At 46.7% G+C, this 129,128-nt stretch overlaps 2 protein-coding genes across 2 annotated transcripts; both read left to right on the forward strand.

The window, feature by feature from the left end:
- Positions 1-20,330: 20,330 nt before the first annotated feature.
- On the forward strand, positions 20,331-85,537 carry PINX1 (PIN2 (TERF1) interacting telomerase inhibitor 1). Its single transcript, XM_052645066.1, has 7 exons — positions 20,331-20,465; positions 25,014-25,123; positions 27,395-27,487; positions 29,379-29,457; positions 37,347-37,439; positions 43,544-43,617; positions 84,315-85,537. Exons 1-7 carry the CDS (start codon positions 20,447-20,449, stop codon positions 84,783-84,785), a joined length of 939 nt encoding a protein of 312 aa, XP_052501026.1. The 5' UTR covers positions 20,331-20,446; the 3' UTR covers positions 84,786-85,537.
- A 15,739-nt stretch (positions 85,538-101,276) lies between these two features.
- Positions 101,277-106,025, forward strand: SOX7 (SRY-box transcription factor 7). Its single transcript, XM_052645315.1, has 2 exons — positions 101,277-101,561; positions 105,063-106,025. The coding sequence occupies exons 1-2, from the start codon at positions 101,324-101,326 to the stop codon at positions 105,980-105,982; spliced, it is 1,158 nt and encodes a 385-aa protein (XP_052501275.1). The 5' UTR covers positions 101,277-101,323; the 3' UTR covers positions 105,983-106,025.
- Positions 106,026-129,128: the final 23,103 nt, after the last annotated feature.

Below are 129,128 nucleotides of genomic sequence, written 5' to 3' on the forward strand. Positions count from 1 at the left end.
TTATTCAAAGAAGACTGTAATCAGGCATTCATACTCCTTTAGCTCTTTGGGTGATTCTTTTTATCCTCTTTGAAATAAACATTCTTGTAAACTAGTGTAACCTCAGGGATTTCCCTGGAAGTCCAGTGGTTAAGATTTCGACTTCTAATGCAGGGGGCGTGGATTCCAGCCCTGGTCCAGAAATTACTGTCCCATATGCTGTGGAGTGCAGCCAAAATTTTTTTTAAAAATAGTGCAACCTCAGAATAAAGATTAAAGGATTGAGCCTCACACTGTAGTCTGGTTCTCTCTGTTGAATTCAGCTGTGCCGAGTTTGGACCCCCGTTAGGTCTAAAGTCCAGCTCACCATCTATTTGCTGTATGCTTTTGCCAAGTTACTTAGCCTCTCTGGGCTTTTGGTTTTTTTGACGAGGTAGGAAAAAATCGGGGCTTCCCTGATGGTTCAGATGGGAAATAATCTGCCTGCAATGTGGGAGACCTGAGTTCAGTCTCTGGGTCAGGAAGATCCCCTGGGGAAGGAACTGGGAACCCGCTCCAATATTCTTGACTGGATGATCCCATGGACAGAGACATGGTGGTTTAGAGTCCATGGGGTGGCAAAGGGTTGCACACGACTGAACGACTAACACACACACAGAAGGAACAATTATTTGCTGCTTCCTGGAACCAATATGGATGAAGCACCTTCCACAGGCCAGGAAATGTATAGGTGGCCTTAGTAAGAGCGTTCTGTCTTTTTCTGAAGAAAGGAGGCAGGAGGGAATGGAATAGGTATTAATTGCATAGCTACATCTGCTTGAGGTTGCACACGTGCTGTCAGTGACTCCCAACATGATTCCCATGAGGGAGGTATTTTCCCTGTTCTGCAATGAAGACACTAAGGGACACCCACGGTAACTTGCCCAGTCCGGCTGGTGAGTGAAGATCCAGGTTGGGAGACCAAGGTCCACGCCAGCTTTACCCACCAAGACTTGAGGCACTGGGAGGCACTTGTGTTTCTTCCACAGCGTTTTTCTCCTCAAGGCTGCCCCAGGCCTCTTGGCATCCACGTAACACCCCTTGGATCTCCGGACATGCTTTTCCGAATTGTTCAGCTGTGATGGATCAATCCACAGTTTTGAGCCCCAGGCTGCCTCTCCAGCCCCCAGGTTCCCCTCTCCCACCCGGCCAGACTTGCTGCTTCCATGGGCGTCCTTGTCTCTGGAGGATTCCTGTGAGTCACCATTTGGTCACTCCCTCTTAATTGCTCACAATTACTCAAGTTCCTAGTCTTATAATAAGCAAGGAAGAGGGTAGCATTTTCTAAGACATATGTGTTTAGTGTTGCTGGCAGATTTGTAAACTTATTACTGCCTTACATACCATATAATTAAGATTGAATTATCCAAGGCTTTAAAATAGTGCCTGCCGCTATTGTGCTGCTGAAAATGTTAAAGAAAAGATCTCTGCCTTAAGAAAAAAACATGCAGCTCACCTCTCCTCCCTCTTCTTTGAAATTCTCATTCTCTTTAGGGCTATGGGACTGAGTTTAGCAGGCCTGAGGCAGAGGGCTCGCTAAGCTGAAATGCTTTGCTTGTGGAAATGCTGCCACATCAGAAGAAAAGGGGCACATTCTAAGATATATGCTGCGGCCCCTTCTGGAAGTCACCTGCAGTGCCAGGCAGGGGGACTAACAGGAGGATGGAGGGGAATTCACACAAAGGCAGAGGCTCAGATGTGGCCCGTGTCTTGGTGTGCTTGCATGCTGAGTCGGTTTGTTTGTGTCCGACTCTTTGCAACCCTATGGACTGTAGCCCACGAGGCTCCTCCGTCCATGGAATTCTCCAGGCGAGAATACTGGAATGGGTTGCCATGTCCTCCTCCAGGGGATCTTACTCCTCCCCCAGGGATTGAACCCGCTTCTCATGTCTCCTGCATTGGCAGGTGGGTTCTGTACCGTTAGTGCCACCTGGGAAGTCCCATGTCTTGATGAGACTAGACCAAAAATGTCTCGAAGCTTATACTTAAAAAGAAGAGTGGAGCACATCTGTGTAGGTTACCAATACTTGATGCCCTGGAGAAACGGATAAACACAAGAGTAACTGCACTGTGGGAGCCTGGAGAGAAAGACGGGACAGAAAAGGACTAATCTGGGCACATGTATGAAGTGCCCACTGCAAGAAGAAGACTCTAGGGCTCATCCCTGTCCTTGGAGCATCAGGTGGGAGAGGCAGACAGAAAGGCAAGCACAAGACTCCAGTGCAGCACAAAAAAGACACAGGTTCAATCCCCGAGTAGGGAAGATCCCCTAGAGAAGGAAATGGCAACCCGCTCCAGTATTCTTGCCTGGAAAAATCCCATGGACAGAGGAGCCTGGTGGGCTACAGTCCATGGGGTGGCAAAGAGTTGAACACAACTTAGAATGCACCAGGTAATGCTGTTGAGGTGCAGGAGGCCCCTTGCAGTAAACCAGGTAAACAGGATCCAGGTGAACAAGAGACCAAGGCAGTGGTGTAAGAATGTAGAAAAGGCAACAGACGAAGAAAGCATCTGGGTGAAATCGCTCTGTACCTCTTCCGTAACGTTTCCCCACTTTTGAAAATGTCTCATCCCCTTCCTGAGTTGCATCCCTGATGTCTTAGGGGCAGAGATCTCATTTCGCCTCAGGCTCTTGCACAGTCCCTGAACCCAGATGGAGCTCAGGTGAGGGATGGCTGAGTAATTTCACACTGTCTCCCTCAAAACCAGTCCTGGGGCCCAGGGGTGGGGGTGAAACTGTGAGGAGTCCTCCCAGGGGATGGAGCTAGGGAGGCATGATCCCAGGAACCCAGGCCTCCGAGGACACCCAGCCAGAGAGTCAGAGGAGAGGAGATCAAAGGAAAGCAGGAAAGGGGAAGGCAGGGGCTGAAGAAGGAAGAAGAGAGAGGAAATGGAGGGGGTCAGGGAAGAGCCAGGAGGGGAGAAGAGAGGAAGGAAGAAAAAGAGGAGTTTAGAGAGGGTGGATGGATTTGAGAACGAACTCCATTCTCTCCTGAATCCCAGGACTTCCGGCTCCGCAGGGAGTTGCTCCTGCTGCTCCTGGTCTTGCCATCCTGGGGTAGAGGGGCCCCTGGTCACACCTGAACACCCACAGGATGCCCCCTGCAGGCCCATAAGGCCCTGTCTGCATCCCCTGGGATGCCAGCACCAGCGCTGCACAATGAAGCCCCCTTCCCACCCGCACCCTCTGGCTCTATCATTGTCGTGAGTTGGTCAAAAAGTTCATTTGGGTTTTCCATAAGACGGAATGGAAAAACTGGAACGAACTTTTGCCCAACCCAAAACACAGCCTCCATGGTCTATAAGCTGTCTGAGCGGTATTTAGGAAGAATAATGTCATCCTGGTGAAGAACATGGGGGAGTTGAGCTCATATGCTTGCTCTGCCACCTGCTGGCCCCTGGAACAGTGCCGATCATACGGTGGTGCAGAAATGAATGAGTCAGTGAATGGCTGAGTACCTCGCTGTGACATCTGGAGCAAGTGAATGATTCTGAGCCTCAGTTTTCCCACCTGTGAAATGGGGATAATAATACTACCTATTACATAGGGTTGCTGGGATAGTGAACCACTATGTATAATACCAGTTGCTCTTGGGCAGTGAAAACAGGCTGGTTGAGTGAGGGGGAGGAGTCCCATAGCATTTCCACAGCCACCACGGCATTGCTTCTCAGCACGGTGCTGAAACCACCTTTTTCAAAACCATCTGGGAGAAGGGCTGAGTGTAACATGGCAGAAAGGGAGATTTTTTGGCTTTATTCCAAACCTACTAAAGGACTCTTTAAAAGTGAAGCCTTAAACCCTGTATTTCCACTAGCTCTTCAAGTGACTGCCAGTCAACTCACGCTAATGTTTTAAGAGCTCTGTATTCAGGTTTCCCTTTATAAAATAAAATACAGAGTCAACACATGAATATAACCATTCATAGGTGAGGACATCAGGCCACAGGGTGGACCTCTCTAGAGTCAAATTTATATATAATGAAAGACCGGAAGTTCTCTAATGGAGTAATAATCACGGGCTCCTAACACCTGGCACCAGATTTCCTCTCCGAGAGGAAACTCTTTGATAAGCCTGTTGGCCCTGGACACTTATATCCAGGGGGCATCAAAAACATAAACAAAACCCAGAAAACAAAACAGAAAAGCAATCGCTAAAACTGTTCTGCATTTAAAACAGATAAGGGAGACAGACAGCAAGAAGGAATGGAAGGCAGGGCTGCAGAGAAACGAGGACGGAGGCTAAGCCGTGGCTGAGAAACAACTCAGAAGAACTGGGCTATGTAAACTTGAATTTCAAACTATTTACATTGTTTTAACTTAAAACCCCTGTCTTCCCAAACGCACGGCAAGGGCTCCCACACCTAAAAAGCTAAAGTGCAGGTACATCTGTGTCCTTTCCCCAGCAAAGTACTGTGTCAGAAAAACAGGACAGCCTTTACGCAGGGTTTGGTTACTGTGTGTGTGTGTGGGGGTCACTCAGTCACGTCTGACTCCTTGTGACCCCCTGGACTGTAGACCCCCAGGCTCATCTGTCCATGGAATTTTCCAGGCAATACTGGAGTGGGCTGCCGTGGCCATTGGCTGCCCTTTCCTCCTCCTCCTCTCGCCTGTCTCTCAACTCGAATGAACCGCCAGATCTTGTCAAAGGAGTATTCCTGGTGGCTCAGATGGTAAAGAATCTGCCTGCCATGCAGGAGGCTCAGGTTCGATCCCTGGGTGGGGAAGATGCCCTGAGAAAGAGAATGGCTGCCCACTCCAGTATTCCTGCCTGGAGAATTCCATGGACAGAGAAGACTGGCTGGCTATAGCGCATAGGGTCGCAAAGAATGGGACAGTGAGTACCTATATCATTATATAGTTTTTAACGTAGAACCCTACATCTGGTTGATAGACATTTTTTTTTAGATTTTTTAATGTGGGGCATTTTTAAAGTCTTTATTGAGCTTGTTATAATATTGCTTCTGTCTTATGTTTTGGTTTTTTGGCCACAAGGCCTGTGGATCTTAGCTCCCCAACCAGGGATAGCACCCGTACCCTGAGTATTAGAAGGTGAAGTCTTAACCACTGGACCACCAGGAATATAAGATAAATGTACCTATCATGTTATCTGAAGATAATACCAGTGGTCTTTCTTCCTTTCCAGTCCCTATGCCTGCTTCCCCCTTGCCTTATTGCATGGCCTACAGCTGCCAGGACAATGTTGAGTGGAAGGGATGATAGTGGATAATCTCACCTGGCTCCTCATTTGTAGGGGGTAGTTTCCAAAAACTGGGCGACTTACACTGTCAGTATTAAGACCTATTGAAATATGTAATAGTTAAGACACATATGGTGTTCATTCAAGCACAGACAAGAAGACCACTGGAACAGATTAGAGTGTCCAGAGATAATCTCATTTATGTATGGTTACCTGGACTACAATAAAGGCATTTTAGCGGATATTGAAGCGGACTGGAGAAAAATGATCTTTTTCCTTTTTAAAATTTTATTTTGATTGATTGATTGGTATAGCTGACTTACAAAGTTGCATTAGTTTAAGGTATACAACACAGTGATCCAGTTATATATAGCTTATATAACTGAAAGCAAGTGTGCATGCTGCTTCAGTCCGGTCCAACTCTTTCCGACCCTATGGATTGTATCTGACCAGGCTCCTCTGTCCATGGAATTCTCCAGGCAAGAATACTAGATCCAGGCAAGATCTTCCTGACCCAGGGATGGAACCTACAGCTCTTACATCTCCTGCATTGGCAGGCAAGTTCTTTCCCACTGAGAAGCTCTTCAATAGATCGTGCTGGATCAACTCGATATTCACATGGGAGAAAATTAATCATGACTTTTACACCAAATGAAACAACCATCTCCAATGGATCACATACCCAAACATGAAAAGTAAAACAACACAGAGTTTAGGGAGGCAGAACATTTTCATGGCTTTGAAGGAGATAAAGATTTTAAAAACAAGATGCAAAAAACAATAGCCACGAAGGGAAAAAAATAGATAAATTAGATTATATTAAAATTAAGAACTGTTCATTAAACATCACCATTGAGAGTCAAACGTGACCCACAGAATGAGGGAAGACATTTGTAATATATGCCAAACACAAATTCTTATCTAGAATATATAGAAAAAAATCCTACAAATCTACAAGGCAAAGGAATACCACTCAATAGAAAAATGGACAAAAGATGTGAACAGTCACTTCAAAAGGACATCTAAATGAACTATAAGCCCATGAGAAGGGGCTACACTTCATTCGTCATCAGGGAAATACAAATTAAAACCCAAATGAGATGCCATCCCATCCCAACCAGAACGGCTAAAATGAAAAAGACAGAACATATTAAGTAGATGTAGAACCGAAACGCTCAGACTGTCGACAGGAATATCTATTTGTACAACCACTTTCAAAACTGCTTCACAGAATCTATAAAGCTGAATGTGCATATAATCTATGGTCCAGCATTTCTACTCCTCGGTGTAAGCTCCACATAAAAATGTACATCAGTTCAGTTCAGTTCAGTTGCTCAGTCGTTTCCGACTCTTTGCAACCCCATGAACTGCAGCACACCAGGCCTCCCTGTCCATCACCACCTCCCGGAGTTCACTCAAACTCATGTCCATCGACTTGGTGATGCCATCCAGCCATCTCATCCTCTGTTGTCCCCTTCTCCTCCTGCCCCCAATCCCTCCCAGCATCAGAGTCTTTTCCAATGAATCAACTCTTCGCATGAGGTGGCCAAAGTACTGGAGATTCAGCTTTAGCATCATTCCTTCCAAAGAAATCCAGGGCTGATCTCCTTCAGAATGGACTGGTTGGATCTCCTTGCAGTCCAAGGGACTCTCAAGAGTCTTCTCCAACACCACAGTTCAAACGCATCAATTCTTCGGTGCTCTGCCTTCTTCACAGTCCAACTCTCACATCCATACATGACTGCAGGAAAAACCATAGCCTTGACTAGACGGACCTTAGTCAGCAAAGTAATGTTTCTGCTTTTGAATATGCTATCTAGGTTGGTCATAACTTTCCTTCCAACGAGTAAGCGTCTTTTAATTTCATGGCTGCAGTCACCATCTGCAGTGATTTTGGAGCCCTCGAAAATAAAGTCTGACACTGTTTCTACTGTTTCCCCATCTATTTCCCATGAAGTGATGGGACCAGATGCCATGATCTTCGTTTTCTGAATGTTGAGCTTTAAGCCAACTTTTTCGCTCTCCTCTTTTACTTTCATCAAGAGGATTTTTAGCTCCTCTTCACTTTCTGCCATAAGGGCGGGGCACAAGAATGTTCCTAACAGCGCAAGTCATAGTAGCCAAACACTGGAACCCAGTAGAATGGGTATTTTACTCTAGGGACTACTTTATGATGATGAGAATGAACAAATACAGCCGTATAACGCTAGAAACTCTCTAGAGCATACAGTTGAGTAAAAAGAAGCCACACATAAATGAGTACATATTGTATGATTTCAGTTACAGGAACAATGTATATCCGATCTCTAGCACTAACTTATCTTGCATAATTGAAATTTTATGCATGTTAATTAACAACTTATTTCCTCTTCCCCCAGGCATCTACCTTTATATTTTCTGCTTCTATGTGTTTGACTGTTTTATTTGTATTTATTTATTTGGCCACACTGCTTGGTTTATGGGATCTTCGTTCCCTGACCAGGGATCAAACCCAGGCCCTCAGCAGTGAGAGCTCGGAGCTCCAACCAGTGGACCACCAGGGAATTCCCCAGTTTGACTATTTCAGAAACTTAATATAAGTGGAATTCTGTATATTTTTTAAAATCCCTAGAGCCGGCTGTATAGTCATGTTGAGGACATCTGGCACAGTACTTTGCTCCTACCCACAGTATGCTGCTGCTAAGTTGCTTCAGTCACGTCCGACTCTGTGCGACCCCATAGACGGCAGCCCACCAGGCTCCGCCGTCCCTGGGATTCTCCAGGCAAGAACACTGGAGTGGGCTGCCATTTCTTTTCCCGAGGGGTTCTCCCCGACTCAGGGGTCAAACCCAGGTCTCCTGAACTGCAGGCAGATTCTCTTTACCATCTGAGCCACCAGGGAAGCCCAGGAGAGGGTGAGGGTACTGTAATGATCCAGGCAGGAGAAGGCTGGGGCTTGACTAGGACAAAGACCATGGGGATGGAGAGGCAGGAATGGGTAAGGACCAGAGTAGGAAGATTCCCCTCTGTCTCCTGTAAAATGGTTGGGGAAAGAAAGATGAGTAAGAGCTATGTTATACAAGTAATATTCTCTTTTCAAATTTTCTTTCTTGGTGCCAGAAAAAGACAGAAAAGCAAAAAGAGAAAGAGGGGGTGGGATTCTGGAAGGAAAGGTAGCCCATATGCTAATGTCACTGGGGAAATGGAACCAGCTCACAACTTCCTTCTATTATGTTACGTGAAAATACATTTTCAGCTGAGAGGAATTATTTTAAAACACGGGTGTGAAATAAATGAGCACATGAGACCATGTTGTCCACAAGGCCTCAGCAGAATGTTTTCCTTAGATAGCAGCCTCGGGCTAACACTGCCAGCTTTCTGCAGTCCCAGCAAGAATCTGTGCTTTGGTCACTCAGGAATTCGTAAAAAGGATAAAAAAAAAAAAAAAAAAAAACCCTCTGCTTATTGAAAAAATATCTCTGAATCTCCATGGCTGGCAGGTGCTTGAGATGGTTGAGTAGATGTCTTCCTGAAGCACCCAAAGTCAGATATGTATGTTGGGAAGCACACTTGTGCCAGCTCAATGCTGTTGTCCTGGAGGAAATATTCTAGACATTCAACAAGAGGGTTCTATGCCTCTCCTCCCTGACTTCTCTTCTGCAGAATATGAGCCCAGGTGAGTGGCTGTTCACTGGCACTTGGGAGGGTCTTAGCTAACTCCACCTATTTGGTCACCTCTGAGCAAGACTGAAGCCAGCTAACAAAGGATCCCTGTGCAGCTTCTGGAGCCCTCGACAAGTCTCGTGAGCTTTCCTGGTATTCGTCCTATATCCTGGATGCCTGTCCCCCTAGACTCCCTCTCTTTTGTGGCAGCTACCTGTCACCTCTCCTTGTCTATCAAGCTCCTTCCCCCATGATGATGGTGATGGTGTAGTTGCTAAGTTGTGTCCAGTTCTTGCAGCCCCATGGACTGTAGCCTGCTAGGTTCCTTTGTCCGTGGAATTCCCCAGGCAAGAATAATGGAATGCGCTGCCATTTCCTCCTTGAGGGGATCTCCCCAAGCCAGGGATCGAACCCATATCTCCTGAATCTCCTGCACTGGCAGACAGATTCTTTACCACTGAGCCAGCAGGGAAGCTGCTCAAGCTGACTATACCACCTGATCCCCCTTCCCTTTGACAAGTGGACGGCACCTCTCCCTCCAGGGGAAAAGGAAGAAAAAGGACAGACGCACATCCCTACTCTGCGTGGGGTTCTGTTTGGAGCAGCCCCATACGAGGATGGATTAGGAAGGTGGCCATCTGCAAGCCAGGAAGAGTGTTCTCATGCAGACCTGTAGTGGCCAACATCTTGACCAGGGGCTTCCAGGCTCCAGAACTGAGAAAATATATCTCTGCAGTTTAAATCCCACAGTCTGTGACATTTTGTGATGGAAAGTTGAGTGGACTAATAGAGGGGCTTTCCCAAAGGGAGTTCCTTCTGTTGCTTGGCTTGGCGGTTGGTGGGGCCTCTGTGACCCAGTGGTCAGTGACCCCTCATTTGGGTAAGCACAGCCAGCCTGGCTCTACCTCCTGATGCCTGTCCCTCCAGAGGTGGACACGGAGCCATTCCTCAAGGAGACCATCCTCACTGATAGTGATAGAGGGAAGAACAAGACCCACCCCAACCAGCAGACTGGTATTGGGTAGAGAGGGCCAACAACTGAGGGGAGGAGGGGCTAAGATTAACCCTACTAACAAGCCGGGGAGTTAGCGTGTCAGTTTCCGGCTTGCTGGCAGAAGACACGAGACTTCTGGGTCAGAGACAAAGGATGCTATTACTTGGAGCAACAGTGGTACCCAGGGTACCAGCCTGCCCCCTGACCCCAGTTCCGAGCAGGTGATGTGATAGGAACCAGCTATCTGCACAGGCACAGCTGGTTTCACAGGGAAGAAGCTTCGTGAACCCAGCTGTTTCCAGTGGGCTGGAGGCTGGTCTGAATTTTGCTCCATGGCGGGGCATCATCTCTCTCACATTAGATAGCAAACACCTGGCCTTGGCTGCAAAGGACCACACCCCTGTCTCTGCAGGCAGTTTGCCATACCAGCACCCTGGTAGGACACACCATGTCCTATAGACTCCAGTGGCTCTGCCGCGCTGATCCAGCCCTGCCTGGGCCTGACACCTACACAGCTTCCGTTAGCAGCACTATTTCTGAACCACAGTAGATACTCTTTCTTAAGTGAACAATGCAGACAAATAGAGGAAAACAATCTCTTCCAGAATTTAGAGATACCAGGGGAATATTTCATGCAAAGATGGGCACAATAAAGGACAGAAATGGTAAGGGCCTCACAGAAGCAGAAGAGATTAAGAAGAGGAGGCAAGAATACACAGAAGAATTGTACAAAAAAAGGTCTTAATGACCCAGATAACCAAGATGGTGTGGTCACTCACCTAGAGCCACCACATCCTTGAATGTGAAGTCTAGTGGGTCTCAGGAAGCATTAGTACATACAAAGCTAGTGGAGGTGATGGCATTCCAACTGAGCTATTTCAACTCCTAAAAGTCGATGCTGTTAAAGTGCTGTGCTCAATAGGCCAGATACTCCTAGATAGTGGAAACTGCCCTGGAACCTACACTTGAACATACGTGGGCCTGACATCTTGCAACTTGACAATGTGTCTGTTTTTAAACTGTGGGCTTTTATTATGATTCAGGTATGGTAAGGCTAAGAGGTCAAGAGAAGACTCACACTGAAATAATAGTTTATGACTCGCATTTCTCAAGAGGAGGGAGCACATGAAGGGGAGCTGCATGGGGAAGCACTAGGGTTGGTCGGGATGCAGCTGGATAAAGGGGAAGCTGTGGTTTACATGAGGAGAAGCAGGCTGGGGTGGGCTAGTCTGAATAATTTTGGGGGTCACAGGGCTGTCCCTAGTTGTCTGGTACCTGGGTCTGTGGTGATTAGGACAAGGAGACAGTGGCCCAGAGTGTCAGAGCCCAATAAAGGAGGTGGTCTGGGAGGTAGGCTGGACGGGTTGGTTTGCATAGGAAAGGAAAGCGCCTAGCCAAGTGGTTCTGTAACCCACTTGGAGCATGTTCCCATGGGGCCTTGGCAGATTGGGGGTGTGTGGGAACTTCCCCCACATCCTCCGCTTTAGCTCCTCTCTGACCAACCTAGACAGCATATTAAAAAGCAGAGATATTACTTTGCCAACAAAGGTCCATCTAGTCCAGGCTATGGTTTTTCCAGTGGTCATGTATGGATGTGAGAGCTGGACTATGAAGAAAGCTGAGCGCCAAAGAATTGATGCTTTTGAGCTGTGGTGTTGGAGTCTCTTGTACTGCAAGGAGATCCAACCAGTCCATCCTAAAGAGATCAGTCCTGGGTGTTCTTTGGAAGGACTGATGTTGAAGCTGAAACTCCAATACTTTGGCCACCTGATGTGAAGAGCTCACTCATTGGAAAAGACCCTGATGCTGGGAAAGATTGAGGGCAGGAGGAGAAGGGGATGACAGAGGATGAGATGGTTGGATGGCATCACTGACTCAATGGGCATGAGTTTGGGTAAACTCCAGGAGTTGGTAATGGACAGGGAGGCCTGGCGTGCTGCAGTTCATGGAGTCACAAAGAGTGGGACACGACTGAGCGACTGAACTGAACTGAAGTACCTAGATAACAGTATTTGATGCACACTTCCTGAGCTGTTTGGCAGACATAAAAAAAAGACAAAAAAAAAAAAAACAACCTCTCCCTATCCAACAAAAAGAGGACATTAACTACCTGGCAACCAGGACAAAGCCCCAGGCTTTCTGGAGCCTAAGGATTGATACTGTCCAACCCTGGGACACTGACCTGTTACCTCACCATCAGCCAATCAGAAAATTGTGCATAAGCTGATCGCAGACCCTGCAATACTGCGCCCCAATCCCCACACCTGGCTTTAAAAGTGCTTTGCCAAAACTTCAGGGAACTTGGGGCTCTTTTATGGCCACTTTGCATGGCCCTGCAATAAACCTTCCTCTACACCAAACCCCAACATTTCAGTCTGTTTGGCCTCACTGTACGTCAGTCACATGAACTTGTGTTAACAGTTTACTCCATCCATGAACTGGGTCAGCAAGGCCCCAGATGTTAAAACATCGGAATAAAAAGACATACTTAAGACAAAGTCAAATAAAGGCAATGCCTCATTCTGAAGGCAACTCCAGAAGAATGTGGAAATGAGGCAGCGTATCAGCTAAGGCACTGAGCAGCCCTATACCAAGGTCACAGGATGAAAATCTCCAGAATTAACCAAGTCCTTCAGTAACAGGGGACGAGATGGTTGGATGGCATCACCGACTCAATGGACACGAGTCTGAGCAAACTCCGAGAGGACAGGGACGCATAGCGTATGGCAGTCCATGGGGTCACAATGAATCAGACACAATTTAGTGACTGAACAATTTTGTAACTGTTGCCATGAGCCTCTGGATCTAAATCGGCCAGTTTCCTGACCTCATATTAGATAAAATACCCACTGTATAACATCCTAACCAATCACCTAATGCTACCTAGGTGTTCCAGTATGAATCTTCTCTGTTTTGAGGTCATAAAAATTGGGTACCAGCCCGCGAAAGGGGTCAGGTCTCCCTTGAGCCAGCTCACTGTTCTAACAGTGTCTCCCACTCTAATAAACTTTATTCTCCTCTCATTTTGCCTCATATTTGGAAATTCTTTTCCAACCCATGCACAGATTATGACAGAACACAAAGGAATAGTCAAGAATTTTCAAGGGTACATGGAGCCCTCCTCTCCACCCCTCGCAACTTTATTTGGATGGCACGCACATCCTGTTATGCCAGCTCTCCTCATCTATCTGCTGAAGAGGAAGAACCTTAGGCATCTGGGGAGGAATTTTAGAAGCTGTACCAGGAAGATAGAAACTCTGCTATGTCTGGCCCTGTATCTGGAAATACCACATAAACATGAACAAAGAGAAGGAAAGAAAACACTTGGAAATTTTTTCATTTGCTGTTTGTTTTCTGGGAGCAGCTGATCCCTTATAGACCTTGAATCAAGAGCCTAGAATCATAAAACGATGTCAGATGACTTCAAGAAAACATCGATACGCCTCCAGAAAATAAGCTCGGCCTAGAGCCTAGACTCCTAGAATTGGTTTGGTTTTGTTTTTCCACCTGCTGCTTCTCCTTGGGAGGGAGGTTTCCCAGGTTTGCTGTTAATTGTTTGTGATCCAATTATGATTTCCAAAAAAGGTAAAGTAAAACATACAAACAAATGGGATGAATGGAGAGAGTAACATGGAAGCGTATACACTACCTACAATGTGTGAAACAGACAACCAATGGGAATTTGCCGTATGACTCAGGGAATGCAAACCAGGGCTCTGCAACAACCCAGAGGAGTGGGAAGGGGTGGGAGGTGAGAGGGAGGTTCACGAGGGAGGGGACACATGTATACCTACGGCTGACTCACGTTGATGTATGGCAGAGGCCAACACAATATTCTGAGGCAATTTTCTTTCAATTAAAAATAAATACGTTTGGAAAAAAATAAATAAAACAACTTCAGGCTCTGCTAGGTTTAGCCCTAGAAAGTGACTCTCCATGGGATATCTCTGTGCCTGCCACTGCACCAGCCCCAACTCCCTTCACTGCCGGAGCTTTCCAAATGCCCTTTCTAAATATCAGCTAAGAGTGAAAGGGCGACGAATACCTTTGCAAACAGCCAGGCTCCCACACTCTGGACTCCTCACCACATTCTACAAATGACCTGAGCTATTTCAGCTCTGGTCCCAGTGGACTAGCATAGCCTCCAGACTATGTCAGCCCTTGGTAACTAAGTCAGCCCTTCCTCCTTCATCATCCAACTCTCACTCTATGTCTCCTGGTTCCCTTTGCAGGCATCTCCCTGACCCCACTCCTACACCTTTCCTCCCCACCACCTATAGTCCTAAAACTATCCCAAGATAAAGAAACTAAAGTGTTATCACTTTGCTCAAAGGCCAGAGAAGGCTCACCTAAGACAGTAAAGAAAATGATCACAAGGCAGTCAAAAAAATCAGATTTGATCTCTGGACACAATTTTCCATTGTTGAGATTCACAGATTTAGTGGAGGCTAAAGCTTGAAGTCACAACATTTTGATAGGCAGGATTAACAGAGGAAGGATGGCAGGCCTGAACTGCTGCTGGGGAGCCAGAAGTCATTTCTGGACTGGGATCAAGAAAGAGGGTACTCTGCCCACAGCAGTTGGCTAGGACTTGGAAGGAAAGTTATGACCAACCTAGATAGCATATTCAAAAGCAGAGACATTACTTTGCCAACTAAGGTCCGTCTAGTCAAGGCTATGATTTTTCCAGTGGTCATGTATGGATGTGAGAGTTGGACTGTGAAGAAAGCTGAGCGCCAAAGAATTGATACTTTTGAAGTGTGGTGTTGGAGAAGACTCTTGAGAATCCCTTGGACTGCAAGGAGATCCAACCAGTCCATTCTGAAGGAGATCAACCCTGGGTGTTCTTTGGAAGAAATGATCCTAAAGCTGAAACTCCAGTACTTTGGCCACCTCATGCGAAGAGTTGACTCACTGGCAAAGACTCTGATGCTGGGAGGGATTGGGGGCAGGAGGAGAAGGGGACGACAGAGGATGAGATGGCTGGATGGCATCACCAACTCGATGGATATGAGTTTGAGTGAACTCTTGGAGTTGGTGATGGACAGGGAGGCCTGGCGTGCTGCAATTCATGGGGTTGCAAAGAGTCGGACACGACTGAGTGACTGAACTGAACTGAACTGTCTTCCTATTTGAGCTTCCACAACAGATAAAGACTGTAAGAAAGGACAAGATAAACTACTCAGGTGGCCTGGAACATGAGGGCTGCGAGTTGGTATTTACTGGGCTTGTTGACTTGAAAAAACACACACACACACACACACACACTATCAGGGACTTTCCTGGCATCCAGTGGTGAGAACTTCCCCTTCCAATGCCGGGCAGTAGGTTCGATCTGTGGTTGGGGAGCTGAGATCCTACATGCCTCCAGGTCAAAAAGCAAAACAAAACTAAAAGGTTAAAAAAAAAAAAAGAAGAAACAATATTGTAACAAATTCACCAAAGACTTAAACATTGTCCACATCAAAAACAAAGAAAATTAAAAAAAAAAACAAAAACAGTATGACTGACACATTCTCCTACTCAGAGGAAGTATAAGCAACTGAAATGGGATGGAATTTAAAGCAGATTGAAGAGGGAAGAATCCAGCAAAACCGGACAGTCCCCATCTCCCACAATGGGTAAATAAATCTCATCAAGCAACTATTTCCAGTGTATTGGATCTCAGGGTGGGTAGATGCTTCTCAACTTGTGTTTCTTGTGGGGACTGAGGAAGACATGGCCAGGATTGCAGGAGAAATCCTCCAGGAGCAATGAGCCTTTCCTTCTTTGGGTAACAGCAACTAGATCTGATTAAAGCAATTCTCTGAAACTCTTTCAGATTTTGGAAATGATCCCAGAGATCATCCTTTTTTCATAGATTGGAAGGAGATATCAAAAGAGGTGAACTGACTTACCCAAGGGCTCATCCCAAGCTGGCAGCAGAACTTAGGCTTTGTCCGTGTTCTCTGACTGCTCTGTGTTCCCCAGCCCTGCCTTGTATCCCTCTAGTGCTGCTTAGAAATGAGCGAAATTAAACTGGCAAGATTCAGCTTTATTTCCTTTATAGATACAATATTAGTGATATATCTGGGACAGAAAATAAAGATGTAACCCAACACATAATAATTCTTTTTTGTGATTGTACAGAAATGTGTAGCTAGTTTTTACAACTAAGATCATGGCATCTGGTCCCATCACTTCATGGGAAATAGATGGGGAAACAATGGAAACAGTGTCAGACTTTATTTTGGGGGGCTCCAAAATCACTGCAGATGGTGATTGCAGCCATGAAATTAAAAAACGCTTACTCCTTGGAAGGAAAGTTATGACCAACCTAGATAGCATATTCAAAAGCAGAGACATTACTTTGCCGACTAAGGTCCGCCTAGTCAAGGCTATGATTTTTCCAGTGGTCATGTATGGATGTGAGAGTTGGACTGTGAAGAAAGCTGAGCACCGAAGAATTGATGCTTTTGAAGTGTGGTGTTGGAGAAGACTCTTGAGAGTCCCTTGGACTGCAAGGAGATCCAATCAGTCCATTCTAAAGGAGATCAGTCCTGGGTGTTCATTGGAAGTACTAATGCTAAAGCTGAAACTCCAATACTTTGGCCACCACATGCGAAGAGTTGACTCATTGGCAAAGACTCTGATGCTGGGGGGGATTGGGGGCAGGAGGAAAAGGGGACGACAGAGGATGAGATGGCTGTATGGCATTACCGATTTGATGGACATGAGTTTGGGTGAACTCCGGGAGTTGGTGTTGGACACGAGGACTGGTGGGCTGCAATTCATGGGGTCGCAAAGAGTCGGACACGACTGAGCGACTGAACTGAACTGAACTGAACTGAAGTGTGTAATGGGGTGGGACGGTGGGGTGCAGGGGGCAAGGATGGATATGAGACTTAGCAGAGGTGTGGAAAAGAAGCTGTGACCTTCAGACCCTGATACTGGTCTTTACTTGCCTGAAGGTAGGGGCATAGCACAGACGACTTACCTAAATCATCTGGGTCCAGTTCTTTGAAGTGCTTTGAAAGTGTTTATCACCATCATCTAAAGTGCTCTTCATAAAATATTTCTTGAACAGGAAAAAAAGAAAAGAGTATATCTTAACCCTGAGTTCCTTCCTGACTTTGGTTGTTCGATGGCCTGCTATACACAGTAAGGCCATCATCAGCCACATCCTTCGAAGCTTGTTAGAAATACAGAATCTCTGGCACCATTCCAGGCCTGCTGAGCCAGAAGCTGCATCTCAACAAGATTCCCAGTTGATTTACTCGCAATTTAGAGTCTGGGAAGCCCTGCTCTGCGCGGGTCTGCCATAAGACTAAAGAATAGAACGGAATGTCTCACACCGCCACCTACTTTTTATTTATTTTTTATATTTTTAGTATAAATTTATTTTAATTGGAGGTTAATTACTTTACAATATTGTATTGGTTTTGTGATACTTTGACACGAATCAGCCATGGGTGTACATGCGTTCTCCATCCTGAACCCCCCTCCCACCTCCCTCCCCATCCCATCCCACTGGGTCATCCCAGTGCATTAGCCCTGAGCATCCTGTATCATGCATCAAACCTGGACTGGCGATTTGTTTCACATATGATAATATACATGTTTCAATGCTATTCTCCCAAATCATCCCACCCTCGCCCTCTCCCACAGAGTCCAAAACACAGTTCTATACATCTGTGTCTCTTTTGCTGTCTCACATACAGGGTTATCGTTACCATCTTTCTAAATCCCATATATATGCGTTAGTATACTGTATTGGTGTTTTTCTTTCTGGCTTACTTCACTCTGTATAATAGGCTCCAGTTTCCTCCATCTCATTAGAACTGATTCAAATATATTCTTTTTATTGGCTGAGTAGCACTCCATTGTGTATATGTACCACAGCTTTCTTATCCATTCATCTGGTGATGGACATCTAAGTTGCGTCCATGTCCTGGCTATTACAAACAGTGCTGCAATGAACATTGGGGTACATGTGTCTCTTTCAATTCTGGTTTCCTCAGTGTGTATGCCCAGCAACAAGTGGTGCTGGGAAAACTGATCAACCACTTGTAAAAGAATGAAACTAGAACACTTTCTAACACCATACACAAAAATAAACTCAAAATGGATTAAAGATCTAAACATAAGACCAGAAACTATAAAACTCCTAGAGGAGAATATAGGCAAAACACTCTCCAACATACGTCACAGCAGGATCCTCTATGAACCACCTCCCAGAATATTGGAAATAAAAGCAAAAATAAACAAATGGGACCTAATTAAAATTAAAAGCTTCTGCACAACAAAGGAAACTATAAGCAAGGTGAAAAGACAGCCTTCAGAATGGGAGAAAATAATAGCAAATGAAGCAACAAATGAATTAATCTCAAAAACAGACAAGCAACTCCTGCAGCTCAATTCCAGAAAAATAAACAACCCAATCAAAAAATGGGCCAAAGAACTAAATAGACATTTCTCCAAAGAAGACATACAGATGGCTAACAAACACATGAAAAGATGCTCAACATCACTCATTATCAGAGAAATGGAAATCAAAACCACAATGTGGTACCATTACACGCCAGTCAGAATGGCTGCGATCCAAAGGTCTACAAGCAATAAATGCTGGAGAGGGTGTGGAGAAAAGGGAACCCTCTTACATTGTTGGTGGGAATGCAAACTAGTATAGCCACTATGGAGAACAGTGTGGAGACTCCTTCAGTTCAGTTCAGTCGCTCAGTCATGTCCGACTCTTTGCGACCCCATGAATCGCAGCATGCCAGGCCTCCCTGTCCATCACCAACTCCCGGAGTTCACTCAAGACTCATGTCCATCGAGTCAGTGATGCCATCCAGCCATCTCATCCTCTGTTGTCCCCTTCTCCTCCTGCCCCCAATCCCTCCCAGCATCAGAGTCTTTGCCAATGAGTCAACTCTTCGCATGAGGTGGCCAAAGTACTGGAGTTTCAGCTTTAGCATCATTCCTTCCAAAGAAATCCCAGGGCTGATCTCCTTGCATTCCAAGGGACTCTCAAGAGTCTTCTCCAACACCACACTTCAAAAGCACCAATTCTTCAGCGCTCAGCCTTCTTCACAGTCCAGCTCTCACATCCATACATGACCACAGGAAAAACCATAGCCTTGACTAGATGGCTCTTAGTTGGCAAAGTAATGTCTCTCTTTTCAATATGCTATGTAGGTTGGTCATAACTTTTCTTCCAAGGAGTAAGCGTCTTTTAATTTCATGGCTGCAACCACCATCTGCAGTGATTTTGGAGCCCCAAAAAATAAAGTCTGACACTGTTTCTACTGTTTCCCCATCTATTTCCCATGAAGTGATGGAACTGGATGCCATGATCTTCGTTTTCTGAATGTTGAGCTTTAAGCCAACTTTTTCACTCTCCAATTTCACTTCATCAAGAGGCTTTTTAGTTCCTCTTCACTTTCTGCCATAAGGGTGGTGTCATCTGCATATCTGAGGTTATTGATATTTCTCCTGGCAATCTTGATTCCAGCTTGTGTTTCTTCCAGTCCAGCGTTTCTCTTGATGTACTCTGCATGGAAGTTAAATAAGCAGGGTGACAATATACAGCCTTGACGTACTCCTTTTCCTATCTGGAACCAGTCTGTTGTTCCATGTCCAGTTCTAACTGTTGCTTCCTGACCTGCATACAGATTTCTCAAGAGGCAGGTCAGGTGGTCTGGTATTCCCATCTCTTTCAGAATTTTCCAGAGTTTATTGTGATCCACACAGTCAAAGGCATTGGTATACTCAATAAAGCAGAAATAGATGTTTTTTTTCTGGAACTCTCTTGCTTTTTCCATGATCCAGCAGATGTTGGCAATTTGATCTCTGGTTCCTCTGCCTTTTCTGAAACCAGCTTGAACATCTGGAAGTTCACGGTTCACGTGTTGCTGAAGCCTGGCTTGGAGAATCTTGAGCATTACTTTACTAGCGTGTGGAGACTCCTTAAAAAACTGGAAATAGAGCGGTCACCCTCTTTTTAAAAGTGCAGTATCTACTGAAAAATAGTTAAAGTGTTAGTCGCTCAGTCGAGTCCCACTCCTCGCGACTCCATGCCCTGACTAGCCCCGCTCTCTTCATGGAATTCTCCAGGCAAGAATATTGGAGTGGGTAGCCGTTCCCTTCTCCAGAGGATCTTCCTCACCGAGGGATGGAAGTCGGTCTTCTGCCTTCCAGGCATTTTCTTTACCGTCTGAACCACCAGAACTTCCAGCTGACAATTCAAAAATATCAAGATTCTGTAATTTAAAAAAAAACACCCAAACTTAATAACGGTTCTTTTTTAGTGGATGTTCCTCATAGATATTTCACAGACACACGGAACGCTGAAGTTGAAACAAGCCTTGGAAACCATTAGTCTACCCAGTATCCTACCAAAGAGAGTGCTACGCGGCCCGCACCCCGCCCACTCGCCGCTGCGCGCCCCAGGAGCGAGTCGCGCCTCGCTGACGTCATCAGAGTGCGCCTCCCGCCGCCGCCACTGCCGTTTCCCCGGCGTGCGAGTCCGGCAGTTTCAGCTTCTCCTCTTGTCTGCCCTGCGGTAACTGCGGTCGTTCAGGTCCCGAGATCCGCAGCGTCACAGGCTCGGCGACATGTCGATGCTGGCTGAGCGTGAGTGTTGGGCGCGGAGGTTTGATCGGGCCCGAGGGTGAAGTTTCCGGGTGACACGGTGGCCGGCGGCGCTCAGTGGGCCGGAGGGGGCCGGGGGCCGGCGTCCTGGAAGCCCATCTCGGCTCTCCCTGGCTGCCGCGGAGATTTCCCAGCTCAGCCTTCCTCGAAAGTTAGCTACAGGTCTGCTGATGAGACCGAGTGTCCGTTTGGGACGCTTGTCCTCGCTCTCAAACCTGGACACGTGGGCGGTGGGTTCCAGTGGGGGGTCAGGACTCTGGTTTTGGGGACCTGAACTCTTACTTCCCCAGGCCTCAGCGTCCTCTGGCTAAAAGGAAGTTGTTGGGCCAGCAGTGAAAGCCCGTCCTTGAAGATGTATTGAATCAAGAAAAAGAAAAGCCAAGAGCTTAGAAGCAGTAAACACTGGAAGTTAGTGTTTTTTAGGGGAGGCAGGACTGAGTGATTCTAAATAAAATCGTGGTGGTTGTGACTTTGGTAGTTGGAATTAGTAACAGTCTTCTTTGAGAGGAGTGTTGGCCGCAACGCCCGCGGTGCTTGGGTTTGCCTTTGACATTCACTATTATTTTGTGAAGTTCGTCAATTTCCTTCCTTTGGCGCGGCTTTTTAACTTTTGAATGGCACCTGTAGTTAAGGCTCCCGGCCACCAGAGAGCAGTCGTGCTTTGGAACTGAAAAGCCGGCCTGTCCCTTTGAAAGTGTTTAGAGGAGAACCAGAAACAGTGTCTTTAACAGACCAACAGCAACTACACAGGGACTCCATGAAATAAATGCTGTCGGCATCCTCTCATCTAAAGAGGTGGGGGAAAGGGAGCACGAAACTAAGTGGGTAAGACACCATTCAGGTTTTAACAGGGGCAGAAGTTGAGATTCAGAAGAAAATAATTCACCCCAAGTCACTGAGGTAGAAAGTGACAAAATCGGTCTAGTTGTCGCTGTTTCTTTACATTCTTGCCACTAGGGTCAGCAGACTACTATTGTTTTTTAAATACGGACTTACAAAACGGCGTATGTATGTGTTCGTGTGACCCCGTGGGCTCTGTTTCTTCATCTGTATAACCAGCGTGGCTAAATCTCTTCTGGTTTTAATATTCTCTGATGTACACTTAGTTCAGCATGTACGTGGAAACATTAGCCCTAGTTCTGCTATTCATTTATGTCTCTTTCCATGATCAGTTTCTCTGGGGCTATTAAAAACATCTTCAATTACAGTCATCACCAGGTTGTCTTAAAAAAGTCAATGAGATGGTGAATGTGAAAATAGTTCAAAATACGGATGCGCGGTGCCATCTGTGGACATCAGTAATTCAGACTGCAGGATTTCAAGAGAGTATTTTCAGTTCTCCCGCCAACCCCATGTCTCCAGATCTTCATATCTTTGGCATAGTAATAGATAACATTGGGTTGGCCAAAAAGTTCACTCAAGTTTTGTCCATACCCTATACTTGGGCCAACCCAGTATTTTGTGTTGCCTTTTAGTATGATTTACTAAATTAGAGGCATCCCCTGTGATTAGACACTTAGGACTGGTGTTCTTGTTTCAGAAGTGAGAAAATAGAAAATTAGCGAAATCCCAGCCCGCCATTTCACTGCCCAGCAATTATTTTCTCTGATAGTTTATACAATTGTAACAATTCTGTAGATACAGTTTTGTAACCTACTTCCCCCCCCCCCCCCCCCCCCCCCCCCCCCCCCCCCCCCCCCCCCGCTGATTCACCTGAAATTAACATTTTCACTTCAGTAAGTACGCTGCTTCCTTTGTCTTCCCTTGCCATGTGGACTAGGCTGTGTTCTCTTTTATCTTCCCAGGCGTCTATTCCTGTTCTAAAAATCTAGCAGTTTTCTTTATGTTTCTCAAAAATATCCTTTATCCTGCATTTCTCTAATTGTCAAATATATTTTATTGATTTCCCCCTATTTAAGGTAAGAAATCTAGCCTACCAAAACATAAGAGAAAAATTTCATTTATCACTCTCACTTCTCAGTCCTTATTTAATTTGGAGTCTTAGGCCCACATTTTATTAGGACCAGTTTTCGACACTTGCAATTATTACATTCTCTAATCAAATGACAGTGCTATCATTAACGGATTTGAATGGTCATTGCATTACAATTTTATGCTGCTGTTTCCTTAATCTTGACTCTATTTCAGGATTAATCTATGCCTTAATCTATGTCTCAAAAAATGTTTTAATAAGAATACATGGGTGGAGGATATTTTTTTGAGGTCTTGAATATCTGAAAGTGTCTTTGGGCTAAAAGAAAAAAAGATAAAACTGCCCCTGGCTCTTGGCACTCAAAACTCTTCTCAGGGTAAGCTGAATCCTGGCATGAACTTTGTGGTACTGGGCGTGGAGTGATCAGACCTGGCACCTCTTGTGTGCAGGGTTGTTTGTTGGGGTTACCCTGAAAACGTCTGGCTAGATCTCCATATAGGAGGAGTCCCTGCTAGAGGATGGTTACCCCTTTCATCCCAAAGAGTGATTCTGCAGATTCAGGACACTCTATCCTGAGTCCTCCCCTGCATTTAACATCCTTACTTGGGAAACACTACCCTACTCCATTGCTTCCCAGGTAGTACACTGGTAAAGAATCTGCCTGCAGTGCAGGAGACACAGAGATGCAGGTTTGATCCTTGAGTTGGGAAGATCGCCTGGAGAGGGAAGTGGCAACCTACCCCAGTATTCTTGCCTGGGAAATCCACTGGACAGAGGAGCCTGGCAGGCTGCAGTCCATAGGGTCGCAAAGAGTCAGACATGACTGAGCGCATATGTGTGCACTCTGTTGGTTGGAGATACCTGCCGTTTCCTTGGGGAAGAAAAGCTGACCTCAGCTGACTCGCCAGTCTCTTGCGCCAGCGTTATAGTATATGCATTTGTGACATAAACTGTATGCCGTCTTTATTGCAGAAGATGGGCACAGTCATTCTCAAAAATGTCTCACACATGCCCCAGTCAGAGACTCCTGGCTGATACTAGTTTGGAGACATGCACTCCAACATGCACCCAGAAGCAGCCTTGCAGAGAGAGCCCTAGTTAGCCAGGCTCATCTCATATGCTGTTGGTTAGCAGAGACGACGTGAGGCTGTGTATTTACTAAGATAAGTAAAGTGGTAACTTAGTCTCCTTAGTAGCATTTTGGTGTCCCCCTTTCCCTGCGAAACAAGATACATCTGAGGCCAGCTCATTTTCCTTTTTAAGTAGTCTTCTTCTGCCTGCATGCCTGTAAAGGTTTATCTATTTTTGCTACAGTATGCGTGGTTAAGAGTCTCTGTATTGGTTTTACCTGCAGTAAATCAATTAGGACACTGCTGAGGCATGAGCCGCTGTTGGTACTCTGCTTCCATAGGTGCAACAGGTAAATGATGATGACATTTGACCTCCAGATTTCCCCCTTGGCCACCATTTACTTTTGGGTTTCATATGCTTGTGTAATAAATTTCTGGAGTCCCTTTTTTCTGCTGTCATTTTCCTTAAAAGTGTAATGATAAGTTTGAGTTTCTAATGGTCAGTTAGTTATATACATTAAAAAACAAAAACAACTGTAGGGACTCAAAGCAGTTTCCTCAATTCAGTTATCTTCCTTTGTTCCGTTTTCCCCCTTTTCTTGTTGCCTTTCTTCTTCTTTCCCTCCTTTTTTTTGTTTCTCGGTCGTTTATATATTCAATCATGTTTTTCCTGAATGCCTGCTATGGACAAATGCAATGAAGCATAAGGACAAATAAGAACATAGATGTGAGCCTTAAAGAGCTTATGGCAGAATAACAAATATGAGAGATGGATATAAACAATCGCAATACAGAGGAGTGTTAAATAAATGCCAAAGAAAAGAAACAGGGAATTTATCGTGTGAGTTCAGAGAAGGGGTCACATATGGCTGTAGGCTGTTTCAGTGAAATTAGTTATCTGCAGGTCATGATTAGTACCTGTAGGTTGTTTCTCCCCAAGTTCATGACAGTTTTGTGTGCTATGGATTAAGAATGTAAGCTTTGGAGTTGGTAGGACCTTGGTTTGTATAAAGACTCTGGTGCTTGCTTGGGGGTATTAGGCACATACCTCCTGAAGGCCTCAGATTTTCTCATCTGAAAAGTAGAGATCAGACTGCCTCCCCTCATTGGGTTACTGTGGAAACTGAGAGTATATGGATGCATTTGGCACTTACCGTGTGTGTATTGACTGGTGATGGCGACCTTGGTGTCACAGGTGCCTTATGTTGCTGCCAATCACTGAATGGAAGGCCCGATTGACGGTACATCATGTATTTCGATTTGTCACATTTGGAGGAAACATTTTTATTTCACTTTTCCAAGATCAGTTTGTATGTTCAGATTATAGAGTTTTTGGGGAAACCAGGATAAATGATCCAAGCTGATGCTGTGTCCCAGTGGATGCCGAATGTGATATCTGTATCTAATAAAACAGTGTATGTTGCATTTATAGAAGTATCGTATGTATGCCATAGGTATGTGTGTGTTTGTGAGGTATTTTCCTGGTTTGAAAGATAAGCTGCTGACGCGATACTTTGTCGTTGACAGGTCGGCGGAAGCAGAAGTGGGCTGTGGATCCAAGAAACACTGCGTGGAGTAATGATGACTCCAAGTTTGGCCAGAGGATGCTAGAGAAGATGGGGTGGTCTAAAGGAAAGGTATCTTGAAGAAGAGCCAAGGAATTGGAGCCATGCAGAGAGATTATAGATCAGGAGATTATATCTTTCTTAGGAGACTGGAAGAAATTTATTTTGGATCATTAAGTGATCTTGGAAAAATAACTAAATTTTAAAGACATTGTGATAGTAAAATTAGAATTGAACATAAATGCCAGCTGTCTTTGTTTATCGTTTAACCTGCTCTGATTTTCGTAGATAGTGCCTTTTAGTTGGTTGCATTTAGAATCACACTTAACCATCAGAGTTTTATGTTGCTTAGAGTAAAGTTTTATTCACCCTTATAACTAGACTACACATTTCCTCCTTTTCCTCACATTTCATTTATTCCTTACTCAAATAGGGCTTCTGCTGACATCTCTGTACTTAAACGGTTCTTGCCAAGGTCTTTAAAGATCTTATTTCCAAACCCAGTGGATCCTTTTTTGGTTCTCATATCACTTTGTCCCTTAGCGGCATTGGATGTCACTGACTACCCCTGCTTGGCTCCCACAGTACTGCCCTCTGTCCTGGTTTTCCCCTCTGCTTTACCAACCACCCCAAAATGTGTTGCTGGCTCTTCTCTAGACTCTTGAGCTTTGAAATTCCTTGGGGTTCAGCCCCAGGCCCTTTTCTGTCCTCTGCTTGGGTGAGCTCATTCATTCCATGCCATGCTTTGAATTACCTAAATTCTGAGAGTTGTCACTTTTCTATATCTACTCCAGATTCAAGTCTGCCCTTTGAGCTCCAAGGTTATAAATTCATCAGCCTGCTTGGCATTTTTACTTGAGTTAGCATCTTAAGTTGATTATTTTTATTATAAAACTTTTTGATCCCTCCCAAATCTTTTTCTTCTCAAGTTTTCTTCGTTTTGCAAATATACCCTGTCAAGGGTTTATTTACTTAAGCCAGAAACCCGGCAGTGGTGCTTGGTTCCACCACCTCACTCACTTCCTGCCCTTCCAGTCATCATTCCTCTCTGCGGGCCCTGTCCTGGACCAACCACCACCACTGCCTGTCCTGATCAGCACAGCAGCCTCTCAGCTGCTTCCCTGCCTCCCTTCTTTTCCTTCTCTGGGCCATTTGCCTTACAGCAGCCATTGTGAGCTTTTAAAATATAGAAATTAGATCATGTCATTCCTTTGCTTAAAAGCTCAGTGATTTCCCATTGTTTTAAAGAAATAAAATCTGGAAATTCCATGGCAGTCCTTGATTAGGACTCCACACTTTCACTGTCAAGGGCACGGGTTCAGTCCCTGTCAGGGGAACTAAGATCCTGCAAAAGCCATGGGGCATGGCCAAAACCAAAAACAACAGAATCCAAATTCCTCCCATAGTGCCCAAGGTCCTTGAGATCTGGTCCGTTTATAGCTCTTTTTATTTCCTCCATCCATTCTACTAGAGCCACCTTGGGTGACTTTTAGTACACTAGGTACTCGGGGACAAATGAGTGTTAATGAGGCGGGGGACTTGGGATCCCCTTCCTCAGGGCTGTTTTGTAGAATTATCTAATGGAAAGCGCCACGGACTTGTAGTGCCTCCGATGGGCCTCTGTTGGTTTGGTAGTAGCGTTCTGCTTTTGCGCATCAAGAAAAGGCATGTTCTTTTCAGTGTTTCCATGGTTTTAAAAGCGAGCCTCAGGGTGAAGAATTGGCATTCCCTGGTGGCTCAGATGGTTAAGTGTCTGCTTACAGTGCAGGAGACCCACGTTCGATCCCTGGATTGGGAAGATCGCCTGGAGAAGGAAATGGCAACCCACTCCAGTACTCTAGCCTGGAGAATCCCATGGACAGAGGAGCCTGGTAGGCTACAGTCCACGGGGTCGCACAGAGTCGGACACGACTGAAGCGACTTCACTTTCACTGTGAGTGCAGGGCTTCCCAGGTGGCGCTAGTGGTGAAGAACTCGCCTGCCCATGCCGGTGACATAAGAGACACAGATCTGATATCTGGTTGAAAGATCCCCTGGAGGAGGTCATGGCAACCCACTCCAGGATTCTCGCCTGGAGAATCCCACAGACAGAGGAGCCTGGGGGCTACAGTCCACAGGTTCTCCAAGAGTTGGACGCGACTGAAGCGACTTAGCCCAGCACGGCACTGAGTGCATCCTTGGTGTTACAGACACATCTTGAAAGACTCCACTAGACTGTCCTCTTTGAGGACAAGGGTAGAGCCTCCTAATGTGAGTGATGAATCCGTTAATGAAGGAAGAGAGAGGTAATTTCTTTTCCTCCCTGATGAAAATGCTAACTCTCTTTATGTTTAATCTCCACAGGGTTTGGGGGCTCAGGAGCAAGGAGCCACTGATCATATTAAAGTTCAAGTCAAAAATAACCACCTGGGACTAGGAGCTACTATCAATAACGAAGTAAGCAACAGTGTGTCTGCTGGGGTTTTCCTTGCATCGTTGTTATTTTTGTCAGTGTAAAAAAGAAATTAATCCAGTCAAATTGATTGATCAGTTTTAAGCTGTTCAAGAATGTACAGTCCATGTTTTGGATAACAAGCCAGTGACTAAACCGTCTGTGCATCATGTAACATGCAGTCATTTTGCCTTATTGCTTATGCATAAAAGATTCCAAGTAGCCTTATTGCTGAACTTTGCAAAAAGTGGGGTTTTTTATTTTTATTTTTTTGCACTTCAGGACAGAGAGGAATTTTCATCTTGACCTCTGTTGGAATATTAGCTTATATTGCTAAAATTGGTGGCATTTTGTTTCGGAAATACTGCAAGAGAGTACCGTCCTTTTCTTGTCCCATTGTCTGTTTCTGACTGTTGGTGTATAGCAGTTGAGATAATTCACATTTCCTAGTAAACACTAACACTTTGAAAATATGACTCTGTAATTAAAAGTTCATGGCTTGCCCTGCCTTTCATTTTTAGTGTCGTTGCTCACTTTAGAAAGCATCTAAACTGAAAGCTTTGTTCTTGCATTTTTGCAGCCAACAGAATCTGGTAGAAAATCTGAAGCATTACTTTAGGTGAACTGGATTACCGTGCTTTGTTCAGTTGCTCTGAGGGGTGGACTGGAGCAGCTAAGACTGTTTGGGCTAACAGCTGAAAGCTTAAACCACTAAAGGAAGAGTTTATAGCTTTGTCAAACCATCATGTTGTACACCTAAAACTAATACAATGTTTTATGTCAGTTATGTCTCAATAAAACTGAAACAAATGCTGTGACTATCTGACAAAATCCAAGACCAGTACTTCAGAAGGTTCACAGTACACACATTTAGTAGATGGAGTGCGTAGCAATATCTTCTGTATTTTCATCAATTAATAAACACACCGTGGACAATTTTTTAAAGAGTTTACATAAGGTTGATTTTTGCAGGTAGCTTTTTAGAGGTGCATATATAGATATACTTAATTTTTTAGGAGAAGCATTGCCTATTCAATAGGCTTGAACATTTTCAAAGGTAACATATTTAAGCATTCTTTGAAAAGTACCTATGAGGCAAATTCCTAAAGGGAAACCCTGCTGTTTGATATCAAAACAAGTTGATATTATTTTGGAGATGCTCATTCTGTTTTAAAGTCAGATTCTCTTTATTATGAAGAAGTTACTAACTGAGCACCTTATCAGTGGGTGCTAATTGATTTGGGGGACTTAGAGCCCTTCCCCCACCCTTCCCCACTGGTGTTTCCTCTAATTGGGATGGATGTAAGCAAATAGAATTGGCATATAGGCTCAAAAAAGCAAAGCAGAGAGCCCTCAAATCTATCCCTGTTTTTGTTCCTTTAACCTACATAATTTTCCCTTAGTGTGAAAAAAAATTTTTTTGTTTTGCTTTATTTTAATATTTAACACAAAGGTTGCCTGCTGTTTATTTGACTATAAGTTGACTTGATAAGTTACCCACATTTGAAATCAGGGCTTAAGCTTCCAAGATGCTCAGTGGCTCAGTAGTAAAGAATTTGCCTGCAAGGGCAGGAGACTGAGATTTGATCCCTGGGTCGAGAAGATCGCCTGGAGAAGGAGATGGCAACCCACTTCAGTATGCTAGCCTGGGAAACCCCATGTACAGAGGAGCCTGGTGGTCTGTAGTCCATGGGGTTGCAAAAGAGTCGGACACAACAACAAATAGATAAATTACAGTTCAAATTTTTACTATTTCTTCTTCTTCTTTCAAATTTATAAAGTAACATTTTGGTGAAACATTTAAAAATTCAGAGATTTCCTTGATTCCAATTATATCTTATCTTAGCATAGGTAGATAACAGGTTTGCCTCTAATTGATTTTTTGGTATTTTTCAGGACAACTGGATTGCTCATCAAGATGATTTTAACCAGCTTCTGGCCCAGCTGAACACTTGCCATGGGCAGGAAACAGCAGGTGGAGAAACCTTTGCTTTTTATCCATTAGATGTAACTGAGTGACTGAACTGAACTGAATCTCAATATAAAATATTTTTATCAATTTTTTTTTTTACTGTTAGTATCATATCTGAAAGTTAACTGATTGTAGCTGTCACAAACAGTCATTTCTGTTTACATTTCCAGGTACTCGCATTGAATTAACATTAGTCGTAAGCAGAGGCTTTTTCTCCCCATTAAGAGTTTGAGAATGACAAGATCAGTTTACTTAGTTTCCATTTCTCCGCTGCAGTTCCCTTATCCCGGCCTTACAATGTCCGGGGTCCTGCAGTTCAGGCCTTGTTCATCTTTCATCTGCACGCTCTTGTTATGCCATCCGGTCTCCAGGGGAGTGTGGTGACCATTGCCACACTTCTCTCTGTTGCTTCACCCTCTCTCCTGAACCCCAGACTGGTATGGAGCCCCCTGCTCAGTATCTTCATCAGGGCTTCCTTGACTTCTGGAGCTCAACATGTCCAAACTTCAATTCTGCACCTCCCCAACTCCCACCCTGTAAACTCTTGGACCTGCATACCCCACAACCTGTTTTATCCACCATCTTCCCCATTTCAGTTGATGTCAGCTTCATCCTTCTAGTTGTTCCAGCGAAAGAACTGTTGTCGGTTCTGCCTCTAAAATGTATGCAGACCCTGACTTCCTCTTGTCACCTACCCTGTAACCAATGTGGTCTGAGCAGCTGGTATTTCCTGTGGATTATTGCAAGAGCCTGTAAAGCCTTTCTCAGCCATGGCACTGCTGATGTTTCTGGCCAGATCATTCTTTGCTGTGAGACACGTCCTCTGCATTTAGGATGATTAGCAGCATCCTTGACCGCTATCCACTGGACACCATTTGTACCCTTTCCCTAGTTGTGACAAAATATCTCCTGATATCGCCAAATGTCCCCTGGGCACAATGCCCCAACTCTAAACTCTGTCCACCCATGGACTTACCTCAAGACCACTAGAGGTTGCTGTCTCCCTGTGATACGTACGGTGCTATTATTAGCCTTGCTGCTGCTGCTGCTGCTAAGTCGCTTCAGTCATGTCCAGCTCTGTGTGACCCCAGAGACAGCAGCCCACCAGGCTCCCCCGTCCCTGGGATTCTCCAGGCAAGAACACTGGAGTGGGTTGCCATTTAGCCTTAGCTCAGTACAATTCAAACCAGGCCTTGCTAACTGCCAGTTTCAGTACTGAAAAGCCTTTAGAATATTCCTTTAAGGGAAAACCTGGCCAGGGACGTGGAGAGCTGAGATCATTTTTCTGCCAAATCATCTTTGGTAAATATAATATCTTCATCCAGATGAATTTTTGGTCATATTACTTGAATTAAAGCTGACAGGATAAGCTAGTAACCTATTTTTCTGCTATAATATTTTTAAGTTCTTTAAGATTGCTTACCTAATTACACAGTTTGCCTTTCAACTAAACAGATTCCAAACTATTTTCTTCATAGAATCTTGCAAAAATTTTAGAAATAACCCTTATTTCTTAGTGGGACACAAGAAAACTCCATAGTCTTTAAATTTTTATTTTTTTAAAGTATCCTATCTCAAGTAGTTAACTATGACTCTGCTTGGCCTTTTGGTGGACTTACCTCATGGTTTTAAGAAATGCTTTTTACTTCTAACAGATATTTTGTTCCTTGTGATTTTAAATTTTTTTGGAAATAAATCGGGGTGCTGATATCCTGTCACCCACAAAGGACAAGAATCTTCAAATTTTTTTTGCTCCCAGAGCCTCTGAGGCAATTTGAAAAACAGTAAAAGACACTTACTCCTTGGAAGGAAAGTTAATATGCTCCCAACCTAGACAGCATATTAAAAAGCAGAGACATTACTTTGCCAACAAAGGTCTGTCTAGTCAAGGCTATGGTTTTTCCAGTAGTCATGTATGGATGTGAGAGTTGGACAGTGAAGAAAGCTGACCACCAAAGAATTGATGCTTTTGAACTGCGGTGTTGGAGAAGACTCTTGAGAGTCCCTTGGATTGCAAGGAGATCCAATCAGTCCATCCTAAAGGAGATCAGTCCTGGGTGTTCATTGGAAGGACTGATGTTGAAGCTGAAACTCCAATACATTGGCCACCTGATGTGAAGAGCTGACTCATTTGAAAATACCCTGATGTTGGGAAAGATTGGGGGCAGGAGGAGAAGGGGACGACAGAGGATGAGATGGTTGGATGGCACCACTGACTCAATGATTGTGAGTTTGAGTGAACTCTGGGAGTTGGTGATGGACAGGGAGGCCTGGTATGCTACAGTCCATGGGGTCGCGAAGAGTCAGACACGACTGAGCAACTGAACTGAACTGAACTGATACTGTTTCACGTTTTTAGATTGACGTCTATAATGTTTTTAATCATAGTTTTAAATAGTTGCCAAGAATGTGTATCCGGCCTATTTGGGAAATATCGACTTTTGAAAACAAGAGCTTTTCATCAGTCCCAAATGTGTTCAGTAGGTATTTAATACTAGAGCAATTTGATGTCCATGGTCTTCTGTTTATAAATAGAAAAGCAAGTCCTTTAATACTCAGCAATACTATATTTTCTACTTTCTTTTCCTCTGAAATAATTCCATTGCATATACCCCATGATATTTTGTATTAATATATTTTTTGCTTGAATTTTTAAAAACTCATTACCTTGTCATGTTTTTCTGCTGCAAAACAAACCCATGTAAATTTTTGGTTTATTTCTAGTAACCTCAAGGCCTACATGTAAATATTTTTCCTTTGGATTCAGTTGTCATTACTAATTAGTCGGTTATAACTAGCAAACTAGTATTTTGGTCATCTGATGCAAACAGACACCTCATTGGAAAAGACCCTGATGCTAGGAAAGATTGAGGGCAGAAGGAAAAGAAGGCATCAGAGGGTGAGACAGCTGGACAGTATCACTGATGCAATGAATTTGAACTTGAGTAAACTCCGGGAGATGGTGAGGGAGAGAGAGGCCCGGTGTGCTGTAGTCCATGGGATCGCAAAGAGCTGGACACGACTGGGTAACTGAACAACAGTTAAAACCAGGAAAGGCAAGTTTTGATAAATAGTTGATAGAATGGTAAAACCTTTCTGGAACTGCCTCTCTTGATGAGATAGATAGGGTGGGGAGGGGACTGGCTTTGATGAAAGGACCCCTCCCTGACACCAGCACTGCTTGTTCCTCACTGATCCTGGTGCAAGACCTGTGCTCCTCTGGTGTCAAGTGGGAGGAGGACCAGGGTGACGTATCTGCACAGGACAGAGCAGCTTTAGGGAAGCGTGCGTGTGGACAGGCAGGTAGAAACTGGTGCCCTAGGACGCGTCAGGGCTCAGGTTTGCTCTGGGAAGGTGCTGAGGCTCGCAGGAGGTTCTCACCTCCCCTGAGTGTGAGCAAGCTCTGCGGGATCATAGTGCACAAGTTAAGGATGTGCACTCACACGTATCTGCCTGGCTCCCAGCCCCATAGCCACCTCCTCAGTGGGTCTTACTCTACCCTCCATGCTTCAGTGTCCTGTGAGGTTGGTTTAATAATCGTAGCAGCTATCTTCTAGGGTGGTTGTGAGACGAAATGCAGGAATGCATAGAAAGCTTAGCCCAACACCTAGTACTTAATAAGCCTTCCATTGGTAAAAACTACTTCAGTCTGGTACAATGCTTGGTGATTTGTGTTTGGAACAACAAAATTGAGAATGTAATGTGCTATATGAAGGTTTTTGCCTGCAAAAAGAGCAGGAGAAATTTACAGGTAGGATGTCTTTGAAAGAAGGTGCAAGTTGTTCTTGGGAAGTGATCACGGAGAATGTTTCAGGCTGTTGATGTGATTCAGTTCACTTCAGTCGCTCAGTTGTGTCCGACTCCTTGCGACCCCATGAATCGCAGCACGCCAGGCCTCCCTGTCCATCACCATCTCCCGGAGTTCACTCAGACTCACGTCCATTGAGTCAGTGATGCCATCCAGCCATCTCATCCTCTGTCGTCCCCTTCTCCTCCTGCCCGCAATTCCTCCCAGCATCAGAGTCTTTTCCAATGAGTCAACTCTTCGCATCAGGTGCCCAAAGTACTGGAGTTTCAGCTTTAGCATCATTCCTTGCAAAGAAATCTCAGGGTTGATCTCCTTCAGAATGGACTGGTTGGATCTCCTTGCAGTCCAAGGGACTCTCAAGAGTCTTCTCCAACACCACAGTTCAAAAGCATCAATTCTTCGGTACTCAGCCTTCCTCACAGTCAAACTCTCATATCCATACATGACCACAGGAAAAACCATAGCCTTGACTAGATGGACCTTTGTTGGCAAAGTAATGTCTCTGCTTTTGCATATACTATCTAGGTTGGTCATAACTTTCCTTCCAAGGAGTAAGCATCTTTTAATTTCATGGCTGCAGTCACCATCTGCAGTGATTTTGGAGCCCCCCAAAATAAAGTCTGGCACTGTTTCCACTGTTTCCCCATCTATTTCCCATGAAGTGATGGGACTGGATGCCATGATCTTCGTTTTCTGAATGTTGAGCTTTAAGCCCACTTTTTTACTCTCCTCTTTCACTTTCATCAAGAGGCTTTTTAGTTCCTCTTCACTTTCTGCCATAAGGGTGGTGTCATCTGCATATCTGAGGTTATTGATATTTCTCCGGGCAATCTTGATTCCAGCTTGTGCTTCTTCCAGTCCAGCGTTTTTTCATGATGTACTCCGTATATAAGTTAAATAACCAGGGTGACAATATACAGCCTTGATGTACTCCTTTTCCTATCTGGAACCAGTCTGTTGTTCCATGTCCAGTTCTAACTGTTGCTTCCTGACCTGCATACAGATTTCTCAAGAGGCAGGTCAGATGGTCTGGTATTCCCATGTCTTTCAGAATTTTCCACAGTTTATTGTGATCCACACAGTCAAAGGCTTTGGCATAGTCAAGAAAGCAGAAATAGATGTTTTTCTGGAACTCTCTTGCTTTTTTCATGATCCAGCGCATGTTGGCAATTTGATCTCTGGTTCCTCTGCCTTTTCTAAAACCAGCTTGAACATCAGGAAGTTCACGGTTCATGTATTGCTGAAGCCTGGCTTGTAGAATTTTGAGCATTACTTTACTAGCATGTGAGATGAGTGCAATTGTGCGGTCGTTTGAGCATTCTTTGGCATTGCCTTTCTTTGGGATTGGGATGAAAACTGCCCTTTTCCAGTCCTGTGGCCACTGCTGAGTTTTCCAAATTTGCTGGCATATTGAGTGCAGCACTTTCACAGCAGCATCTTCCAGGATTTGAAACAGCTCAACTGGAATTCCATCACCTCCACTAGCTTTGTTCGTAGTGATGCTTTCTGAGGCCCACTTGACTTCACATTCCAGGATGTCTGGCTCTAGCTGAGTGATCACACCATCATGATTATCTGGGTCTTGAAGATCTTTTTTGTATAGTTCTTCTGTGTATTCTTGCCACCTCTTCTTCATATCTTCTGCTTCTGTTAGGTCCATATCATTTCTGTCTTTTATCGAGCCCATCTTTGCATAAAATATTCCCTTGGTAGCTCTAATTTTCTTGAAGAGATCTCTAGTCTTTCCCATTCTGTTGTTTTGCTCTATTTCTTTGCATTGGTCACTGAGGAAGGCTTTCTTATCTCTTCTTGCTATTCTTTGGAACTCTGCATTCAGATGCTTATATCTTTCCTTTTCTCCTTTGCTTTTCGCCTCTCTTCTTGTCACAGCTATTTGTAAGGCCTCCCCAGACAGCCATTTTGCTTTCTTGCATTTCTTTTCCATGGGGATGGTCTTGATACAATGTCACGAAGCTCATTCCATAGTTCATCAGGCACTCTATCTATCAGATCTAGGCCCTTAAATCTATTTCTCACTTCCACTGTATAATCATAAGGGATTTGATTAGGTCATACCTGAATGGTCTAGCGATTTTCCCTACTTTCTTCAATTTGAGTCTGAATCAGTCTGATTTCGGTGTTGGCCATCTGGTGATGTCCATGTGTAGAGTCTTCTCTTGTGTTGTTGGAAGACGGTGTTTGCTATAACCAGTGCATTTTCTTGGCAAAACTCTATTAGTCTTTGTCCTGCTTCATTCCACATTCCAAGGCCAAGTTTGCCTGTTACTCCAGGTGTTTATTGACTTCCTACTTTTGCATTCCAGTCCCCTATAATGAAAAGAACATCTTTTTTGGGTATTAATTCTAAAAGGTCTTGTAGGTCTTCATAGAACCGTTCAACTTCATTTTCTTCCGCGTTACTGGTTGGGGCATAGACTTGGATTACCATGATATTGAATGGTTTGCCTTGGAAACGAATAGAGATCATTCTGTCGTTTTTGAGATTGCATCCAAGTACTGCATTTTGGCTCTTTTGATGTGATTAAGCCGTGCTTAATCTAAAGGTTGAAGCATCTACCTTTATGTTGTCCAGAGACTTACTGTGTAATTTCCTAGGAAGAATTACAGTTAGTTAACATGTTTAATCATGTTAAACAAGCATGCGCTTGTGTTGCTTCAGTATTAAGGTGAAACTTTCTTTTTTCTCATTTCTCTAATCTCATGTTTATATGTTTCCTTATGACGTAACTATAGGAAAATTCAGTGTCTTTTCTACTTATGATGTTCTCTTTCTGCTACTTGAATTTGACAAATAGATAAAGATGAGGGCATATAGGCAGCTTGTTAGAATCCTGTCACTGACTCTTACCCCACATCTACTTGCTTTGATATTTCAGGTGAGGGACTGCATTCTCCCCCATATTTTCCTCTTTCGTCAAAGGAATATAACCACATGGCTTCATTCCTCAGCGATTTGTTTTTATTGTTGTTTTTACCCTGAAAGGTGGGCCTCCAGCTGAATCTGGAGTGTGAGGCGGTGGCTCAGACTCAGCGGGGTGCCAGCTCTGCCTCTCATCTCATCTCTGACCTGTTTTTGGGTCATCATTAGTCTGCCTTACCTTTACTCACTTTCTAAAGAACTTTTTATTTTGAAACAATTTTAGGCTTACAGGAAAGTGCAGAAATAGCTGTAGGAAGAGTCCTGAATGAAAGAAGAGTACCTTTCATCCAGTTTCTCCAACGATGAGATCCAACAGAGCCATAGCATGATATCAAAACGAGGAAATTGACCCTGGTGTTGACTGTTAACTAGACCACAGTTCTTACTCAGCTTTCACCAGTTTTTTGGGCTTTTTTAGCCTTCATTTAATTGTGTGTATGTAGTTCCAATGCAGTTTTACCACATGTATAGATTCATGTAGCTACCACCACATTCAAGGTATAGAATTGCTTTGTCACCACGAAAGAGCTGCCTCATGCTGCCTTTCTGTATTTGTACCCACCTTACCCCTCCAGCTTCCAAACTCCACTTTCGTCTTTGTCCCCTTTAAACCTTTCACTGTTCTCCATCTCTGTAGTCTTTCCTTTCCAGAATGTCCGAGTGGATCACTTAGTATGTAGATTGACTTTTCTCACTTAAGCATAATGCCCGCCAGTCGCCCGCCAGTGAAGTCCCTCCAGGTTGTCACACAGTATCAGTATCTCCCTCCTCTTTCTCGTGGAGTACTGTTGCCACGTAAGGGAGTACCAGAATTTGCTTAGCCATTCACCCATTGAAGGAATTTTTGTTTATTTCCAGTATCTTATTATCACAAATAAGACTATCATGAACATTCATCTGGGGGTTTTGTGTGAACACAAATTTTCATTTCTCTTCCTCCAGGATGTTATAAATTTCTGGAGAATAGCCTTGCCTGATGGGTAGTACACAGTTTAAGAGTATTTCTAATCTTTGGGTACAGTTTAGTAATAAATGATAAAGCTCCTCAGGATTTTATTTAGATAAGACTGTGTCACCATAGGGGATTGAGAATGGAATGCAGAGAGTTTAATGAAATGCTTTTCATCCTTTTTTTTTTAAAAGACTCCCCAGACAACAAGGAAAAGAAGTCTTTCAGTCTCGAAGAGAAGTCCAAAATCTCCAAAAACCGTGTTCACTATATGAAATTCACAAAAGGTAAAATTCTACATTTCTTTATTTGTTTTAAATCTCTGTATTCACATCTGGGTTTCTTAGAGCATTTTTAGCTCTTCACCAGCATCACTTGTCTCGCGTACAAGATGGAGAAGGAGGGACTCACTGGCCGGCTTGATCCAGAGCAGTGCTGAGGTGTCCGCACTGTTGTGAGTCACCGGGGGTCTTGTTAGAGTGCAGACGCAGCCTCACTCATGCCGAGGTAGGCCCCAGCTTTGCCCTTAGACTGCGTGCAAGCCCTCTGGCAAAGCTGAGCGCGGACGTTAACTTGCTATTAATATTTAGAGGAGAAGACAGGCTTTTATGTGGCTAAATTTATCGCTCAGTACTTTTAGTTACATTTCTCTTAGTTGCATTAAGCTATTTTTAGAATTTAATTTTGGTGTTGAACAGCTTTTAAAATGGACCCATTTAGAGAATCATGTAGAATCTATATGAGATTCATAAACATTCACGAAGTGGTCTCCATATTGAGTTCTCCAGTATGAAAGCTCTCACTGCCGAGCTGACTCTTCTATTGTTCCGCACTGTTTCTCTGTTTCATATAGTGCATACTTAACTGTTCATGGTCGTTGCAAAGTTAGTGTTAGAAACCTTATCTTCCTCCATCGCCACCTCCCTACTCCGGTTCCAGGGCTGTACATGGTCAGTCGTGAGTGCAGCTGTCCTCTTTAACCAGGAGGTGGCAGTCTTGTATTGGAAAGAAACCGTTTAACTAGGCTTCATCAACTCCCCAGATATTTTCCCATTGTTACGTATTAAGCATACTTCTCAGGTACAAACCCCTGTTTATTATATTAATATACTTAAAGTATAAGTATGATGACAATTATGTTATCTAGTCACCTTGGGATGGTTCATCTATGGAAGACTGGATGTATATTTCTACCTCTATATGGCAGGAAGAGCACATTGCTTTGCTGTAGTCTTGTTGACATGACTGGGAATTCCCTGACTCCTAGAACCCCCTGAATGGCAGTAGGAGCTGGAGTTCCCACTACTCTAAACGGTTCATGGTGGTTCTCATTTGGAGCAGGACCCCACAAGGTAGACTGGGCTCGGTGTGAGGGATGGCTCATGGCGGAGCTGGTTAGTTTTGGGGACATGTGCAGAGAGAGACTGGGGCTTCCCCCTTCCGTCTCCCGGCAGACATGGTCATCTGGCTCATCATGTGAGCCCCTCCTCTTTCTCCCAGGATAGAACCTTCTCTGTCATTCTCCTGTATGGCTTCTGAGCAAGGGTCCTTTCCACTCCTGACCTGCTGCAGGATAGAAAACAGTCCTTGGTGGCCCCTCAGTCCTTTTCAGGAAGGGCTAAATGGCCACTTCATCCCCATCCCTGAAATATCTTTCATTAGGCCTATAGGAAAAAAAATAGATACAGCAGAAGGGTGCTGAGCAAACTAACGAAATTGAAAGTGCCCTGTGACTTTTGGATAGCATGGCCGCCTTTTAAGCTTTCACTTTTGCAAATAGAATCTTCTTCTTATGGCAGCCTGCACGCATGATTTCACCTGAAGCATTTGCTGAAGCCGGAATAAACCTCTTCGATCTACTTTAATCTGTGGATGCCAGGAGCGTCTTCTTTCTGTTTCTAGTTGGGCCATCCCCTTGCCAGTTCACCCTGTCAGCCTGCTTGGTGTGTTCTTCCTTCTTTTTCTCTCTTTTGAAATGAAGTTTGTGGGACTCCCCTGGTGGTCCAGGGGTTAAGACTTCGCTTTCCAGTGCAGGGGTGCAGACTCATTCCCTGGTCAGGGAGTTAGGGTCCCACATGCCTCAGGACCAAAGCACATAAACAGAAGCAACAGTGTAACAAATTCAATCGAAGACTTAAAAAAAAATCCTAAAAATAAAATAATATGAGGTTTGCTTATTTATTACCTTTGTTTGGGGAGAAGGGAGGCATTGGTAAGCAGGGAAGATAATTCAAGATATATTTTAAAGGTAACAGAGAAGATTGGGCAAACAGGGAAGAAGCAGAGTGGAAATCAGTAGAAAACACAGAAGGAGGCAGAAATCCAGGGAGTGAGGAAATAATCAGTTGCCGTCTATTTTAACAGTCCACAGTGTAAGTTTATTTTAAAGTTCTTTAATTTATTGAAAGAAGTCTCCCTTGTAGAGCAGCTCTTGTCACTGAATGCGAATGATAAAGTGTGTTTCCTCCACGGCAGACTATCTTAGGTCACAGGAACCTGGGTTCCGGCTGTGACTCAGACAAATCACTTAACCTCTTGCCTTCTGTCAGCCTCAGTTTCCTTTTTTGTGAAATGAAAGATCTTTTTAAGTCATTGTTGAGTTCTAAAATAGGTTCTTTTTTAGAATTTATCAGAAATGATGCCATTATATGGAAATCATGGGTGTTCAGCATAATGGATAATAAGGCTTTTAGCTCAGGGATCTGCTCTTAGTTACAGTAACTCACTCACTGGATGAGGAGGGTTCATATTGTAGCTCCATCAGTGATCCAGAAACCCCAAACATGAGAAGGTAGCATTTTAATTTCAAGATGTTAATTTCATCCATATTCATTTAAGGGCCTAAACTCAGTGGTAGTTTCTTTTAACCTATAAAACGTTTGGTGAGGCTGTATCTGCAGAGAAAAGAAAATTAGGGAAGATGGCAATTTCTCCGAAGCCGCTTTTGATGTTTTTAATATTTAACAGGGAGAGGTTGTCCAGAGAGCCTGGCTTTTTGCTCCCAGTCAGTCATGTGGTGGCTGAGTGGATGGAAGGTTGTGTAGACAGTACTTGTGCAGCTTCGTTGTATTTAGGCTTCTTTTTCCCGTAACAATCTGTGATACTTCTCTCCTTAAATAAGGAAAGGACTCGCGCGCCTCTTGCTTGTCCCGATGGTCAGCTGCTCGTCTGACGCTGGCTTTAGTGTCCTGACGAGGCTGGCTCCCTGCAGCCAGACTCTGCTCGAGGTGGGGGTCCTGCTGCTTCTGGCTCTTCTGACATTTAAGTTAAAGGAGCACCACTGCAGGCTTTAAAAAAATATTCCAGCTGTCTTATTATCAGGTGTGAGGATCTCATTTCACCCCCTGTTTCGATTCTCCCAGGGTTCCTGATTTTCTCACATTATTACCCTTTCAGAGAAGTTTCCTAATCCTCCATTCCTCAGCTTATTATCAGTTCTATATGTTTTCATTAAAAAAAAAGTCAAAATATAATATTATCTGTTTTATCCTTCTTGATTGGGGAATGCAAATAAATTTTTGAAACAAGTGAAGCTAGCTGCCTCTGTAACACTTCAGTGTTTTTCGTTTAACTGGTGTATTTTTCAACCGGCATTTCTTTCCCTTGTGCCTTTCCTGTGAGTTGAAAAACTCAGCTTTTTGACCTCTGGTTATAACACAGTGCTCACTTGTTGGGCTCGGTATGACTTTTGCCCTTAAACTAAGAGAGGCTCTACATCTCCATGATTCTTAAGTTCTTGTGTTGGTTTTTTACAGCTTTACTTGCTTCCCATGTGGACTTCTTGCTGTTATAAGTGAGTCTGGCTGTAGCGGTCATGTTCTTCTCTCCAAATTGCTACATTGATAGACGGGAACACCTGAAAGTCCTCATTATTAGAAAAACAGCTAAAATGATCATAAGTAAAGTGCTGTTCTCTGAAAGAATCAGATCATCCTTTCATGACTTTGTTACATCAGCTTGGCTACTGGAATCTCTTTTATCCTTGGTTCTTGGAGTATTGTGGCCAGTTGAAGACTAGTGGGTACAGAAACCAAATCCAGGCAGATGTCATATATTTCCTATTCTGTTCAATTTTTTGATGTCCTTTTCTCTAAGAGAGAAGTTCATCAACAGTATTTGCTGTGATTTGACCATGATTGAGAATGGAGACCAGTAACTTTCCAACTCATTTTTAATATACACATTGTATTCAAAACTGGCCAAAATTTTATAACATGTATAAACTCTTCAACCAGGACCATTAACTAATAACTATTTCAGTATCACTTCCATCTTCACATTTTCATCTACCTTTAAGTTCCTTTCCTTTGGTCTCTGACTCTTAATTCTTCTCTGTGTTTTGTTTTCCAGATCAAATCCAGAGCAAGGCCTGTAACAGTCCTGGTTTCCACATTTGCTTAAGTGAACTTTGCTAAAGGATAAGCATTTCTGATACAAGAACCCGTCACCAAAACTTTAGAAACACTTGCACTTTCATTGGTACATTCTCTTATTAGCTTGACAGCTTTCCCTTTGGTTTTTAGCTTCATTTTTTATCTCTGCGTGTTCATGTTTTGATATCCTGTTTTAGAATTGTGATCTTGAATGTTCGTTCCCCGCCTTTCTAATCCCTCCAGCATTCTTTTTAGTTGAGTTGTTGTAAAAGTGATTGTCATTTGCATTTCTTTTAGGGTGTCTGTTCCGTTTCAGAAGCTAGCTTAGGAGTGGGTGGCCACTATGTATTTTGATCCCAGTACAACTCCTTTTTCTGAAATAGAAGCTGCCGCCCTGATTGTTCTCTGCAGTGTGGAATGGGTTACACTGAGGACTAAGCTCAGAACAGACCTCAGGCCTCCTGAGGGTTGCCCATGTCTCCCCTCAGTGGCCAGCTTTATCCTCCACTATTCCTGTACATTGTCTGTGTTCCCGTCTGGGAGGCTTCATTTTGCTCATGAGTAGGCTTCCTCTGGGATCATCTGTCTGAGCTCTATGGACTAACCAGCTAGAGCCAGGAAGCTTCCTTCATTTCCAGCTCAGGCAGAGGTGAGAGCAGTGCAGAGCCTGCCCTCCAGGTGGGAACAGGTCGTGCCGACGGGACTTATAAGTCTGGTACGGCAGCCTCAGAGACTGGTTTTGGCACCTGGTTTTGCATTACATTGCAGGGTGGTTTGTTGTTTTTTTTTTAATTTCATGGAGTCACTGAGCAGTATCATATTTGAATGCCCCAGCGGTAGCCAGTGAACTGGAACCCTTCTGGGTCACGACAGTGCTGTGCCAAGTCAGGTTGCTGCAGGAAGCCAAGAAGATAACTGAGTCCGTGACAGTGGAACCCAGGCTTCCAACTCAAAACACAGATTCCTGTGTCTAACCCAGAGCCTCACTCCCCCAGAGCTTCCAGACTTTATATATACATGAAGTTGACAAATGGGAATAGATTTGGTTGGCTGCTCACACAGTATTGTCAGTAGAAGTGGAAATTCCACAGAAGTGAATTTTAAATTAGTTGGTTTGTGGGTTTGAAATTAAGTTAAAGAGTTTAGTGTTTTTAATAAGAATCAAGGATCCTTTGGATACCATTTTTGCCAGAAGCCATTTAATTTCCTACTCATTACTTATCCTTTTATTTAAAATGATGCACTATTACAGTGAAAAAAACAAACAGGAAAAGTCTGAAATCTTTTCACCCTAATGCAGCAATTTTTATTTGCATTTCTAAAAAAGTTCATACATTCAATTAATTATTGAGCTTGTATGTGTCAATACAGGACGTTCTCATTCCTGTGCACAGATGGGGTTTTGGAGCTATGTATCTTAGCAGCATATTTGTATTCTGCATTTTGTGACCCTCACTGAGTATAACTCCCGTCTCCTTGAAGTAATGGAATTTTACTGTTTACTAAGGGAACCCAGAGGCCCAGAAATTATACCTTGAAAGTGTACCAGTAGTAGAGATAGCTTGAGAATTTAGTTTTCCTCTCCACCTGCATGCTCAGGTTTGTTTGCACCATTAAGAGGAAGTCAGAGGTTCTGGTTCACTTGTTTGATTTTTAAGTTTAATTAACTGTATTTAGTAATTAAACAGTGTGACTCTGATGCTGGAAAAGATTGAAGGCAAAAGGAGAAGGGGGCAGCAGAGGATGAGATGGTTGGATGGCATCACTGACTCAATGGACATGAATTTGAGCAAACTGTGGGAGACAGTGAGGGACAGGGAAGCCCGGCCTGCTGCAGTCCATGGAGTTGCAAGGAGTCAGACAAGACTTAGCAACTGAACAACACAAAAGTCTGTGAGAGGGAAAGAGAAAGTTGGTCATTTACAAAATTGTTTATTTATTTCCAAAACCCAGTTTCATAGTTTATATTTGTGCTCCTTATTCTAGAATGTATTACTGAAGGCATCATGTATTTCTAGGGAAGGATCTCTCATCTCGGAGCCAAACAGATCTTGACTGCATTTTTGGAAAAAGACAGAAGAGGACCCCTGAGGTATTAAACCACCTACGATTGATACATTGTGTCTCAACACTGATTTTCAACTGTGTATAGAGCTATATATGTTTATTACTAATACTACTTTCCAGACAAAGTTACCAAAAAAACTTTTAGAGGCTTCATACAAAGGCTCTTAATAATAATTGATAGATGATAATAACAGTTGATAGATTACAAGGAGCCTTAAAAAGAATGTGTATTATCTGGGTTGTTTTTCCTCCTGATGTGTGGACTAGACTAACCTCGGGGAAGAACACCTTTTGCCAAAAGCCTGAGCCAGAGGCGTGTTTAGAGAAACAGAGCAGGAATGCTGGGGGCAGACTCTCGATCCTCTTTGTGGTTTAGGAGTATTTTCTCTAGTGATAAGGCTGAAACAGGAAACAAGCTGGATAGCGGAAGGAAACTGGGAACGTGGGGGAGGGAAAAACTGAGAGAAGGAAAAAAAAAAGGAGTATCAGGAAGTTCAACCAGATAGGAACTGATGGAAATAGTTTTTTAGTGTCTCCCATTTCTTGCTGATGTCAAATCAGAAAACTAACTTCCAAGCAGACTTTTCTTTTTTGGTTGGTTAAATTAAAAAAAAAAAAAATTATTGATTGATTTCACATGAGATCTTTAGTTGCAGCATGTGGGATCTAGTTCCCTGACCAGGTATGGAAACCCGGGCCCCTGCATTGGAAGCCCCGAGTCTTAGCCACTGGACAATCACGGAAGTCCCTGGTTGGTTGGTTGTTTCTCATTAGTTCTGAATTTTCATGTTCTTTTTTGTGAATTGGGCTGAGTTTTATCAGTGGTTTGCTAGATGTGAACTCTTGAATTTGAATTTCCCTTTCGCCTACAAGTCTCTGTCACTCTGTCTCCCCCTCCTCACCCGGACCTGGCATCACCATTCATGAGCTGAACTGCTTTCCCAGCCTAGAGTTTGCTAAGGTCGTTTTATAAGGAAGCACCTTTTGGTTAGCAGTAAAATTAAACTAAGCCCACAAACAAGCTCATTAACACATTTTAGGTGTGTATTTTTTGGCCAGCAGTGATGACTTCAGTAATGTTTATCAGCGTGTTGACCATTGATTTTGAATCAAGATTCACAATAATCTCTGAGCTGGGACATTTGACCAAAGTCAGATAGATCAAATTTTGTGAAGATGTGTAAAATCTCATTGAATCTTTGAAAAGAACTCATCTGAATGAGAATTAACTTAGAGGCTGGGAATATGTAAACTGACCGCAAGTCTGACCTAAATCAAAATAAGAAATGCAGTATGGTAACTGTCCTGAGTTCAGGCTTGGGGTGCTTTAAGAGCAGCTGGAAGCAACAGATGTTGGGGGTGTTTTCTGCACTGGTGACTGTATTTGAACGGGGTGCTGTATTTCATAAGAATGTGTTCAGAGCATGGCAGTTGGGCCGAAGCGATCTGGAAAGCAAGTTTTGCACAGGACTCAGCAGATGAGCAGTTAGGAAATTCTGCCTGGGCTACAGAGAGACCCTGACTGTGAACGTGTGAATGGTTTCAGGGTCCTCTAGGAAAGGAGCAGATTGGCTCGGTAAACTTCAGAGGACAGACTAGAACTGGTGGGTGAAGTTCATGGGAAGATTCCTCCTCAGAGAAAGGAAACAGCATGGCTGGCAGAGCGGGCCAGCCGTGCAGGATGCGCCGCGTGGCTAGCTTCCTGGAGGGAGTCTTGTGATAGGTGAGCGTGAACTGTGTGCCTGTGAGCACTTCCGGGTCTAAAGTTCTCTGATTCTGGAGGAAAGCGAACACAAAATACTCACATGTGAAATGGTACTTGACTTGAAGGTTTACATTTTCCTAGACTGCAAAGGAGAGACCATTACTCCGCTTGCTCTTCCTTATCTTCAGGTATGTGGGCAATTTTGACTTTATCTACTTAGGTCCTTTTTCCAGGAGATGAGTCTGAATTGTTTGATGTGTTTAAATAAGAAATGAAATAATGTTGAGGTGAAATAGCAGGCTGTCCTCAGAGGGGCCGGAAGCCCCGCGTGACCACGCCTCCCGGCTCTCACGCGCGCTTGCGGCCGCTGCCGTCCCCGCTGGTTCTGCCTGCGGCTCTGCGCTGGTCGCTCTGGCCTCCAGTCCCTCCAGTCCTCAGGAGGCCCCCGCCTTGACTCTCGGCACTCGGTGCCTGCGCTGCATGGAGTGCTTGTCCCCAGCTCACAGTTTTGTGCAAATGTTGCCTCAGCTGGCCTTCCCTGACACCCTAATTTATAGCAGAAAGTACAAACAGTAACAACAAAAATCCGTGATGCTCTCGTCCCCTCTCCTTTGCTTTATTTTTCTCCATAGCAGTTAGCACCATCTGAGGTACTAAATAGTTCACTTGTACCGTCGGTCTTTCCTTAGTAGACTGGAACCTCCATGAGGGCAGGAGTTTTGTACTCCATACCATCTAGAGCCAGGCCCGCCATGGAGCAGGTTCTCAACGGAGTTTTTGTTGAATTGAATTCAGCTGTTGATCAAGGATACTTTAATCCTTGGGGGAACAACACAGACTAGGGCAGCATTAACACTACTACTGGAGAAGTTAGAAACAGCTACAGAGAAAATTGGTGGGCCCATACCTGGGCCCAAAGGGCAGAAGTCTCTGAATAGACAACGCACAAAAAAGAATATGTACCATGAGTAACAGCTCTTCCCAGGCCCCAAACTCAAGTGCCAGTGGGTCCAGGCATGTGACTGGAAATGTGAGTAGTCTGACTTTTAAGATGACAGGGAACCAGGGAAACTCATAGCCTGGTCTGAAAGTGTGTAAGATTCACAAAATAATAACCATGATGATGGTGTTGGTGATCTCACAGGACGCAGACTGCTAGTTTGTAATCCTTCACTTACCAGCAAGTGAGAAAGCTGGGCAGTGTTATGTATGCAAGAGTGGAATTGCGTAGTGGAGACTAGCTGCTTGGACTGCCTTGGTGAGTGTGTTTGGCAGTGTATACTGAGCGTGTCTAAGATGTGCTTCCTGTCTCCTGGCTGTGTGAATACTCTTATCTGTCCTCTGTAGGAGCTTGTATTCCTCTGATACTCCAAGTTCTCCTTCTCCATGCTTTGCCTGGCAAGGGCACAGAGAAGGGTAAGAAGCTTAGAAAACATGTAGCACCGAGGGCAGCTGCCTGTCTGCAGGTGTATAAATAGTGCCTTCAACCAGGTTCCTTGCTGGCCGCGTCTAATTCAGAGTGCTGGTGAAATCGTTCCAAGTGAGGAAGAAGCATTGCAGAGCGAGATTTTCTATTGAGCACAGCTTTTGATAAAAGCAAGAAGAGCTAGGTATTGACTTTTTGGTGCCTGTTTTATCAGTGGTCTGTTAATCAACAGAGGATAAATTATTGCTCTTCAGAAGCAGGAAAGGATCCCCCTTGGCTTGAAGGCATTTCCACCCTTCTTTTCTTTGTTTTTTTCTCTTTATTGGTAGAGAATCTTTCCTCCAGCCGTTTGCTCCTTGGGGGTTTTGTTAAGGACTGAAGGGAAACTGAAGGGAGCTCTTTTGATTTATCTTCTACCCTTTCCTTTTGGTCACTCCACGGGGCTAAAATAGCCGAGTTGGCTTTAATATGTTGCCATTAGAGACCAAACATTAGCTGGAGTAAACCATCATGCCTCACAATGAAAAATGTCCCCTGATTGGCTAATTAATCAGTCAAAGGGGAATGACATGGCTCTCGGCTTGAGGGACTCGGCTGGAGAGAAACAGGCTGTTGATAAATGGTTTTCCAACAAATTCATATATCAAGGAAACTTAGTCATTTTTTAACTATAGTTTGTGTGACTGCAATTTTTTCCAACTTTTCCTTTTCTGCTGCTCTTGCTGTTTAGGCTGTGTTTTCTGTTGTTGTTGATAGAAAAATATAGGATTTTAGATATGAGAAAATAAATGCTTTCTCCTTACTCGTGTCTGTTAGTCTGATTGCTTTTGATTGTCTAGGCTTATTAGGAGGTGAAAGAAAATCAGATAGCTGTCTCTAAAATAATTGATGGGTTATAAATTTTCCTGCCTTCTTTCAAAGTTAAGATCTTCAGATTTGGGTCCATACTGTTTGAATTTGAATCCTGGTTCCAAAGTAATATATGCACATAGATTTAAAAAATTAAGCTGCACTAAACATCACAATATCAATAACCTCAGATATGCAGATGACACCACCCTTATGGCAGAAAGTGAAGAGGAGCTAAAAAGCCTCTTGATGAAAGTGAAAGAGGAGAGTGAAAACGTTGGCTTAAAGCTCAACATTCAGAAAACGAAGATCATGGCGTCTGGTCCCATCACTTCATTGGAAATAGATGGGGAAACAGTGGAAACAGTGTCAGACTTTATTTTTTGGGCTCCAAAATCACTGCAGATGGTGATTGCAGCCATGAAATTAAAAGACGCTTACTCGTTGGAAGGAAAGTTATGACCAACCTAGATAGCATATTCAAAAGCAGAGACTTTACTTTGCCGACTAAGGTCTGTCTAGTCAAGGCTATGATTTTTCCAGTGGTCATATATGGATGTGAGAGTTGGACTGTGAAGAAGGCTGAGTGCCGAAGAATTGATGCTTTTGAACTGTGGTGTTGGAGAAGACTCTTGAGAGTCCCTTGAGCTGCAAGGAGATCCAACCAGTCCATTCTAAAGGAGATCAGTCCTGGGAGTTCTTTGGAAGGGATGATGCTAAAGCTGAAACTCCAATACTTTCGCCATCTCATGTGAAGAGTTGACTCATTGGCAAAGATTCTGATGCTGGGAGGGACTGGGGGCAGGAGGAGAAGGGGATGACAGAGGATGAGATGGCTGGATGGCATCACTGACTCGGTGGACATGAGTTTGGGTGAACTCTGGGTGTTGGTGATAGACAGGGAGGCCTGGTGTGCTGCAATTCATGGGGCTGCCAAGAGTTGGACACGACTGAGCAACTGAACTGAACTGAAACATCACAAAAAACAGCATTCCTCAGTCATACCCCTCACCTGTTTATCTCCTAAGCCTGTTTCTTACAGCCCCTTCATTTTTTACATGGTTTCTTATCCAGTATTTATCTCTACATGTAAAGCACAGATCTTACATTGACTTTCTTCATGTGTTAGTTCCTGATGTTACCTGGACTTTTATTTTGGTAGGTTAGAATTGAGGCCTTTTACTGCGCAGAATACTGATGCATTATTCTTATTATTTATTATAGTGTTATTTTAGTGTTTGGTGTTCATATTTTTATGACTGTAAATAGTGTTCCCTGCTAAGCCAAGTAGTGTACTCTAACGACATTTCTTTTCACACATTTGTGATGTTTTCTGGTGGGGGCTGCTGCTGCTGCTGCTAAGTCACTTCAGTCGTGTCCGACTCTGTGTGGAGTGGGGTGCAACTGTGTAATTTTCCCCGTACCCTCTTCTAGCCACAGTGTACAAAACTTTCTGCCATGTCATTTATGTCTGATGGTCTGTCAGCTCGGTATTTTCCCCAGGACACCGCGCTCTTCAGACCCTCTCGGCCTGTTCACTCTGGACTGGCTGTTGGATTTGCCTTGTTCCTATCCCTGTAGATGGTCCACTCCACCTGGCTCCTGTTACCTGCTCTGGCCTGCATCCCACGTCTGTCTCCTCACTCGTCTTCCAGCAGCTTTCTGAGAAGGCCTGCAGTTCTGAAAATCTCTATCAGAATATCATGGCAGATTGTGTGGGTATAGAATTCTGGATGAACATTATTTGCTTTCAGAATTTAGAGGGTATTGCTCTCGTGTCTTCTGATATCCACTGGTACTCTTCTTATTTCTCTCCATGACACATATTTATTTTGTTTATTTTGTCTTCAAGAGTTGTTAGAATCTTCGTAACCTTGGATTTCTGAAATCTTGTGGAAATGTCAATTGTTGCATATTTTTATTCCTCAGACTCTTGCTAGGCCTCCCAGTGTGAAGATTCATGTTATTCTATCAGTTCTGAAAAGTTACTTTTTATTCTTTGATTTTTTTTTTCTCTTTTGTTTTATCTGGAATCATTAGGTAAGTGGTGGACATCGGGTTATTCCTCAGATTTTTCTTCTCTTTTGTCTCCTATTTTGTTCTTTTGGGGAGATTTTGAGTTTTGCTCTCATATTTTTAATTTCCCTGAGCTATTTTTCATCACCTGATTGTCCCCTTTTATTTACTTACCTTTAAATGGCATCTTGTTCTTATTTCATGGATTCCATGCATATTCCCTTGTCTCTGAATGCATGATGTTATGAGATGTACAGGTTGTTTTTCTGTCTTTGTCCCCCGGGCTCCTGTTCTCTCTTAGTTTTGACTTGTTTCTTTCGTGTCGGAGGAGTTCCCCACTGTCTGATGTTCCTTTGCTCTGTGCTCTAAGTCAGCGAGCAGCAGATTGAGAGCTGTTTGCCTCGGCAGCACTGCTCAGCGGCTGAGTTGTGCTGTGGAGTGGTCATGGCGAGTTGGCTTTTTCCTTAGGGAACCCCCAGAGGTCAGAATTCTTGCAGGCCTTGTCTTCCGTGGGTTCAGCTTCTCCAGAAAGGCGCTCTTGCCCCGAGGAAGCCTGGGGCGGGAGGCCACTGCACGCACGCTCTGTCTGCTCGGGTGGCTGTCAGCCTGCCCTCCAGCTGCTGTCTAGCGGAGCGTCTGCGTAGCTGAGCCACCCAAGCTCAGTCTCCCTGAAAGAGCAAGCCTGGTGTCTCCTCACACATTTTTATTTTAGGGGGGGGGAAATGTCTGTTCCTCATTCTGTAAGTGGATCGGGACAGTCAGCTAATAGTTACTAAGGAAAGAAGGTTAGAAACTGAGAGAAAGCCCTTTTGCATCAAAAGAAAACCTTTGTTCAGAATTTAACAACCCTTTTCCTCATTTATCAGTTCCAAATTGTAAGCTGTTCTATCTCAAAAGACTTGGGTAGAGGTGTTTTTGTATCCTGGCCCCAGCATTTTTCCGATTCTAAAAGAAAAAACCAAAAGCTTGCTTTATTTGCTACTCAGATTTTCTTCCTCATATGAAGTGTCTTTAAACAGGGTTGGTCTAGAAATAATCTGTAAGTTGTCCCTGGCCTCTCCTGTGGACTTCTTCTTCCTGCTCCCCCTCCTCTTGAGTATCTCCCACTGCCACATTCAGAACATGAACCTGGTAAGACTGAAGAGCCCCCACTTCAAAGTGAAGCAGTTTGTGTATTTTTTGTTACTCTTCTTTCCATCGGCTCTAATGAAAAGTGAAAATGAAAGTCGCTCAGTCGTGTCCAACCCTTTGCAACCCCATGGACTGTAATTCTCTGGTCCAGAATACTGGAGTGGGTAGCCTTTCCCTTCTCCAGGGGGTCTTCCCAACCCAGGGATCAAACCCAGGCCTCCTGTATTACTCAGTCGGTAAAGAATCCGCCTGCAATGCGGAAGGCCCCGGTTCGATTCCTGGGTTGGAAAGATCCACTGGAGAAGGGATAGGCTACCCACTCCAGTATTGTGCTTCCCTCGTGGCTCAGCTGGTAAAGAATCGGCTCTAATATTCACCTTTGTTATGAATTTTAGCACAACTCATTCGCCGAGCTCCTAGGTGTGTCATGGAAATGTGCAGTTCCCGACTCAGCCCGTAGCGGTGTGTGAGTGGACTGCAGAAAGTACTCTGAGCGTCCAGAAGCACGTGTGAGTGGATTGCAGAAAGTACTCTGAGCGTCCAGAAGTACACTGCTGTTGCTGTAAGCCCGGCGCGGAAGCCTCTTAGGCTGATTCCTGTAGCTGGCCAGCCGCCTCTGTGTGTGTTCTCCGTGCACACGTAGGCGGTCGTGGGCCATGTGTCTGGCCCTGGCTCCGTTTTCCTCTCCCGCAGAAAGAATGCACGGCGTTCTGCTGGAAGACAGAGGCCTCGCCTGCTGCAGGCGTGCCTTTCTCAGAATTATAATCGCTCTGTTGGGAAAGCTGCATGGACACTAGTCATGATGCTGAAGTGGAAAGGGTCATGAACTCAGGGACAAGAGCGTCTCCTCTTTAGTCTCAGGTCACCCTTGTGACCCCAAGCCAAGCTTTTAACTTCTCCGGGCCTGAGTTTGAGATGGAGTCATCGGCGGGATCACTCCAGGTGAGAACGACTGTGAGTAGAGGAAGCCCGTACCCCAGGTTATAGGGGGAAAACCTAAGAGCACGAAGCGTCTTTCTCACCATTGTGGATCTCATTTACCCTGCGTAGTTGGATCGTGAACCTGAGGATAATATTTGATTTGTTTCTTCCCTTTAACGTTCATATCCTGTCAGACATCACCAACTCTGCTGATTTTGTATGTTTAGCATAGCTACTGCATTCCTACTGGTTTTCCATGTTTACTGAGGTCCTGATCATTATTGCCCCCGAATTTCTCTTGGAACTGGAGAAACTCTCCCTGACCCCGGTTTTTCTTCTTTTCAGAGTGTCCTGCTATCATCTGTTCTCTCAAAGTCTCTCTCTTGTAGTATTAGCGTCTTCTCAGTCATCGCCTACATCCCCCCGACACACGCACACACTCACTCCCTCCCTCCCTTTGACCAGTGCACCAGACCCTCCACCAGCTCGCCCTGCTCTCTGTTGCTGGTGCAAATGCCTGCTTCTCCGAGCTGCAGAGCACCACGCCCCCCACCAAGGACGGTCCCCTGCAGCCCCGGGCAGCGCCTGTCCTCTCACACCTTCGTGTCCCCGCTTCACTGCTTCCACTCTCACTGCCCTTGCCTGGTCTGCTCCGCCTGTCCGAGTCCTTCCCGGGCAGCTCTAGCCCTGCTCCTGCCATCGAGGAGGGAGGACAGGCACCAAGCACCAGACTTAAAGTCCTGGCTCGCTCATGTGTTCCGCAGATTTTGACTAAATGCCTCTTTGCTGGGCACTAGTGATGCAGCCGTGGCAGGGCAGACAGGGAGTCCTGCCCTCGGGGGCCTGCGTCACAGCTGCACCTTCAGGAAGGGATTCCTCGCCGCGGCCTCTCTCTTCACCCTCCTCCGCAGCCGTTTGAATTTGCTCTCCCCGTGTGCTGCCTTAGTGAGTTACCTCTTCATTTTCCTTTGCATCGTGTCTGTCTCACTTCTCTCCTTATTTTTTTTCTTAACTTTAAGATTTTTTTTTTCACGCGGACCATTTTTGAAGTCTGCATTAAATTTGCTACAATATTGTTTCTGGGTTTTTTTTTTATGTTTTGGTTTCTTGGCCATGAGTCCCGTGGAATCAGCTCCTCAGCCAGGGATAGAACTTGCACCCTTGCACTGGAAGGTGATCTCAGCCACTAGACCACCTGGGGAGTCCCTGTCTTACTCATTTACCCATTAGACCGTGGCCGTGACTTCTGTTCATTCATAGGCCCTAGCCCACTGTCTCTAGTAGTTGCTTACTAGGAAACTAGATAACTGTGAGTTAGTTGGTATAATTAAATGCTTAGATAGATTGAACTTTTTTTTAATACTCATGGGAATCCAAATGTATCGTTTTAGTTACAGGTTAATTTTCCTGTTTCTTAATCGATAAGTGTACTTAAGAATTGTTAAGCTTCTGGTTACTGTTTTTAAAATTACATTAGCAAAAAAAAAACATAAATTACATTAGCAGAGAACAAAAGAATGAAGTAATGATGCGGCAAAACCTAGCTAGTCACTGACAGAAAAATCGGGAGTGCATCGATTTTGTATATATCTGAAAGTTTTCGTAATATAAAATCTGCCAAAGAACCGGCTCGTTGTAATATTCTTTAATGTTTATTTCACTCTGCGCAAAGAATGGTTGGATTATTTTCTTGGTAGGTCAGAATGTCATGGTCGTTCTTCAAGTGCAAAGTTGTTAGCGCCCAGCTTATTTTTGCCATAATGTGTCCTAGTTTGCTCCTCCCGTAAGTCCTTCCAACAAGTCTTCTTGTCATCTATGTTAATATTAATAGACGTCAAGGATGGAAGCCAGAGGAGAGAGGGAATAAAGGTGGATGAAGGATGCGTGCCACCAGAGAACAGATGTTTTGGTTCTTTCACAGAACGTAATTTGCCTGTTCTCTGAGCACTTCCTCCCCCGGTACCTAGAGTTCGGCCGTGGTCCTTACAGTTCATCATCCTGCTGGCGAGGCACAGAGACGAGGCCTAGAGACAGCAGAGCCCTTGGTTTCTCCTGGGTCCACCCTCCTCTGTCTGTTCGTGCCTGCTTGGAGTGTAGGGTAACTCTTAGGTTTCTGTCATCATTTGCATTCTGGGAAAGAGACTTTAGTCCCAGAATGGGAGCAAGTTGGAAAGATGGTGGCCTTATCATGAGACTTAGGAGTGGAATGCAGAGGCTCTCCAGGCCTACAACGTCCAGACCTGATTAGGGATCCACAAGTGCAGGAGACTCTGGCTCAGCTCCTGGGTCAGGAAAATCCGCTGGAGAAGGGGCAGGCTGCCCACTCCAAGAGTCTTGGGCTCCACTTGTGGCTCAGTTGGTGAAGATCCCGCCCGGGATGCGGGAGACCTGGATTTGATCCCTGGGTTGGGAAGATCCCCTGGAGAAGGAAAGGCTTACTCACTCCAGTATTCTGGCCTGGACAATTCCATGGGCTGTATAGTCCATGGGGTCGCAAGGAGTCGGACACAACTGAGCAACGTTTCATTTTCCATGAGTGAAAGTTGTTTTCATAGTGAAGTTTATTTACCCTTGTATGTGCAGTGAAAAATTCAGAGGGAATTGTCTTTGTCTCGCGAGTTACTCACTGCGTGAAGTCTCAGAGGTTGGTCTCACCAGCCCGGGGGACTCAGGTGTCGTTGGCTCCCTGAGCTTATTCCTGAAGCTGTTCTGTGTGCTCCTGGGGAGGGAGTTCCTCCGATTTATGACTTGTTCCTCTGCTCCCCCATCCCCCAAGCTCTTTATTTGCTCATTTCTCTGAGATCTTTGGCTTCCTTTCCTTATCTTCACTGTGCGTTTTCAGCTTATTCATAGGACAGTCATGGCTTGTCAGGCATTTAATGCGTCTCTTACTTCCTTTTCATGTTGGAGGGACAGTGTGGTAAGTTGGCTACATTTCAGTGGCTCCCTTGCAAGATGCGACATTTTCTTTACCACTCTTAGTCTGTGACCAGCAGGGTCTCTCGTGGGGCTGTGATGAAACCGAGTGGTGGATTTCATGGTCCATGATAGAAGTGCTTTTATCTTTTAGTCAAACTTGTTTGGCTGGTAGTAGAATTCTTGAGTTACTGATCACAGGCTTAAGACATCCAGGATCAGATTAGAAGGACAATGGATGTTCTATTTATTAGAAGGGGCTTGTCATAGTTCAGTGAGTATTGATTGTTTCCAAAGCCAGAAAACTTAGGTGCAAATCCCCATTCTGTCACTCAGTCCTCTGTGTGACTTTGAGCAAGTTGTAGCGTTTTAGAGCAGAAAGGGACCATCTAGTTCTCCCCTTGACTTTCAGAAAAGGAAACTGAAGTCTGTAGAGGTTGGGCTCAACCACAGGCTAGGTGAGAGGATTCCATTCTTCACTTGTGGTTGAGGGACTACACTGTTATCTGGCTACTTAATTGCCCTATGCCTCTGCTTCCTCATCTGGACAGTATGGATAAGATTGTGTGTGTGTGTGTGTGTGTGTGTGTGTGTGTGTGTGTGTGTGTGTGTGAGACAGAGAGAGAGAGAGAGAGAAAGAGCATTTTTGAGACTCATTCAGACAAAAAGCACATGTAAAGAGTGTCATTATCTTTCAAATGATAGGCAGTAAGTACAGACAAATAACCTGGATCATATTCATTTTCTTCTCCTTTAGCACATGAGAAATTGAGTTTGAGGTGCAGCTGTGTGAGTCTTCAGTCTTTACTCCCACCTTGCTTCTCTCTCTGTAGGATGGATGAGCCCAGATTAATCCATGAGATTAGGAAGAATTCACTTAAGATTGTGTGTGTTCTGGCATTCTATTTTTAGTAGCAGTATGTACATGAAATGTATTTGTCTCTATTTTGCTGAGCTTGTGATGCTGAAATGTAGCAGACCGCTGCCACGGATCCAGCGGGGCCACCGCGTCAGCATAGGCAGAGTGCAGAGGGGAGAGGCGGGCAGATTTACTGTCCACGTGCTTTGTTACGTGGGTTCTGCTGAGTGCGTGTGTGACTGGAGGCTCTGGGGCGCAAGGACAAGAGAGTGCTGGCCTTCCCTCTTGAGGCTCGTGTCATCTTAAGAGTTTGTACTTTATTCCCAGCCACCGTGTGTAGATGAACTCCATTCTATTGCTTCGGTTAACCATGACCAAGAGAAATCCAGTTTACTCACAACAGTGCTTACAGTAAAACAGCCAGAAGATCATTCCCGTTGACACTGTGTGACTGTTGCCGCCGTGTAGAAGTCTGCGGTGACATCCGATCGCATCAGTGTAGTTCAGCGACACTGTCGTGTTGTCAGTCGCTCAGTCGTGTCTGGCCTTTGCGACCCACGCATTGCAGCCCGCCGGGGTCCTCTGTCCACGGGATTCTCCAGGCAAGAATACTAGAGTGGGTTGCCAGGCCCTTCTCCAGGGTGTCTTCCCAACCCAGGGATTGAACCCAGATCTCCTGCATTCCAGGCGGATTCTTTACTGTCTGAGCCTCCAGGGAGCCCAGTTTAGTGACAGGGTCACCTTTACATTGGCCACTGTCTTCACACATTTCCAGCGTCAAAGCAGCCACAAAACCCTAAAGCCCGTGCCAAGTAACAGACTCTTACTAGGTAATGTACCTGCGCCCAGGTACTTTGTGGCAGTGACAGTGTCAGTAGAAAATGTAATTTAAATTAAAACTAAGACGAACAGAAGTCTTAAAGAACAGAGGTGACAAATGGAAGAACGGTGTGGGTTAGTAGATGAGGCGCAGGCTTGCTGCAGACCTGGGTCTCAGTCTTAACTCAGCCCTGTGAGTTCTCTGACCTTCAGCAGGAATTTTGCCAGCTTTCCAGGAGGCAGGTGGTGACAGGTAGCCCAGCCAAGACTACCTAGACTCCAGTTTGGAACAGGTTCCCTCTTCAGCTTTGCTGGAAGTTACCCTAACTTGGGGGGAACAACCCTACTTTTCCTAGTGACATTTCTAAGATCCATGTTCAAGTCCATACTCCTCGAACATTGTCCTCTGGCCCCTGTCGGCTGACCTCTCATCGCTCGGCCCCTGTGCATGCTCAGGTGCGTGCGGACATCTTGTTCTGTTCACTGGACTCAAGCTGAGAGCGGCAGAGGGGGACCCCGGACAGCTGTGGGCTGCTTGCCCGTCTGCCTTTGGCTCAACTGTTTGTGCTTCTTCCTGCATGCTTCCTCTGGCCTAGCCACTCACCTGTGCATTTCAGATCCCATCAAAGGTGGCCTTCCATAAGCCAGGCAGATGTGGCGGCGATGACCTGGAATCTTTCACAGCAGCTGTAGGACGCAGAGTAAGGTGGGTAGCAGAGCCAGGCTGGAGAAAAGGAAAGCAAGAGCAGACAGGCCCATTCATCTCCCCAGCAACTGCCAGGCTTCTGGGGCCTGAAGGGAACTGTTTATCCTGTGACGTAAAAGCAACAACGCTGAAATGCTTCAGGCGTGAACACACGTTTTGAAGTCCTGTCAGTTTTACTGAGACTATCTTACATTGATAACATATTCCAATATAGCTAATAGTATAAAACATAAATACAGGCCTGTCATACATTTATCTAGGCCTACCATTTTTTGAATTTTTTTCTTCTGTCCAAATAGTAGAATAGATTCCAAATGCACTGAAACTTAAAATATGGACAAATAGAAAACCTTTCTCAAATCCTGTAGTTTTATTCAACTAAATCTTAAACATCATGCTGCACTTATTTTTCTAAGAAAATAGGAATAGTCCCCATCTCTAATTTCTTTTCTGTAAAAGTGTTTTTAGGTATTAAAACACTGTCTAACAATACGTGTGTGATGGAAGGGGCAACTCTTCTTAGAGTAGAAAGTGAGGTACAGGCAACATGTGTAACTCAGCACAGATCATCCCTAACCAGACTAACAACCGAGGAGAAGGGAGGGCTTTCTCACTGAGGCAAGCCTTTGTGGGGGCCGGGGGGAGTGATGATTGTTTTCCTAATATCAAATAATTGTTTCTTGTGCATAATTTGGGAAAACCATTATTTTCTGAAAAAAGCTGACACTAGAGGGAGCTACTGAGCAGTGACTTATTTGCAGCCCCCAGACCTGCACCATATTAGTTGCAAAAGCAATTGATGATGATGTGGAAGGGTTCCAGTTTCCAGCAGCTTACTGCCAAAGGACTTCTCCTAAATACCCACCCAGCACAGCTTTTGACTTTTCATAATCAGGAGTCCCAGCTGCAAGCTTGAGTGATAATAAGAAATTTTATTTTTTCTCTTCTTTAATAATTTGGATTTTATGGTTTTCTTTTATAAATATATATCATTTCAAAGTATACCTTCATATTGACTTTTCCTTTTTGAACCACCTGCTATTTAAAAGCTGGTAAAAAAAATTTTTTTTGTAGCCACACTACCTCATTCATCAGTTATGATTGGGGCAAATGGACGTGGGAAGGCCTGAAAGCCATCTTTAAGTAAGGCCTTGGTGCTGACCATTACGCGTCTCTCAGTATTCCAGTCCTACGCACATGCACACACTTCAGTGGGCTCTGAAAGCTTTACCCAGATCACACATGCTCTGGGAGAAGTTAATCAATATACAGAAACCTACATTTCTATACACTAGTAATGAGCAATGAGAAAGAGAAATTAAGAAACAGTCCCACTTATAATTGCCTGAATAAGAGTAAAATACCTAGGAACTTTGTAACAAGAACAAATTTAACCAAGGAAGTGAAAGACCTGTAGTCTAAAAACTATAAAACACTGTTGAAAGAAGCTGAAGACAACACAAATAAATGGGAAGATATCCTGTGCTCATGAATTGGAAGAATTAATATTGTTAGAGTCTTCATACCACCCAAAGCAATCTATAGACTGAATGCAACTGCTCTCAAAATACAGAACTGTAACTAGTAATCCTAAAATTTCTGTGTATCTACAAAAGATCCCAAATGGCTAAAACAATCTTAAAAAAAAAAAAAGAACAAAGCTGAAGGTATCATTCTCCCTGATTTCAGCCATACTACAAACTGTAGTACTGTAGTCATCAAAACCAGTATGGTATCGGCACAAACATAGACACATAGATCAGTGGAACAGAATATAGAGCCCAGAAGCAAGCCCGTGTTTATATGGTCAATTAATTTATCACAAAGGAGCCAAGATTAGATTATACACTGAGGAAAAGACAGTCTCATCAGTAGTGTTGGGAAAATTGGTCAGCTGTATGCAATAGAATCAAACTGGACTACTTTCTTATACCAGATACAAAAATAATCTCAAAAGTGATTAAAGACTTAAATGTAAGACCTAAAGATTAAGTAGAGTAGCAGTTGTTGTTTTGGCTTAATTCATCATTTATAGTTTTTACACATTTTAGGATGACTGAGATTCTTCTGACATTGATGTGTTAACGCAGATTTCTTCTCTCCACCAGAAACTGAAAGGACATTAGTTACTATTGTGCCATTTTGTAATTACCAAATAATTATGAATTTCTCTGTGACTGAAAGCATGCTACAAGTTTACTGTTTCTTTAAATTGTTAGAAATTACCAAAAGATGTCTTTGGAGCTTTTTATCGTGATGATGAAGCACTAGGAATAAAAGTGAATTTCAGATATCTTTGTTTTTTTTATATAAATTTATTTATTTTAATTGGAGGTTAATTACTTTATAATATTGTATTGGTTTTGCCATACATCAACATGTATCCACCACAGGTATACACGTGTTCCCCATCCTGAACCCTCCTCCCTCCCCGTACCGTCCATCTGGGTCATCCCAGTGCACCAGCCCCAAGCATCCAGTATCATGCATTGAACCTGGACTGGCGACTCGTTTCATATATGATATTATACATGTTCCAGTGCCCTTCTCCCAATTCATCCCTATGAGGTACCATTTCACGCCAGTCAGAATGGCTGCGATCCAAAAGTCTATAAGCAATAAATGCTGGAGAGGGTGTGGAGAAAAGGGAACCCTCTTACACTGTTGGTGGGAATGCAAACTAGTACAGTCACTATGGAGAACAGTGTGGAGATTCCTTAAAAACCTGGAAATAGAACTGCCTTATGACCCAGCAATCCCACTGCTGGGCACACACACTGAGGAAACCAGAATTGAAAGAGACACGTGTACCCCAATGTTCATCGCAGCACTATTTATAATAGCCAGGACATGGAAGCAACCTAGATGTCCATCAGCAGATGAATGGATAGGAAAGCTGTGGTACATATACACAATGGAGTATTACTCAGCCGTTAAAAAGAATACATTTGAATCAGTTCTAATGAGGTGGATGACACTGGAGCCGATTATGCAGAGTGAAGTCAGTCAGGCATCTTTGATCCCAGGCGTCTATGATTTAGATTTCTTTCCTGTACCTCTGACTCAGAGGTTCTCTTTTTATTTTGAATAAAATATTTGTGTGCTGATACTCTCAGACTGCAATAATCTACATGACTCAAACTTGTGTCTGTCTTTAGAAAGTTTCTGCCGTTGTTGTGAGTTTCACTGTTGTTGTCACTTGGATCGCAATTATATTGCCTGCTATAACCAACCACGGGTTCAAAACTTTCATTGAGATCAGTAGAACCACTATTGACCGGTTCAGACTCTCCCTGGCAGGTCTGAGCTAAATACAGAAGGTCCAGGCTGTTAAACTGAAGCCTTTTTATTAGACAAGGAGTCGTTCTGGTCATTAGAACAACAACAGTAATAATAATGCCTTATTTTTTAGCCTTTTTATTAGACAAGGAGTCGTTCTGGTCATTACAACAACAACAGTAATAATAATGCCTTATTTTTTATGGCGCTTTTGGGTTAGCTTTTACAGTCTCAATATTGTTTCATTCTACATCATGAGATACCAACTCTGAGAGGTGGGCAGGGCAGGTGTTGAATATGAGGAAGATTCAGAGATTTTATTACTTTGTTGAGGATTCAAACTAGTGTGAGGACCTGTGCCGTAAAACAGGGATTTTGGTTTGAACTCAGGAGCATCTGTGTTGTAGTTCAGCCTCCCGGTGCTGCAGATTGACCTAGGGGAGCTGTGCTGAGGGTCAGAGAGACTGGATCAGCTTCAGTTCACACCGTGGTGCTGTTTCTTGTGGTTGGTTCTTACTGTCAACATTGCTGTAAGGGAGGGATTCCCCCCAAAGATGTTCCTCAAAACACGAGACTGTGTTAATAGATATTTGAGGGTGGGAGTTGATGATTGTCATGTCACATATTTGAATACATTTGGGAAACACCTGATGAAGCGTGTAATTACATAACAAGTTTTTTTTTTACTGCCTTCTTAAAATTCTTTATGTGGTTATGAACATGGTATATCTTCAAAGCTTCTATTACTTATTTGACTGTGGACACCTCTTTTTGAAAAACCACCTGTTTATGCCTCTTGCAGAAAGTTGAGGTTACTAAAAGAAGAAATTACCCATAAAGAAATGTAGCCAGAGCCACAGATTTTTATTATCTCTCTGAAGTTAACAAGTTAGTTTTCTAGGACTTTCCTATGTCCTCAACATTGTCTGCTTAGAGGAAAATTTATTACCAGGATAAATCTAAACAAATAGGACAGCAGTGGACAAGGCATGCCTCACTCACTGGCTCTTCTGTATAAGAGAGAATTAGTCATTTCTTTTCCTGCTCTGTTCTCTGGAGTATGATTTGATGGCCAAGTGGATATCAGAATGGAGGCTGTAATGTAAGTTTGAAAGGTTCTGACTCATCGGATTTCTTACAGATTGTCTTCACTCTGGTGGAAATTAACCAAATCAAAATTGCCGGCAGCTCCGTCTAGCCCAGGGGAAAACATCTGTGCCCCTCACCTGCCTGGAGTCCTCTGACTTCAGATGGGAGCCCTCCTACACAGGCTGCCCAGTACCTAGTTTTTGCATACAGTTCCATAGAAGTCTTTCTTATCAGTGCAAACAAGCTGCTTCGTGCATTCAGGGGTTATTAGATATGCTTTGCAGCATTAGAAACCTTCCGTCTCATTCTTTTCTGAGCCCACTGTTTCTCCAGATCTCTGAGCTCTTTTACCACTTGGCATCCCAAGTCATCAGCTAGTTCTCTTTATGCAGTGTCTTTACCTTTCTTCTGTGGGGACAATAGTTTTGCTTAAACTGCAACTGGCAATTAAAGGAGTCTCTTTATTTTATTCATCCGTACAAATTCTATGTTCAGTGGAAAGGAAGGGATGGTAGGCAATGTGAAAAGGATTCAAGTAATATTTGTGGATAGGGGCCTTTTTGGTTGTTTTTTGTGACTGTCATAATATTTGAAACTCCCTATCATAGACTCGAATTTTAAAAACTGTTGGATCACCTTAATTTTAACTTTACCAATTTAGGTATGCTTTGGCATTCTTGATTTTTTTTTTCTTTTTTAAATAAGTAGTGTTACAAGGTAAAGACTTTCTTTTACATAAGGTGACATTGATTGTTGAAAATTGTTGTTGGCACCTTTAGAAAGGACCCTTTCTACCTCATTGATTGTAGCAGCTAAGAAAGACAGCATGTGGGAGTGAGCCAAGTTCCTTGTAACCAGGTCAGAGGAATTCTGTGAGCTTGCTTGGCTGAGGAGGAAGCTTGATAACCCTTAGCCCTGTGGGTCTGGTGATATTTTTTTCCTTTGATATTAGCACTTTACCCCCGTCCAAGTGGTGGTTGCTGTTGCTGTTGAGTGCATTAATTTTAGACTTTTTCACTTTTAAAATCAAGAAACTTGAATTTTCTGATTCTCTAAAGGAATGCCCACTGGCTAATTGGCAGAACATTGACCCTCTGTAAATATTTGGAAATGTGTGATGTGCTTTTTCTGACTTCCACCTCATTTATCACTCTTTCTCTTCTACAGTGATGTTAAAGTTCCCATTCTGACACACATGAGGAAGCTTACCCTGAATAAATACAGTAAATAAATGGTCTTTCTCTTCCTGGGAAGGATTCGGAGCACTTTCTGTTTTTGATGTCACAACACAAAAAATGCCATCTTAAAAATACTGGTGCAGTTGGATTTTAGTTTTAAATTCTAAAAGTCTAATTTGAAGGCATACATGATTTTCCCACTCATTTTAAAACTAGCAATAGGGACTTCCCTGATGGTCCAGTTGTTACGACTCTGTGCTTCCCTTCAATCCCTGGTCAGGAACTAAGATCCCACATGTAGCACAGCTGAACAAAAGCCAAAGTAATAATAGGCAAAAGGTCTGATGCTTTTTACTTCGCCATATTGCTTCAGCCTTCAGCAAATATATTACAAAGCTACTTCTTGTGAGAAAACAAAAGTTCCTTTTCTTCTTGGCTAAAGGAGGTGTATGTGTGAATGTTTACAGAAGCTATATATTTGTAATTACAGATTTTAATTGGTGACAAATTACCAATCAGTGAGCACTGGTAACTTTGGTTCTTATGAGACCGTTCCTAGAAATACCCCCTCACGGTTTTTCCATCGCATTCTTGTTTCTGAATAGAAAAGTCAACGAGGAGAGTTATTATATTAATTGACAAACAACTACTAGGCCACTAGCAAATCCATTTTTTAACAGTTTACATTTTTTCAAATTCCTGAATCTTTGGATGTGGTTTTCTTGTACAAAAGCTATGCTGGACAGCGTAGCTTTCACACACCCTGTTTGAGTTACCTTGCTTCTTGTTTGAATATGTTAATGGATACTCATTGCAATAATATTTGTTTTAAGTTTATCTTAAGTCAGATCTCCACAGGTAATAAGGAACACACTGAAATGACTCATGTTACCATGATTTGTTATAACAACATTCATTAACTGTGTTCATGTTGCTGCTTTTTGACAGAGGTCCCCGAGGCTAAATGACTTGTAAACTTACTCTCCTTTTATTTTTGAAGATAGACTCCTTTATGTTTGGTTATTAAAACTAATGACCATAAAAGTTAAAGCAAGTGCCTACGTTCCAGTGGCTCTCTGAGTTCTTCCCTTAGCGTTGGCCCATTAGAAGCTCTTGAGTGGGAAAATAATGGTCTAGCGCAAGACATTTGAACAGACCTGGCCCAGGAACATAAGCCTTGGCTCAGAAAACTCTTGTGTCATAAATAATCATTTGGCTTGACAATTTTTACACACCAGCTAATAGAGGATTATATAGACACTTGCTCGTTAAAATAGTTTAGGGAATGCAAGCAAGAGTGGATACACATTTGAGGGCAGAACTACTCAAGCTTATGCTTCTAGAAACTCCTCAAGGCAGATCTCCACCTCCAGCAAAGTCTTGGCATGCAGTAGGCACGCAGCAGATGGTGCGAGGGTTGGAGGTGTGCGTGCACGCGTGCACTGAGGGCCACAGCCAGGGCAGCATGGCTGGGGAAGGAGACAGTGTGGACGACTGGGAGTGCGTGGGGAGGGTGAGCGCCTGCCTGGCATGGCAGATGCCTGCCTGGGCAAGAGGTGGGCAGTGACCTGGGGTCGCCCGTCAGGTGGGAGCCTCCAGTGAAAAGGGGTTTATTTTGTTCAATTGTACATATGATATATTATAACTATATATAATTGAGAGTCCCTTGGACTGCAAGGAGATCCAACCAGTCCATCCTAAAGGAGATCAGTCCTGGGTGTTCATTGGAAGGACTGATGTTGAAGCTGAAACTCCAATACTTTGGCCACCTGATGTGAAGAGCTGACTCATTGGAGAATACCCTGATGCTGGGAGGGATTGGGGGCAGGAGGAGAAGGGGACAACAGAGGATGAGATGGTTGGATGGCATCACGGACTCAGTGTACATGGGTTTGGGTGGACTCCAGAAGTTGATGATGGACAGGGAGGCCTGGGGTGCTGCGGTTCATGGGGTCGCAGAGTTGGACATGACTGAGCGACTGGGCTGAAGTAAATATACCTCACGACATAAGTACTATCACGGGTTGTGACTATATCGTATATGTTTGTGATGTCTGTATACACACGTGCATACAACACAGAATGCTGTTTGTTGCTGATCCGAGTCATGTACACTGTGGGCCGCGCATCACACATTAGAGCGGTCCTGTCCTGTCCCTGTTCATGGTGAGTTGCTTCAGTTGTGTCTGACTCTTTGTGACCTATGGACCATAGCCCGCCAAGCTCACCTGTCCATCGGATTCTCCAGGCAAGAATACTGGAGTGGGTTGCCATGCCCGCCTCCAGGGGATCTTCCTGACACAGGAATTGAACCCACATCTCCTGCTTCTCCTGCATTTCAGGCAGGTTCTTTACCCATTGAGCCACCTGGGTAACCCACCTGGAAGCGCTTAGTTAGTGCTTTTTCCCTATTATGTTCACCTGTTGATAAACTGTTAGTCTGAAGGTCCTAAAAAATCACGAAACTTTACATGAGTCCCTTGTCTGCATATGGCATGCCATTTGCAAATCCCTCGTAAATCCATTCTAAGACTGTCTTACTGTGAATCTGCTCTACTTCCTTCATTAATCATGAGCAATTCCTGAGTCTGCTGTGTGCCGGGCGCTCTTCAGTGCAGGCATACTAGAGACAGGCATCCAGGGCACCCTGTGCAGACACGCACTGGGAACTCAGCGCCGGGAGCTCTGCATGCACTTGGAGCAACTGAGGGCTCTGAAGCACAGAAGGGGCATGACCATTTCTGCAATTTAGAAAGATCCCTTGGCTGCAGGAGGTATGGGAAGAAGAGTGAAGGCGGGAGGGGGCAAGACTATAACAGACCCCTCAGTGGAGAGGCTGTTGTTCCAGAGGGGCCTGGAAAGCCTGGGCCGAGCTGGAGAGAAAGGAGCAGGTTTGAGTGATGCCAGAGGGCGGGGTGGACGCCCCAGGACTTGGGGTCTGACTCGGCTAGGCAGCTGCACGAGTGGACGGCAGTGCGGCTCCCAGGGATGGGGAGTACCGAGCGTGGAGCAGATCTGGGCTCCTGATCAGCGCAGCAGAGAAGTACTAGCTCAGCCCGAGTGCATGTCGACTCGGGCCTTCCCTGCTGTCACTCTTTTCTCTCTTCCCACTCACTATGCATTCACTTGCCTCCCATTTCCTTGCTGTTACTATTGTTTTTTCTCACCTTTCACCTGATGCCATGATGTCCTTTTTCTGTGGACCCATCTGCCAAAGCCTCTCTTCCCTTGAGCCATGTCTTCCTACTTACTAATCCTCCTTCCTTGTCACTGGGCTCCTTTCTCCTGTCACTTCATGTGATTGAAGGCGTTCTCCCTTGGGTCTCCCCAGAGTCCCTGTAGACACAAACTGGTGGGTTTGAGGGGGAGGGGCCTTGAGAGAGGCATAGGGACTTCCCCTGGAGATGCAGGGATGCGGGAAGGGGCTGGGCGAGGGCAGAGGGAACTCAGAAAATGCCTCCTGGAGTTATTAGTTCAGAGTCAAGGTTACACCTGCCACTTGGGATAACAGCAGTCTGCCCTAAGGGCGATTATCCTGGAGGAAAGAGCACTCTGCCCTAAGCTTGTGGTTTTTTTTTTTTTTTTCCTGTTTATGTGTGTGTAAATTTCAAATGATCTCTTTATTATAAAAGCAGTAAATAGTCACTGTAGAAAAACTACTGCCTATAGGTATGCATTTAGAAGCAGAAAAAAGCCATGATCCAGGGACTTCCCTGGTGGTCTGGTAGTTAAGACTCTGCACCTTCACTGCAGAGGGTGTGGGTTCGACCCCTGGTCAGGGAACTAGGATACACCATGCTCTGTGGCCAAAAAAAAGATTTCTCGTTAAATTGAGGGTAAGGAAGAAAGGAAGAAAGCCATGATCCAAACACCCAGAGATAACCCTAATTAAACCTCAGAGTGCGGAGGAGTGTAGGCATGCTGGAGGTGGTGTCTACCACCTCCTGGTGTCTCAAAAGCAGGATCACAGTGTACACCCCCTGGTGCAGCTTTTGTAAAATGTGCACATGTCTCTTTGGGAGCTTGCGATTTTAGCTCTGCCACTGAGCCTGAGAAGCATGCTGCTTTCGGGCCCCACACTTCCTGGCCGATTCCTGAAGGCACCCCACTGGACTACTGTTCTTTCTACAGTGAAAGTGGCCTGCCTCCCCATCATTAGCCCACTGTTCTCTTTCCCTAGGATCCCCTCAGTTCTGCTTGTTAGCTATGGAGAACAGAGGCTTTTTCACTCCCCCATCATGTCCCCCCACCAAAAAAATCCCCCCACCCCCTATCATGTTATGATGGCCTGAAAGTTGCATGGTAATCCAGGGACTGAAGGAGCTGGCTGGAAGGGGTGAGGCAGGCAGGAAGCTGTCCTGGGCTGGGCCCCTTTCACGAGCCCACGGGCAGTTTCCATTCCCCGCCTCCACCTTCATCCTGTGCTCTTCTCTCCCCCTCATCCTGCTTTTCCCAGTCTCCTCAGTTCCCTGGAATTACATAATATTCCTGTAGAATCAGTTCCTGTTTTGCTAGCAAAGAGGAATTGTGACTCTTTCAGGGAAAAACCCTGTTCTAACATTAGTAGTGACTGTCGGTGGCCAATCCATGATCTCACATGGGAAGCACACCGCCGTGCTGGCCTCTGTTCCCGTCTGAGTCAGCACGCATGTGGGATTACCGCTCAGCCGCGGTCGGGTTCCCCTCTGCCTTATCCCTTCTTGGAGCCCTAAGTATGTCTCTTAGGATGATGGAACCACCAGCTTCAGTTAGGCTACTTGGTTAGTGATCACTTTCACTCATCAGTAGATGCCTTGGGTTACTCACTCTACTCCAGGGACAATTCTCCTTGTATACCGGCATTCACTTTTTAAAACATTTTACTATGGAAAACTTAACATGTAAAAATGCAGACTAACCAGAGTCCCTACCTATCGATTCCCAGCTCAATTCTCAGTGATCAGTTCGATGGCCAATATCGTGTCAGCTGTACTCCACCCACTTTTCTCTCCAGTTATTGAAGCAGTTCCTAGACATCATATCACTTTATCTTATTATTGAATTTTAGCATTTCATTATACTTCTCTAACAGATGAGGACTCTTAAACACACCACCCCAGCACCGTTATCATACCTAAATATTGAACCACAATTTCTAAATGGCATTAGATCCAGTCAGTATTCAGAAATGTTCCCAGTTGCCTTGTAATTTTTTAGTGTGTGTGTTTGAATCAGGATCCTATATACAAATCCTATGCAAGATTTGTATATTGCAGTTAAATGATAATGTCTTTAGACTCTTATAACCTATAGGTTCTAATTCCTCCTCTCTTCTTTCCTTGTACTTTATTGTTGAAGAAACCTTGAGTTCCGTGTCCTACAAGCTTTTTCCGTCTGCTGGATCTTGTTGACTTCACCTCCAGCATCCTTTAACATATTGACTACATTCACTTTTTAAGTCCTACAATGAATCCTCTTCCAGCGTAAATCACCGTGCCTGCTGACACCCATCTTGTATCATAACGGAGCAACTTGCCTGGCTCTTAACCAGGTGAATGGTTCTTGCCTTCACGTGACTCGGTGTATTCTGAAAGACAGTAGTTAATATCGTAAGCTCTTCCAAAGTACCAGTGTCCAGAAATAAATATTACAAAGCATAATGTCAAATATAGGCTTTCTGTTAAAACGCAATGTGTGTGTTCTTGAAAAATGTTATATTTTGCAGAATTCCATGTTAAAAATAGTAGAGTTTGTGGGGAACCTCAGGTAAGAGGTAAACTGCCAAAATCTATGCAGTTTTGTATCTAAGACCACACACGTTGGCCTCCCCATAGCACCTTCCTCCCCCCCACCCCATACCACCCGACACATACACACTGTTGCCTCATGAAATAATTCACTCAGACCAAGGAGACTACTCAGGGGGATCTTTAAAACTCAAAAACAGTAGCATGAACATATTGGCTTGTAGCTGCTAAGTTACTAAGGACAGAAGTGGAGCTCTGAACTATGGGGACACCATTAAGCCTGGTTCCCCGGGAAGCAGACTCTCAAATGGACATTAATTAGCATGAAGGAAATATATTGCGAGGTGCTGCATGGAGACTTAGCTTTGAGGGGTGCTCAGGGGGAGGAAACAGGGTCGGGCGGGGAGAGCAGCTGGGCCTCCATGATGTAGTCAAGTCTTCAGCTGGCTCCCCAGGACCTCCTCAGAATCCCTCCAGATCTTTGCAGGAGCTGGGCCTTCATGGCCCTGCAGTGAGCAGTCACTAGGGCCAGGCCCCTGTTCCCCAGGAATGGGAGTGTGACCTTAGGTCAGGTGGCTGCTCCCAGGAGGACTGACCCAGGAACAAACCCTTCAGTCCTGAAGGGCAGGTCTGGGGATGCAGCACAGCCGTTGCTGCCAGAGCTCATTTTTATTTTCTGAAAAGAGAGCCGAAAGGGTTCTGCCTGAGCAACAGCCAAACTGAGAGGTTTGGGGGGTGTTTTCCTTTCCTTCAGGGAGCATGTGTCTGCTCACACTGTCCTGGCTCCGCTGCTGCTGCTAAGTCGCTTCAGTCGTGTCCGACTCTGTGCGACCCCATAGATGGCAGCCCACTAGGCTCCCCCGTCCCTGGGATTCTCCAGGCAAGAACACTGGAGTGGGTTGCCATTTCCTTCTCCAATGCATGAAAGTGGAAAGTGAAAGTGAAGTCGCTCAGTCGTGTCCAACTCTTCGAGACCTCATGGACTGCAGCCCACCAGGCTCCTCCGTCCATGGGATTTTAGCCTAGGAAAAAATCACACAGCTTTCATGTTTTACTGTGACTGTTTACCTGTGCCAGACAAACTGCTTGTTGTTACAGATACAGCTGTTGTCACACTACAAGCTAGGCAAGAGAAGAGAAAAGGAATAATATCAAGGCCTCTTCACTCTTTCACTGACATGAGAAAGTGTCGCCATCCACAGACTTGGTCCTGGTGATATTATCAGGCTTAATGGCCCTGAAAAACTCACCTAAAATGTAAGTCTCCTGCCACGGCGGCACGTGATCAGTTGTACCTGACTTAGGCATCCTCTCCCACCAGACGTCACATCACAGACTTACCTGGTTCGTTACTACAGAACAGCAGAGGAACTGAGAAAGGAGCCGTTTCTCTGGTCATCAAAGCTCTCAGCTGGCTAATTCCTCTCAATGACTCTTCACGTGTGTTGACAAAGAAACAAGTGGTGAAGGGCTAATTCTATAGCATTGCAAGGCGTTTTGGATTAATGAAAATGTGAAAAAAATGACCAGTGTCATGAACTCCAAATAGCTTTTCAACACGTGCTTAGACATGTTTTATGTGTCTGACTTTAGTAACCTGGATTTGGTGAGGTTTCTGTTTCTATAAATAGGGAAGCTACTTTGCCTAAGAACAGTCTGAACGTTGCGTGTCCCGTGGAATCCCTGCATCTTCAGTGGTAAAATGGACAGTCTCATCTTTCCACACAGCATGTCCTAGTTCTCCCAGGTTAGCCACACAAAAGCCCCTCATCTCCTAGCCATAGCACCAGCCCAGGATCTTTTAGGTAACCAGTCCTTTCGTGTTTAATTAGATTTCCCTGGCAACAAATCGCTCCTTGTCTTGCTAAGGAGGAAAGAGCTATTCACAGTACATCGCCGTATTCCTTTTAGGATGCATGACTCCATCCTCACGTGGAGAATGTATACCCACATATTGATATAGAGAGAGCTATAGAGAGTCATATACCACAACATGCATTCATGAAAATTGCTGTTTCAACACTGGCTTGTTCAGTGTTGTTTAAATAAGTATTTCTCTTAGGCACTCTTTGTAATTTGGACTATTTTGTGATTAAGTCATTTGGAGAATTGATCATTGAAACACTATTGGATGAAGCATAAGAATCTTGTCTTCTGTAGACTTTGGATGGAAAGTATTAAGGAGGATTCTGGCTTGTTAATTTGCCAGGCCATAGAGATAATGTGGGAAGCTTAAACTCAGCCTTAAATTAGTAGGATTTCACGAGGAGCTCTTAGTGTAGTTTAATAGAATTCTCAGTGCTTATCATCATCACCTCGTAATCGTAAGTAATTCCACTGGATCTACTTTTTAACAGCCAAGAAGTTCTGTTTAAAACAGAGAATCTTTAACCTAAAGCTTTACAGGAATTTTCTGGATAATTGTTTTCTTCCATAACGTTTAAATGATAAGTTCTCTGTGTTTATTGGGAGTCAGAGTTCTGGTAGGTCTTTCTTTCTTTTTTGGTATTATAATGATATTCTATTATTTTAATCGGAATGTAATTGCTTCACAATTTTGTGATAGTTTCTGCTGAACAGCAAAGTGAATTAGCTGTACATGTACGTATACCTCCTCCCTCGTGGCCCTCCCACCCTTCCCCCGCGCCCCACCCTCGAGGTCAGCAGGGAGCTGAGCCCCCTGTGCGTTACACGGGCTCCCACCGGCCATCTGTTTTACCCGTGGAGGTGGCTGTCGTCAGGCCTAATCGCCCTTGTCATCCCATCCAAAGATGGTAGGCCCTTCTGCTAGTCAGGGTTCTGTTACTTCTTAACTGAAACCCAGTGAGGTGCTAGGAAATTGACTCAGCCTTTTTTTCTCTTCAAACAGCACTCAGTCTCTGCAAACAGCACAAGGCCAAAGCGGCTGGGTTTTGTTTTGTCATCTGTTGCCTTTCTGATGTTTTCTGCATTAGAAAGAGTCATTTTAAGCAGTGTAGTAGCTGTAGTGACAGCCAGCCTGCTCACCTGCCTCCCCTGACATTTGTCCAGGGCTCCTTTTGTAATTCTCACTCCAACTCTTAACATCATATGGAGGGTCTCAGTTTTACTTGACCAGTTTTGAAACATTTTGTGGGCCTGAACTTTAAATAGCCTTAAATGCATTTAAATGCTTAAACGCATTTTATGTCTGGATTTCTGTAACCTAGATTAGATGGGGTTTCAAACGGAGAAGCTGACCTGAGGAAGCTGCTTTCCCTAAGTGCAATTGGAACATTCTTGTTGGTGCTCTTTTTAAAAAGAAGCCTGTAGGCCTCCCTGGAACCTCAGTAGTAAAAATCCACCTGTCAGTGCAGGAGACACAGGTTCGATCCCTGGTCCAGGAAGATCTCACATGCCTCGGAGCAACTAAGCCCGTGTGCCACAGCTGCTGAGCCTGTGCCCTGGAGCCCAGGGGCTGTAGCTATAAGCCCACTTTCTAATCATTTAGGCTCCGCCTGGATCTTATAGTTTAGCCATTACTGTGTAACAGGCCAAGTATAAAGAGGCTCCAGGTATGGTCACAGCTCCCTGCAGTATAGTCTCTCATTATTTCATCATTCTTCTTCTGAGTAATATTATTTTAATTGCTTTCGTCCTTTACAGTTCCCTTGATCCAGACCCTTCCAATTCCTTTTTCTTCTTAACTCAGATGTTTCTCCTTGCCATCCAAGAGCATTGTTGAGTGACAGATGATTAAACAAATAAGACACAACCCTTTTTGAATGATAAAGTATATCATGAGTTTATATTCACATTGCTCATTCAAATTCAGGACCACAAGACTTAATGTCATTAATCTTTTGTTTTTATTTAGCCACAGTAAGAAATCTAGGAATTTCTCAATTCTAGAAATAAAAAGCATGTAAATGCCACATTATTCATTTGCTTATTTCCCGTTGAATATACAGTAGTCACAGAATAACATCAATAATGTGATTATCAAAGAGAAAAAGTAGGTTGAGGTGTTTTAAAACAAATTTTTTTTGGCTAATTCTTTTTGTCCTTTATGGTATATCTATTAGGTTATGTACAGTCAAATTACAGTGTTTCAGAGTCGTTTGGAATTTTGTTCTGTAAAATGATTCAACTGACTGGTTGCAAAATCCAGTTCATATCATCTTTTTAGAATTCTATTTGTTTATTTTTGGCCCTCTTGGTCTTCGTTGCTGTGTACAGACTCTCTCTGGGTGTGGAGAATGGAGGCTCCTCTCTAGTGGGGGGCGTAGACTTCTCCTCGCAGTGGCGTTGCTTGTTGTGGCTCCTGGACGCAGGTTCAGGCTCAGCAGCTGTGGTGCATGGGCTTAATTACTCCACGACGCATGGGATCCTCCCGGACCAGGGATAGAACCCGTGTCTCCCGCATTGGCAGGCAGGCTCTTTACCGCTGACCCACCCAGGGAAGCCTTCATTTTATTTTTAGCGATTGCATTCTTAAATTTTACTTTTGTTATATGTCCACTGATTCCTGATTATATTCTCCATTTTTATTCTCTTCCGTTGTAAATTATTCATTTCTGTACTTTAAATTCTGCACAGACTTTCTGCATGGAGCCTGATTCCAAGATCTTGCTTCTTTACCTTGTTACCCTTTGGTCAGGCTGTGCAGCCCTTACTGCTCACACATAATCCCCGAAAGAAAACACTGGTTGTCTAAATGAAGGCACACCTACTGTACAGCAGAAACTTAAACAGCAGTGTACAGCAGCTATACTCCAAGGAAAATTAACTTAAAAGTCAAATACGTGGAGGCACGTGTGCCTGCAGAAACCATTCTGTCTGCAGCCTCTAGTTTACAGGCCTCCCCTGCGTGCCCCTCATCGCGCCCCTCCCACCGCCAGGCAGACAGGCAGATCAGACTCCTGCTACGTGCCCGGAAGCCAGTAGCACAAAGCAGTTAGGGGCAGGGCTCAGAGCAAGGAAGGTGGTAGTGCATTCCAGCCAGAGAGGAAGCTCTTATAAAAACGTCTACCCCTGTGGCTGCAGTCTTAGCAAAGTGAGATGTAAAATGTAGGTGTTCTTAACTTTTTTTAAAGACAGTTTTATTTGGACCGGACCATTTTGAGATATATTAAAAACCTCACATCTTTTCTTCATTCTGCACCCTTTCCTCCCTCCCTCCCTCCAATCCCCAAGCTGCCCGCCACCCAGCCCCTGCTTAGGCTAGTTTATTGCCAGTCATGGTGCTCTCTGCTCTGGAAAGTAGCAGGAAGAGCTGATAAGGTGCCGAGGACAGAAATCTCTGGTCTTATCTCTGTCCAGCACACGGTGCCGAGAGTGCGTCCTTTTCCTGTCCTCGGACAAGAGACATAAACCGACCATCTCCTGGCAGCCCTGACTTCAAACAGGGCTCAGGGGCCTGCCTCTACTTTCTGTAAGGCCAGAAAGGAGAAAGTGGGTCATCACTTTTTTGAAGGTTGTTCTAGTACCACTAAATATGTGTGTCATCTTCCAGATCAACAAACATAACTTCATAATAAGACACGAATGAAAAAAAAGAGAAGGAAAGAAAAAGCAGCAAGGGCTGAGGGAAAGAAAGGGCTACTGAAAGCCAGAGCTGCAAGTCCCTGGGCGGTTTTGTTTGGTTAGACTTTTGCCAGGTTTGGCCTGAAAGGATTAGATTTGGCTTTTTGTTTGTTGACAGATCAAGCAAAAGGTTTAAGAGCTTTTGTGATAGTAAGAAATCAACACATAGATGGCCCAGTGTTGGAGGAGAAGAGTGAAATATTGGTACATTTTTCCTTTGCTCCCTCTGGCTGGAAAGCAGAAATAACATTCTCTCCCAGGTCTCCATCCTGTGCTGTAATGAAAATAGGATGCAGGGGTGCCTTCCTTTGGGTTAGAGCACAGCTAGTGGCTAGTGAGGTGGCGCTCTGCTTGTCTTGCTGTAGTCTGAAGTGACTTGTCGGGACACTGGTGGCGCAGGTCGATGCGTTAACCATTTCGCCTCTGGGTCCTCTTTGGAGCCACACTAGGTAGGAGTCAGTCAGCCTTGACTTCATCCTCAATCAGTTAGACCATCAGAGTCTACTTTGCAGCTTAAGACTTTACACTATCGAAGAGACCAGGTTTGGTACTTTGCTACCACTTTTGGAAGACACTGGTCACGGGCCAGTGCTCACAAACAGCCAATTGTTGGAATTCCAAAAGTTAATAACACCTTAAGAATTGTACTTACTAGGTAATGGTAAATGTCCAATTTTATTCTTGAAAACATCTTAGTCTCCTGTTACTGAGTGCTGTGAAATTATCTAGGCTACAATGAACATTAAAATTGTCATGGACCTTAGCAATAGCTGCTGCTTTTCAAACTGTATTCCACAGAGCACTGGGTTTGTCGGGGGCCTGACAAAGGGAGAGGAGGTATTTGAGCTCTGGTTCCCCCAGTGCCACCTCTACCACAGTCCCCCTCAGGTGTTACACACTAACCTTCTGTTTAAGATTTTGCTTGGAGAAAGGCACACACTGCTAAAACCATGTTTGAAAAAGTCACTGAGTAGCCCTCCTGCCTTGTTTTGCAAACGATTTGCTTGAGGTCCAAAAGGACGGATTTCTTGACACCTAGGTCATTGCCATTTCTGTTGTACCAAACTCAGCCCCTTTCTTTCTTTCCTTTGAATATTTCCTTTGAATACCAGTGCCACTCAAAGTATGGCCAGCCTGTGACAGGGCAAGAAATTGAGAGTAAGCATTTAGAGACTTATATAATAGTGTGATATTAATTTTTAGACATTGGAACTTGTGTTTTATATGTCTTTTTGAAATTTTGTCCTCCCTAGTAATTTTAAATTTTCTTTTAAACCAAAATCTTGGTCCGCAATGGATTGGAGATTTTAAAAAAGAAAAAAAAGTTAAAAATTGTCCTTCTTTGATAGTTTGGGAAGTGCTATGCTGTAGGCATCGAGTTGAGCCAGTCAGGGGGCTACAAATAAGCGGCAGCTCTTGCTTTAGGAACTTTCTGGGTTCTGAGCAGACAGGGAGGTAGTATATTACTTGTTCTTTCTCTAATAATTTTTTGCTTATAAAATAAAATTATAGCTTACGTGAAACTAAGAGATTATATATTTAGTAGCAGTAATAATTTTATGTATTTTTTATGAACTCTCTGGAATTGTAATCTCAGTTTAATTGGTTAGAGGTTTTGTTGAATGGAGTCGTGTTGGAGTTAGTTTTCTTGTTTAGTTTCTGTCTATTCTAAAAAATAAATTCTCCTGATGTGTTATTTAAAAAAAAAAAATTATTGTGGTAAGAACACTTACATGAGATCTCAGACCATCCCGCCCCCCTTTTTTTTAAACTGTGTGTCTCCCCCAGGTGGGAGCTCCTTTCTGGGCCCCAGGCCTGGTCAAGTCAACAGTAGCCACTCTGGTGGCTCCATGAAGGGCTGGATGGCCACATTTTGGGTCCTCAGTCTCTCTGTTTTCGTATCATTTACTTTCATTGCACGACTCAGGGACTTCAGAACTTTATCTGATTTACTCTTACTAACTCGTGCATGCGTGTTGTCGTGCCTGACTCTTAGCAACCTTGTGGACTGCAGCCTGCCAGGCTCCTCTGTCCATGGGATTTCCCAGGCGAGAATACTGGAGTGGGTTGCCATTTCCTCCTCCAGGGGATCTTCCCGACCCAAGGATCAGACCCACATCTCCTGTATCTCTTGCATTGGCAGGAAGATTCCTTACCACTGAGGCACCTTAAATATCCTTTAAACACAGAATTATTTTGCCCTTCCAAATTTACTCCTCGAAGTATTTTAGAAATATTTTTATTTGCTATTTTAATTTCTGGTCAATTAAAAAGAGGTCTATAGTAGAGACTGTCATACTGAGTGAAGTAAATCAGAGAAAGACAAGTATGACATCACCTATATGTAGAATCTAAAGAAATGGTACACATGAACTTATTTACAAAACAGAAGTTGAATCACAGATGTAGAAAACAAATTTGTGGTTACGGGGTGGAGGGGATAAATTGGGAGATTGGGAATGACGTATCTACTATATTTTAAATAGATAATAACCTATGGTATAGCACAGGAAATTTTATTCAGTACTCTGTAATAACCTATATGGGAAGAAAATCTAAAAAACAGTGGATGCACACACACAGATAAAACTGACTTCACTGTACACCAGAAACTAACATAACATTGCAAATAAACTCTCCTCCAATAAAAAATTTAAAAAGACATCTATATAATAATTAATTTTATATAGTACACAAGAACAGAGGGAGAGGACTTAATAATAACTTTGTTCACGTAAATTACTGTATCTTTCTCTTCTTAATAATGGTGACTCTTCCAAATAACTGTTCATATTCTATTCCTTGTTTCAAAATACTAGATTCTCTAACATCTTCAAAAGATGCTATGCTTTCTATAGTAAGAGGCCTAAATTTGAGTTGTTATGATTCTTAAGCAATTTTCAAGTCAGTGGAGTAAAGAAGGAAGAGACGGACCCTTTGTTAGCTGCTGCGTCTGCTTTTGGAGGTCCCGGCACTAGCCTGCAACCACTTATCAAAGCTATTTGTCCTGCCTCCAGAGAGCAGGGAATGGAACCAGTTGACCTAGAATTATTAAATACAGTCAACTTGGATTATTTTTAGGCTTCATTCAAAGCAGTTGGTACCTATGTCACATTGATCATTTCTAGCTTTGGAGGAGCCTCGTTTATCTTGTAACAGCCAGTGTGTTGTGAGCTGTTGCCACACGGATCGCTGCAACTTGGCAAGCCTTGAGACCTTTCAGGGAGGCTGGAAACCTGCTCCTTTCTTCTTTCCCCAGAGGCTGCGTGACTCTCACCAGGAGCTCTGATGTCAGTTACTTGAGAGGAGTTGTTGTCATAGAGAACCAGCCTTTTAAAGTATGTTTATGTTGGCTTTTCTTAATGAGTGGTCATTTGAGCAGCTGATGAGGCAAGTGGAAAAACAAAATGAACAGCTTTGTTAGCACTGGCCTTCCTATGAGGAATTTGGCATCATTTGTATTTCACTGCTGTTGTCCAGGGAAAAGCAAGATATTTTGTCCCTTCCAGTTCCCATTATCTTCTCTGAGATGCCCAGTTCATTTCTTGGAGTCTGTAGGTTCCAGGCAGTGTTCCCACGTTTTACCATTAGAGAGGCTACAGGGGGTTGTGAGCTCTCTTTACCATCAGATCACTTCATAACCAAACTTGCTTGTCTGCCAGAAATCGAATGGCAGATAGCAGCCCTCTCTAGGGCTCACCAGTAGAGCTCAGGAAAGTACCAAGAGACTACTTTGCTGAGATTAGAACTTCATCAAAACCCAAAGCCCCCCGACTCGGGGTGTGTGTGTGCTTCACATGCATCTAACACTTCCAAATAGCAGATTGTATTTCACAGTCAGCTTATTCATTCATTCAGCAGGTATTTCCTTAGCTTAGTTACTTAGTTTACTTATATACTGGAGAAAAAAACACATTTCCACGATTTTTTTTTTCTGATGAAATTCAAAACTTTATTTAAGTTTGAAATTCTCATAATTTTCACATGTCATGAAATAGCGTTCCTTTGATTCCCCTCCCCCTCCCCCCGAACTATTTATAATGTAAAAAGCGTTCTTAGCTTGTGAGGTGTGCAAAGATCTGCAGCGGTCGGATTTGGCCCTTGGGCTGTTCTCTGCTTGCTCTGTTCTAGACAGAGCCTTCCCGAAGACTTCCCTGGTAGTCCAGTGCTCAAGAGTCTGCACTTCCAACGTAGGGGTGAGGGGCACTGGTTTGATCTCTGGTTGGGGAACTGAGGTCCGTATGTTGCATGTTGCGTGCTGTGGCAAAAAAATAAAAAATAAAAGAGAGAGAACTCGGGCCCTCCTGGAACCCCTGCACAGACCCTGGATTCCTAGAACCTGTATGAATGAGCAGATACACGTTACACACACGCATAAGTTAAGAGGTGCTGCGTAATTCTAGTCCTGTTGTGCTTTTTTATTTTTAACCCCTCTTCAAATCAAACCTCCCCTCTGGTCAGTAGAGTCTGGTATTTGTTTTTAACTCTTAGGATACTTGCCCACCTGAAAGTGATTATGTCTTCCAGGCAGATTCCACAAGGCTGGTTATTTCCTGAGACTTTGTATGTTTAGCCTAACTCCAGATGTGAGTAAACGATAATCTTGAAAACAAAAACAAAACAAAAACAAAACACGCAAGATTTCACACTTGAGTAAACTTCTTGTGAGTGCAGAAATAGCTCTTTGTCAGTGAAACACTGTTTTCAGTCATGTGGAAACCTAAAAGATGCCACAGGAGGCAAGAGAAGAGGTGTCGACAGAGTTGCACCATCCGTGTTTTCAAGGCAGCGTGCTGGTCACTTCTGAGCTTAGCCTTTGGAGGCGAACCATTTTGATGACTGCCTGCAGTCAGCAGCTTCGCCAGTTGTGTGACCAGCTCAAGACAGCCTGCAGGCTGCACCTTAACACCCTGCTGTCAAGGTGGGGCTTCTAGCGGAACTTGACCTGACTGTCTTCTCAGAACATCTCCTACCTTTGCCTCTGATGTACCCTAGAACTCTCTTGCTTTGCAGCCTCTTCTTTTAATGGCAAGAACAGTTAACCTGTACAGGTTATTTTATTGCTTGTGTTCAGCTCACCACACAGCATGCCTGTGACAGTTCCCCTGCAACACACCACCTCGTTTTGCCGATTTGTTAATACCTAATCTTCTGGAAGGTGGTGTGATAACAAGTGGGATAACAGACCAGAGGAGACACAAATGGACCATTTGGCAGAGCTGGGCATCGCTCAGGACCACAGGGAGTAATCGGCTGATCACGCTAAAAAGGCTCTGGGATGTACCTGTGCTAGTGCCCCAAGAGGCAAGGTGGCATCTGATTAGAGGAACATGGTTTCATCCTGTAAGAAGAACAGCCACCTCAAAATGCCAGCTCTCTCTTTCCTTCCCACCGTTCCACGCACCTTCTAGTCATTAGCCCTGCCTGGCTTGCAGGGGAATCTGAGCCAACAAACATGGAGCTTCTGGTGCAGTGCGGGTGGTGGGAGTGCTTCCCAGCCTTGATCTGCCCGGGGTTGGTGTCTGTTGTGCTTTCCTGGAATCCTCACCACCTGTTTGCTCTTGAGAGGCTGTGCTACAAATGAAACAGGAGTGGTTCCTGCCTTCAGGGAACTTACAGTTTCCATGGGAAGATGCTTAGAAAACAGACTGTGTAAGACCAGAAGGTAAAAGTAATGAATTGCTAGTCACAGATAGTAAAGAAGAGAGGTTGTTGCCCAAGGGACCAGCTTCTGGGGGCAGGCACTCTTGTACTTGATCTTTAAGGAAGTGATGCCCACGGCTGCATATGGAGGGTCTGAAGAGCACTGAAGCGAACACAGTGGACGACCCCAGCAGCGTCCTCTGCCCCCTCTGTCGGCAAAGCGTTTTGTGCCCCTACAGTCAGGCACTGCCCTCACCTCAGCTCTGCCCTCCTCTTGATGGGACATGAAATCACTTCTGACCTGAATTCATCACTGTCCTAAGTGGATGGGTACAATTTCTACCTCCCACGATGACATCAAGACATAATTAATTTGTGTTTGTCTGAACTGTCCCGCTGGAAAGCTTAGAAAATATGCCAAGTGTTCTTTCGAACTCCTCACTTGCCAAGCTCTCTTAACTCTTCCCAGACTGATCCAGCGCAAGCTGATGACAGGCCAGGGCGGAAGTGAGCTTTTGTTCATCACCAGCCACAGCACTCAGAGCTCATGCCCCCACTGCCGAGTCTACCACCCTGGGGCTCTGGTGTCTGATTTTCCTTTCAGTGAGAAAAGCTCACTGAAGGATTACTGTTGCACCCTGATCTCTGTGTCTTGGCGTGGAAATCAAAAGGCTTCAATCATCTTGTAACTTAAGATCAGCAGTGACACATGAGAAAGGCTAGGTTGCTAAGTTTTGCCTTTAAACTTCATCCTGGACTGTAAGCTTATCACAAGTGGTAAGATTTTAGGTTTAAGGTGCATCTGCCATAAACATCTCTCTAAATTCTCCATCCAGACTGCTATGTTTCCCTGCCTCAAACGTTACTAACAACAGTCATCTGAGAATAATAAAGAGAATCCTCTTTATTTGGTCCTTTTACTGTTATTCCAGCTGATTAGATATGTTTGAGTGACACGGAGGACAGGGAACCCAGGAGAGCCTGAGCACAAGGCTCATTGAGCTGCCCAGCCTCTCGAGAGAGTACCTAACAGAAGTAAATAGCAGCCTCTTCTGAGAAAAGGAGACGGGCATCTCTCAGGCACCTGAGGTGACTGCGGTGTGTGTGTGTTCAGTCGCTCAGTCGTGTCTGACTCCTTGTGACCCCACTGACTGTAGCCCGCCAGTCTCCTCTGTCCACGGGATTTCACGCTCCCAGTGCAGGGGGTCCAGGTTTGATCCCTGGTCAGGGAACTAGATCCCACGTGCTGCAGCTAACACTTTGCATGCCTCTATTAAGACTGCATGCTAAGTTGCTTCAGTCGTGTCCAACTCTGTGAGACCCTGTGGACTACAGCCTGCCAGGCTCCTCAGTCCATGGGATTCTCCAGGCAAGAATCCTGGAGTGGGGTGCCGTGCCCTCTTCCAGGGGATCTTCCTGGCCCAGGGATTGAGCCCACATCTCTTATGTCTACCTACATTGGCAGGTGGGTTCTTTACCACTAGCACCACCTGGGAAGCCTACAACCAAGACAAGATGCAGCCAAATAAATAAATAATAATAATTTTTAAAAAAAACACAAAAAAACCTTAAGTACAAAATAGGATTGTTATTTTAAAAGTTACAGCTTCTTTACCCCCTTTTTTAGAAACATTAGTATGATTTCCAGGAAGTAAATTTAAAATAGATTCATAGTCCAGTTAATAGTCAGCTCTAGTTTCTTGCTTTTATTGATTTTAGCTTCTAATATATAGTGTCAGTTCCTTTAAATGTAGTCTTACAAATTATTCAGTGCAATAGTATTTGGCCCCTTCTGCTCTCCTAAGTGGTGTTACTAGATCTGCTCTCTGGCAGATGGTTGGTATAAAATATCTTCATACAGGTGGTTAGTATGAAATGTTTTCCTGTGCACGGACTTGTAAGTGCATTGCTAGCGCTTCTACGTCTCGATTCGGCAGTTGGGGTGCTAGTCCTCTCTGAGCCGAGCCCTTCCTGCTGCTTGCTTGTCCTGCCTCTCTCTTCCTCCTCTGCTCTCGGTGTCACAGAGGGATGGCTGCCCCAAAGACCATTTCAGAGTTCAGTGACTTTTAGACTTTCAAGTTGACTCTAATCTACTTATTTGACTTGCTTAGTAACTGAGACCCAGAGAAGTTATGGGATTTATCTAAGGCTCTCCATTAGTTAATAGCAGGAACTGGAATTTTAAAAGAAGAGGTTTCCTAAATCCCTGAGGTTAAGTCAAATATTTGGTCAAATAATTAGTTAGCCAGACCTCCCTTGCTAGTATTTTGTATGGAACAGGAAGTTTTCCAGTTATTTGTAAACTTACTTTACTTATTTTTAGAACACTGCTAGCAAATTTGGGATTCTCAAAGTTTATGAAGTCGTGTAAGTTACATTTGGTATTACAGAATTTACTTTTTGAGGTTGCATTATGTGTTTAGTGGAAACCTGGGAAGAAGCAAGTGGATTCTATTTCAGTACTAAAAAGTTTCTAGTGAATTTCTCAGAACTTATTTACTCTGAAGAAGTGACCAGATATGACAAGTATTAGTTTTCTTGAAGAAGTGTACATTTTTCACATTTGTGGCTGAGAATATAGAAACAAGAATTTTAATCACTGCAGTAAAACTGGGTGTCGGATTTGTAAAAGCATAAAATACGAGACTAGGGCCTTCCTTGCTCCTACAGCATTCAGATTTGCAACCTGTCCCTCCTTCGTTTCCATGGCTTTTAAATCACATGCACTCTTGGAGTGTGGGAGGCTGCCCCTGGCATTCCCCAGCTCTCCCCGAAAGTCATTGTCTTGCCCGTACTCTCCTTGGGATCAATAGCATTTGGGTGCTGGCACCTCTCTGGCTTGTCTCCATGCCCTGCTGAGCTTGCTGTGCAGTGGCCCGTGATTATCAAAATCCTTATCATCAGAGGAGTTGATTATGAGCAGAGTTATTTTCTGGGCCTAGAAAGGCCCGCTGAATTCAACAAGTGACTCAAAAACAAACTTAAAAAAAAGTATGATTTAATACCAGTAATTAGTTCCTATGATTTAACTGTTAAAAGCAGGAATTCAGAAGGTAATAAATGGGTGAACAAGGTAAGGAGCCATAGGATATGACTTGAATTTGAGCTCCTAAGACACAGAGACGCTCCAGAGGAGTTGGCCCACATAAGATAAACTCCTTTAATACTGTGAAGCTAAATGAGCCCTGTTTTATGTAAAGAGGCCGCCTTCATACAGACTTGCTGTGTGTGGCTATGTGCCCTTACTTCATGGAAGGCATGACCTTTCTTGTCCATGAGACTGGGATTGGCTGGGATCAAGAGTGTCTTAAGATTTTTCATCCTGTTCTGCAAAACTTCAGATCTTTTTCAATATTTGAGGAACCAAAAGACAAAGTGACGTTGTTTTTGGCTTCTGTGCAGCTATTTTTAAATTTTCCTCAAAATTACTTCATGGGCTTCCAGGCAAAATTGAATACCGATAGATAACATTTAAAACACTCAGTTGGTTTATTCCACCTTGGTAAAAGGTGTTCTACATTTTACCTTTTGAAGTTCAAAAAACTGACTACATGATTTTGTGGTTTTAGCCCTGGAGTAAAATTAGGTTTGTGTTGACCGGATAGGTTTGATGTTGTTGGTAAGGTATCTCTGGTGACAGCTACCTGGGGCAATGGCCATTCAAAGCCCCATTGCCCACTGAAATAATACTGAGTCAGTCAAAGCTTCAGGCTGGAGGCCGCTGGGCTGGGTCTGGAGTGCTGCTGTAACAAGAAAATACGTAGTTCAGTTATATGTGTTGGTTGTAATAAAGTTAGCTGCATGAGCAGTTTTGCCCACCAAGTTCAGAATAATCTGTGGACTCCAATTGGAAATGGATTTATTTAGAAAACTGTTTTCCAGCTTGTACAGGGTTGGACAACCAATCTCTTCCTGTGCGAATAAGTGAATATGAAGGAAGAACCCAGGTAATTATGAAAACCTAAGTTTAGCTTAGTTGCTTAATGGCTTGATTACTTTAAAAGACTGTGGGCAAAATTATTCCAGACACTGACGTTACTTAAAACACAGTCCTTATATTCTTCCACTCGAAGGTGCTTCCTTTTTTACACACACTTTTCCACCTCCTTACTGCCAGCCAGCCACAACCTATATGGCGTGATACCAGCCATTTCATTTTTTCTCCCAACCTATTAAGTTAGGGTTTTTTTTTTCCCCTCTTCTCAAGCTTTATAACCGGACTATATTATTTAAAATTAAAATGTAAACTGCAGTTAATCCCAGTGGTTACGAGTGAGTAATTCCTCCACTTAGAAGCAGGACGGACACAGCCACGAGTGTCTAGGTCATGGCAGAGTCGAGGGGCGGGAGGGGACGTCTCCCGTCTCCCAGCCCTGGCGCCTCTTCCCCCGAGCGGCTGCCAGCAGGAAAAGAAGGTGCCTGGACACACCAAGGTCCAGGCTGGCACGTGGCTCCTGGGGTTTACATACACACGGTTTCTAAGCTTGTGGGTCAGGGCACAAAAGCCTGTGAATCCACAGCGAGCCGAAGGAGGTGTCTTGATGGCACCACAAAGCTCCAGGCTTTCAGGGTCTCTGTTTCTGAGCCTCTAGGACTTTTGTTGCCATTTATCACGTTGTTGCCCAGGAGCTGTTCACTCAGAATTCCATCCAAGTGACTTGCCGTCTACCTTGTGAAGGGCGTCTTCCGGGCCGGCCCCCCACCCTGTAGAGTCTTCAGCTGGTGCATCTGGCCACCTTGTTCCGTGTTGTGCAGCTCAGCTCTGCCCAGCAAGCAGGAGGAAACAAGGGGAGACCTGGTCCCCTAGCCAGGTCTCCGGGCTGACGAGCGTGTGGGGCTCCGGGCGGAGGCCTCCGAGATGTGGCGAAGCATAATTAGCTGATAGATAACCGTTTTTCACTCTTCCCCACCCCAGGACCACCCCAGCCCGTCTGCCGCGGAGGAGAGCGACCCCTCCACCACGACCACCAGTGCCTTCACCATCCGCGAGTACTTTGCCAGGCGCTTGGCGGAGCGGAAGAGCAAAGCGCAAGGCGTGGCTGCAGGGCCAGAGGCTCCAGAGACCCCAGTGGAGAGGAAAAGGGGAAAGCAAAGAAAGAAAGAGGCAAAAGATAAAAATGTGGAAAACGACGTCCAACCTAAGGCCGAGAAGAAGAGAAACCAAGTGGAATGTGAGCTGGGGGACCCTCGCTGGGACGAGAATCCTGGGGTTTCTGCTGGGGCTGGAGAGGGTCACGTGGGGCCACTCGACGACCAGGACTCGCCGCCAAAGCCCGGAAACAGGAAAGAAAAGCGAAAGGGACCGAAGCGAGTTGAGGCAGCAGTGGATAGTAGGCTAGATGAAGCACCAGTGAAAAAGAAGAAAAAGAAGAAAGGTTCCCAGTAAGTTCTCTGGAGCGGTGCCTCCCAGCTCCCCTGCTGTCAGGGCGCTGCCGGGACAGACTCCCCTGGCCGGGCGTCAGGCGGGTTCACCCAGGGAGCCGTGTGCGCGCCGCCTCCGACATGCCTGGCCCCTGCCGTGTCTCGCCCACACCACGTTTTCCCAAATCCTATTCCCAGAACTTTTCAATGTTCCAAATCATGGCTGTCACAGACAAATAAATTCCTTACTGGACTCAGTCCTTTGGCACATTCATTCACCTTCATGTGAGCACAGCGTTATATGTACACACACGTGTGTGTCTCTTACAGTCTGTATTTGCTCTTGGTTTCCTTCAGTAACAACGAACTGTGCTCACTTCTGAAGGACTCAGTCTAATTAAAGGATTAAAAGGCATTCACAGAGTTCTTTTTGTTCTATAGCCAGCCCCCGCATTTTTGCCAAGTCGGTTTTATATGATTACATTCCCAAATCAGAGAGTTGTTTTGGTCTGGTGTGGTGGTGATGGGGAAACTGCTTTAATGCTCTCTCTTCCACTGAGCAGTGACAGCCGTGTATTTTGAGGTCCTCTTCCCCAAAGCCACAGCTTGGAAGCAGCAAGGTGACAGTGGACACAGTTTGACTTCCCAGCTCTCACAGGAGGCCTCTCGCGGCTCCTCAGCGGGAGTCTGTGGCCAGACACGCATCCGGGTGGGCTCCCTGAGGACAGACCCCTAGAGAGGGCTCCTCTTCACCTCTGACCATCAGGAGATCCTCAGGAGGCTAAACAAAACAAAACAAAAGAATGAGACTTAAGTTTATGAAGTCAATTTCATCACGATTGAGACTGCCGTAATATTAATAAAGTAAATGAACATTACATAAAGTGTAAAAGATACCTTCAGCCTTGCTCACACCAACTGGTGTCACCTCCTGTGTTTATACCCGCCCTGACACACCCTGGCGTGTCTGCCTGTGTGATGGTTCAACTCTCTACACGCGGGTTTCCCCAGAAAACTGCAGACACAGTCACACCCTCTTTGAGACACAGAATGAAAAAGAAAAGTGCAGCTGGTTTTGAGGCCCAGCGTGTGGTTTCCTCTCTTCCGCTCTCTTTGTTCTCTTGACCTCTGCTTTCTTCTCTTCTGCATCCTTTCACCCTTGCACTCCCTCTTCCCTGCTCCCCTCTTCTTTTCAGTTCCCGGTTTTCCTCTTAGCCCTTGCTGGACGCCTGCTCCCCATCCTGCAGACCTGTCTGGAGCCGCGGGACTGTGGCACGCAGGCTGGCAGTGTGCTGCCATCCACCTATTTGTAGATATGCTCCTGGATAAGAGGAATGAAAACTCAACCACCGCCTGATGAGCTCGTGCCCTTGACTTGAACCCCTGGGGTCACACATGATATATGAAGAAGCATGGCCCTGAGAATCTTAAAACAGAACAAGTGCATGAAGTATGTCTGATTTTAGTCTCCTAAGGCTCCGAATGATGCTAACTGCTTAAAAGTATACAGACACATACCACAGGGAAAATTCTTATGCAGTCTAGCTTCTGAGTTTATTGTGGCCCTCAGCATTCAGAATTCCAAGCAAGGTCCAGTATAATAAAGCACCAAAGATTTTTAAAGTCACTTTTCTCCCCAGAAGGCCCATGCCCAAGTTATCTCTGCTTGCCCTGTCTTGTCATGAAACTAGAGTTTCAGAAGGGAGTGGCCACGTAGAAAACCTAAAGATAATTATCTTTATATGTATATAGACTGGGGTGGGTTTGTTTCTTTTTTGCCTTTTATTTACTTTAACTTCCTTTACCAATAAAAATGAAGAGTCAGAAGAATATGCTGAATATTGTGCAGGAGGAGGAAGTGAATGGGCGGGAGCAGGGAGCTGCACACCCGTCATCTGGGGTTCAGGGGGTGGTGGGAAGACCAGAGGAGGGAGGGGCTGCAGGGAGCTCTCGGAGTTGGAAACCCGAGGCAGTGACATCTCGAAACTAGTTAAGAGTGACTCTCACAGAGAGCACCTGTAGACTGATGATTATTTTAACGGGCCACGGAAAGAACCAAACGATTTTAATAATCGAGAGGGTAGCCTGAGAAAAAGGCACATACACAGCAAAGAGCAGACAGCGTGACCATTTGCTTTGACACAGAATCTCTGACTTTCTCTAGAAATGCTCAGCTTTCATTTTTCTGAAGTGTCTCTCAGGTCACTTAGTTTTCTGGATCTAAGGTGGAATTTAGAACAATGAAGTACATGCTCTCTGGACACTTGAATTTCATAGGCATGAGACTAAAAACAGTTAATATATGAGCCGTGTTTTTTGCCTTAGGTTGTCTCACTAGATGAAAATATATTAATACTGTAGCTGTCAATGCTTTCTTTGGCATCCTTCAGTTTTAAGAGGGGGAACATAGGTGCCCAGGAAAATCTTTCTGCCGTTAAGGGGTTCTTAAATGTTGTCAGTAATGCCCTTCTTTCCTCTACTGTTAATTGTAATAGAAAATAATTATTACTACATGTGGTCTTATGTGCCCGGCCTTGTTCCAAGCACTTTAAATAAATCAACTCATTTAGTCTTCAAACAACCCAGTAAGATAACTATTATTGTTATCTGCTTTTATGGGTAAACTGTATTTTATAAAAGGACCTCTTTCAACTTTTATCACTAGGTTGATGCTGCTCCCAGGGAACCAGTGATGCTCCAGTCCTTTCTCTTCCCTGGCCACACACCCACAATTTTTTATTTAGTCCTCACCCTTGTGACATCACGTGTCCTAGCAAAAGAAAATTTTTAAAAAAAATTTTTGTGGCCATGGCCGTGTGACATGTGGGATCTTAGCAAGATTTTCTATGGCTGATGCTCTTCACATGCCCTAGTTACTTTTAAATGAGAATGTATGTGAAAGCAGCTGGCCAACTGCAAAGAGTTTTACAGTAAACTTGAGTTAGTATTGTTTATACAAACTGCGGAAAATACTTTTGGGTTCATGGCACGTTAGAAATTCTCAATAGGTTTTCTTTTCCAGCGTGGTCAAGAGGTTGATGGGATATTGTATGTGTAACTCAGCTTCCTAAGATCCATTTGCCAGTCTATGAAACAAAGATGGAATTCCTTCCAATTTGTAGAAAATACTCACGCTACTGAAAGATGAAACCAAAACGCGCATTTGTTTCATACCACAGTGCATAGCTCTTCTCTACTCACCTGCTGGCTGACCCTGGCAGAACAAGCCAGGACCTGCCTTTTTTAGGAACAACATCAGAGAAATGTGTCAGCACCGTCTGCCCCAGCGATCGCAGCCTCTGGTCCAGCCAGCAGCGCCTTTCTTAGACGCTTAGTAAGAAATTACTAGTAAGAAATTCCCTTAGTAAGAAATTCCCTGCCGTCACCCAGTTTGTCTCGAAGGTTCTGCAGCCACTGCAGTTTGGAGCCTGTTGCACTGGCTCGTGGAGCTGACCAGGTCAGATTGGATGCCCTGATATCAGGTTTTATAGTGCTCAGTTATTACTGAGCAAATTAGTATCGTGTCCTAATAAAGAGGATGACTAGACTCCTTGAGGAAAATATGCTCTTCAGTTAGGAAATCCTGAACACACTAAAAGTCATGCTCAAAGCCATGATGGGGTCCGCGCAGGGGATGCAGATAGAGGCGGTGCGTAGGAAAGGGTAGGTAGGTATGGGCGCATCTAGGTTGCCAGCGAGGAGTGGCTGCAGGGTGCTTTCCTCCGACCTGAGCTGAATTTTTGCATAAGCGTTGCTGTCTGATCACTAAATTGTGTCCGACTCTGTGACCTCATGGACTGGAGCCCGCCAGGCTCCTCTGTCCATGGAATTCTCCAGGCCAGTATACTGGAGTGGGCTGCCATTTCCTTCTCCAGGAGATCTTCCAGACCCAGGGATCAAACCCACGTGTCCTATGTTGCAGGGGCCTTCTTTGCCACTGCACAAGTAGTCAACTTTTAAGGAAAACTACAGTACAGTGAGTTATTTGACCAAAGGAAGAATTGCATAATCAGTTTCATCTTAAATTTTCTGTTAGTATGTCCCATGTCGCATTTCCTCAGAGAAAAGTACATGGTTACTGAAAGATATTTATTAGTTCTGAAAATGTCTACTGAGCCCCAACCTCAGGCTGAGCCCAGGCCAGTTCAGAACAGAGAAACAAATTCACTACAGGTTCCACCCACCCTCAAGACGTACCAACTTGCATCATTGAAAATGCGCTGCCATGCCCTGGGACACACTCTGTGGGCCATACCTGAGACCTGGCTGCGTTTACACAGGCTTGATGGTGCTGCACCTTCCTCAGCTTTCATGTGGGCGTTATCAAGTTGGGTGGTGAGCTTTGGGAAATTCTTTGCTGACTCATTTGACCTGAACCTGAAGAGTGACTTTCTCCTACAATCTCCCTTATTAACAACATTTTAAACTCTGTGATAAATAAGCAGAATTATATGCACATTCCTCCATATGTGTGAGTGCTCAGTAGTATCTCTTTGTGACCCCAGAGACTGTAGCCCACCAGGCTGCTATGTCTGTGGGATTTCCCAGGCATGAACACTGGAGTGGGTCGCCATTTCCTCCTCCAGGGGATATTCCCAACCCAGGGATCAAACCTGCATTTCCTGCATTGGCAGGTGGATTCTTTACCACTATGCCACCTGAGAAGCCACATTCCTCCATATAGAGTAATCTAAAAAGTGTGTTTTGTGTAAGTGGGGAGTGTGAGAAAGACCCCCGCTTCTGTCTCAGCCTCCCCTTCCCCTTGTCCCTCCTGTCACCTGCGCATCAGCTGAGGGAGCCAGGTGTGGAAGAACTAGAGGGGGTGGCCTTCAGGTAGCCTCACTTCACCTAACAGCCGGGACACCCTTTGAACCCAGATGGAACAAAAGCCTATTAACAGGACTTCCTGGTGGCGCAGTGAATAAGAATCCGCCTGCTAACACAGGGAACATGGATTCGATCCCTGATTCGGGAAGATTGCATGAGCCACATGCCACAGGGCAACTAAACCTGTGAGCCGCAACTCCTGAGCCCACACTCTGTAGCCAGTCTTCTGCAGCAAGAGAAGCCGCCACGTGAGAGGTCAGCATCGCAACGGGAGCGCAGCCCTGCTCAAGGAGCCCAGAGAAAGCCTACACGAAGCCACGGACACCCAGCACAGTCAAAAGCAGAATAAACAGACAATTAGAAACAAACAAGAAAAGACCCTAGCAACAAACATTTGTTAAGAAAAGGGAAAACAGCTGAAGGCAGATCCCAGTTCCATCCAGCCTTCAGAACCGGGGGAAATGAAGGTGTGGGAGCTCAGGGGCGATGCCCAGCACCTTGGCTGGCAGAAGAGTGCCCTTCTCCCTCATCCTTGCGGCTTTCCCTGGTGAGGGGCTGCATGAAACCCCATGGCCTGTAGCCCGCCAGGCTCCTCTGTCCATGGGATTCTCCAGGCGAGAGTACTGGAGTGGGTTGCCGTTTCCTTCTCCAGGGGATCTTCCCGACCCAGGCACAGAACCTGTGTCTCTTGCATTGGCAGGCAGATTCTTTACACAAGAGCCGCCTGGGAAGCCCTGTGTTACAACTTTGGGATGTATCATTTTCCCCATTCAGGTCGAGGGCCTCTGGACGCAGAGTTAATCTTTGTATTCCTGGAGCACCCAGGACAGTGCCTGGCGCACAGCAGGTTCAGGAGGACCCTTAAATGAAGAAGCAAATGAAGAGACCACAGCAGGGACCACGCTCTGAAGGCCTGAAGTGTATCCCAAGATGAAGATGCTTGATCAGGGCTGCACTGCCGTAGCCACAGCCCCAACTTGGTAGTTCCTTCCAATTCTCGATACGAGAGCCCTCCACACCCAGCCTGAGGTTTGATCACGAACTTCTCCCCACTTTACCCCTATGCCTTCCTTGTCACCTTGCCACTGGGAGCTCAGGGCCCCACTCTCAAGGACCCCTTCCTCCAGTGGTGGTTGTAGGATTAAACGGAAAAAGGACTTAGTGAAACACCTGGAGAAGACCCCCAATGCAGTTCCTCTCTCCCTCCAAGCCCAAGAGGAGAAATGAGAGTAAGAGCTGCCTACAGGAAGCCCCATGGACAGAGGAGCCTGCCGGGTTACAGTCCACGGGGTCACAAGAGTTGGACACAACTTAGCAACTAAATCGGGCTTCCCTGGTGGCTCAGCTGGCAAAAAATCTGCCTGCAATGTGAGAGACCTGAGTTCATTCCCTGGGTTGGGAAGATCTCCTGGAGAAAGGCAAAGGCTACCCACTCCAGTATCCTGTCCTGGAGAATTCCATGGACTATATAGTCCGTGGGGTCGCAAAGATTCAGACACGATTGAGTGACTTATCACTTTCACTTCACTTTAGCAACTAAATCACCACACGAATTAAGGACCCCAGTCATGGGAAGGCACTGGTGGCCCCTCAGAAGAGGAAGTACCGGCAGCAGAGCCAGCTCCCTGTCACCGGGGCTCCTGAACCCCTTTGTGGGTGACCAGCTCTGGGTGCAGCAGAGGAAGGTGTGGCCAGATCATGCTGAAGACATGAGTCCCAGGAAGGCTCAGCACTCCCACTGGGAGGTGAGCTGTGGGCTGGGCCCTGAGGCCAGGCGGGTGTGGTCACATTGACTCAGATTTCCCAGGTGACAGACTCGGATCCTGCCCTCCCTGGGTCTCCTTGGTGGGCTGAGTCGAGCAAGTTGTTGTAATTCAGCCTGGAGGGATTACAACATCCTACCATGATGGGGTGAGGTGCTGCCAACCTGAGATGAGCGCACAGTGTGAGCTGGTGCCAGCAGAGCGGCGACAAGTGTACTCGGGCTTCCAAACCAGAGGACCCTTCCAAATATCCATCCCTGAGAACAGCGATTCTGCTCTCCTCAACACCGTAAGAGCCACCGCATTACATTCCCCATCTTGAAGATGAAGAAAGAGGCTCAGAGTTTCTAAGTACCTTGACCAAGTTCATTCATTCATAAACTAGCCTTTGGAATGGTGTCTCCCCAGGCCCAACCCTGTTTTCGATCCTGGAAAGGTGATGGGTACTACATTTGATTTTTGTTTTGAATAGTTGAATTAATTTTGCTCAAGGTATAACTTCGTCCATTTGGGCATGGAAGCCTTGGTCGGGAAGATCCCTTGAAAAAAGAAATGGCAACCCACTGTTGTATTCTTGCCTGGGAAATCCCATGGACAGAGGAGCCTGCGGGCTACAGTCCATGGGGTTGCAAAGAGTCAGACATGGCTGAGTGACTAACACTTCACAGCTTTTGTAGTTGAATCACTGTTCTTGAATATACTGTTTCTTTTTCTTTTCTTTTTTCTCTTTGCTTTACAGTTTGGGGCCTTTTTATTGACATGTCCTCAAGCTCACTGACTCTGCTCAGCTGTGTGCAGTCTGTGAACCCATAAGGCATTCTTCACTTCTGTGACTGTGTTTTTGATTTTGAGCATCTCTTTTTTACTCTTTCCTGGAATTCCCATCTCCCTACTTATATTACCCATCTGTTCTTGCGTGTTGTGTAGTTTTTCCACTAGACCTTCAGCACATTTAATCAGAGAGATTTCTCTCTGGTTTTTTGGCCACACTGCAAGGCTTCTGGGGCCTTAGTTCCTCGATCAGGGGACTGAACCCATGCCCTTTCAGTGGAAGTGAGGAGTCCTAACTGCTGGACCACCAGGGAATTACTGATCACAGTTAAAATTCCCAGTCTGATAACCACAACATCCCTGTCATATCTGAATTTACTCTGATACTTGCTCCTTCTTTTCAAACTGTGTGTTTTGCCCTTTAGTATAATTTGTAAACTTTGTGTTGAAAGCCAGACATGATGTACTGGGTAAAAAGGAATCTGGTGCTGCTTCCTGAGGCGGTTTATCCTCAGGGTTTGTCCTCTGGTAAAAGGACCATTCTTCCATATCCATCTATATGTCTCTCCAGTCCCAGGGGCGTCAGTTTGTCCTGTGTTTGGATAAAACCTCAGTTTTTGTCTCCTGAATGAGGCGGGGCGATAGGGGGTGCGGGACGCAAACAGACCAGTTCTTCCCTACTGTATGTTTCTTCCCGATGACTCTCCTTTACTAACTCACACAAAACACTTCATTTCTGGTCACCAAATGTGTGGCTTTTCACCAAGAAATTTTCTGCAATACCACCTGGGTGTTCTACAATTTAACTCACTTCTGACGCTGTCTACCCGGAGATAGCATCAAACCCCACAGGGTAAGGATTCAGTCTCAAAAGACTGGCCCTCTCCCCGGGGTCCCCTGCCCCACTTCAGACCCCAGCTGCAAGCCCAGGTTATCACCTGCTTCTGACCAACAAACTACAGATCAGAGGTTCCAATACCCCCCTCCTCGGGTATGATCAAATTGCAAGAACTCAGGGAATCTCTTCCTTATGCTTACCAGTTTATTAAAGGATGTGATAAAGGATACACATGAATAGCCAGATGAAGAGATACATAGGTCTGGGAGGGCCCCCAGCACAGGAACTTCTGTCCCCTGAAGCTGGGGGCACATCACCCTCCTGATGTGGCTGCGTTCACCATCTTGAAGGCTCTCTGAATACTGTACTTTAGGATTTTTATGGAGGTTTTTTCATGTAGGCATGATCAATTGTCAACTCTATTTTCAGCCCCTTTCCCTTCTCAGGAGGATGGAGGGTGGAGCTGAAAATTCCAAGCTGCTAATTAAGCTTTGGTCCTTCTGGTGACCAGCCCCTGTCCAGATGCCCACCCAGAGTCACCTCAATGGAACAAAAGATGCCCCTGGTGCTCTTATCACTTAGGAATTTACAAGGGCTTCGGGAACTCTGTGCCGGGAACCAGAGGCAGAGACCAATATACATTTTCTATTATCTCACATCCTGTGACCTAATTCTCTGATGGATCTAAAAAGATTGTTGATTTTTGGTTTGTTCATCTTTTTTTCTTATTGTTAGAATATGACTTGGCTGGTTTAAAACTCAACATTCAAAAAACTAAGATCACGGCATCTGGTCCCATCACTTCAGGCAAATAGAAGGGGGAAAAGTGGAAACAGTGACTGATTTTACGTTCTTGGGCTCCCAGATCACTGCAGACGGTGACTGTAGCTATGAAATTAAAAGATGCTTGCTCCTTGGAAGAAAAGCTATGACAAACTTAGACAGTGTATTAAAAATCAGAGACATTACTTTGCCAACAAAGATCTGTATAGTCAAAGCTATAGTTTTTCCAGTAGTCATGTATGGATGTAAGACGTGGACCATAAAGAAAGCTGAGTGCCAAAGAATTGATGCTTTTGAACTGTGGTGTTGGAGAAGACTCTTGAGAGTCCCTTGGACTGCAAAGAGATCAAACCAGTCAATCCTAGAGGAAATCAGCCCTGAATACTCATTGGAAGGACTTCGGCCACCTGATACAGAGAGCTGACTCACTGAAAAAGACCCTGATGCTGGGAAAGACTGACGGCAAAAGGAGAAGGGGGCAGCAGAGGATCAGATGGTTGGATGGCATTACTGACTCAGTGGACATGGATTGCGCAAACTCCGGGAGATAGTGAAGGACAGGGAAGCCTGGCACACTGCAGTCCATGAGGTTGCAAAGATTCGGACATAACTTAGCGAGCGAACAACATGAATGTGACTGATAACTTCTAAGACCCTTGCACGGCAAACTAGAAACCAGAATTCCCATTCTTTTACTTTTAATTCATCTGTATCTTTGTGGATTTCTTTACAGTGGATTTATTTACAGTCACCATGCAGTTGAGTCTTGCTTCTTTTTATCCAACCTGACAACTGCTGCCTTTTAAATGGAGTAGCTCGGTCATAAATGCTTAATGTGATCATTGATATGGTTGGGTTTTAATCTAACATCTTATTGTGTTTTCTATTTGTCCCATATGTTTTTTGATTGTTGTTTCTTTTTTCCTCTTTCCCTGTCTTGGATAAATTGGATTAACTGATTTTTTTTTAATTCAGTCCCTGCCCTTAAGGAGTTTCAAAGTTAGTGGCAGTGGAAGCAGCATTCTCTTACAGGATGTGAGCGCTGCTTACGCAGGTATGGTCCCTGGGAAATCTCCGCCAGCACGCACGTCTGTGCACTTCTCTGTGGGTACACTGCACCTCAGTGAGCATCTGATTAAAAAACAAAACATAAAATAATGGTAGCTTGAAACCCACCCAGTAAAGCAATCACCTAGAGCCAAACAAATAAGAAGTACCCTTGTTTTCTCACACCAGCATTGCTGGCTGATGACAGAGTGCCCGTGAAGAGATCGCTATCAGTCCTGCCTCACCGTGTCACTCATTATCCTGACATGTGTACACATAGGCTCAGAAAAGACATATTCCCCATTCTGTATTAATTATAGGCAATCCCCAGTCAGTTCCTCTCTTCCTCTGAGACATTTGGAAAGAAGAGACAGTAGGATTGCAGAGATGGAAACATACCTGCTCGAACCAGTTGTTAGTTTTCCTTGCTGTTTGCTGGTTCTCCATTTAAATTGGTCTGAGAGTTTAGCTTCTGACCAATTAAATATCATTTCAGGGACTTTCCCTGGTGGTCCAGTGGCCAAGACTCCACACTCCCACTGCAGAGGGCCTGGAGTCGATCCCTGGCCAGGGAACTAAGCCCCACGTGCCACAACTACGAGCTCGCCTGCTGCAACTAAAGGTCCCTGCTTGCTGCAATGTAGACTCGGTGCAACCAGCACACACACACATAAATACATAAACGTTAAAAAAATAAAGATCATTTCAGCGCAGTCATTCTACACGCACGCTGCCTTACAGAAGGAAACCTGATCATTGTTCAGAGTGGAGCAAGAGAAAATTAACATAGAAAATGTCTGTTCTTGACATGGAACTCCCCTGGCCCTCAGTGCTAGGGAGAGGGCAAACACAGATCCCAGGATGAGCCCCGCTTACCTGGGCACTGTCTTGGGTATGCACGCAGCACAGGCCAGCCCCTCAGCGGTTCCCTGGGCCTCCACCTGTATGTTTCCCTGGGCTTTCCACTCTGTATGCTGGCTGAGAGACTTGCTCAGATGTGCACAGATGGGACTGGACCTCTGGCTCTAAGTCAGGATCTGTCCCCCATTCACTGGGAGACGTGACTGATCAGAGATGAACACAGACATGTACGGGGGAATTCTCTAGTAACCAGAGAGTCTGATCTGGGAAACCCCAAGTTTCTCTACCCGTGGGATTTCTCTACTCTCAAATCCAAACATCAAGGGTTTTGATGTTACCAGGGGTCTCTGCTACCCACACTCAGGAGCAATGTCATCTGAAAATCCTATTCCCACCTCCCGTAAATGCCCTGTAGAGCAGCTGTCACATCTAGGATGCTGTGGAAGTCTGGCCAGGTGTCCTGTGTCCACTCAGGTAACCCTCCAGATATATCACACAACTCTGCTGTCTGGTTTAATCCCTCCAAATTATTCTAAATCCAAGAACCTGATGAATTTCTCCTAAACTTCTGACTGTGAAGAGATTTCTGTTGGCTGAAAGAGAGGAACTCCGTTTCTTAGAGGGAAGTCAGGCCTGGGGCCGGGGGGGCAGGAGGAAGGAGAAGGCAGCCAGCAGGCCTGGACCCTCTCCAGCCTCTCCAGCATGCACTTTCCCTGTAGCCAACAGGGGTAGCCCATTTGCTTTTCACCTTGCCTTGAACTTCAAGTGCCCTTTGGAGGAGGAAAGGCCCAGTGGAACTTGAGGGATGCATCTGGAGGGGGTGGACAAGCAGGGGTTAGAAGCACTTGTGTTCTGATTAGAAGCACCAGAACTGGCAGTAACCGTCAGTGCTGCTGAGAAGGACTTGTCTGGTGCGGAGCTCTGATCTGAGTCGGAATCCAACACAGGGGAGCCCCAGAACTGAGGAGTAGAGACCTGAGGATGGGATGTGTGTTCAGGTCTCTGCTCTGCCACCTGCCTTATCTGGGAATTAATGCTACCGTCTGGGCTGCCTAATTCAGAGGGCTGTATGGAGCCAAGGATGAGCTGGGAATGACCTTTGCAAGGACTGTCAGTGGAGTAAAGATAAATCAGTGTGAGCAAAGGTGATCGTGCTGGTGATGATGCTTTTGACCTCCAGCCTGGTGTGAGGGACAGAAAGCCCTGGTAAGACATGTGCACAAAACCGCAGAGAGTAGGGTTGGGAGCCGTGGCAGCCCCAGCTCAGTGTGGCCAACCAGCATGTGGTACTGAGCAGAGTCCAGGGTCAGGAGCCAGGGCTGCTGCCTCGAGGCAAGAATGTGTGCCCCCTCCCTTCTCTCTCCTTCTAGAATCACCAAAACTCTTCAGCTGCAAATAGAATCAGGAAAGCTCCTGAGGGGAGGGGAGAGTTTTGTGGGCTGAACCCTATTAATTCTATATTTAAGGTTCCAACCATTCATCATTGTATAACATTTCACAGTTATTTAAGGTGCACGTTCAATTCAGTTCAGTTGCTCAGTCGTGTCCGACTCTTTGCGACCCTATGAACCGCAGCACGCCGGGCCTCCCTGTCCATCACCAACTCCTGGAGTTCACTCAGACTCATGTCCATTGAGTCGGTGATGCCATCCAGCTATCTCATCCTCTGTCGTCCCCTTCTCCTCCTGCCCTCATCAGGGTCTTTTCCAGTGAGTCAGCGCTTCGCATCAGGTGGCCAAAGTATTGGAGTATCAGCTTCAACATCAGTCCTTCCAATGAACACCCAGGACTGATCTCCTTTAGCATGGATTGGTTGGATCTCCCTGCAGTCCAAGGGACTCTCAAGAGTCTTCTCCAACATCACAGTTCAAAAGCATCAATTCTTTGGTGGTCAGCTTTCTTTATAGTCCAACTCTCACACCCATACATGACCACTGGGAAAACCATAGCCTTGACTAGATGGACCTTTGTTGGCAAAGTGATGTCTCTGCTTTTTAATATGCCGTCTAGGTTGGTCATAACTTTCCTTCCAAGGAGTGAGCGTCTTTTAATTTCATGGCTGCAATCACCATCTGCAGTGATTTTGGAGCCCAGAAAAACAAAGCCAGCCACTGTTTCCACTGTTTCCCCATCTATCTGCCATGAGGTTCTTTCAAAAACAGCATGTCAGGAATCCTGTATTATCCCCATTTTACTGGCGAAGAAACTGGGGCTGAGATCCGGTGAATAAACTATAATCACACCACTAGTAACTTGAAGCAACCATTTCTGACTTCAAGTCCTGTGTTCCTGTAACTGCTGTTCAGTGAACTACAAACCTAAAGGAAGATGAGAGGGAGGGGAGATGGGAGAGAGAGGAGGGAGAGAGGGGAAGCAGGAGAGAGGGGAAGGAGGAGAGAGGGCGGAGACTAGAAAGGGAAGGAGGTGAGCAGTGAAGCAGGGAAGGAGGAAATAGAAAAGGGAAGAAGGAAAGAAGTCATTTGAGAGAGAGGGGAGAGTTGGCACAATACGTGCTGCAAGAGTATGGCTCCGTGTGTGAGCAGACAGGTCTGCTGCCCCCCTGAATCATCACATGGCAAACCCTCGGCTCTACTCTCCATGGCTGTGGGAACCCCCATCCCATCCCAAAGCGGGTCCAAGCACCTGCAGGACCCAGCACCGCAGACTTACACATCTCAGTCCTTCTTGGCATAGTTGCCCTGAATCCACCTCGCCAACAACTGGCCAGACAGGTCCCGGGCCCAGCGCTGGCCAGACAGGTATGGGGATGCCTCGGAGGACGCCAGTCCTGGCCCCTCTCGCGCAGCCCTCTGAGCCCCGGGCTTTGGGGACGCTTGAGGTCCATGCGGAGCTCAGGTACCGAAGGTCCGAGAGGCAGCCGGGGTCACAGCTACTCAGCACCCCTGAGCGCCGCCCGCACCAGAGCGCGTTTGCATAAAGTTGCTCAGGTGAATCAATGAGTAGATGCAAGTCAATGAAGAAATCAAGAAAGGGAGAGAGCGAGAGAGCCAGAGTTCCTGCGTGCTCACAGCTCACGCGCTCGGTGCGGAGCCCCTCCTGGCAACACGGCGTTTAACGCCCGCGTCCTGCACAATCCAGGCTCTCGCGCTCTCTCCGGACGAAATGCCAGAAATTATTACCGTAGACAACAACCGCAATACCTGTTCTCTCTGCCCTCGCCGTTTTCTCCATCTTGCTGTCGGACTTTGGAATCCTTCCGGACAGCTCTGCGCTCCCCGGCGCCCGAGCATCCTCCTCGCCTGGTGCCTGACGGCGTGCACTCTGCTCCGGAACCGCGCACTGAGAGCGCCTGAGGCTGCAGGCGGGGAAGGGGACTCCCGCGGCCGGGAAGGGGGCGCTGTCCCCTAGAGGCTTCTGATCCTGCGGACCATCGTCCTGTCCGGGAGAGGCAGTGCAGTTAGAAAGGGCAGAGTCCTTCCAGGGGTCCTGGGCTGCCGCGCAAATACCCCTGCGGGGATCCCTTCTCTCTCTCCACCACTAGGGCCACCCTTGGCCAGGTACGGCCGTAGCCCCCGGAAGTTCCCAGAGCATTCCGGTCTAGGGATTTTAATTGAGATTTCTGGCAGAGGAGTTCAACAGGGGAAACGGGCTGCTGCTGCTGCTGCTGCTAAGTCGCTTCAGTCGTGTCCGACTCTGTGCGACCCCATAAAGGGTAGCCCACCAGGCTCCCTGTCCCTGGGATTCTCCAGGCAAGAACACTGGAGTGGGTTGCCATTTCCTTTTCCAATGCATAAAAGTGAAAAGTGAAACGGCCTAGGCTTCCCCAAATAGGGAAGTCCACCAACACATTCACTATGCAAATCACCCCCATCCCTCCCGGTCCCCAGTGCTAGCCGGCTCCGCCCGCTCCGCCCGCTCCGCCCCGTACAGAGCTCGAGCCTAGGGTGCTGCCTCTGGGTCCTGGCTGGAGGAGGTAGGAAAACTAGGCAATCTATTCTACGTGTAAAACCCGGGGCATTGTAGACTGAAACTGGGACTTGAAAACGAGAAGTTGCGTTTTTCCTTCCACTTACCAAGTCTTAGCCCTGGCGACGCTTCCGGAGAGTATGTTGCCCACAGAGGCGCCTGTGAACTCAGTCCCTGCAGGCAGGGACCCTGAAGTCCGGGCTTAGAATTTACTGGCTGCATGTGACCAGTTATATTAACATCAACCGTCATGTATGTATGGAGTTTCAGCTTTCACACACAGGCCTGTGAGGTCAGTCTTATCCTCCTCCCTATTTTGGACTAGGAGAAGAGCCCTGAGTCATGCATTAAGTAACCCAGAACTGAAGACAGGTCCTGCCTCCAGACCCAAACCCATGGTCCCCTCTCCCAATGCCAGTGCCTTGCGGGTCACCTCGGCGGAGCCCGGCAGGATGGCTGCTCAGTGGATCCGATTCCAGGATAGGATTCCTCGTGATTCCCTGTTTTATACAGTAGTGTGTGTCTGAGCCCTATCTGCTCACTCATTTATTCACCCACTTATTCGGCCTTTCCTGACCACCTACTGTGTGCCGTTGCTCAAGTGAGGAACAGCCCTATTCACACGATAAAGCAGGATGAGGAGCTGTCCTCTGAGCAGGGCTTCCCATGCCCAGTGGAGAGAGCCCTGAGCTTCCAGCCGGCAAGCCTTCCAGTGGAGGGCAGGCCCGGTCTAGTCTGGGGGGGGGGGGGGGGGTGCGGTGGTAAGGGGTGGGGGTGGGGGATCAGGAGGAGGGGAACCCGGGAGCTGCCAAAGTCTAGGATGGTCAGACAGCAGGGGTGGAGGGACAGAAGGACTCTGCTCTGAGGGAGCTGGAGGCTGAGAAGCCAGAGACCAGGGTGGGGTGGGGGTAAAGGTATAGAAAGAGAGACAGCAGTGGCCAGGGTGAAGGAGAGAACCGAGGCCGCAGGCGCGCTCTCTGAAGAGCCAGGGAACTGCTGAGCGTCGAGGGGACCCTCCAGTGGGGGCCACGGAGAACCCGAAACGGGATCCAGCCCCCTGCAGTCTCTCTGGCTGCCCAAGTCGGCTGGGGGTGGGGGGCGAGATTGTCGCCGCCCAGGTCATTTACAAAAGCACGAAGTGTGTTCTATCAAGAAGAGTGCACAGGCCGGGTGTCACGGCCAAAAGTCACTCGTGCCCGGCCATTCCCAGCGAAACCTGTTTGGCCTCTATTCTTCGTAGGATTCCACGCACGGGAGGAGCTGGCGGAACCTGGCCCCGGGAGGCCGCGGCCAGTCGGGACGAGGGGCTGGAGGCCGGCTCCCGCTCCCGGGCCCCGCGATCTCCGGCGGCTCCCTCCTCCCAGCCGGAGGCACCTGCGCTGTGAGCTAGCGGGCCGAGGGGCGGCCTCGGGGCTCCGGGGCTCTGATCCCCGGGAACCACCTGGGAGGCGGAGGGGCGGGCCAGGGGCGGGCGCACGCTGGGCAAGCGGCCCGCCTCCCGCCTCTCCTCCCGGCAGGTCGGAGCGGGGACGCGGCGGCCCGGGACGCCGGGGGGGGGGGGGGACCCGCGCCGTGAAGGAGGGAGGGGCCGCGCCGCCTTCGAGAGTCATTGGAGGACGCGGCCTCTCGAAGCTGATAAATAAGGGGCCGGGCCGAGGCTGCCGGCCAAGTTGGACGCCGCAACCGGTGAGAGGGCCAGGTCAGCGCCGGCCCGACGACGCGAAGCGAGGCGACCCCCGTGCGGCCATGGCCTCGCTGCTAGGAACTTACCCGTGGCCCGAGGGCCTCGAGTGCCCTGCCCTGGAAGCCGAGCTGTCGGACGGGCTGTCGCCGCCGGCCGCCCCCCGCCCGCCGGGGGACAAGGGCTCGGAGAGCCGTATCCGGCGGCCCATGAACGCCTTCATGGTGTGGGCCAAGGACGAGAGGAAACGTCTGGCGGTGCAGAACCCGGACCTGCACAACGCCGAGCTCAGCAAGATGCTGGGTGAGTGAGCGGGCGGGGCGCGGCCCGAAGTCGGCGGGCGGGGGTCTGGCGGCTGGAGGCCGGGCGGGTGTAGTGAGGGCGCGCGGGGCGAGGGTGGGACAGACTCGGCGTGGGGGACGCACCGTGCCCGCGAGGTTGGGCATCTGGGCGAGCGTGGGTGTGCGCGCGGGAACTGGGATTCCGAGCAGGGACGCGTGGACCAGGCCCAGAGTGAACTGGCACGGCCCGCCGGGGTGGCCGGGGAGGCCCACTGGAAGGGACGGGAGCCGAGTTAGGGGCCCTGGGGCACGGGCGGGTCTGAGCTGCGGCCTGGCGCGCACGGACAGGTCGGGTGTAAGGGAGCAGGAAAACCCATCATCCGCTGAACTTCACCACGGGCGCAGTCACAGGAGGTCGTACGTCTCATTAACGAATATTCGTGAAGAGAGACCTGGCGGTGGCGCATCCCTGCTTTAACTTAATTATCGAGCCAACAGCAAAATGGGCTTGATTCAAGCCGCTCTCCCAGTCGCAGGAGTTTAGAAAATTTGATTCGGATGCTTAGGACTGCCTGTGCGGGTATGTCCGAGAACCCGGCCAGTTACGGGGCTGCCCTGCGGTCCCAGCCCCGGACGCCGGGCTGGAGACAAGTCAGGCCAATAGAGAAAGGATGTTCTGGAGGTCGGGGGCTTCTTCTGTCTCCACTGTCGGAAGCTGGGCACTGTATCAGCTCCAGCCAACGCCTAACCTCTTTGCCCTTCGTGGTAGTTTTTATTCATTTTGACGGATGGGAAACTTTCAAAGCATTTTGTGTGCCCAGCAGGCGCCAGGCCCTGTAAAAAAGGACAGTGTGTGGTCACCCGAGGCTGGCCCTGCCCCCAGCAACCCCACCCGGCCCATCTTGGAGCCTTTTCTTTTTCCTTTTTCCGCTGGAGCTTGGGGCTTCTTCCCCAAATCGGTAGAATGAGGCCTGACACCCCTCTTTGTGCTGTCTAAAGCCACAGGCCCTCTGGCAGAAAGGGTCCTCTTGCAGTTTGATTGCCCTTTCAAAGCAGCTGATAGAGTGCTGGTTTCAAAGAGCCTCCCACCCTCTGCCCAGCCCCGTGGCTAGCTGTTCCCATGACGAGTTAGTGGACCAGTGTGTCTTAGCGAGCCCTGTCCCAGACAAAAAATACTTAAAATCATACTTTATAATGTGTTGGCATAAAGACAAATATATTAAGATATATAATAATAAAACAGTTGCTTCAAGCAGAAAGTTTATATTTTTCTTGAGATTTCTAAAGCAATGAAAACACTGTTTTTCAGTGAGCCCCTAAATGTAATTTTTTGGTGTGAGCCAGGTGCTATGCTTGTTGCCCAAGCACAGCTCTTGTGACGAGGATAGAGCAGGCCCAGCCAAAGGCGGGAGAACTCATTTTGGAGAGCCTCGGCAGGATTCGGGCTGCCTGCTCCCAGGGAAAGGGCAGGCAAAGGGACTTGGGTAACAGATGCCTCCTGTGAGCTGACTCCTATTGGTAGTTGGCACTTAGGCTTTTAGAGGTCACAGTGCAATTTGCAGGAAAGATACGGATTCCTTCCTGCTTAGCCACACAGCCCCTGTCACTAGGCAAAGGAAACTGACCTAGTGTTGCTTTGAAAAATATGGATTTTCTACACCTGCTGAAGCGGAGGGGGCAGCAGGATGATCTATTTCCATCCCAAGCCCGTGATCTTGCCCAGCCCTTTCCTTTCTGACTTAGGAAAGGGAAAGGGCTGAATGCAAGAGCGCAGACTTTTCTGGCTGCTAGCTCTCCAGTCTTCGACTCTAAAAACTTCACACAGCAGCACTCATGTCTGTTATGAATGAGAAAGCAGGTAAAGACAGTTATGCATTTAGTGGTTTTTAAAATGAACCTATATTTTACGAATACTACAATATCTCGGTACACTCAGAAACTTTGAGTCACATTTTATATTCAGTCCACAGTCAGGGTGTGGGTGTGCCTGGGTCTTGGGCCTCTTGCCACAACTTGTGGCCTTAACCACAGGCTGGAAACTAATGGCCAACTCCAAACCTGGAGTTCCTGACAGTGCTCGCTTCGGCAGCACATATACTAAAATTGGAGTTCCTGACACTTTTAAAGTTGTCTTTTCAAGGGAGAGCTAACCGTATTAATTGACAGCTTCACTGAAATAGTGTTATGTACTTTCATCCAAATGGTACTGGATGATCACCTTCCTCCAGCCCGCTCTGTGTACCTGACACCCAGGGCCAGCCAGCACCCCCATGAAGGGCAGCCACACACATCGCTCTGGACTTGGCCCTGTGCCGAGGGCTCTGGGTGGGAGATGCAGCCCCTTTCCTTCCAAGATTTGGGGCAGGGGGCTGCCCTCTGGGCTAGTTTGTCTCAAACTTCAGGATACAGTAGAGTCATAGGGGAACTTAAGTTCCCAAGCGTACCCTAGGAGGTAACCATCTAAGGTGTCCAGAAGTGACCTTTAGAAAACCTGCAGCGTGATGGGCAATGTGCTTTAAGAAAGAAAGAGACACTAATTACGCAATAACACACAAGTGAAAAGGATGAATGGAAAATGCACATGAGAGCAGCATTTGTGCACCAGTGGCACACGAGTGTGGGATGCTTCTTCAGAAGAGCGTTTTGGGGAGCACCACAGTATGTTTTTTACTGCAGGGAAAACAAAGATCCAGGGAAGGTAAGGGGTTTACTTCTGTGTGGAGGGTCAGTGACTGATAAGGTGCCCTCTCCCATGGTCACAGCAGACAGTTAGAAGCCACAGCGTGTGTGTGTGTGCATGTGCGTGTGCGTGTGTGTGCATGTGCGTGTGCGTGTGTGTGTGTGGCATGAAGGTTCTGTTTGACCTTCAGATGTAAGGGCTAATCCTCTGTTGCCATAAGTGAGATCCTGTAATTTGCATCTTGTAATTCTACCTCCATCTGTGAAGCTGTTGACTGATCCTGAGTACCCTCACAAGAAAGCCTGTGCTAGATGTGTGCCACAAATAAGTAATATGGTGTTACTTCCTGAAGGGCAGCAATACCCTAGGAAGGCAGAGTTTTCATTAGGATGCACAAATGCTAAGAACTGGCCCTCAGAAGGTAAAAGGGAGCCCAAATCAGTGTTGTAGTCTACATATTTTTGTCCTGTGGGTGGCACTGGGTCAGGTAGACCCTTCACTGAGAATCTCACACTGTTTGTACACTCCTGTTGTCTGGTGGCTCTGATAGGAGAGGTGCCATGATCGTGTGTGTGTGTCTTCTGCATGAGTGCCTTGAAGCATGCAAGTGGGAGAGGTTGGTTTGGCCTTACTGCACGTGCAGGATGTGGGCTGAGAAGAGGGTGCGGAGGGTGGGGCGCCTTGTGTGAAGAGGGGGCACTGGGGTGGGGGGGAGGAGGGACAGGGGACCCGAGGCAGCAGGCGTGTGTGATGCTCGGCGGCCCCAGTCGAGACAGGTGCACCGGGCGCCCCAAGCCGAGCTGCGCAGAGGCTGACGCGGCCTTGTCTGACTTGTGCGAGCAGGAAAGTCGTGGAAGGCGCTGACGCTGTCCCAGAAGAGGCCCTACGTGGACGAGGCGGAGCGGCTGCGGCTGCAGCACATGCAGGACTACCCCAACTACAAGTACCGGCCACGCAGGAAGAAGCAGGCCAAGCGCCTGTGCAAGCGCGTGGACCCCGGCTTCCTGCTCAGCTCGCTCTCCCGCGACCAGAACTCCCTGCCCGAGAAGCGGGGCGGCGGCCGAGGGGCGCCGGGGGAGAAGGAGGACCGGGGTGAGTACTCTCCGGGCTCTGCGCTGCCCGGCCTGCGGGGCTGCTTCCACGACGGCCCGGCCGGCGGCAGCGGCGGCGGCGGGACCCCGGGCAGCGTGGACGCGTACCCCTACGGGCTGCCCACCCCGCCGGAGATGTCACCCTTGGACGTGCTGGAGCCGGAGCAGACCTTCTTCTCCTCCCCATGCCAGGAGGACCACGCGCACTCCCGCCGCATCGCCCACCTGCCCGGGCCCCCCTACTCCCCGGAGTACGCCCCCACCCCCCTCCACTGCGGCCACCCCCTGGGCTCCCTGGCCCTCGGTCAGTCCTCGGGCGTCTCTATGATGTCCACCGTGCCTGGCTGCCCCCCGTCTCCGGCCTACTACTCCCAGGCCGCCTACCCGCCTCTCCGCTCCAACCTGCACGCCCACCTGGGCCAGCTCTCCCCGCCTCCCGAGCATCCCGGCTTCGACGCCCTGGATCAGCTGAGCCAGGTGGAACTCCTGGGGGACATGGATCGCAATGAATTCGACCAGTACTTGAACACTCCGGGCCACCCAGAGTCTGGGGCCCTCAGCGGGCAGGGCGCGGTGTCTCAGGTGACACCGGCGGGCCCCACAGAAACCAGCCTCATTTCCGTGCTGGCTGACGCCACGGCCACGTACTACAACAGCTACAGCGTGTCATAGAGCCCGGCGGCCCGTCCGGCCCGGCCTCGCCGCCGGCGGCCCCTCCCGCGCCGAGCGCAGCGCCCCGCGGTGGGCGCGCGCGTCCACGAGCCGCGCGACGGCCGGCCCTGCGGCCCCGGGGTCCCTCCCCGCCCCTTCCCCGCCGCCCCGCCCCGCCGCGCCCGCGTTCTGAGTTTATTCCTTCAAAAGAGTTTCCACTGGCTCCACCCTGGGCATCAGGCGCGGTCGTTGCCGAGGACGCTATTTCCCGGTAGAGTTTTCACTGACCTCTCCTCCCAGTCTTCAATCCGGAAACAAAGTCGGGAAAAGCCCAGCAGCATTCGCATCCCTGCCGCTTCTGACACAGCCGCAGGGCTCCTGCCGTCCTGACCTTTGGTCTTCCAGGTGAGGAGAGCCCTGGGCTAAGATTCGGGGGACTGGCGGGCCAATCCCCGTTCTGTCTCCGGGGGCTGGGGAGACCTGACTCCCCTCGCCTCCCCTTCCAGCCCATCCCCCCATCTGCGGAGTGAGGGACAGAGTCCGTATCTTAGGTACCCTCCGCTCCAGGGGTTTCCGATTTAGGATTCTCTCCAAAGGAAGCTGAAGCTGGCCTCGGTGAACTCATTCATGTGCAACCTGGTGAGGATTCCGCGCACTGCCCAAGGCCCAGGGACGCCAGGCTGCTGCACTTGGTCACCATCTTCCAGTATAAATGGTCCTAGTCTTCCAAAAGGACCCTTTAAGAGTTTGAGAAAAAAAAAACACTCATCGTGATTTGAGGAATTAACGCCGGGGTTAACTGCATCACTGACAACGAAACTGAATTCAAGCTGCTTTTTTTAAAACATACCTTTTTTTTTTTTTTTTAAGACAAGTTCTTTGATAGCTCAGTTGGTAAAGAATCTGCCTGCAATGCAGGAGACCCTGGTTTGATTTCTGGGTCAGGAAGATCTGCTGGAGAAGGGATAGACTACCCACTCCAGTGTTTTTGGACAGCTGGTAAAGAATCCACCTGCAATGTGGGAGACCTGGGTTCGATCCTCGGGTTGGGAAGATACCCTGGAGAAGGGAAAGGCTACCCACTCCAGTTTCTGGCCTGGAGAATTTCATGGACTGTATAGTCCATGGGGTCGCAAAGAGTCAGACAGGACTGAGTGACTTTCACTTTCTTTTCACTTTCATACATTTCAAAAGAAAATACATGTCTGAATATTTACAGTGTGCATGAGACACACACAACATACACACCTTCATGCTCAGCCTGAATCAGATACCGTTTGCTGACCTTGGCAACTTCTTGTCAGCCTTCCGTTCCTAATGACCCAAAGAGCAGGGAGCTGGAAAGAGTTTCAGCACCGTAGCATCAGTTTCTTTCAATCTGAATGTGCTGATTTCTTAAGCAAAATTTCACCATGCTCTACCTTCTGCAGATGCAAAAAGATCTTCCTTTCCTCTGTTCCCATCTTCCTTTCCTGGACTTTCCTTTTTCTCTTCTTTTCTGTTCGTTCTCCACCCCTGAATTGGCCACTGATTCAAAGATCCCTTGACTTAAAAATTCCAGGCGTGATTCCTATGGCAGAAATGAGATTTTGTTCTCCTCACCAGCCCTCTGGTTCTTCAGGTAACATCTTCGGCCAACACATCAAAGCAACTTCCCTTTATTATACTTACTTCCCAAAGAATAGAAATGCACTGTGATTCAGAAAATATTTCTGAGCCCTGACCCCATCCCAAAAACATTTCCATCCTTCCTCCAAGTCTCCATTGAAGGAACATACCTATCAGACATGAAAGACAGTTGTCTTATGATTTCAGCATTTTATTGCCTGTATGAAATATGTAAGTGTTTTTATATATTCTCCTATTATTTTCACCTTATATTTTGTATTGTTGAAACTCCTTTTTTTTTTCCTTCCAAGGAATTCTCTTGTAAAATCACTTATAAGATATGATTAATCTTTATGCTATTACTGTATGTGACTTTTGGTAATAAATAATAAACCATGGACAATATGACTGGTGCAGTCCAGAATGTGTATTAATAATCTTATAAAACAGTATCACAGACATTAAGCTAAACTGTTCCATTTTCTGTAGGAACTATATATGCTTTGGAATGGTTGTAGATATTGGTTTGCCTAAAATATTTAATTTAAATAAACATTTTTGTACCACGACCATTCTGTCATTTGAAATACAGTTTGGTGAAGGAAAAAGTTTTCAAGTGAGGCGTAGATATTATGCCAGTTCTCCTTCCGGTGTTGGTCAAAATGTTCTCTGCATCATCTTTTTCATTTTAAAAAACTTGTCTTGTTGGAGTGGTTGATTGGTTGATGTTATGAATTACGGTAGAGATAAACCCTAATTTTACACCTTAGAAACAGTGTCATTCTTCTTGATATTGAAAGAAAAGACAAATTCACAGCCTAGTTGCAAAACAATTTTCTCCTCAGAAAGGATGACTTCACACTTGTAAGGTGGAATGCAGTGGTTGTTAGACTGTCTCAAGATGGAAAGTGGGGCCCAAGTATTTGCTTCCTTAAGGCTTCCTTAAGGGGAAACTCCATTTTCTCCTTCTTTTTGAAATCATCTTTTGAAGACTATTTAGATTGTCCTCTCCTATGCATCTAGGGATGTGGTCTTACAAGAATCATGTGCTCTCAAAGCTCCCTGGAATGTTGCAGAGAAAACAGGGCAACACAAGGGTGGGTAATTAAAGGATGTAATATCTTGTTAAGGTTTAGGATGAAAATCCCAGCCAAACAGTGTCCGGAAAGAAGCGATGATTCCTTAGTCCCCAGGCCATTCACTACATCTGGCTCGTCTCTGTGGGAAAGCCGTTGTAACTTGTTCAAGTCAATAGAAGCCCTGTGTTCTTCCAGGGCCTCTGGGCCAAGGAGTGGGTCTTGGGAGGGTCCGATCGGGCAGATGTTCTTTCTGCAAATTGGATCGTAATCTCTCGTCATTACTTTAATAGCACTTTATAGATGTAGGGAGTTTTACAGCAAGTTTTATGATCTGTTTCTCATTCCCAGCCCCAGATGGGGCCCGTTGTCACTCCACCCCATTGCACAGTCAGGAACACTGAGGCCAAGGGAGGGAGGTGGCACCCTGGGGTCACCCTACTCAACTGGTGGAGGCTGGGGTTTCAGCACTTGGTCAAATACATTCGCTGGCATTGACAGTCTCCCAGTTAGAAGGCTCATGCCTTTTATAGAGACTCACCAGACATAGGATTACATCCGGCCTGTTTTTACCGCTCACATCCCAGGGAAAAAGGATGGATAAAGGGGAAATGACAAGGCTAGCATTAGATGACACCCGAATTCCTTGCTGCCTAGGCCCGCCACCGTGGCCAGCCACCAGTGGCCGCCTGCAGCGTCATCACCTGGCAGGAGAGCTTGTCCTGCAACGTCCACTGGCCGTATCTATGCGTCAGTGTCCGGCCCTGGACGGGACCAGAGGGGCGTGTTTCATTCCGGGCCATACTGTGGGGCGAGGGTGGTGCCCCGGCCCCCGGGAGGTCAGGACACTGGCCTGTGACAGGGAGCTTTCTCACTTTTGCTCAGCTGTGAGTAAAACGGCCATGCCCGGAAGCCAGGGGTATTGTAGAGTTTTAGCCGCCCCTCCCAGGTCCCCAGCTCTCCTGCCTGCCCCTCCCGGGACAAGCGTACTTTTGGCTTTGGCCGATGAGAATTGATGCACGTGCACCGTTTTATGGGTTGTTTTCCTAAAACACGAATGTTACCACGTCACACTTCCTTAAGACCCTTCAGTGCCTGTGCGTTGCCCATGGCGCACAGGATCCCCAGGGACCCCGCGAGGTTCATGGATCCGAGGGGGGGCCGTGGTACTGTGTCCACCCCACCCCCTGCCCCTTCCCCACAGTGTACCCACGGCCCGGAAAGCCTATTGTTCTCTGAAAATGCTTTCTTTCCCCACGCTTCTGTGCTTTTCCCAGCACTGTTCCCCGACGAGGGAGACCCTCACCTTCATGGCCTGTCTGATGACATCGACCCACTGTCTAAATCCAGCTCAGACACTCCCACTCTTGCTGGCTGGGGTTGGGGGGTGGGGGGGGGGCAGGTCACTCTCCTCTCTGAGCTCCAGCAGGGACTTGATGGGATCTAGCTCTTACAGCTGGTGTTGATGTCATCCATTTGTGTGAGTCTTCCCCAGCAGGGCGGATAATAGTAGCTGCTCAGCAAGTAAGTGGATGAATAAATGAATAAGGTGAACATCTGAGAAGTCCTGTAGGTATTCCAGTGAGTCCTGGCGCTAAAGACCTGAAATCTTCTGGGTCCCTAATCTCCTCACTCATCTCTCTGGAAACCCGGGCCCTGGAGCCCGTGTGTGTGCAGTTCTCAGGGCTCTGAGACAGAATGTGATGCAGCCGTGGCCTTATAGCCTCCCTTGTTACAGGAGTAAATGAGTCAGGAGGTGGACACAGAGGACCCAAGCATCCCCTCTCCCTTCTCATCCTGGAGTACCAAAGTAGAGCTGGGGGCAGATGATTTGTAGCATTTGTAACTTCCTACCTTTCTTCTTGAAAAGGCTTTGCTGTTGATTTCATCCCCATGAAAGGGATTTGGACAGAAGGAAGGAAGGAAGGGAACGAAATATTTATCTGTGTATCATCTATCCATCCATTGGACCCATCCACCTACTTTACTTCTACCCATCCATCCACCCACTTAACCATTTATCACCTATCTAGCTATCAGTTCAGTTCACTCTCTCAGATGTGTCCGACTCTTTGCGACCCCATGAATTGCAGCACGCCAGGCCTCCCTGTCCATCACCAACTCCCGAGTCCACTCAAACTCATGTGCATGGAGTCGGTGATGCCATCCAGCCATCTCATCCTCTGTCGTCCCCTTCTCCTCCTGCCCCCAATCCCTCCCAGCATCAGAGTCTTTTCCAATGAGTCAACTCTTCCCATAATCTACTGATATTTAAATTTTCAAAAGAAACATAGTCTTATGTAGAAAGTTTAGTAAAAAGTATCATAGGTAAAAAAAAAAGTCATCTATTGTCAACAACTTAGCGACATTACTGGTAATTTTTTTTTATACCTATCAGTGTGTTTTGTTTGTTTACTCAGACCAGCCCTGTTTTGTTGGTCTAGCTCTATAGAGGCATGTGTATTTTATGATAGGCATTTTTAGTCATTAATATTAAATAGACATTTTCTTACGTCCTTAAATTTTATGTTTCTGCTAAGAGTGTTGAAAAGGGCAGTTGAAAAATCAACATGAGAAAAATATTAGAAAAAAAGAAAAATTACACACTCCACGACCTTGATACAGCTGGTTCACTTTTGTATACTCAACTCCCGCCCTGTATTCAAGCGTTCAAGAGATAGATACCATTGTATTTGGCTCTATCCTTTCAACATCCTATTATAGAAATTCTGCCACACTGACAGCTGTCTTCATGTGTATCGCTTTTGGTGACAGCACAGTGCTTCAGTGTATGAATGTGGCTTGATTGACTTGGTACTAGATAACTGAGTTGTTCGGTTCTCCTTTTTTGCCATTATAAATAGCACGGCAGCACACATTTACTTGTTTCTGTCCTTGGCTAGATTCACAGTCAGGTATCGCACGTCTGAGCTATGAGTTTACAGCTTTTCATCGAGGCACAAAACGGCTCCATGCAAGCAGTCCCCAGAATGAACTCTCTCCTACCAGGAAGAAGGCAGCCTCTTGAGGACAGTTTTTACTGGATTCCAGTCTGCCCGTGCCCTGTGGCCTTCCCCTGTCACGGCAGCTCGTCTTCCTGAGGACCAGTGATGAGCTTACCGCCGGCTTCACCGACACATTGGAGGGATTCCTTTCCTCAGTCACCACAGTAGACAGCACACCCTTCCCAAAGCATCAGTTTACTCTATGGAAGAAAAGCTTCCTCTGTCAGTCAGTGTGGGAACCGACTTGGTCCTCAGAGTCCCCCAGGACACAGGGCAGCTGGCTGCATTCACAGGGCGCTCAGAGCTCCAGCGAGCAGGAGAGGGTCTGGAAAGAGCTGGGAACCAGAGAAGGAGTGACCTCTCCCCATCCCTGGATTTTGATTGGAACTTGGGCTAATCTCTGGACCTGTTCTCTCATCCAGAACAGATAGTGAATTTCTGGGCTCGTGAGAAATTGCAAGGCTTCATACACATGTACAGAATAGCTGTTGTCTACTTCAGATCTCTTTAAGCAGTTTTTATTGCTTTTAGAGCTGGAGGCTGGTACTAGATTAAAAAGCCTGGAGCCATGTGTTTGTCAGTTTATCACACTGAGACCGATTGCGCAATAGACCTCACGATGTAGGAGAGGGGCTTGAGGAGAGGAACCCTCCGTTCCCTTGTCTGGCACCAAGCTGGGATTGACAGAGACAGTCTGGGTCATTGAGTCCATTTCCTTGCCTCTACTGAGGACTGAGTCTTAGCCATTCTTCTTCAGACGGGTTTCTAATTGATTTGAGTCCTCTACAGAAAGGGAGTTTTCTCTCTTAAGAGAGTCTAATGAGTTCCATCATCAAAAAGTTCTTTCTCAGGACTTGGCGATTCAGGAAGATCCTTGACTTGATAAGACTCTGAGCTTCCACTCCAGGAGGCGCGGATTTGATCGCTGGACAGGGAACAAGATCCCATATGCTGCACAGTGCGGCCAGAAAGTTTTTTAAAAGTTCTATTTTGTACCTTTTTGTATCTCGCCTAAATCCCTCCTGCTCAGTTTAAATCCAAGTATGCTTGATGTCATCTGCAGAAATTAACAGGACTTGTCCCCAAGTGGTCCTCCCCCGGAGGCTGGTGGTCATGCTCTTCCCCTCTTCATCATGGAACCATGTAGACACCCTGATGCAGCCTGGATTCCCTCCAGATCCTCTCAGGCCTGCCTTCCCTTGAACCGGAGGGACATAGGATTAGGGTGGGGTGACAAGGAAGGTTCCCCCTGTTATACAAACCATGAGCAAGGAAGGCGGGGGATCACCCAAGACTGGGAGAGGACTCTATTATGGGCACTTCTGGGATGTTCTACGTGTAGGCACGGAGTGTAGCCATCTCTAAGAGGGCCACAGCTGGGCCAGAGTGTGAGTCCCCTAGCTCTGCTCACTGTCCTTTCACTGGACACTCACCTTCCATCCATCCATGAGGCCTTGGGGAGGCACAGTTCTAGGACAAATTGGAGAACCTTAAAACAAGGAACATAAGCCCCTGGATTCTGGAAAAATCAGTGGATTCTGATGAGTGAAATATCTTTGCAGCAGGGGCCTCAGGGCCATTGTGTCTTAGAGGTCCTGTTGATGGGACCTGAGAGATGAGGTCGACTTCCACAGGTGGGGGCCCACCACGAGGATGGGTGCCCCAAGGTGTCCACGAGCTCCACACGCGTCCCTGCATGCTGGCTTGTCCTTATGACATCAGAGAACCCAAGAGGGCTGTGTAGCTCCTCCGCTCCAATTTTGACAAGCCTTATTTTGACTTCCTTTTTCTTTATCCCCTTTCCTGAAAAATAGAAGCACCAGCTGCCACATCTCAGGGTGCTGTGAAGATCCAGGAAAGCATGTGTAACATCCTTAAGGTCTGCAAGACAGGGTATGATAAGATCGATTGATTTGTCCCAACGTGGACCATCAGTCGAATTAGGTGTCCTCATGTAAACAAAGCAGTTACAATTTTACTGGAAAGAATTCTCATCCTAGCTCTGTGACCTTGAAAAAAATGGGAACTTTTTTTTTTTTTTTGCTTTATTTATTATTTTTTTACTTTTGGCTGCACTGGGTCGTGTTGCTGCACACAGGCTTTCTCTAGTTGCAGCGTGTGGGGACTGCTCTCTTACAGTACAGAGGCTTCTCATCGCGGTGGCTTCTCCTGTTGTAGAGTACAGGCTCAGCAGCTGCGGCGTATAGGCTCCTTGGCATGTGGGATATTCCTAGACCAGGAACTGAACCTGTGTTCCCTGCATTGGCAGGCAGATTCTTATCCACTGGACCACCAGGGAACCCCAGGAATTGTTATCATGTTGTCAATCCCCGAATTTGATGAAAAAGGAACTGGAGGCCAGGAGAGGTCAAGGGATTCACTTGAGAGGGAGCAGCTTGGAGCAGAAACTGGTGAAGGGCCTTGAGTGCGGAGCTGTGGAGGGGAGGGGCCAGGAGGGGCCCCGCCCCTCAGGACCCAGCCTGGTCAGTCATCCTCAGCAGTGAGGCTGGGACAGGGCTAGGGGAGAACTCCACCTCCCGTGGCCTCTCTGCTGGACTGGGGGGGGTCTCACCCTTGAGCAGGGGTTGGGGGGGTTGGCTAGTGGCACAACAAGGACACGGATGATGGGACAAAGTGTTCCTCGGAATGCAGCCGGTAGGGGATACAGGAGCCTGTGGGTGGGCATGCCCAGGAGACTTCCCAAGAAGTCTGGATTCCTGGATTCCTGCATCCTCCGGGTGCTGACCCAGGAGAGGGGGGCTGGGGATGAGTGTCCTGGGAAGGGAGAGCTTCAGTGTGCTCTGGTGGGAGGTGGGCACATGGCCCTAGGCTCCCAGTCCCTTCTGGGCATGGGGGAGGGGGCACAGAGGGACCCGGACGTCTCTGGGAGCCTGGGCCCCTTTGTTGTGTTTCTGCCACCCCCGCCTGCCCCCTGTGACCAGGCTGCAGGCGCCCAAAAAGGTAGTAGGTGGTTCAGGGTTGGCAGAGGGGCTGGGAAGCCGGGACAGAACCCCGAAGTGGCCATCACAGCCCAGCATTGTCTGCCTCCCTGGTGGATGGGGGACTGAGAGGAGGACGAAGGGCTGCAGGAGGGGCCTGGAGAGGGCGGAGGAGCAGCCTGGTGCCGAGTGTTTTCCTGCCCCTGGGAGCTGCTGTGACCAGGAGGAGGAGGATGTGGCCTGAGCCCAGTGTTTCCTGCCTGATAAGCCGGCCCCTCCCTGGGAGCCACGGCCAGGCTACCTTCGCGCCCAGAGCCCTGCCCAGGGAGGGGCCGGCCGAGGAGGAAAATCACTTCTCCAGATTAGCTAGCCCATGCCGAGCCTTCCTCCCCCGCCCCGTCCCGAAGCAGCCACAGGAAATGGGGCTGGGGCCAACACGCCCAGAGGTCCCCACCTTCAGAGCACTCAGGCTCCAGGCCCAGGGACTCCGGCCTGTCTTGGGGCCTCAGAGGCCACGTCCCCCGAGAGCAGACGCCTTCCTGCTCCAACGTCAATCATCTCCAAGGAGGGCAGGGAGTGTAAACCTTTTTATGTGTTTGTCAGATCTCTCAGACTGCAAAGCTGGTCCATTTCTTCAATGTCAGTCCATGCACCAGCCCCCTCCTACCTGGCCGCCATCCGAGGGCAGAGGGCGGACAGCGGTGGGCTTGGCAGGCCCGACATCAGGCTGGCGCAGAGGGAGGGGCCAGGGCTGCCCTGGGCCCCAGCTGCTGCCCTGCTCTGCCCTAATGGGCTGTGTGGCTGGAGGGAGATCTCGACCCTCTCTGAGCCTTGCTCCCTTCTAACTGGAAGGGTGAGGAGCAGTAGCCGCACAGGAGCAGAGGGTCTCCCTCCCAGGGACTTGGGGAGCCACATGGGCAGTGACCACCCCCCTGAGAAGGGCTGGCTCTCAGAGAGCAGCCAATCCCCACTGAGGGAGGGAAGGAGGGCCTGGAGGGGCAGCGCCTGCTCATTAATGTCACCTCGAGCTGACTTGCCCCTGCTCTGCTTTCATCTCCTGTAGAGAACGTCCTCTCTGGTCTTGCTCCCACCATCCTGTCCCTGGGCCCAGTCTGCTCCCTGGGAGCCAGGATACCTGGGACTCCAGGTTAGGGGCAAGGATTATGCCTAGGACCCCAAGGCAGGCGAGAGGGGGCTTCCCAGAGACACCAGTAATGGAGAGGGTAGGGGGCTGCTCAGACACACAGCCATCAATGGGGACCCTACCAGGACTGTAGGCTGCCGACATCCAGGCATGCCCCCCGCCAACCCAGCAGCTGGCTTTCTCACAGGCCCCCTGCTCTAGGCACTCTGCCCCCAAACTGAGGTGCACCTCCTCACTCAAGCCCAGACCTGCTCCCCAGGTCCCTGATAAAGGCACCCCCTCCACCCTCATCAGGAAGCCAGTTCTTGGTCATTAAAGTGCACAAAGGGAGAATTTAATGCCCAGCACAGGTGAAGATGTGCTTGCTTTGCAGAAAACACGCGCATAGGTACTGACGGACACCCCAGTGGGCACGTGCACGAGGACACGTGGGTGGCACTCTGCCCTTCACACTCAGGGGCACTGTCTACAAAGCGCTTCTGCGTTCGGTGTCTCCCGTAACCATGGCAGCCTTCCGATGCAGGTATGATTATACCCTTTCACAGGTGGAGCTGATGCTCAGGTGAGGCAAAGCAGGGCTGAGTCAGGTCCCGTCGCTGATAAGCAGAGATGGGGATCCCGCCCATGGAGCAGGAGACAAACGCACTCTCCCTGGTTCCTGCCTCAGAGGATGGACTGTCTCTCGGCTGTGCCTGCGGTGAGTGTCCACCCACCACAGCTGACCCTGAACAGCTGGAGGGCGGTGGAGAGCAGGGTGGGGATTTCTCTGGGCTGCTCGTCGGCTCGCAGCCTGGCTGATGATGCAGGGCCTCGCGAGCTGCCTGGGTTGTGCCGTCCCCTGATCTGGGGTTACCTGGTCATGGAAGGCCTGTAGATAGGAGAGGTGGGTGAAGGAAGGAAAACTGTATTCTAAGCCTTTCCATTTTATGCTCTGCAGAGCTGGCTCAGCCACTTGTCTGCTGTGTGACCTTGGGCAAGTTACTTTCCCTCTCTGGGCCCCTGTAAATTAGGAATCTGGACTTGAGCGTTTCTAGAGGCTAGAATACCCTGGTTCTCTGAATCTGTGAAGAGGAGCAAGAAGCAGAGGTGTTCCCCTCCTCTCTACTCCTGGCCTCAGCCTGAGAGTGGTCTCTAGGGAGGTGGCAGTCATGGGGGGGGGGTCCCTGGATGGGGTCCCCCTGAGCTGCGCACATCTGTGCTGGGGATGTGGCTCCCACATTCAGGCCCTGAACACATCCTTCTTCATCATTCCTTCTTGCCTCAGCTGCCTTGGGCTCTCGCCAAGCCTTGTCACCAGGCCATGGCCTAAGGCCCCCAGACACCTGGCTGGGCCCCAGTTCTATGTGTCACCAGGCCTTGGCACCACCTCCTTGGAACTCTGCCTCACCTTGCCCAAGTCACCTGATCCATCTACCTATCCACAGAGGGTGTTTGGCCTGACAAAATGAGGCAAGAGGCCTCTGCTCTCAGAGCCCCCAGCCTGGTAGGTCCTCACATAACCCTGATACCCAGGAGCATCCCTCCCATCAGGCGGGACCAAGTGAAGGCTGCAACTGGGCCCTCCATGGCCAAGGGGGACTCCAGGACTCCGTCCTCCCAAGCCCACAAGTGCTGTCCACTCCCAGGCCTCCCCACAGTCACTTGAGTATGGCCCTGAGGCCAGCCAGAGGGGCCCATATCGTCTGCAAATGTCCCTTGGGGACAAGCTTCTGCCGGCCTGCTACCACCAGCAAGGTGAGGCCCAGACCTCTCTGAGGGATGCTCAGGCTCCAACCCAGCTGGCAGCCTCCTCTCCCCTGACTTACTGCCCACAGCGCACTCTGTGTTCTGGGCACAGCAGATTTCCAAATGGGGCTTGTTTCCTCATTCCCCCATGTCTTTGCTTAGGCTGTTCCCTCAGGCTGAAACGCCCTTCCCCGCATCTTCACTTGGTGGACTCCTACTCATGTCTCAGGACGCAGCTCGGATGTTTCTCCTCTCAGAAAGCCTCTTCCACACACTCTCCACCCATCTGACCCACCTCCCCCAGCCCGCGTCCCCAAAGGGTGTGTGCATGTTCCCACCAGCCTCTCATGCAGTACCGAGCATGTGATAATGCAATCTGTTTTCCACCCTGTGTCCTCCCACTAGTCTAGGAATGGATTTATCTGGGAAAGGCATCTTCTTTATCTTTGATTCCACGGGGCCTGCTCCATCCATGCCAGGCACACAGTGGATGCCCCGTCAGCATCTGCTGGATCACAGAAGCTGCTCGGGGCTCAAACACTTCTGGTCCGCCCTCTGCTCAGTGTTTCATCTTAGACGAGTTGCTTCATTTTTCTCTGGGACTCGGCTTTTCTACTTGTAAATCGGTCAGTACTCACTTATGTCGAGAGATCTCAGATCACGGTAATTAAAAATAGAAACTCAGGAGATGGTCGATGGTGAGGTTTCCATTCATAATGCAATCTCTCTCTCTCTCCTTTTTAAATTTGGCTTCACTGGGTCTTCGTTGCTGCGGGGCTTCCTGGAGTTGGGCTGCAGTGGGCTGCTCACTGTGGCGGCTCCTCTTGGTGCGGAGCACAGGCTTCACTGGTTGCAGCATGCAGGCTCACTACTGCTTCACTGGTTGCAGTAATCGTGGCGCACAGGCTTCGTTACTCCTCAGCAGGTGGAATCACCCTGATCCAGGGATCGAACCTGTGTCCCCTGCATTGGCAGGCAGATTCCTATCCACTGTACCACCAGGGAAGTCCCACAATCACCTTTTGATGATCACTGGAAAATTTTAATTCTGCACTGGCCATCTGCCACCTTTTAGTCTGTCTGTACCCCACCCTTGGCCATCTGTCAGGAATGAAAGCTATTTGTAATGTCCCCAGAGGAGCAGGTCAGGAAGAAAATCGGTGCTGCATGTGGGGAGATGATACATACAGATATATGTTACACAAACTCATATATATACATATATTACACACACATATGTATTATATACATATATATATACACCTGCACACACATCTATTGCACATAATCAGTTATACATAAAAACATATTGCACACACATGCACACATATCATGACTTTCCAAGGCCTGATACAAAAGATTCTGGGACCGCTTATCCTCCCACCCCAATGGGGCCCATCCAGGCAGCTGACTCTAATGATTCCCGTTGCTGTTGTTGTTCAGTTGCTCAGTCGTGTCCAACTGTTTGTGACCCCATGGACTGCAGCACTCTAGGCGTCCCTATCCCTCACTATGTCCCAGATTTTGTTCAAACTCATGTCCATTGAGTCGATGATGCCATCCAACCATCTCATCCTCTGTCACTGTCTTGTCCTGCCCTCAACCTTTCCCAGCATCAGGATCTTTTCCAATGAGTCAGCTCTTCACATCAGGTGGCCAAAGTATTAGAGCTTCAGCTTCAGTGTCAGTCCTTCCAGTGAATATTCAGGGTTGATTTCCTTTAGGATTGACTGGTTGGATCTCCTTGCAGTCCAAGGGACTCTCAAGAGTCTTCTCCAACACCACAGTTCAAAAGCATCAATTCTGTGGTGCTCAGCCTTCAAAGTAAGGAGTTGGCTGCTAATTCTATAGTAATAAGGATGTAAGTTCTCTTTGGAAGTCAATTTAGCCCCTTGGTAAGTTATCTTTTCCAGGCCTAATTTAAAAACCTTTTATTATTTTTTGTTGTAGTCCTTCTAGACTTTTCTCCCCCTAGGTTTATGTATGTGTTTACCCCTGTATTTTTAAACCTTATTTTAGGATATTGGGATTACATTGCTTTGTAAATTCGCTTCTGTAAAAAGTGAAAACGTAGCCTGAATACATTTCTGCAGCAGTGCAGGCCTCTGAACAGGCGATGAACTCTGTTGTAGGCTCTTCTAGAAGTCACGTTTCCGATCCCCATGTTACGGAATCCCACAAATGCCCCCACAGTTTGCTGAAGAAGCCTGAATTGCCGTGTATGAGGACCCACTTCCTCGACCAGAGAGTTGACCTGCCGGTCACACTGAGGAGGAAAGGTGTACAACCCCAACCTTTGGGGTACCTCAGCCTTCAGCAGGGCCCCCTCTGCAGAAGCCATCCCACCTCAGGACTCTCTCCTGAGCATGTTCCCATTGTCCAAAGAGTGTGGGGGGCTTTCTTGCCACAGAGATGAGGAGGCACATGTTCGCTTTTTAAATGTGGGTTCTGGGACTTCCCCGGTGGTCCAGTGGTTAAAACTCTATGCTTCCAATGTAGGGGGTACAGTTTCGATCCCTGGTCCACGAACTAAGATCCCACATGCTGGGGAGCTAAATAAATAAGTGTGGGTTTTATTTGCAACTGAACGTCTATTCTCAAATGACGTGATCCCCGCTCCCCCGAGTCATCTGCCAGCTGGCTCTCAAGGGAAGGCCCCTAGGGCCCAGGTGCAGGCTGCAAGGATGCCCACTTGCAAGGCCAGGCCGGGCACCCAGAGGGAAGTGACTCGTCCGTGGCTGCGCAGTGAGTCAGCAGCTTGGCCCAGCAGCCCTGAGTGCTGGGAACCGGCCCGGGGCCCAGCACAGCCGCCCGGCCTCTGACGTGCACCGTCTTGCTCAGGGCGGAAACCTCTCTTCCTGGGAAGGAGGGTAAAGGCCCAGGGGTGCCTGGGCTTGGAGGTGCGTCCTCTGCTAGAAACGGCCCAGTGACTTTGGGGTGACCTTTTCCTGTGCATGTCCCCTCGGTCCAGCTTGGCTGTGACTGTGCAGGACATGGTCTTCCTGTCTCCCCGATGTCGGGGAAGAGTGTGCCTAGAGGGCAGGGCTCCCCCTCTTGCTGCCTGTGGAGCCTGGGGTGAGTCACTCACTTCCTCCAGCCTCAGTTTCCTTAGCTGGAAGAAGAGGGATCCTGAAGCCCCCCCTCACTGGGTGAGAGCGTGGATCGAGAGTCCAGGTTCTCATCAAATGACTCAAAGCTGGTGCTTAATAAATACGTGATTTTCTTTTGGTTTCATCCTGTTACTGCCCATCTGGGGACACGACTCACACTGGGGGCCCTTCTCCACAGTCCCTCCCAACCCTGGTCTGCACCAGTCTGGCCTAGTGGACGGCGCCTGGGTGCACAGCAATCAAAATACAATAGGGTCACTGTGCAAATGCAGCTTCAAGACAGACTCCCTTATTTCCCTTTAAACTTGGACTCCAGGAGGCTCCCAGCAACCCTCTACACACAGACATTCTGAGCTCCAGATTCCACCAGCCAGCCTTTCCTCTGACGCTGCCACCCACCTTAACCATCACCCTCCTCCCAGCAGGAGCCCTTACTCAAGTGCCACCTGTCACTGAGGCCTCCCTTCTGGTGCCCTCCTGACCTGTGTGCCTGTGGGCTGTCACTCACGGTCGCACAGCGCCCTATGGACAGGGTACCAACTCCTTGGGGCTCACCTCTAGCTCCAGCCTCCGAGAGGGGAGGGGTTGCATTGCTGTGATGGCTGGTTTAGGGAGAAGAGTAGACGCTTAGGGTTAGGTGTGAGGGGCCTAGGTTCAAAACCCAGCAGGTCACTTCTTAGCTTGGGAGCAGTAGCTGAGTTCTCTGGCTCCTCTGAACTTCAGTGTTCTCATGTGTAAAATGAGGGTATTGAAATAAGGTGTCTGGCGCCCGGTAGTTACTTGGTCTTAAGTTAGAGATGACCTTCACTGTGCTAATTTTTGGTCTTCTCTGTGTCTCATTCATTCCAGGGGTTCCACAAATGCTCCTTGAATGGAGTAGCAGCCAGCATGCTTGACTGGGTTGTGTGCCAGTGATGGTCACGAACATGGAGCAAGCAGAGCTGTTCCTGGAGGCCTTTTTGGTTCCAGTCTGAGCTCCTTCCCTAGGTTGATACCCTCAGCCCTTTCACAGACTCCCTGCTGTGCTACACGTTTGAAAAGTTTTCAATAGCTGTTCACAATAGATCTGAGTGTGGGATTTCTGGGGAGAAAGACTTGATGGCAGGGAGAAGGCAGCCCTTCTGGCACCCTTCCACCCAGCATTCCAGGTATTTGAGCCCTGAGTTGGGGTCATCACCAAAGACCACAATGGTGACTGACCTTGGGCAATTCCCTTTCTCTCCCTGTTATTCATTCTCCTCAGCTGTACTGCAAGGTGGCTAAAGTGGGTACCCCTAGGATCCCTTCATCTCTGCTGTTCTACATATCTGAGGAAAAAAAATCCTCCTTATCTCAAATAAAAGTAGTGGTTTATTCTCAAATTTCAGGTAGAATGACAGTAGCCATATGGGTTGCAAGGGATAGTAGTTGTTGAGTATTGGTGGGCAGCGTTAATTAGTGAACTTGCTTCTGTAATTAGCAATTTACTTAACTCCGCATTTACCCTACGCTCTGTGTCAGTGTGGCAGATCAAAGTCGGTTAAGGACGCTTTGTCACTCCTTGCCCTGAAAGGCATGTCTGGTTTCCCACCCCCTTGATTCTGAGCTGGGTCTAGCGCCGCTTTGACCAGTAGAGCAATAGAGCGCAGTTGAAGTGATGCTCTGCTTTAAGAGGGTTGCCACCTTCTATTTCCTACCGCTTGGAACCTGGTTGCCATGTTGTGAGGAAGCCCAAGCAACCCTACAGAGAACTCACATGGAAGGTCAGGGCTCCGGGTCAACAGTCTCAGCTGAGCTCCCAACCAGCCACCAGCACGAACATACCTGCCAGCCACGCAAGTCAAGCGTCTTTGAAGCGACTCCTTCAGCTCAAGTTGAGCTATTTTAGCTGATTCCAGGTGGAGCAGAGACAAGCAGTCCACGTGAACCCTGCCCAAGTAGAACGATCCTGATTGCTGTTATTTTATTGATTCTGGAGATAGTTTGTTACCCAGCAATAGTCACTGGAACTTCAGAGCTAGTGCTGGTATGGTGGTGCTGGTGGTGGTGGTTCAGTTTCTCAGTCGTGTCCAACTCTTGTGACCCCATGGACTATAGCCCGCCAGGCTCCTCTGTCCATGGAATTCTCCAGGCAAGAATAATGGAGCTGGTAGCCATTTCATTCTCCAGGAGTGCTGGTATGTGGGAACCCAAAGATAGATAAATTCATGTCTTAGCCTACGTTCCTTTTAAAACCAGAACCTAAGACAAAGGCTTGCTTGTAGCATAGAGTTTCTTTGAGAAGTGGCCTCAAAAAAAAAAAAAAAAGAAATGAAGCCCAAAGAGGGAAGACAGAGGAGGGAAAGCCAATATCTAGCTGTGTCTCTGAGTTGTCCGCAACTGTGGGTAACTAGTGCTTGATCCCATGGGACCTTCTGAGGAGCCCCATAGATGGTGTCTCAGAATGGTCTGCCTGAGAGAGGACAGGAAGAAGCATTTAGCCACAGGCCCCCTGCCCACATTGGCTGGAGTGTTCTATGATAGACCCCCCGCCCTTCCAGAATGTGCATGGTTCCCGACAGTGCCTCAGGCTGCGACAGGAACAAAGTCCTGGGCAGGAAGCAGGGGACATTTGGCAAACACTGGAGTAAGGACAGGAAGTATGGAATGGACAGAGTTGGCATGGAGCAGTTACTGTAGGCTTGGCTGGAATCTGAGGTGAGGCCCTGAGAATGAGAGGTGGCCCCACAAGAAACATCTGGGATGACACGGCTGTTGAAGAAGCTGAACAGCTGGGGACCTTCTTAGCGCATGCGCTGTGGCTACTCCATGAAGCTGTGAGTTTCTCTCTGTTGCACCTGCAGGGTGGTGATAATTCTGGGCTTTGAGTCCCGATCACCAGCAACCTCCTGGTTCAGAGTTTGAAAGCAAGTCTCCTCAGGATACTAAGACGTCCCACTGGCTTTATCCTAGAGGCAGTAGCTGCTGGCCCACGTTAGTGCTTCTTGCAAAGAATCTTGAGCAGCGCTGCCCACCTTTCAGCTCTATCCTTTTGCTAGGTGAGTTCCAAAGCTTTTGTTCACCTCTCTGGCCTAAATTATTCACAAAAACATTAGAGGCACTTGGAGTCTTCCAGAAGAAAATGCCTAAGGCCGGTTTACAGAAGAGACTCTTTCTAGCTGTACCGCTTCCTTTGCATGGGGATCATGGAGGTGGCATTTCCAGATTGTGCTGGAAATCTGAAATCCACAGGAAGAACAGCCTCCCAAGAAACTCGTCTGGGATGATGGTGCCTGGAGAATATCATCTTTTTCCTTTCCCAATTGGAATATAGTTGCTTTACAATGTTGTGTTTCTGCTGTACAACAATGTGAATTAGCCATAAGTGTACACAGGTCCCCTCCCTCTTGGATCTCCCTCCCACCCCTCATCCCATCCCTCTAGGTCATCACAGAGCACCCAGCTGAGCTTCCTGCACCACACAGCAGCTTCCCACTAGCTATCTATGTTACACATGGTAGTGTACACATGTCAGTATTGTAGCAAGTTCAGAAAACTATGTCTCTGCTCTCATTCTGCCTTGGAATCTAGGCTGGGAACTACACGGCCAAGTTCCCAGAAGATTGGAGTAGGTGGGATCCTCAGATGATAAAGAACCCACCTGCCAATGCAGGACATATAGGAGACGCGGGTTTGATCCCTGGGTCAGGAAGATCCCCTGGAGGAGGGCATGGCAACCCTCTCCAGTATTCTGGCCTGGAGAATCCCATGAACAGAGGAGCCTGGCGGGCTACAGTCCATGGAGTCACAAAGAGTCGGACACGACTGAGTGACTAACACTTTCACTTTCAGAAAGGTTACCAGGGTTATCTTGCTCCTCGTTTCAAAAATGTGGGCACTGGGGATGGTCTCTGTTTCCTCAACCTTTGGAGCTGGTATGAAAGAACTTTACAGAAAGTGTCAGAAAGTCCTGGGGTCCTTTGGAGGACATTTTAAAAGTACCATCGCAGGGAGTTATAATAATAAAGCATGAATGGTTGACAGAAGTTTGGACTTAATGAATTTTACAGTGGAGATTACTGAATGAATAGGGGATGATGGCACTGCTCTTGGGGTGAATGTTTTCTGAAGAGGGAATGATAATGATGGATAAACTCAGGTCAGTTCAGTTCAGTTGCTCAGTCGTGTCCGACTCTGCAACTCATGAATCGCAGCACACCAGGCCTCCCTGTCCATCACCAACTCCCGGAGTTCACTCAGACTCATGTCCATCGAGTCAGTGATGCCATCCAGCCATCTCATCCTCTGTTGTCCCCTTCTCCTCCTGCCCCTAGTCCCTCCTAGCATCAGAGTCTTTTCCAATGAGTCAAATCTTTGCATGAGGTGGCCAAAGTACTGGAGTTTCAGGTTTAGCATCAGTCCTTCCAATGAACACCCAGGACTGATCTCATTTAGGATGGACTGGTTGGATCTCCTTGCAGTCCAAGGGACTCTCAAGAGTCTTCTCCAACACCACAGTTCAAAAGCATCAATTCTTCGGCACTCAGCTTTCTTCATAGTCCAACTCTCACATCCATACATGACTCCTGGAAAAACCATAGCCTTGACTAGATGGACCTTTGTTGGCAAAGTAATGTCTCTGCTTTTGCATATACTATCTAGGTTGGTCATAACTTTCCTCCCAAGGAGTAAGCGTCTTTTAATTTCATGGCTGCAATCACCATCTGCAGTGATTTTGGAGCCCAAAAAAATAAAGTCTGACACTGTTTCCACTGTTTCCCTATCCATTTGCCATGAAGTGATGGGACCAGATGCCATGATCTTCGTTTTCCGAATGTTGAGCTTTAAGCCAACTTTTTCACTCTCCTCTTTCACTTTCATCAAGAGGCTTTTTAGCTCCTCTTCACTTTCTGCCATAAGGGTGGTGTCATCTGCATATATGAGGTTATTGGTATTTCTCCCGGCAATCTTGATTCCAGCTTGTGCTTCTTCCAGCCCAGCGTTTCTCATGATGTACTCTGCATAGAAGTTAAATAAGCAGAGTGACTTTAAAAGTCCAGTTTCCCATAGAAGAGACTATTCAGGTTCTGTCCCCTGGCCCCTGAATAGTCTTCCATCTAAGAGTGGATACTGTGGTCTGGCTCAGAGTCCAGAACAAAAAGTGTGGCTTAAACCCAGGATCCATCACACATGCAGGCAGGGTGGTGGTCTTGGCTACAGGGACCCTGCCTTTTGAGAGAGTAGAGAAGACAAAAGCTCTCTTCTAGAGGTTGGAGCTCTGGATGCGTCTGTCATGAACTTCAACCTCCCCCCCACCTCATTAGTCAAGTGACCTTAAGTAATCATTTCACCTGTGTGAGCCTCAGTCTCTTCATCTGTCATGGGAGAAGCATTCTCTGCCTTGCCAGCTTCCTGACGTCAATCAAGTAATGGGTGTGTGCTCCTTGGCTCACCGACAGGGTGGAGCTGCCTCCCAGGCGACTGGATTAAGGAGCAACCTCTCCCGTCTCTTCTGCTTCCCTTTGCGTGGTGTTTTCCTTCTCTCAGCCTGGAATCTTAGCTGCTAGAATATCAGTCTCCTAGAATTCTTATAGCCTCCCACCAAAAGGGAGGGAACCCTGACAGCTCTAAGTGGGAAAATACCTGAATCGATCACCAGGGCTGGAGGTGTGGCAGGTGGGGTGATTATAGAGCATTTTGATTGGTCTAGCCTGGGTCATGTGCCCCTGCCTGGCCCAATCACCGTGGCCCAGCACAATGGTGTACTAGACTGGTCCACGTGTGGAATGTGCTGTTGCTTTGCCCGGGGAGGGAGGCACTAAGGCTAAGAGCCTCCATCAGAACCCTCTGGTTGGTGCAGGCAGCGGAGACCAGTTTTTCAAAGAAGTTGTTGATCTGGGCAGTCAAAACTGTATGTGTGCACTGAGGCGTGGGGCTACCTTGTAAGCCAATAGGTGCCGGGTCCCTGTAAAGTAATGTCAATATTTCTGCTGTTAGCCCTGTACCTGAGTTTCTGTGAGGATGACCAGGGCCTGAGACCCTGCTCCAGTCTGAGTATCCTGGCCAAGAAGGTTGAGGACTTGATTTATCACCTATTAATGAAAATTCCATGTCTTATTGATAAAACAGTTCTATCCTTTTAAAACAGAGAACACTGTGTGAGTGCCTTTAAAGGACCTCTCCCATCATGGTTTTCTTTTTCTACTCTACCCACACATCCGTGTTTTGCTGAACTGGTGGTTTTTGGCAACTCTCTCAGGTCTACAGACATACAATGTGCCCGACACCATGTGACAGTCTAAGAAGACATCACAGACGTACAATGGCTCCTGGCTCTCAAAGGAGTTGTAGGCTGGCAGGAGTTGCAAATGAGGACCAGGAGTGCAAAATGATGCAAAACAATGAGTGCTCAGGAGCTGTTGGAGTGGAGGAGAGCAGGGAGGCTGAGGGACTCAGGATGTCTGGTCTGGGGAGAGGAAGGCCCCTGCTTGTGGACTTCTCCCCACCCCCTGCCATTGCCAGGCCACTGATACTTGAAAGGCAGTAAAATGGGGAGGCAAAGAATATGATCTATGCCTAGACTCCCTGGTGTTTCTTAGCCCCTGCCCATCAGCCTTCTCATCTGTAAAATGGTGATGGTAATAATGGTACCCACTTCATAGGATTGCCATGAAAATAAAATGTTACTACACATCAAGTGCTTACAAGAGAACATAGCACACAGTATATGTTCAACTCATGTAACTTGCCATCACGTCACATCAAATATTTGCTTGTTAATTCATTGACTTTCTCTCATCCCACCAGATTATAAACATGATGAGCAGGGGCTCTTTTTTTTTTTTACTGTTTGGTGCAGTGTTCTCAAGGCTCAGAATAATTGCTAGCACACAGTAGGTACTTACTAAATATTTGTGTACTACATACCTGATAGTTAATATTATACTTGGCTTGGATTATTTTAATAGCTTCCTTCCTGGTCTCCCCTCTTCCAGCCTCTATATCCCTCCAATCATTTTACTCTTGCTCAAGAGGTCAGGGTTTGGGTTTATTAAGCCTTCAACTGATTGGACAAGGCCCACCCACATTGGGGAAGGCAATCTGCTTTACCCCACCTGCAGCTTCAAATGTTAATCTCATCCAAAACACACTCTGTCAGAAACATGCAGGATAATGTTTGGCCAGGACTTTAGACAGTCTTTTGAGTTACATGCTGATGATACTAGAGCAGATTTTTGTCTTGTTTTCAGTAACATCAGTATGGTTCTCAGGGTGGTTGCTAAATGCAGAGAACCATTTGCATTAACCTTCTTGAAAAAGAGGAAGTCTAGGTCCTTACATTTTCCTAACTCACGCACTTTCTTGTTGAACTCATTGCTGCTATAGGTGTGTTGGAAAATGAAAATGCAGTTGCAAACACCAAGATAAACAGTTGCAGGTTTACACCCTCCAGTAAGTGGCAAAGTTGCTGCAGCAAGACTGCTCCAACGGCTGCCTCTGAGCCCTTCAACACGATTCCTGCCTTCGAGGTCCTGCACATCACGAATATACCCTTCGCCTGCCACTCCCGCTTCCCCACTGGCCTTCCGGTGGCCAGGTGGCCTCGTGACTCTTACAGGCCAGACACCACCGGCTAGAGCAACAGTCCATCCCTTTGCCCACCCCAGAGCAAGAGTCAGCTCTCCTGAGTTGCTTGTACCCACCAGAATTCCAGCATCCCAGGGAGAGCTGCACACGCTGTCTTTGAGAGGGTTACACCAAGGCAGGAAAAGCTTGGGAAGGAGACAGAGGTCAAGCCTTGTCATCTTCCGGTTTTAGCCTCAAGTTTACTGAAAACTCACTCACTGCCCACGTGACTCACAAACCAGGAAGCTGGCAGGAGCTGGAAGTCCAAGAGGAGGGGTGTCAGTCTTGTCCTGGCTTCTTATAGAGATTCTGAATAACACCCCACTGAACAATGACCCACCAGGCAGGACTCCAGGGCAATTAAAGTCAACCAAGACTGTCCCAGACCAACCAGAGCAGATGGTCACCTCACCTTTGGAGCACTTTATTCTTGGGCTCTCGGGGGTGATTCATCTCTCTCTGAGGGTGTTAGTGTGGGAGTGCGCCTACAGGCCCTCAGGTCTCCCACTTGACAGAAGGGAGCACTGGGCTCAGAGACAGAAAGGACGTGGACAAGGTCACGGAGGCAAACAGTGCTGGGTGCAACGCTGGGCCTCTGGCCTCCGGGATGGTGCCTGTTCCCCTGTCTCAGGCTAAACAAGATGGATTCTCACAGAAGGTAGTGTTTTCCAGAGGTGTGGGCTCTGCGCCCTCCAGCTGGAACGCTGGTGGGTACAGCAGGCTGCACGTGGTAGATCCTCAGAGAGGAGGGGGTCCCAGCACCTGCTCCCCCGACGGTGCTGCAGGTCTTCCCTGAGGGACAGGACCACCCTCCCTCTCACCTGTTGAGACCTTCCCGGGGCTGTTGTGTTGTTCGTGTCTGGTGTCTGAGCTCAGGCTTAGTCACCAGTGGTGTCTGGCCTCATGGGGACAGCCCTCTCCCACCCTGCGGGGAAAATCTATTTGGATTGGATTTTCAGGAGGCGAAAGGTGGTGT

This window comes from Budorcas taxicolor, chromosome 8 (genome assembly GCF_023091745.1).
Source record: "Budorcas taxicolor isolate Tak-1 chromosome 8, Takin1.1, whole genome shotgun sequence".
Lineage (NCBI taxonomy): Eukaryota > Metazoa > Chordata > Mammalia > Artiodactyla > Bovidae > Budorcas > Budorcas taxicolor.

Coding starts and splice junctions, on each gene's coding strand:
- PINX1 (XM_052645066.1), top strand. Junction 27,488..29,378: donor GAGCTACTATCAATAACGAA/GTAAGCAACAGT, acceptor GGTATTTTTCAG/GACAACTGGATTGCTCATCA. Junction 43,618..84,314: donor GACAGAAGAGGACCCCTGAG/GTATTAAACCAC, acceptor TCCCCACCCCAG/GACCACCCCAGCCCGTCTGC.
- SOX7 (XM_052645315.1), top strand. CDS start 101,324: ATGGCCTCGCTGCTAGGAACTTACCCGTGGCCCGAGGGCCTCGAGTGC. Junction 101,562..105,062: donor CGAGCTCAGCAAGATGCTGG/GTGAGTGAGCGG, acceptor TTGTGCGAGCAG/GAAAGTCGTGGAAGGCGCTG.